Source organism: Enhydra lutris, unplaced genomic scaffold, assembly GCF_002288905.1.
Source record: "Enhydra lutris kenyoni isolate GAN:26980312 unplaced genomic scaffold, ASM228890v2 scaffoldscaffold25, whole genome shotgun sequence".
In the NCBI taxonomy this organism is placed as follows: domain Eukaryota; kingdom Metazoa; phylum Chordata; class Mammalia; order Carnivora; family Mustelidae; genus Enhydra; species Enhydra lutris.
In genome coordinates this window covers 8,657,459-8,798,032 of record NW_019154109.1, presented here as the reverse complement: position 1 = coordinate 8,798,032, position 140,574 = coordinate 8,657,459, and the positions used below count along the sequence as shown (strand labels likewise).

Below are 140,574 nucleotides of genomic sequence, written 5' to 3'. Positions count from 1 at the left end.
CCAGTTGTCCCACTGCACGCTGATGGAATCCAAGCTGATATGAGGGCTCTCTAGGGCCGTGCTTCAGTTTGACCTCCTGTCCTCCTCTCACAACTGTTCTACTCTGGATCCAAACCGTCCCCATTTTCTCACTCACACACTTCTGCTCCAAGGAACCCTTCTATCCTGTTTACAGAGGAGCAGTTTCCGCAAAATCATCCCTTTTACAACAATTGTTAAAATTCTGGTGAAGAGACGTTAGACACGGTGCCTGGAGAAACCAGGCTGAAATCACTGTCCTGCGTGGTCAGCCCTGACTCGGAGCCTCCTCTCTGCACTCTCTCCTGCCAAGCAGACAGTCGGCACCTCCTTCCCTCCATCCACTGATCTCTTCTTATGTTGAACTTGTCTCCCTCCTCTGCTTGTCACAATCTGCGCATGTTCCTATCTTGTCCATCCTTCAAGCTCCAATTCCAGTCCCTCCTTTCCACAAAGCCTTTTCCTCCTCTAAATCCTCTAAATTCTCACAACTCCATAGCTGCACTTCTTCTTTTTTTTTTTAAAGATTGTATTTATTTATTCAACAGACGGAGATCACAAATAGGCAGAGAGGCAGGCAGAGAAAGAGGGGGAAGCAGGCTCCCCACTGAACAGAGAGCCCGAAGCGGGGCTAGATCCCAGGACCCTGAGATCATGACCTGAGCTGAAGGCAGAGGCTTAACCCTCTGAGCCACCAGGTGCCGCCGTAGGTGCATTTCTTAAAGCATTATCAGCACCATGTCTTAATTCCACTGATCAAGTGCTCGTCTTGTGCTCCAAAGGGCTGGACATACTCAGATGACTGGATGAAGGCAAGCAAGAGGGAAAGAAGGAAGGAAGTTCCGTGAAGGCAGGGTCAGGGCCACCCCTGCAGAGGAGAGGCGGCCGGTCACCATTTTCCACTGTGGCATGTGTCAGAGGAAGAGAAGGAACATTGCTGACCCTTGATCCATGCGGACAGAAAAAGTGGGAACTAAAGCCTGACGGTGGCTTTCAAAGGTGTTAAGGACGGTTCTGCAAACATCCCCTGAAAGTCTAAGTTTCACTCCTATGTTCAGAGACTGTAAGGGGACTTCACTTCCCCTCCCCGAACGCACCCACAACGGCAGACCCTGTGGTTGGTGACTTTTACGTGTTCTCTCCAAGAGGCTCACGTATGTCTCCTCGCTCTGCGGGGGTTCGTCCTCGTTCCCATACTCCCTCTCTCTCTCACACACACATCCATTGGAAACCTTGTCTCAGGAACTCTTATTGCCAAAACCAATATGGCACTGCATGTTAAGTAACTAAAATTTAACTTAAAAAAAAAAAAAGAACAAGAAAAGGAAAATAGAAAAAATAAAACCTAGTCTCAGAAAAGTAGAAGAATGTAGGGCGGGGAGGGGCCGATAGATTCTAAAGAGCAGCCGCGTAAGAACAAATGAGATGTCCTACACCGGGGTCCTCCGGAGGGTGGATGGATGCGCCCTTTCCCAGGCAAACAAAGCAGAATTTGATGCGTAAACGTGCTCGGGAGGTGCCTCCTGTCCGCTAGGGAGCTTCGGGGAGATCCACCTTCGGGGAGATCCACATGCCCTCCCTGCAGGCGCGTATGCTAACGCGAACAAGGGCCTGAGCTTCAGCCTGAGCTTTTGTCCCACTGGAAACTCCTTACCCAGGCCGGTCCCTGGTGCTGCGTGTGGCAAGGTGTGGGGTTCAAGGTTACTGGCTCTGCCTCTGCAGAATGGGAGCCCTGCGGACAGGACAGACACAGACAGTAACAAAGGGGCGGGGCCAGAGGATCAACGGGCGAGGAAGAATGAGCAGAGTGAGGACCATGAAACTAAGGGACAGCCCACCAGGGAGGAAACAGCCCGTCTAGGAAGGAAGGAACGTGGGGCCAGAGGGCGCCATCGAATGTGTTGCAAGCCTTAAGGAGAGCCCCGGGGAGCTGGGAACCCATTTAATGCAGGCTTGTCTAAACTCACTTTATTCCCCTTTTATCTGCCAGCCGTGGTTACCCAGGGCATGGTTCCAACAGCTCCACGGAATACCAAACTCGGCCACGTGCTAACAGTGCTGAAAATTACTGTAGTCTCTTTAAGTACTTCAGGTGGAGACGCACACCTTCATCTGAGAGCGCAGGGAGATGTCAGGACTTGCCTCCCCATCCTAAGCAGGACAGGGTGCTGTGTGCGTGCATGCGTGTGTTGTGTGCGCGCGCGTGCACGGGTGTGCGGTGCCCTGGTGGTGCAGTGCAGTGGACAGACGGCACTAGGGTGAGGACAAGGCGTGAGGACATCTCCCTGCCAGGCTCCTGGTGGGACTAAATCTGCTGCACATGGGAATCCAATCCTTCCACAGAGAAAAGGTTCCCTTCCTGGGAGGGCTCCCAGCTGCCCCGGCAGAGGTTCCTAAACCAGCCGGAGGGTTTGCACGGTGCCCACAAACCTGTGTGTTTCCCGGCAGGCTCCGACCCGCAGGCTCCCACACTGGAGCCTCCCATCCCTTGTTCCTCCCCCCGCCCCACCCTCGGGGGCCATCATCCTGTAAACTCAATTCTCACAGGGCCCACCCCACCGAGGGAGCTCTGAAGCCGGGCTTCCCATTCCACCCCACCCCCTCCACCCACGCAGCTGAGCTCACCTGGGGCGGCCTCTTTTGCAACTTTCCCAAGTCTGTGCAGGAGAGGGAGAGGAGGAAAACAGAAGGAAGTCGCTTGGCCTCAACAAGCCATTCTGATCCAAAGCCTTTTTCCTCTGAACCGGCTGAGATCTTTGCTCTAAGAGGAGACCCCTGGACTCAGAGAAACGCTGCCCGCCCTCGGAGGCCGGATGCTAAGCAGCCACAGCTGTGAGCACCCTGGAAGTTCTTTTCGGTTCTTCTGTCTGTCCCAGCAACCCCCAGAGGTACTGGGGTTTGGGGTTGGGGTTGGGGTTGGGGGGGGAGAGTCAAGGCACGCGAGGATGAGGCTTAGAATCTGGCAGCTGCAGGGCTTAGATCCAACCCAAAGACCCCCACTCCATGCCAGAGAAACGTCTCGGGCTGGCAGCGAGCCCGGCAGAAAGGACTTCCCCGCCCAGCCCAGGGAGCTGGGGCCCGGCTCAGGGCTCTGCACGGGCCATCCGTCTCAGCGGGAGGATACAGCTGCTGGCTCAGTAGAGGAAGGCCAGCTAACGCCCTGGGTCGCCTTGCCACATCGACAGGGCACCTTCTTGGGTGGAACCTGCTGGCCAGTGGATCTCATCGGGGATCTAGGAGCTCCTAGAGTAGGAAAGCGTCCTTCTTGTTCTAAATCAAGACTGTGTCTCCCGGCACAGCTCTGCAGTGCTAAGCAAGCAATGAACGGAGTTGGACAGCTCTGAATTCTAGTCTCAGCTTGCCACTAATTCGTTGCTTTTGACTCAGGAACCCACTGGATGGTTCTGGCATTTTGTAAACTGCCAAGTGCCCTATAATTGCAAGGCATTATGCATTAATAAAAATAATTTGAGCTTGTCAGCCGATGCCCCATCACAGAAGTCCCATAGACATAGTGACTTGTCTCTAGCCTCAGATCTATACAGTGCTGATACTGTGCTAGATGGATGGACGGATGGATGGAGGGACGGATGGATGGATGGATGGATGGAAATGAGTGAATTGATTATTTATTGAAGATTCATTATTCCCAGCATGGGTTAGGCTCTATGGAGGGATAGAGAAGTGGAAGGCAGTGTCCTGTCCTCTGGGCACTGACAGCCTACTTAACGAGACAGGACCAATACTTCAGGAACTTGCTAAGCCTCCTGAAACCAGGCCTATGAGTACACAAGGGAGCAGGTCTAGACCTGCTGGGATTTAGGAGGGCAAAGCAGAGTCACGAGCCTTCCCTCAAGGCAATAAAGCTTTTCACTCCATAGATAGCATTCTTTCAAACACAAACTTTATTCCCCTGATCCTAAATCCCATTATTTTTAAGGCAGATATATTTATCGGTTTGAGGCAGTGAGGGTGCGGTGAGGCAATAGGAACAAGGTGGGGAGACTGTCTGCTTCGGAATTCACATCTGCCCCTGCTCACTGGTCTCCTAGTCCGCGGAAATGACACCCCACCCAACACCAGCGACTCAGGAGATTGTAATTGGGTCCTGATTGGGGCCAGCTGGGTAGGGAGAGAAGGGAAGTGTGAGGGTGAGAGGAGAACAGATCCAGGAGTTCTTGTAAGGCTGGCCCCGAGCCCCAGGCTGTTGGGGCGTGCGGGGTGTGGGGTGGGCATCAACCCCCTCTTTCTTGCTCCCCAGGGACTGGGCTACACCATAGCTTTGGCTGGTGGGCAACCAGGGCTCCAGGCTTAGAAGGGATGCCAGGCAAGAAGGGGAGAAGAGTTAGTCACGTGCAGTAGAGAGTGAGTCCCCGCACACTTGGCTCTGGGCGGACCAGGGCTGGCTGGAGGCAGGGCTCTGCCTCCCAAGCCTGCTTTTCCCTGTTACTTAACAGTGGAAGGTGATGACTCAGCCTGAACTCTAAGAGGATGTCCAGGTTTGAAGCATCCGAGGCAGCTGAGGGAGTGGGAGGAGGCTCAAAAGGACAGCTGTTGCCAAACTCCGGCCAAGGGCAGAGCCCAGAGGACATGGGAAGGGACTGGCCACCATCTGAAATCTGCCCATGCCTCCTTGGTGAGCCCAGCCAGTGTCTTCTGCCAACCCGCCTTCCCTTGCTAGTGATACGGTCCTGGTCACCCTCCTGTTCCTGCTGGTTATCCTCAGTCAAGGACCAGGCTATTGTAAAAAGCCAGCTCAGGAAATTCTGCCTTCTTAGGGTGGGGTAGGAGATCTGCAGTGGTGGGACACTTTCAGGGCAAATCTGTGGAAGGGGACTGGGGTGGGGAGTGGGGGAGGGAGCTCAGAGTCAAGGCCATGGTGAGTCACAAGGGTCTGGAGAAGAAAAGACTCAAGAAAGAGTCAAGAAGTAGACTTGAAACCTCAGAAGGCCTGGCATGTGGCAGAGGGAGCGAGCATGTTTTGTGTGGCCCCAGCAGAAACCCACCGCTGGTGGAGGGAAGGAGTTCTATGGGGCAGCTCTAGTTCTGTCTTGCTGTGATGCCGTCAAGATGGCGCAGACACTGGCCGGGGTTGGACTAGATACATCTCTGAGGTACCTCCTCCAGTGTGCTGGGGCGGGATCCACACTGGTGGCTTGAAATCAGCCATGGCAGGAGTGTCTGCACCATGGAAAGTGGCAGGTGCGACAATTTCCAGTCTCTAACACCAACCCCCATCCCATATGGTTGTTAACCATTTATCTGGGTCTTCCCCCATTGGTGGAGCCTGTGCTGCTCTAAGAAATGAGGTATGCCGCCCTGCAGGATAAGCCAAGGCCATGAGCCACGTCCGTATTACGCAGGAGGCAACATACTCACCAAGGTCAAGCAGTTCACCAAGGTCACGAATGTGTGGAGAACTCTGACTCCAAAACTCGTGATCAGTCCCTGCTACCAAGGATTCATCTTGTCAGGAAGTCACATTCAGATGACGTTGGGCCATCCACCCATGTGCTCGTCTTTTTTTTTTTTTTTAAGATTTTATTTATTTATTTGACAGAGATCACAAGTAGGCAGAGAGGCAGGCAGAGAGAGAGGAAGGGAAGCAGGCTCCCTGCTGAGCAGAGAGCCCCATGTGGGGCTCAGTCCCAGAACCCTGAGATCATGACCTGAGCCGAAGGCAGAGGCTTTAACCCCCTGAGCCACCCAGGTGCCCCCATGTGCTCTTTTTAAAGAAATTGTAAGGTTTTGTATTTGATACTGTTTAATTACCATAACAACAGAACCTTATGTAACAAATTTTTAAAACAAGACGCACATAAAATAAAACAATAGCTCCCAGCTTCTCATCTGCCTTTCCCCAGCTCCTGTCAATCATTTAGATGGAGAATATCTCTCCACAGCTTTCTAGGTATACATATGTCCTGCAGAAATAGAATACTAAACATATGGTCAACACGCGGGAGATGGTTGTTTTTGTACGACTGAGATCATAGTATACAAAATGTTCAGGGATGTTCTTTTTAAATTGCTCTCATATTTTTCTACTTCATTACTTTTTTTAAAACCGCTTCGTATTCCAAAGTCTGAATGGATCACGATTTATGTAGAGAATCGCTCATCGGTGGACACTGGGTCACAGCAGTGTTCTCCAGCAGTCATCTTTGTACAAAGATATGTTTGCACATAGGTGCATTTCTGTAGGATAGATTTCTAAAATTAGAATCTGGGATATGACATTTTGCCATTATCTAATTTCCCTCCAAAAAAGGCCATGCTATTCACAGTCTGTCCACAATATACAATAGCAAATCCCCTGCACATTTGCCCACACTAAATGTAACCGTCGGTCTTTTTAAATTTGCCATTCTCTGGCAGGTTAAAAAAAAAAAAAGGGTATTTTTCAATTTTGTAGTCTCTAAAAATCAGTAAGGTTGAGTATCCTTTCAAAGCTTACTACTTACCATTCATAAGCCTTCTGCCGGTTACCCATTCCTATGCCTTGCCCACTTTTATGTTGTATATTACCTTTGATTACCTATAAGGTGCTTCCCCAGTAGTACTACTGATTCTCTGTTACACACGCCCACTGTCTACCTCCCCCGCCCTCACCACCAGCTTCCCCGTCGTAAGTATCCCAGCTCTGCTGCCGTACGTCAAACCCACACCACCCAGCCCGGAGCCTCGCTAATGGGGCTCCGAGTGGCTGCTGTCCTAGGCTTATGGAAGACAATAGAACGAGCAGGTAGGCCTAGATTCAAATTCCAGCTCCCAGTCCAGGCCCTACCACTTCCAGGCTGTGTTTTTAGAGAAAAACTACCTCCCATCTCTAAACATCTGTTTCTTTAGTGGTAAAATAGAGACTGGTCGTGTCGGTCCCGCAGGCGCCTTCTGTGTGCTAACGAGTCATAAAAAAGCTAACATGTCTTGAACCTTTCATTTGGGCAGTACCTGTACTATAATAATGTATTCTCTCATTTAACTTCTCCGTGAGATGCATATTTGTATTTTTATATCCACAAAGTCCTCCACACTTTGTGGCGGGCGAACAGCGTATGCTGGGCAAACAGCGTATGGTGTGAGCACAGACGACTCCAAGATGGAGGCATGGCCCTGTCACAGCGTGTGAACCCATTGCCCTCCCAGTCTGCGCGCCGAATCTTGACCCTAGTTTTCAGTCCCCACACAATGGCTCTCGTTCCACAGACTGGTCCCCTCCACTCCCATTTGGAACCTCTTGTCAATGTTGCTGCTTTACTCTCCATCTTCTCCAACTCTGCTATGGTTTGGTTGGGGCACACCACACCCGAACCCAGCACCCCAGATCCCATGCACGCAGATTCTATGGGTCCAGACTCAGGAGGTCAGGAGGCAACATGGCAGAGGAGCCTTCTGTGGCCTTCAGTTCAAACCCTGGCTTGCGCTCATACTACCTGGGGTATGAGTGACTTGGCTTCTCTGAGTCTCAGCTACTCATCTCACAGGACTCTTGGGGGATTCCCCAGGCTCTGAGAGAACACAGAGCAGCCCGTGCAGGTGGTCTGCAGGTGCTCGTTCCTTTCCCAGTTGTCCCTGCCCCCCCGTACTTCTGACTCCCTTTCTACGGCACTGCATTATCTTTCGAAGCTAAGTTAGCATCTTGTACCAAAGCCTTTATGAAATAGCTCACCATGGCTCTCACTCCCCTTCTGAGATTGAAACTGATGTTTGGAGACATGCCACCTTTCAGCGGCTTCTGACCCATTTCTCCCTTAGGTGGTTTCCCTGTGGGCAGTGACACCCACGACAAAATGTCACCATGACTAATACCTGGAATGATCTTCCTCTGCCTGTCTGGAGCACAGGGAATGTTTGCTGAATGAACGAAGGAATGAATGGACAGAATCTTGGTCTGATCCCTCTTAAAACTTGCTGCTTCTCCCTGCTTTTTCCTATCTCCATACCCTTCACCTCACCCTTCCCTGAAGCAAACCAACCACCTTGTCCATTCACCTATTCCCAGAGTTCTGATGACTTCACCCCTCCCTCTGAAATATCCCCCCGCAACCACAAGTCTCAGGGCCCAGTTGGACTGCCAGCTTGTCTCCCTACCTGCAGATTCCCACAGAACTTTCTCTGTGCCCCTGTTAGGATGTTTTACACCTTCTTTCTGGTACAAGCACTCAGCCCTGTGCTTTTGCCCACGATGACTCCCTAGTGGGCAGGTCCTATTTGTTCCATGCTTGTGCTCCTCCCTGTGTCTAGTGCAGGGCTTTGCAGCAGGGGACAGGTAGGTATTTCTGGAATGACTGTCATGGATCACCAGGACCTGTTGCCCGCCATGCCAACCCAACCCTCCTAGGTTATAACAGAAGGTCCAGTGACACCAGCTCTGGCTCTTGGGACAAGCAGCTCTTAGCAGAGCCTCAGATCACTCTTTGGCTATGACATGGCTCATGGAAGGACACGAACAGCCCTCAGCCTCCGGGGCTCGTCGTTTTAGCTTTGCACTCACTAGGCACCCCAGGCAGGGCCCATGTGGCCAGTGAGTTACAGCTCCAGTAGATAAAGTATGTTTCAACCAGAAGGGACCTTGAGTCTTTGGGGCCCAACCTGTCCACTCTCCAGTTGGAGAGTCAAGACTCCAAAAGTGGAAGGAACTGGCCCAAAACCCCTCAGTGGCAGAGTGAGAGAACGAGATCCAAGGTCCGAGGGCATCTGCTGTAGAGCTTTTTCCCAGTACCAGGGGAAACTCAAGCTCTTCTGACACCTCAGCCAGGACGAGTCAGATCAAGGTCTGCTCAGTACACCTACCGAGTACATCCAAAGATGGGAGACTCAGGAGCCGGGGATTCTCTTTGCGTAAGTACGCCTATAAGGGTAGAACCCAGAGAGCCAGTTAAGCAAACCCCCTGAGACAGTTCTGCTGTAGCTTGTTAAATAATAATAGTGATGATAATATACGCATGTTTAGAGAAAATGCACACACACACGTATGTATTTCTCTTACAGGAATAATACCTGTTTGCCACGTTATTTTAAAAAAGGAACATACTAAAAAGCACAGAGAACACATGTTAAATTGTGTAATTTCCTACCACCCAGAATTAACCACTTAAATTTGTTGTATATTTCTTTCTAGACCTTTCTCTATACAAGTGGGAACTCATGTTCATAATAGTTGGAGTGGTATCATATATACAGTTCAGTGTCTTCTGTCTTTCATTTAGACCTTAGGAGGTTGAGCCTGGGTGGCTCCATTGGTTGGGCATCTGCCTTCAGCTCAGGTCATGATCTCAGAGTCCTGGGATCAAACTCCACATCAGGCTCCCTGGTCAGCAGGGGTCTACTTCTCCCTCTGTCCCTCTTCCTGCTCTTGCTCTCTCTAATAAATAAATAAAATCTAAAAAAAAAAAAAAAAAAAAAACTTGAGACCCTATGGCATAAGCATTTTCCCACATTAATATAATATTCTCCAAAACTCCACATTAATAGTTCATTGCATGCCATGATTTATTTGCTCGCGTCCTTTTTTCTTCTTTTTTTAGATTTGTATTTATTTATTTGACAGATACAGCAAGAGAAGGGACACAAGCAGGGGGAGTGGGAGAAGCAGCTCAATCCCAGGACTCCAGGATCATGACCTGAGCAGACACAAGGACTGAGCCACCCAGGCATCCCTTCCCACTTCCTTGTTGTCGAATGTTTATAAATAATACTGTGAAGAACATTCTTGAACAAGATTCTGTGCCCGCATTTCAGATGATTTCCTTAGGACAAATTCCTAGAAGTGGAGGGCAGAAACATTTTTAGGGCAGTCAATACGGGCTACCAAGTAGCTTTCCAGAAACATGTACCAGTTACACCCCCACCAGCTGCATTGGAGAAGAGCTTTTTGATTCCGTGATTGTGGCGACACCTCGGGCTGGGGGAGGGGCACGCTCCCATCTAAAGCCTCCCGGGCAGTCCTGACAATGGACCCCTTGTCCTACCCCCATCTCCTCTTCCCACACTGCCCTCTATCCCTGGCCCCAGGCTTGACTGTCCTTGAGGCCTCTGTTCAGTCCTGTCCGGTCTTCTTGGCGCTCCAGGCTGCCTCCAAGAGCAGGGTTGGTAAAGCTGAAGGGTAAGCCATGTGCCTGTCCTGTGGGGCCACCACACTTGCAGCCTCAGGGAGGCCCCAAGAGGAAGCTGGTGAGGGGCCGTAAGGGTTGCTGATCATCTGTCTCTGTGAGCAAACAACAACACCTCGCTGGGCCCAGAGCAGTGATCTGCACGTCAAGGAAGGGAAAGCAGAGGCCAGCCCCAACAACAACGGTGCCGGAGACTCTGACCAGCATGCAACTGACTTCTGTTTCCCTGCAGGCTCTGACATCCCTCCATGAATCCCCGGAAGAAGGTGGACCTGAAGCTCATCATCATTGGAGCCCTGGGGTAAGCCCAGAGTGGCTCAGGGGATGGGGGTTGGGAAGCGGCCCCTACCCAAGGGCAGGGAGACCTCCTGAATATTTCCCACCTACCATGGGTCCCTCTCTGATTCAGAGTGGCACCAAGGAGGACATCCCACCCCCAGGAAGAGGGAGAGCTCAGATGAGCAAAAGAGCCTGAGAGCTGGGCTGCCTGGGTTCTGGTTTATGTGGATGGGTCCTGGCTTCTCGAGTCCATTCCCTAGTCTCCTACTTCTCACTGTGGTCATGGGACTGCAGGTGTTAGAAATTCAGACTCTTGGAGAGATGGCAGCAGGAGGGGCATGGCAAGATCGGAGAATGGTATGGCTCTGTGTGTGTGTGTGTGCGTGCACGTGCATTGTTCACATGTGTCTGGGGGTTTGTCCTCAGTGTAGGAAAGACTTCCCTCCTCCACCAGTATGTGCACAAGACATTTTATGAGGACTACCAGACCACGCTGGGGGCCAGCATCCTCTCCAAGATTATCATCCTGGACGACACAACTTTGAAGCTGCAGGTGAGCAGCTCAGCCTTTCCCTCTTCAGCATGCGTGGCTGGAAATCATCCCACGTTCCCTAGCTAGCCACTCACGGAGCAGTGTGCACCAGGAGCTACAAAGGTCTGGAGCAGAGATCAGCAGACTTCAACTCAGGGGCTGAACGTGCTCCACCACCTGTTCCTGTAAATTAAGTTTTACTGGAACACAGCCATGTCCGCTGTTTACTTACAGTCTATGGCTGCTCTCCCCGCTACAGCAGAACTGAGTAGTTGCAACGCGCAGTGTGGTCTGCAAAGCCTACGATATTTACAGCATGGCCCTTTAAGAAAAAAATTGCTGATCCCTGATCTGGGGGTGGGGGGTGGAAAAAGGACAAATCTAGGAGTTGGGAGGCCTCACTCTTAGTCTCAGGTCCTCTGGAAATCTTGGTAAATGGCCTTGAGCAAGTCATTCCCAAGGTCCAAATCCGATAGATGAGAATAACTGTGCTTGTCCCGATGAGCCAGGGGAAATGAGTGAGCTCAGACGATGGTGCAAAGATGCTGCGGTGTCCATGGGTGAGAGGGTGAAGATGTCCGTGTGTGGAAGGACCCCAAGCGCCTGTGCCAGGGCTGTCTTGCCTCCTACCCAGAAAAGGAAACTTTGACATCATGTGGCCCTGTTGGGCTTACCTCCAGGCCCTCATCATGGCCTGATGGGGTGGCTGCTCTTTCCCTCCAGATCTGGGACACAGGCGGACAGGAGCGGTTTCGCTCCATGGTGTCCACATTCTACAAAGGCTCCGACGGCTGCATTCTGGCTTTCGATGTCACCGACCTAGAGTCCTTTGAAGCGTTGGATACCTGGCGGGGTGATGTTCTGGCCAAAACTATTCCAATGGAGCCCTCCTACCCCATGGTGGTGCTGGGAAACAAGATTGATCTCGCAGACCGGCAGGTAATGTCCATACTTTCAGTCACCAAACATTGTGTGAGCACCTACTATGTGCCAGGCCTCGTGGTAGGTCCCACAATACCGAGCTGAATCAGACACAGTTCTTATCTCTAGAATCTCGCAGTCTAGCAGTGGATACAGAGACTCTAAAAGATGGTTATGATAAATGCAATGATAGAGATAGACCTTGGATATTTGGGGACCCCAGTGAAAGGATCTACTCAAGCCTAGAATAGAGAAAGGGCTTCTGAGGGGAGGTGGTTCCAGGCTGAAAAAGTAGCATGAGCAAAGGCAAGAAATAGCATGATGGGAGCTGAGAAGTGGAAGCAATTCTGTCTAGAGACAGGGCATGGAAGAATTAAGACATCAGAAGAAGGCAGGTGGAATTTGAATTAACTTGTAGAATAGTATTTCCACCCAGGGTCAGACAGGGGATTGCAGTTATATATTCTTGACTCTATAAATTTTCTGGGAAATTTAGTAATGTATATTTTTATTAGCATTCACGTATTCTGGATCATCTGGCTAACTATATGACAGCCTGTCTGCTCCATAGCTATAGTGACCCCACTCGTGTAGGTGTTTACCACTGTAGTGGGATTGATTAGAGCTCTTCGCTTCTTGCATACTAATGAGATAACAATAGAGGTAGATTTAATTTGTAAAAGACGCTCTTGTGCCAAATGAAGCTTAAATGACCCTGAAAAGAGCCATTTGAACAAGGTTGTCTTGGTGTTTCAAATAGAGAAATGAGGGAATGAGCCATCATCTTTGAGCTTTATTTTCACAATGGTTCAAACAGAGAAAAAGATAGAACTGAGGCATCATTTGGAATGATGGGTGGATAGACAGACAAACAGATGGACAGGTTGGACGGATGGATAGATGGATGGATGGTTGGACCAACAGGTGGATGGGTGGGTGGGTGGATGGATGGATGGATGGATGGATGGACCAACAGGTGGATGGATGGATGGATGAATGGATGGATGGATGGATGGACCAACAGGTGGATGGATGGACCAACAGGTGGATGGGTGGATGGATGGATGGATGGATGGACCAACAGGTGGATGGATGGATGGATGGATGGATGGACCAATAGGTGGATGATGGATGGATGGATGGACGGATGGATGGTTGGATGGATGATGGTGCTTCCAACGAAGTTACCACTGTCATTAAGAAGAGCCTCCTGTTCAGAAAGAGTTTAAGGAACTTGTAGAACAACGAATTGGAGATGACAGTAGGCTGTAGAATATACAAGAATAAAACTTCAAAGGAGATGTCTGTGCTGGGAATAGAAATCTAGGCAACATCGATTCTGTGGTCACTTCAAGTTGCAAATTTAGTGTCAGTTCTCTAATTGCAAACATCCAGTCTCAGGTAATAATCAAAGTCCTAAGTTCATTGAAAGGCAAGGTGTCTCCCTTTCTTTTTCCAACTTGGGGCAGTTATAGGTGAGAACACTGTGGTCTAGGTAGGGGAGATGTTCCTTTACATCTCATTGCCAGCCATTCGTGTCCATGCTTCCTCCCCCTCCCTGGATAATTCTGGCTTCATACGCTGTCAGAAATGAAGCAAGAGGGATGGGGTGCCTGGGTGGCTCAGTGGGTTAAGCCTCTGCCTTTGGCTCAGGTCATGACCCCAGGGCCCTGGGATCGAGCCCCGCATCAGGCTCTCTGCTCAGAGGGGAGCCTGCTTCCTCCTCTCTCTCTGCCTGCCTCTCTGCCTGCTTGTGATCTCTGCCTGTCAAATAAATAAATAAAATTTTAAAAGAAAAAAAAAAAAAGAAGCAAGAGGGAGAAGTCAGGAGATCAGGAAAATCCTGGTTTGATGGGTACTATCATGAGATACTTTCTACTTTCTGGTCCTGATAGGTGTTTCAAGTTCTCTCTTCCACCGGTTACCTTTGGGTCCTTAAGTGGCCTCCACGGGAAGCATTTACTGCCCCTCCCATGACCAGGATCTTGGATTTTCCCCCTCTCTCTCCTCATCTCCTGAGTTTCCATCCTCCACCCAGCTGGGGGCACCAGATCCTGCAGGCAGTGCTGCTGAGGGAATTTATAACAGCTCCAGGCTGGCACTGGCTCCACGACCCCCTCCCCCAGTCTGCTTCATGAGGCGCGCCCTCGAGCTCTGGCTCCCTCATGGGGGGGAAGGGGGATTCATTCTCCTGACAGTCTGTTCTCTCTGTGCCCTGTCGCCTTTTGCCTTAAATCCCTCAGGGGCATGTCAGGCACCTGTCCACTGTACCCACCAAACTCCCAGGGTCGGATGCTAAGCCTTCCAGGTGGCCTCCTTGTAGCCTCCTTTTGGCAGAGGCCAGGCTTTACCCTGTTCTCTTTTGCAGGAGGGGAAGGTGTATACCCACAACACAGCTATTTCCAAAGAAATCCTTTTCTATCCATGCTGTGGGTCTTAGAGTCATCTAACAATTGCTTGGTCATGAACTTTTGGAAATGGGCAAGCTCCTGGGGCGGTCTGTCTCCCAACCTACTTTATATCTGACATCCACCAAAGTGTAGCACCTCTGCCGAAACTTCCACTTTAACATCCTGCTTCATGAGCCTGCAGGTCAGGGTGGGAAGTTGAAGGATTCCAGGCCTGAGAGTCTGATTTTTTTCTCAGTGAAATCAGAGGCACGGGCTTCTGTTGAGCAGGAGGACGAAGGGAGCTGAGTCGAAGTCTCAGGAATCACGGTGAAGCTTTGCCAGTTACCCTGGAGAGAAGTCAAGGTCAAGGATAAGAACGGGTGGGTGACACTAGAGGCTCAGGTGACGGAGACCAGGAGTTAGAGCTGGCATCTGCATGGGGTTTTTCTCCAGTAACCACGTGCGGGTTGAGAGCCAGGAACGAGGGACCTAGGACTAAGGTGTTTCCAGACAAGAGTGGCTGAAGGGTAGCGATGTGGGGGCATGGACAAGCCCCCAAGGGAAGAAGAGAGCCGAGGAGAGGTTTGAAGGAGCCGACAGCTGCGGTGTCCAAGGCCGAAGGGCAGGGCAGAAAGGGGGAGGGTGGGAGGAGGTTGAAGGGCAGGAGACTGTGTCGCAGAATGGGAGGCCAGATTCAATATTTGACAGAGGTCCCCTGAGTCAAGACCTGGGAAGAGGAGGCTGAGCTGGAGAGAAGATGCAGTCCGTGTTCTGCTGGAGGGGCAGGGATGGCGAGGCTGCCCTGGGAGGCGCGGGCGACGGGGGTCAGGATGGCAGCAAGCCGGATAGAAAGAACGGGTGATGATCCGAGGGGTGGAGGGGTGTCTGTCCAAGCCTCACGGGCGGAGGATGTCTTCGCTCTGCAGAGAGAGGAAACATAGAGACTTGAAAGAAGCAGAGAGGCCCCAGGCAAGCCCATCCCCCTCTCTGGGGTCTCTGGTGAGCGTCCTTTGGAGATAGCCCCCCTCTGGTGAGGGTGACAGGCGGAACAGAGACTCCAGGAGAAGCCGGGGCTCAGCCAAGGTGGGGAAGTGAGAGAGAACCCTGGAAGAGGGCGGGGGAGGGGAGTCGGTCTGTCCACCGGCAAGCCCTGGGGAGCGCGTCTGCGGAGGGAGGCAGAGGCTGGAGGTGGGGAAGCACTGGGCAATAATGAAATGCGGGCAGGGAAGTGGAGAGGAGGAACCGTGAGTGAGGAGAGGGAGGCTGGGAAGCCGCTGCCCCTCAGTGTCCTTGTTCCGCTCCAGCTTCGCAGAGGGTTTGGGGACAGAAAAGGCCGGCTGAGACGTGCTCTGCGCTCTCACTTGCATGGGGCTGAGCGGCTAAGAGCCAGGGGCCCTCTGAAGAAGCGCCTTCTCTGGGCTCAAATCCGGGGGACAGGGAGCCCAGACGCAGACCTCAGGAGCTGGCCTGGGGCTTGAAGGAAGTGGCACCATAAGGCACGTGAGGATCATAATACACCAAAGCCGTTGTCAGCCTCCCTCTTACTTCCTCCGACCGATGGGCTGAGAAAACACGGGAGTTTTTCCCACTTAATAAAAAGGAAGTAAATGTTTAAAACTGTATTGCTAGATTTAGGATGAGGAAAAAGTTCTGGGGATGGGTGGGAGTGATACCCATCCATTCCTACCCACAACAGGAATGTGCTTAATGCCACCGAACTGTGCCCTAAAATATAGTTAAAATGGTAAATTTTATGTTTATGAAGATGCTGTGTATGTTACCACAATAAAACACATATGTGTTATATATGTATGTATCATATATACATATATTTACCACCAGGATGATTTTAGAGAGATTTGTTGACTTAAAAAAACAAAACCTTATTCCTGCTATAGAAGGTCATAGTGGAAAAATACCAGTTTGGTAGAAAGAACAGCTCCACTAGCATCCATCCTTACAAGGAATTTATTCACCAGAATGTGAATTCTTTGCTCTGTGCCCAGGTAGGCAATTTCTGACTCATCACCAACATGGGAATTCTATTTTCTGAAAATACTCTCTCTTATTTTTGCTAGTGGTTTGAGATGTATCTGACACACTGTTAACATTTATACAATTGGTCGTTTAAAATGCGTACTAGGGGTGCCTGGGTAGCTCAGTTGTTAAGCATCTGCCTTTGGCTCAGGTCATAATCCTGGGGTCCTGGGATAGAGCCCCGCATCAGGCTCCCTGCTCAGTGGGATGTCTGCTTCTCCCTCTCCCAATCCCCCTGCTTGTGTTCCCTCTCTATCAAATAAATAAAATATTTAATAAAATAAATAAAATGCTTACGAGATGGAAAGGCGTCATACATAAAACTATGCAGACTGAGCTAGATTTGTCAAAACATTTGCTCTCTGACAAACAAGATTGTAGCAGAAGAAATATGTTAACAGTATATATTGTCAGACAAAAGCAAAGTTAACCAAAGTAATGCTTTCAAAAATTTCCTATTTCCTGGGACGCCTGGGTGGCTCAGTTGGTTGAGCAGCTGCCTTCGGCTCAGGTCATGATCCCAGCGTCCTGGGATCGAGTCCCGCGTTGGGCTCCTTGCTCGTCGGGGAGCCTGCTTCTCCCTCTGCCTCTGCCTGCCATTCTGTCTGCCTGTGCTCGCTCTCTCTCCCTCTCTCTCTCTGACAAATAAATAAATAAAATCTTTAAAAAAAAAAAAAAAAATTTCCTATTTCCCAAGTCCCCAAGCAGCACACCCTGAATTCATTTCCACAGTCCGAGCCTAGAGTATAAAGAACTGTCATTTTATAAATAAAAGACAAGATGATTGAAACAATCATGAAACCACAGCAAGAGCTGGAAGCCAGTAGTGAAAGGTGTGTCTGGGAGGCTTTGTTCCCAGGCCGGCTCACTGAGTTTGAGAAGGGGAGGGGAAGGGACCTTTTTTAGGGTTTTTTTGTTTTTGTTTTTTTTGTTTTTGGTTTTTTGAGAAAGAGCGCGAGCACGAGTGAGTGAGAGGCAGAGGAAGCAGCAGAGTCCCCGCGGAGCAGGGAGCCTGGTATGGGGCTCGATCCCAGGACCCTGAGGTCATGACTTGAGCCAAACCCAGGCACCCCAAGAAGGTTAATTTATGACATAATCTCAGCTGACGTTTTGGAGCGTGTATTTAACTGTTCGGTATCAACCCAACAGAGTAAGATCGGGGGCACACAAGATAAAATGCCTGTTAGAACCAGGCATGAGATGGACCCTGTCACTGTCTCGGTCCAGCGTCTAGCGGGGGAAAGAGGAGGGAGCCGAGCCAAGTGGGTTGCCGCTGCGTTGCAGGGTTGCCGTCCCAGCTCTGTGGTTGCTGAGCCCGTGGGCACTCATCCTGGCTTCTGTGTCTCATGCCACGAAATACAAGAGATGTCCCTGTATCCTGGAGAAGCGGAGGCCTTGACTTCTTTTCACTTGACTTCAGTTTTTACTGCATCTGTCTCCTGCGTATCAGTGGTGTATCTTGTCAAACGCTCATCGCCTGCGGGGGCAGAGGGTTGGGCGAGGGAGCCGGGGGGCTGGACAGAAAGAAGGAAAGCAGGAAGGCACGGTAAGGAGTGTCAGTCCCGTCCTCGCGCGGGAGGACTTCGCAAGGCAGGAAGCCCTTCGCGTTACTAAGGAGCCATCCAGGTACGACGATGAGCTCCTCAGGCCTATTTATATGTGGTTACTGGTGAGGACACTACAAATCACCGGGCACCCTTGACCCTTCCTCCAAAGAGTTCAGAATGTTCCTGAACTGTGAGTCTTCTTGGTTGCTCACCAGGACTTGGGCTTCGGTGCTCCGTGGAAGGAAGCAGTCCGGGCCAGTTCTGGGGTCCTCCCCATAAAGGCAGGAGGGTCTCAGAGATCAGATGCCAAGACCAAGGCCTAGGGTTTCTCCCCAGGACCTGGGCACGGGGTGTGGAGGCATCTGCTAGCACCCCAAAGGATAGGCTGCTTGGCTGACCCCAAGCTTTGCACCCTCCAGTCTCAGGTGGTAACCTCCCATCGCCGGGCGATGCTGGTGTGAGCAGAGGCACTGGGAGAGACCGCTGTGAGTCCCCGGTGCCGCCATCACGCCCGAGACCCAGGGAAGCAAGAACCAAAGAGACAGGGGACAGGGATCCTTCCTTTATTTAATCCCAGTGAGACAGTCGTTGCTAGGACATGCAGGGGTAAGGGAGGCCGTCTCTGATTTCCCCCAGCTGCACTGTCTTCTGGGAGAGAGGCAGAATATCCTTTCTCCATGATAAAAACCCTGCTCTCTTAAGTAAAATGAAATCATGGTTTCAAAGTACCAAGCACAGCAAATGTTCGCTATATGGCCATTTCCTCCTCCCGGAAATAATTCGACGTTAAACTGAATGGCTCCAATTGTCTTTGGGAGGAATTCGCAGGGCTGCTGGACGCTTTCCAACACGCTCAAACCCTGATGGGCCGTTTGCAGTCAGGGAGAGATGTACTCGTTCCACCCGCACTGAGTGGCCCATGGTGCCAGGTCAGTAGCTGAAAAGACCTTGAGCCGGAGCTCCAGGAGCCAGTGGTCTAGCGGGGGAGGCAGGAGAGACACGGTCCTCATGCGGTGCCCTACAGAGGGCGGCCCTGATGTCACTGGAGCCCTGAGCTGGGCTGCCTTCCTGCTCTGCCTTCTTAGCTGTGTGACCTGAGGCAAGTTGCTAAACCCCTCTGAGCCTCTGCGTTCTTATCTATAAAGTGGAGCTGATAAGACCCATCTCACAAGGTCACGGGCGGGACTGAATGAATTAATGGGACAAGACATCCAGCGAATAGAAGCGGCTTACCCACTGTTCTAGGACTCCACCCTGGGGAAGAAGGGTTAGCAAGGACCTGAGTCTGTCCTCAGCAGCAGACCTCTTGGGCACAGGCCATAGTCCGCCAGCTAGTGTCTGCAGTGTTCTTCTCCTTTTGAAGTGACAGGAGGAGGAGCCAACGGCAGGAAGAAGTGCCTAGTGTGAGCCTTAGGAAGGCAATATAGTACAGTGAGTGCTAATTCTTCTCCAGGTCTGTGCTCAAGTCCTGCTCAACCCTATACACTCTGAGCACGGACCTCAGTTTCCCCATCTGGAAAATGGAGCTAACAGTAACCACCTCATAGATTTATGTTAAGAAAGAATGTATGTAGGGGCAGGGCACCTGGGCGGCTCAGTTGGTTAAGTGGCTGCCTTTAGCTCGGGTCATGATCCCAGGGTCCTGGCATCGAGCCCCACATCGGGCTCTCCGCCCAGCAAGGAGCTTGCTTCTCTCTCTCCCTCTGCAGCATTCCCTGCTTGTGCTTTCTCTCTCTCTCTCTCTCTGAAATAAGTTTTGTTGGTTTGTTTGTTTTTAAAGAGTGCATGTCAAGTTTTGGAAACATGAAAAATTCTTGATAAATGGGAGCGGAGGTGGGGATATGGTGGTGGGCAATATGACGATGGTGGAGATGGTGGCAGTGATGATACAGGGTCAGTGATCACGTCTTCCTCATTCAGGTGCCCCAGGAGGTAGCCCAAGGCTGGTGTAAAGAGAAGGACATCCCCTACTTTGAAGTCAGTGCCAAGAATGACATCAACGTGGTACAAGCCTTTGAGATGCTGGCCAGCCGGGCTCTGTCCAGGGTGAGTGGCTATGGGGACAGTACCTCCAGGACCGCCCCCCGAGGATGAGAAACTCGGGAGCTTCCAGAGAATACACTGGGTGCGTGTAGGGCCGTGGGTAGGACAGGCTTGCTCGTCGTCCTAATGAGTTACACAGTGGGCTCAGCCATACCCTGATTCTGAGCCCCAGAAGGTCAGAAGTATGAGGCTCCCTTGCGGGGAGAGCTGGTGTTCCTCCGTCTAGCGGAGTATCATATATACAGTTTCTGAAACAGACGGTTCTGCCCCTCACCCCTGGACATGCTCACGCAGTAAGGGTTTGCGAAAGATGATCTAGCTCAATCCGGGCTGGTGGGAGAGAAGCCCCACAGGCCCAAGCATCTGTCCAGGGGGAGATCGAGTCTGCGGCAGTTGCTGACATGCTCCAGTCAAACAGCCGGGTAGCTGTGGACCCCGTGTTGAGTGTGCATCTGTGCGGGGCAGTGTGAAGGCTCAGGGCCCCTTGCTCTCTGGAGGCAGTCTGATAGGCCCACGCATGGTCACAGTACAGGTGTGTGCTGGGAAAGGATTTAGTGGGGGGTCCTGAGAAGCGGCGCGCACCCCAGCTGTGGGGGACGGGGAGGGGGGGGAAGATCAGGGAAGACAGGAGCAGGGTTTTCAGCCCCTTCCGATACGGAGTCTGGAAACTCAGAGGAGGGTTCCTGAGTGATCAGCACAGGGAAGGGATCGGCTTGCCTCATCAGTCTGCCGCATGTAATCAGGGTGGGCTTCTCAGAAGAAGGGAGAAGCTCATGGCAGCAATGATTTTGAATTGAGGAAAGGAGCACAAGAGATGGAGGGTTTCCACTCCATGGAGGAGCCTGCCGATGTCGTGGGTGACCAGCTGCCTGGCCCCGAGGCCCTGCCTGGGGGCGTCGACCAGCAGAGAGAGGCAGCAACCCCTTCCTAGCGGCCACCCACCTGGGGAGACACCCCGAGTGTGCCACCCGGACATCTCCAAGCCTTCATCCCGGGGTTTGCCCCCACAGGTTCTCTTTGTGCTTCCCCTCCCAGCCCCCAGCCCCTGCTGCCTTGTGTTAAAGGAAGCTGGGGGCGTCCGTCTCTAGCGCATGATCGAGAGGTGTGGTTTTATGACACAGTCCGCAACGTTGGCTCTTAACCCACAGCTGTGCCTGCTCATGCCGTTCCGCTGGAAAGCGGAGGAATGTTGTCTGACCTTGTATGGCGCTCTGATTCTCCGCAAACACTGTGCAATGGTTGCCAAATGCTGAGTCACGGGGAAGCGCCATCTGCCCGCAGCCCGTGTCTGTGTGTGGCCGGCATCCGCCCTTTCTGAAGAAGGAGTGTCCTTTTTTCTTAAAGTTACGTCTTTCTTGCTGTGCCCACTTTATGAAGTTCTCTACTGATGATGTTGTTGTTGTTGTTTTAATATCCTACCTGGTGAGAGAATGGCTTAGCAAGCCCAGGTCAGTCCCTCATGTCGATGGCGGAAACTTACCAATGAGAAGTCTGGAAGTCGCAAGTACGGTGTCCACAGTCAGACTGACCTACGTTCGAATCCCGCCCTGGTGCTTCTAAGTGGACCCCTGGGCAAGACATGGGACTCTCTGGGCCTCAGTTTCCTCGTCTGTAAAATGGAAATCATGCAATCCCAGAAACATTGATTGAGTTCAAAGGCTAGGGCTGGAGCTAGGGACCTCAGGGGCTCTGAGGTCAGGTAAGGGAGTAAGACGTTCATAGACAGGCTGTCATAGAGCTACGTGCCCCAAAGGGAGCAAGGTCAAGGCACAGAGATGACTCAGTGCAGGCTGGCTGGTGGCAAGGGGGGGCGGTGGGGATGCTGTCTACAAAAGCGGCATGTGACCTGGGTGTTGAAAGACAATACGCAGTTTGCTGGTGGACATGTGGCGGGGGAGCGCAGGAGAAGGACGGAGAGAGGGGCATGGCCAGAGGCGCAGGGACCAACCCACAGGGCTCACATGAGGAACCAACTGTGGGTCGGTCTGTAGAAGGAAGCATGGCATGAAGGGGTGTGGTTCAAGCAAGGAAGATCCCCAAGGTCAACAGCACGGATCATGAGGTCCTGGAGAGCCCCAAGAGGGACTTGAAATTCACGCTGCGGGTGCGGGCTGTCCAGACCGCGCCACTGGACCCGAGGCACGTGGGGCTCACCCAGCACCTTGACACCCCACCAGGCGTGTCCTTTACTCAGAAACTGGAAGGAGAAATATTTTCACATTAAAATGAAACAAACATAATTACTAGAGCGTAGAATCTAAAATTCCCATGGATGTTTAAAGTGAAACTGGAGATTGCACATTTCTAGTTTAATTAAGGTCAAACATGTTTTCAAAGACATTTTCTACCAAGGGCTTTTCTCTCCTTCCCAGGGAGGTGGTGGAGGGTTTGAGAGGGAGATAATGAGGGGTGGATGGGGAGGGAAGCCCCAGGCTGGGGCTCCAAAGCCCAGTGCATCTGATGTTAAGGCCAGACTCTACCTCTTAACTGTGTGTCCTAAAGCAAGTCATGCAGCCTCCGTCAGCCACCACTTCTGTCTCTTTAAAGTAAAAATAATAATATCTTTCTACTGGGGTTGTAGCAAGGGCCGAAGAAAGCAATTCATCGTAGAGAGAAGGCATTGAACAGAAGGTAGCTGTTTTTTTAAAACAGGAGCTCTGCGTAAGGGTTTCCGCCAGGGGAGTTCCCTGCTTCGTGGAGGACGGGCCCCAGGGGCAGATGAGAAGGTACTGCAACAGTCCAAGCATGACTGATTGGCGGTGGCAGGACTGGGTGGATTCAGCGGACTTTGGAGGGAGAGCCTCAGCGGTTGATGATGGATGTAGGAGAGAAGGAACCAGTAGCTGTTTTAAGTCGAAGACCAGGTTCCCAGCTTGGCCATTGGAGGCAGGATTGCGTACAACGCTAGGGACCAAGCTAGAGAAGAGAGGGGAAAACACAAGCATCTAGAGGAGGGAGTGCTGCGGCCCACTGGGGCACATGACACACTCATGGTCCCCCAAAACATCTGAGTTCTGCAGCAAACTCTGGTTGGAAAGTGATTTGTGAGTTCAACACCAGAATAGATCCGTGGCTAACATTTTGAAAGGAAAGATGGTAGGTACTTCAGTACCCTGATCTGGCCACTTCCAAGGATGGGGCTACTTAGTTATTCCAGAAGATGATTAAGAATGCCCTTGGGATCCAAGAAGGGACACTGCTTGCTTCAGGGGATCTGGGATGATGAGAGGTTGCTCTTACCAACTTGGCACTCTCTCTGGGCTGGGAGCGGTCAGGCCTGGCCCCCGTGGTGTGACCTGCAGCCTGGAGGCCCAGTTCCTTCTAAGCTAACAGGAGAAAGGCACAATCGCCACGTCCAGGAGGGGAAGCAGGCTGGCTGGTGAGCAAGTAAGCTTGGTGAAGGGGCAGGACCTTTCTGAGGTCCCCCAGAGGCAGGATCTAAAGGCAGGGCCATATCGGTAACCAGGCTTGCAAGGACAGATGCCACAGTCAGTCACAGCACTTGGGCCCACAGGTGCATGCGTGAGGATGGTACTGTGTGACTTTCCAGTTAGACGCACACATTGCCAAGGGCACGGAAATGATGTCAGAAATGGGAAGCACTCTGGTGACACGGACCTGGGGAGGTGTGACTATTACTGGGTGAAGAAGGCTGGTGTGAAGACCTCAGGCTTTGCCAGTGTAATGAATGAGGAGGTTTCTCACACCTTCCTGTGATCCGGTTGACTCTAGAATAAAATGCAAAGGAGCCAGAATGCCCGGCCGCAGCCCCTCCGGGTACACCCAGTCTCCTTCCCCAGAGGCTGGTGTTGTGGACAGTGGCACAGGCTTCTGGTCACGAGGGGCTCTGGGGTCCCATCGGGGCCTTGCATGGACATGAGGGTGGGGCACACTTGGGGGGGATGAACCAGCAGGCCCTGCCACCTGGGTCCGAAGATCCGATTAGGAAAGTTCCAGATCCCAGCCAAGGTCTCGGGCTTTCATGATGACGGAGGGACCCAGAAAACACCAGACAATAGGAGAATCCTTCCGAAACCTTCCTCTCAGGGACAGCCGGCTCTCTCGGTGTAATGGGGGCCTCAGTCAGGGACGCTGTGCTCTTCCTCAGCCCTCGCAGGGAGGTTTGGAAATGTCAGGATGGTCACATTCGCTCCGTGGCGTGAGAGGACCCCGCACCCAGCAGAAAGGGCCAGCGGGAGGACTGGACACACGCAGGGCTGCCCGGGCCGGAGCCCGCACGCCAGGCTGCATGGTGCTGGCGAGAAGGAGCCACCCGGCCCCATTTCCTCTTTTCAGACACCTCCAGTGGGGTTCTCTCTCAGGGAGCTGGGGAAGGCCTGGGATAGCCCTGGGTCAAGCGAGGCATCCTCCGCGGCCGGGGGAGACCGATCTGGGGTGTGGAGACATCTCCAGAGTGATGGACCCCTTGCGGAGCAAACACAGCCCCTCACCCCCAGCACTAATCCTTCCTGTTAAAATTATTATCGTTGTTATTATTATATTATATACATTCTAATAACTCTAAATAATCTGTCCAGGGATACCCAGGCTGACGAAGGCCCCGTGAGACCCTCCGTGGGAGGGCTGAGGGACAAGAGCTCTCAAGAAACAAACTACGTGGGAAAGGGCCGGATCCCGGCTCTGCACGTCAGGCTAAATGACCACGCTGTCCGGGGGTGGCAGTGAGTCATGGGGCATCAGGGGACCATCTTCTGTGTCTCAGGGCGCAGCAGGGGAGTCCTGACACCACCTCCTGGGACCCAGGGCCACAGCGTTAAGGGCTGTGACATTTCACCAGTAGCGACGGGGGCTGCTCGGGTCCACGCCAAGGCAGCCAGAGGCCCTCGCCCACTCGCACGCTCACACACGCAGTACCAGTGGTGCGGGCTCGGACGCCTAAGCCTGGTGACTGGTGAGAGCCTGGCAGAGTAAAGAGGTGGGGTCCCTGTAAGTAGAGACCCTTTCACCCTTGAATTCATCTCCTGGAGGAAGGGTCCCCTTGCCCCACGCCTCCCTCACCCCAAGCCAAGCAGGGTGGGTCCTGGGAGAGAAGCAGCCCGCTGGGTTGGGAGAGGCTTTCTCTGGACATTGTTGGGACCCAAGGGTTTGGGAAGGTGAGCGGAGAAGCAAACAGGCCCCTCGGAAGCGCTGAGTCTGTTTTAGGGAGGACAGAGGCCATGGGAAGGGCCGAGGACTGACTGGGCCCCTCCAGGTGCCCTGGCGGCGGTGGGGGAGGCTGGGAGGCAGACGTGGTGGGTGTTTGTGAGGAGAGGTCTCCAGCAGAAAGAAGGAGTGGGTTGTCATGTCTGCCTGAGGTCCGATGTCACCTCGGTTTCTCCCTCTGGAGAATGGAGAGTTGTGGGACCTCGTTGGAGGTCAGGAGACTCATGCCGTCCACCTGCTCTGGGCTCCAGGGAAGAAGCTGGAGGAGAAGGGGAGGAAAGAAGAGGGTGGGGAAGACCAGTGCCTGCCCCCCCACCCCGCTCCACCTGGATCTCCGCTTCCTCCCAAAGCATTAGGGAAGGAATAAAAAGCCCAACCACCAGGAGCCAGTATGAGACCGAAGGCAGGTGAGGCGCTTTACCTCTCAGGATGTGAGCTCTGGCTTCTCTTTTCCCTCCCCAGTATCGCAGCATCTTAGAGAACTACCTCACAGACTCCATCAAGCTCTCACCAGAAGACCAGTCCAGGAGTAAATGTTGCTGATCGTTCAGACTCCCGCCCTGGTGCTCAGATGAAGCCTGCCTGGGACCTGGGCATCCCGGCCCCCGCCAGCCCCCCCACCTGCCCGAGCCCAGCCCCAGCAATCCAGGCTCTGCAGCTGGAGCCCCCTATCCCCTCGCATCTGTGCCGGGCCCAGATCAGAGTGCAGCCCCTGCCTCGGGCTGAGCACAGTGAAGACACGGCTGGGCCCTCAGGGACCCCAATGGAACCCAGAATGTCACAGCCAAATCTGGACCCTGGAGGAGTCACCGTTCCCTCGCTGGCTCCAGCCTTTCTGCTTCCTGCCCTCCCCAACACAGTCCTGCTCCAGAAGACGCAGCTCTGCGGGCAGATGGGCCATGATCTCCGGAGTCCTGTTCTACTCTCCTGTGAGCTGGCCTTCCTCGCCCAGGCCACCACACACCTGCAGAACCACAGAACAGCTTGGGATCAGGCCGAAGCTCAGGGTCCCTTGGTCACCAGGCCAGAAGGGAGGGCCTACCTCAACCCTTGGTGGCCATGGTTCAGGCCTGGATCATCGCTCTGTCCCCTGCCAGGGTATGGAGCCCAGGAAAACGCACCAAGGACTGGCTCATTCCTCTCTGCCGGTAGCTCAGACAACTCCTATAAATCTCTCTGAACCTCGGCTTGCTGGTTGGCCCAGTGGGAGTGGTGTGTTCCCGCCCACCTCAGGGTGTGATTTCGAGGACCTGAAGGTCAGCTTAAATCTCAGTTGCTCTCGTTGGTATGCATTTATTTATTCCTTCAATGAGTATCGTTGGGTATCTCTGAGGTACAATGCACGGAGGTCCAGTGACAGATGAAACCAACAGGGACCCTGCTCTCCGGAAGCCCACGTTCTGTTAAGGGAGAAAAGTCACAGGCACAGAATTGAAACCTATTCTCAAATAGTAGATACGTGCTTGAACAAAGCATACAAGGAAATGGGGTAGAAAGAAACAGGAATGGCAGTTGGTGCTGTTTCAGACAAAGTGGTCCAGGAAGGCTTCCCTGAGGAGGTGTCATTTGGCATAAGGACTAGAGAATGCACAGGGGACTGCCACTGGAGATCTAGACAAAGAGCATTTCAGGGAGAGGAGGCAGCAAGAGCCAAGGCCCTGAGGTGAGGACAGGCTTGCTGTGGTCCAGCAACAGTGCAAGGACATTCATTGACCTGTAGACTCAAAGCTGCTGCTGTCCCAGAGATAAGCAAAGGGGACCCCGCCCCCCCCCAGCGGCTCCTTGAGTTGCCGCTGATTGGCCACCAGAGGGCAGCCGTGCTCCTTGCAGGCTGAGCGGCCAGCGGCCACTGCCTGACCCTTTCTCTCCGTGCCAATCCCCCAAGGGCCTTTCTCTCCGTGCCAATCCTCAAAGCTGGTCCTCAGGCTGTGGGTATGTTTAACCCGTGAGATCTGAGGGGTAGGAGAATCCCAGTTTCCTCCACCTGGAAAGAAATGGGCAAAAACTGAAACATGAATGATTCAGGCCAGAAATCCACATCAGTAACCCATACTAGGATGAGGGTTCTGGAAAACTCGTAGACTCCCTGTCCCTGCAGACTCTCTGGCAACAGAGAGCACAGGCAGGGCCCAGCTGACAGGGGTGGACGAGATGACCATTTGGAGGCTCCCAGGCCACATGACTGCCCGCCACGGAGGTCTCCTGTCTGCACAGATGTACCCTGCCCTCAGCTCCGAGCAGAGCTGGCGTGCGAGCACAGGACTTCTGATGGCCTCTGACTCTGACGATACTCCCAGAGGTAGGGAGTCCTGGGGGGAAGGGGTCAGCAGGAGAGTCTGGGGAGCTTTGTCTCCCCACCCAGCTGTGGGATAAAGACTGGCTCATCCTGGGCAGCGGCATGTGTCTGGGAGTAAGGCACTGTCTGTGTCCTTCATGGGAGTGGTCTGCAGGTCACGCGGGCTTCCTGGGAGTCCCCCGGACTGTGGCTCGGACATATGGTGTTTGGGTGTGTGTCTACAGCAGCGCGTGCAATGGGCGTATGAACTGTTGCAAACTGTGCGCCACAATAATAAACTTGTACTTTATTGTTCTTCTTTTTGGCATTTTATTAAGTTTCAAAAACAACACCTGGGTGGCTCAGTCGGTTAAGCATCTGCCTTCGGCTCAGGTCATGATCCCGGGGTCCTGGGATCGAGCCCTGCATTGGGCTCCCTGCTCAGCAGGGAGCCTGCTTCTCCCTCTCCCTCTGCTGTTACCTCTGCTTAGGCTCTCTCTCTCTCAAAGTCTTTTTTTTTTTTTTTTAAGTGAAATAAAATGCAAACAAACATGTTGCTACAGTTCAAAATTCAAAAGATACACAAAAAGTTAGGACTGGCTTAAGTAACTGGGGGGCCCGGGGCAGCAAAAGGAAAGCGCCCCGCCTCTTATTCCAAAATGAATTTCAAGACGGTGACAGCGGATCTTTAAACCAAGTGCATGGTCTTTGGAGAGCGGGTTACACACACCCGCAGCTGTCCTGAGGAAGCAAGTCTGCGTTCAGTGCTCTCCAGAATGCCAGAGCCCCCGGCCAGGCCCACCGGGCTGCAGACACACATCGGCTTGAAGGTGAGGATCTGTCTTTGCCAGAACCACGCGGATAGTCGACCCCAGGCCTAAACTGGCCATTCTGCGTCCTCTCCAGTGTCAGGAGCAGGACAGAACTTTCCAGTGACTCGGTACAGACCCGGTAAGGGCAGGTCCCTGCAGAGAGAGGCCGCCTGTGGGGGCTGCAACTCTGGGCTAAGTGAGACCACCAGGGCCCAGGAGCGGGGGTGGGCAGCACTTCTGGGGGCCCCTTCATCACCCTCCCTTCAGAGAAGAGGACCCCAATAAATAAGACGGCTCCGACCCAGGCCACCCCTGTCCCACCGCAGCCCTGCTCCGAGGGGCACTCCAGGCTGTTATGAATAACAGGGAGGGTCTAGGCCCAGGCTCTGGGCAGCACATACCCCCAGGCCTTGGGAAAAAAAACAAAACCAAATACTATTACCAAGTAAACCTGGGCTGGGCCTGGTGGGGGGGGGGGTGCCAGCCATTCCCTTCCCCCTTCCCCTCTGATCTACCGGTTCCAGTTCTGGGCGGCTGGCCTGTTATGCCTGGACCACCCTTGGCACTCCCCGTGGGGCTCCTGCCAGCCCTCTTCTTCTTTTCCCAGCCACTCCACACTCCGGCCCTCCCCGTGGCACCCACGGGGACAGAACCCCTCTGTGGTCACAAGGCCCTCACCAGGGTGCTGCCTGCCGGGGCCTCCGCTCTTGGCCCCCGCCCCCCTCAGCTCAGCACTCAGGAACTTCTCCAGGTTCCCCAAAGACGCCTCCCTCCAGCGCTTCCCCTGGCCAGTCCTCCTCAGCTGCTAGCCAGGCTTCTCGGACCCCCAGACCAGGTCGGGGTCTTCCACGGGCCCCCCACAGGCCCCCCCCTACTCTCTGTGCCAGACCACCAGCTCTGCCACAGCGGGGGTGGGGGGGTTCGCCAGCTCTGCTCCCCATCGTCCGCCCTGCGCCCAGAGCGCTGCCTGACAAGTCCGTGATTCCCGGTAAATGTTCTGGAAAGATCAGCTCCTGGAATACTTCATCCTAACCGTTCTCCGCATGCCCTTGGACTGTGGGCTCCCTAAAGCCGGCCTTGATTCACCATTAGCCCCCGCACTCAGCAGAGACATGGGCGCATATCAAAGAGGACGATGGAACGTTCTGTGCGATGCCACAGAGTACAGCAACCAGGAAACAAGCATTGCTACCCGAAAAGGCAATGGTGGAGTCTTAGGTATAAGATGCTATCTTTTCGGTAAAAAGAGGACTAAGTAAGACTTTATATTCATTTTTTAAAAGATTTTATTTATTTATTTGCCTGAGAGGGAGCACACACAGGGGGAGCAGCAGGCAGAGGGAGCGGGAGAAGCAGGCTCCCTACTGAGCAGGGAGCCTGATGCAGGCCTCGAACCCAGGACCCTGAGATCATGACCTGAGCCGAAGGCAGACGCTTAACTGACTGAGCCACCCAGGTGCCCCTTTATATTCATTTTGCTTATACATAAAGAAAACTCTAGAAGGATGTATACAAAATTAATAAAAGTGACTACCTTTCAAAAGGGGGGCTGGGCCGGTGGGAGTCAGATACAGGAATCAGAGTCTGCTTATGTCATCTTACACTTTGCATTTTCAACTCTTTGAATTTATTATGTGATCAAACATTTTTGAAAAGGAAAATGAACAGGGGTGCCTGGGTGGCTCAGTGAGTTGGGTACCTGCCTTTGGCTCAGGTCTTGATCCCAAGGTCCTGGGATGGAGCCCCAGGTCAGGCTCCCTGCTCAGCAGGGAGTCGGCTTGTCCCTCTCCCTCTGCCCCTCTGCCTGCTTGTGCATTCTCTTTCTCTCTCTGAAATGAATAGATAAAATCTTTAAAAACAAAAAAAAAAATGAAAATGAGTATTGGTGGAAGGATGAAGGGGCAAAAGAACAAGCCGGGAAACAGGTCAGACTCTAACCAAGACCCAGCTGCCTTCGGTCCGTTACAACACAGAGCCCTGAATCCAGGGCTGACAAATTCGGACTCTGTTGTAGAAGGACACACATAAGAAATCCCCCCAAGCCCACATGCTCTGGCCAAGGAGCCAAGTCTCCCAGGTGGGACAAGATCGTCTGGGTTTTTGGTTCCCCTGGGATGTTGGTCAATAACTGAACAGGTGTTTCCAACCCCAGAAGCTTAGCACTGGAGAGAAACAATCAAGTTTGCACACTGCTCTGTGAATTACCATGTGAGTGACTATACACAGGGGTAGGTATTCCCCAAGCCTACTATCAAGACTTACCAGTTAGTCAACACTCTGGAACCCCCTTTCCTAAGCCCAACCCTGACCCCAGAAAAGATCCTCCTCCAAGGGTGAGCTCCAAGATCAACTGAAACAGCTACATCGGGGCTGTGTTGAATAAAAACACGGCATACAGGCTCCGTGACCCCGCAACTCCACCCCGCCTATATATATATATATATTGCTGGTGGGCACTTAGGACATGATCGAGAATTTTCTCTGTAGCACTGTTTGTAATAGAAAAAAGAAAAGGAAAGAAACAAAACAAAACTGGAAATGACCCAGTTGTTCTACAGAAAACTGGATAAATAAAACGTGATACAGTCAAACAATGGAATTTCACGGCAGTGGAAATGAATAAACGAAAGCCTCGTACATCGCCTGGGGGCATCTCAAAAGCGTATGGAAGATAACAAGCATGGAAGGAGACAAACGGTTACCGTTTCAGTAAAGTTCAAAAGCAAGCAAAACTAGACAGTTTACCTTCACACATATTTATCACAAACACATCTGGTAAGACAACAAAAAACATCCAAACGGGGACAATGAGCCCAAAACTCAGACAGCTGTTATCTTGGATGGGGGTCAGGTTTGGGGAGACACACAAGGCAACTGGACAATGTGGGGACCGTCCGGTCCTCCAGAGGGGCTGGGGGGCCACAGGCAGTCACCTTATTACTACACTTTGCATCTTAGATGTGTGGTACACAGATGCTTTTTTACGACTCAAATATTCAAATTCTTTTTGTTTTGTTTCTTTAAAGATTTATTTATTTATTTATTTGACCGACAGAGATCACAAGCAGGCAGAGAGGCAGGCAGAGAGAGAGACCGGGAAGCAGACTCCCTGCTGAGCAGAGAGCCCGATGTGGGGGCTTGATCCCAGGACCCTGGGATCATGACCTGAGCCAAAGGCAGAGGTTTAACCCACTGAGCCACCCAGGCGCCCCTCAAATATCCAGATTTTAAAACTTCAACAACAACCTGGGCTTTGGAGTCAAGCTCACTTGAGTTTGAACCCTGACTCTCTTTTCCATCGCTGTGTGACCTTGGGCACATGACCTGACCTCTCAGAGCTTCCGTTGTCTCACCTGTAAAGTGGGAATTGTGATGCTAACCTTGCAGGGTTCTAGTTAAGTACAGTCGGTCCTCCCCCTTTCCCATATGGGGTTACATTCCTAGACCCTCCCTTCAGGGGATGCCCGAAACCACAGATAGTACTGAACCCTATGTATTACGCTGTTTTCCTATACATATCTACCTGTGGATGTATATTTATAAGTGAGGCATAGCAAGGGATTAGCAGCAATAACGAATAACAAAAATAGAACAATTACAACAATGCACTATAATAAATCTCTAACTGCACCATACTCACACTTCTTGTGATGATGGGACATGATAACGTGTCTACCTGATGAGATGAAGTGCGGGGAGTGACCGAGGCATTATGGCAAACCGTGAAGCTGCCCCTGACCTTCTGAGATTAGTCAGGAAGTTCACCTGCTTCCGGGGAGACTGTATGTATGGTGTCTAATTCGTGCTCAATATTCAATAGACGGTGGTTTGCACTGGGTCAGGAACAGTTGCAGGAGTGTTTGTTTTAAATCTATTTGCAAATAAAGGCATAAGACTCTGGCATCCCTGTCGCAGGCTAAGGGTGAAGTAAATGGGAATTAAGTGAATGAATGAGCAAATAAACAAATGAAATCCTTCATCCGTATTTCTACACGTCCTCCCCTGAGTGGGCTCCGAGATCCAAATGGTCTGCTTAATGTCATGGTCACTTCAAACAAAATTATAATACCATTCTCACACCCACCCGGAGTTGCTAGAAACAGGCAGCTAGCAAGCTTAGCTCAGGGTAGATCCTGCTTCCGCTCCCCAAACTGAACCGAAGATCCCTGGGGGAGGAACTCGCTGTGTCCTCCCTGGCCCCACAGTAGCTGGCAGAGTTCTGGGCCCACACAGTGCTCACCGAGACAGGTGCTTTGGGAGATGAGAGGCCTTTGGTCTGCAGGGAGCTTCCCGGACCTTCTTGTAGCCTTGGGCTGTCACCCCTGAATCGTAGGAGTTTCCCTTGACCTTCAAGTTTCAGCAGCATTTGTCTTACACACAAGGACAACCCATGAATAGGGGAAATATAAGTGGTTTTCCAAACCCTGAAAATAGGAGAGACTGATATTTGTAAGCCTTCTGGAATCCCTACCCATCTCTGATTAGATTTTTCTTACCCCATTTCAGATGATACCTCTCGGGGAGGAAATTAAGTGTGAGATCATGCTAGAGTTGTGTATTTGAAGTCAGACCATCTTAAGCCTTTAGGTGACCTTCAGCCTTGAAGTCTAGTATCATGTGATTTTCTCCTCTAGAAAATGGGGCAATAATTATTTCTTGCCTCCTTCACAAAGATGATGTGAAGATAAAAGAAATCGTGACTTATGTGGGTGATTTGGAAATTCCCCAGCACTATATAATATGATGTAGAGAAAGAATATTGTGTTTAGAGTCAAGAAATGCAACTGACTTGGTTGGTTGATTGGTTGGTTGGTTGTAAGCTGTCAATTATGTACCAAGACTTATTATACACCATCCACGTTCTAAGCATTTTATGAATATTAATTCATGTAGTCCTCGCCAACGATCCTATGAACTAAGGGGTGAATGATCACCCCCATCAGACAGCGGGGGGCGGGGGACGGGGCACAGAGATGTTAAGTAACTTGCCGAAGTTTCACAGTAGTTAGCATGTTGCAGAGCTGAGATCCAGACCCAGACGGTCAGGCTCCAGAATCTGGCCCTTCGCCAGCTCTTCTGCTGCCTGCTTGAGAGTTTTGAAGCCTACCTCTGCCATGTACAAACTAAAATACGTACAACACATATATTTACCAAGTGCTGCCCCAGGAAATGAGACAGACTGACGCAGGGCCTGCATTCCAGTGTGGGAGATCCACTCGCCAAAATCCCGCAAGGTGTCCAGAGCCACAAGGACAATGGAAGAAAAACAAAGCAGGTGTCGTAGTCTGTTTGAGTTGCTATAACAAAATACCACCGACTGGGTATAAATAAAAAGAATAAACAGCAGACTTCTATTCCTCACAGCTTTGGGGCCAGCACGGTCAGGTTCTGGTAAGAACCCTCTTCCGGGGCACAGATGGCTGACTTCCTACTGTGTCTCTGAAAGGTAGAAGAAGTGTGCTAGCTCCCCTGGGGTCTCTTTTCTAAGGGCTCTAACGCCATTCAGGAGGGTTCCACTCTCATGACTTACCTCCTAACATCATCAGCTTGGGGATTAGGATTCAACACATGGGGGCGCCAGGTGGCTTGGTCAGAAGAGCTGGCCACTTTGGATCTTGGGGTCATGAGTTTGAGTCCCTCAATGGGCATAGAAATTATTTTTAAAAAATAAATAAATGAACTTTACAATTCAACATATGAATTTAGAGGGACACACACACACAACAGGGCAGGGGAATAGAGGGTCCAGGGGCCAATGTTGTCATCTCTTTGGGCCACTGTTTTCTTGTCAAGTGGGCATACTGAGACGGGCTTTGTCTCAGGAGGTCTACGTGGCGTATAAACCATAAAAGGCTCTCCCAACACAGGCATTGTAGCGTTTGTGGTTGTCTCTTTGTTCCTGTTCATCTCTTGGTTCATCTCTCTACTTAGTGTGTCCCCCTGTTGTTTTCATAGTTGGCCATGTAGTTTTCTGTGTCTCTCAATAAACTGTGAATTTTTTAAAAGATATTTTTATTAATTTATTTGAGAGAGAGAGAGCACGAGGGGGAGGAGGGGCAGTGGGAGAGGAAGAAGTAGGCTCCCCACTGAACAGGGGCCCCCAACACAGGGCTCGATGCCAGGACTTGAGCCAAAGGCAGACTCTAAGTGACTGAGCCACCCAGGTGCCCCTAAACTGTGCATTTTTGAGGGCAGGACCAGATCCTGGTACACAATAAGTAGGAAACAGAGGTACAATTATTCATGCCAATAATCTCTCTTTAATCGTCCCCTACTAGTGGCAGACACTCGTACATAATGCTGAATTTAATCTTCCATGTAGACGTTACTGTTATCCCTGTTCCCAGAGGAGGGACAGAGGCTAGGAGGACAGAGTAACTTGCCTATGGCCATTCACCAGTGAGTGACAGAGCCATGACAGGAAGCTGCATCTCTCTGACTCCAAAATCCCCGCTCTGTCACCAACCCCAAGCTGTCCTTGGATACTGTTATCCACACTCACTCATTCATGCAGCAAATATTTCACGAGCACGTTCCAGGAGCTTTACGTGGAAATGGAGGAGGCCGGTGAGGCCGATATCCATACGGCAGGCACGATGAATGATTTAACAAATGAGTACGATTGGCGCTGCTGTGACACTCCGAGACTCTTGTCCAGGGAAGGGAGGCTAAGGAGGATCTGCCTGAGAAAGTGCCTGCGGGCTGAGCCTCCGCCGTGAGAAGAAGCTGGTCTCCAGCAGACCTTGCAGAAGAACCAACAAAGACAAAGAAGCCGAGGTGGGAGTGAGGTGGGCTTCTCCAAGCCATAGGGTGGCCATGGAGTCTGAAGAGTCTGGAGAGGGGCGCCTGGGTGGCTCAGCGGGTTAAGCCTCCCACCCTTGATTTCAGCTCAGGTCATGATCTCAAGGTCATAAGATTGAACTCTGCAGTCATCAGATTCAGGCTCTACGCTCAGCACAGAATTCACTGGGGATTCTTTCCCCTCCCTCTCCCTCCCCCGCTGCTCCTCCCCCTCTCCTTCTCCCCCATCTCCCAACACCACTCTCTCTCTCTCTCAAATAAAATCTTTTTAAAAATAAAAAGTTAATGAAGAGTCCTGAGAAAGGCAGACAGCTGTAAGGGGTGAGGTGAGAAAGGAAGCCGGACCCACACGGTGCGGGTCCTTAGACACGGCAAAAAGGAGCACCGGGGAAGCTTCCAGAGTTTCCAGGCAGAAGAGGATGTGATCTGATTTGTGTTTTAGAAGAGATATTATTATTGTTTAAATAGCATTGGAGGGGTTCCTGGCTGCCTCCATGGGAAGAGCGTGCCGCTCTTGATCTTGGGGTCGTGAGTTTGAGCCCCACGCTGGGTGTAAGTAAAAACTTTTAAAAATATATAAATAAATAAATAGCATTGAGGTTTGTTAATAGTAAATATAACAATATATTTTTAATGTGTTTAGAAGAGAGTGAACAAAAGAGGGCAGAGAAGGTGGAGCAGGGTGGGAGTGGAGAAAGTCGTTCGGCGAACAAAGGACTTTGCAGGTGTTTTCCTTCGGCTCAGCTTCAACTGAATTCAGCCTCATTCATCTTATATATAATAATAATGGGCTGCAGATGGAAATAACTAAATCAATGTCCAGGGTTCCATTACAAGAGGGATCAGATTTCTTCTCCCTTGTCTTTCCACTCCAAGGAAAGAGGTGGCTCATAACCCTGGGGAAAGGGGACCCACCTCCTTCTGTCTGGAGGAGGTACTGTTGAGCCCTTTGGGGGAACTTTCTCCCCAGGAACAAGGCTCTGGATTTCCCCATCAGTTCAGTCTCCTTTGGAGCATGGCCTGGGAGTCGGACTTTCTCTGGGTTCTTATCCTATAACCTTGGCTGTCCTGTGGGAAGTGATGGAAAGTGGACAGACAGACCCAGCCTCATCTCAGCACCACGTCTATGAATGTACAAGCGGAGACAAGATCCCACAGAGCAATGGCCAAGGGAGGGCTTTAAGAGGGCATCCCACACACGTCAGGATCCCTGGGTGTCCTGGGTCCTGGCAGAGCCCTGCCTCTCTTCTCCAAGTCAGGTATCTAACAGCCAGGCTTCTCCCTGTCCCCTTCTCCGTGCTCCTATTTAGCCCTCTTCTCCCTCCTTAGAGAGAAAGCAGATCTGCATCTTAGGAAGCTGATAAGAAGCGAAGGAAAGAAAACTCCAAGAAAGCAACTTTTAAGAAGCAAAAAGATTGTATTTCAAAATTTCTAGAAAACAGAATCACCCCACCCCCACCCCTGACCCCGCCCAGCAAATCACAAAGAATTATGCAAATTGTAATGCCAATCAGTACACAGTCACATTTCCTCCTCATTATTTCCAACCTCAGCCTTTGTACCCCTGAAGTTGTTTGGGGGTGAGGGGATTCTGGCAGAACCCCCTGTCCTAATAATGAAAAGCTTGCAGAGTTGGATTTTTCAACCTCTCACTTCTAGGACTGCAGATTTCTTACTTGGGCTATTTTCCCCCACGCCCGCCACAGGGCAAAGCCCGTTTCCCACCACCCCACCTCCGCCCTGCCAAGATTTCCCTTTGTCCTAGCGACTGGATAGGACATCGTTGCACCGGACTTAGAGATGATGGGACAGGTTTGGAGGAGGGAGGAGCTGAAAACAGACTCATGCTAATAGAGTCTTTTTATGCTAATGATATGCAAATACAGCTGAGTTTTCCTTCCTCGGCCCCCTGGAGCCAAGAAATGACTTGTCTATGTGCAGTGGACCAAAAAGAGGCCCAGAGAGCGAGCTCGAGAGAGGGAAAAGGAAGAAAGAGAGGCCGAGAGCCCTGGCGGACACCCCACCCCCAGACTCAACTGACCCCCGGGCAAAGGACAGCTGACAAGGCGGTCCAGGCCGCCTGGAGGGAGCTGCAGAGCCGATTCCGATTCTGGGCACAGAGCCGGAACAGGAGCCCAGCGGTGATGGGTGGGGGTGGGAGAGTGTCGCTTGTGCCCTGAGCTTTCAAGACAGGTGCTATCCCCTCCCCCACCTCACCCCCCAGTGCCTCTGTGCCTCTCACCACCTCCCTCCACCTGTGTAGAGCTCTTCCCCCTCCCTGCTATTATCTTCTACAGTTGCTCATAAATGACAACACCCCCGCCCAGCTCTTGAACCCCTTCTGGCTGAGGTGGCTTGCCTGAGGATTAGCTCCTCTTTGGAGAGCCCACAATAGCCCTCCACATCTTTTGTGCCTCTGTTTGCTGCAAATATTAAAGCTCTCTCCTGAAACCCATTACAGGCAGTGGGGACAAAGGCTTTCCACGGGTCTCCAGGACGGAGCCAGCTCCAGGATGTTCCTGGCTATGTACCTGCCGCCTCACCTGCCGCTTCTTCTCCAGTTACCCCCGGAGGGAAATAATCCACATTCGCACGGACATCTCCACGCCAGGGCAGTGGGCGGGCGGATGCAAGGGTGCCCACACCCCGCTTGCCCAGCAGACAGGAAGTGGGGGCTGGGCACGGGGGCAAGGGCACCAAGTGCTCCTTTCCATCAGGCCTTCCCAAATGCTATTACCCCCTGCCTGGAACATTCCTCCCTTCCATTCATCAGCCTCATTTTCCAAAGCTAGTTTTCTTCATCCTTCTGGTCTCTGATTAGATTTTGCCTCATCGCCTCCTCCAAGAAGCCATCTTTGCTTCTCATATTTAGGTGTCCCTCCTCAGTAATCGAACCTGGGAATATAACCATCGGTTCGGAGTCCGCTTCCCCGCCCCTCTGACACCCCCGCCTCTGAGCAACCCGGGGGCAGTTCCCCACGGCACCCCCACACGGCACAACTCCCAGAGCGTGGCGGTGAGTATGGTTCAATAAATGAATGGCTGAATGAACTCAGCAGGTGTGGGCCATGCCTGGGCCTTGAGTCCCCAGAATTCTGACCGAAGTGATGTGGAGTCACGAAGGGACCTGGGGAGGGGAAGGACCACGAATCTCTGTCTTTCTGGAGGCATCTGTCTGGTGAGTACTACTGAGCTGAGAGTTTACCACCCATAGGATGTTTGGCAAGTCTCTGATCCCCACCCCCCAACCATACACACCCCGAGCCTCAGTCCCCTCTTCTGGCAAATGGGAAGAAAAACAATGGGGAGATGGAGAGAATGTTCTGGAAATGGCCAAGAAGTTAATGCATGAGCTGTTTCGTGGGGAGATGTGAAGGACCCTGGCTCAGGGCAAGGAGGCCACCTCAGGAGTGGCAATGGGGTTCTTCAGGCAGGACGTGGAAGGTTCCAGCAGGCACCCAGCTGCCACCTGTCACAGGAGCTGGGTGGAGACATGGAGGTCCTGCTTCCAGGTCTGAAGCCCGAGACTGAGAGTCTGCTTCTCTAGGACCGGGAACCCCAGGAGGCAACCGGGCCTGAAAACAGCTGGCCCGTTCCTTCCTGCCCTTTCACTCTCCTGGTTACTGGAAGCAAAACATCCTGGGCAGTTGGGGGCTGAATCCAATCACTCAGGGCCCAAGTTACCCATGGCTCTCTGCCTCAACGTCTTCTCCTGTAAAACAGAAGTCATAGCAGCATTACCTCCTAGGGCTGCCAAGAAGCTTAGATGAAATGATTAAAAGATTTAGCAGAGCTGCCCGAACCTCTGACGGGCTTGAGGGGGACAAGCCACTGTTCAGCCTGTCCCCGAACTCAGCCTCACCTCGGTTTGGGGAAGCACACAGATCATCCTCCCATTTAACAGAAGGAGAACCCAGAGAGGTTCCGGAACTTAATGCGGGTTACTGATGACTCAGGAAGGGGAGTTGGACAGACCTAGGGTGCCCCAGTTTCTACTCCCATTTCCTTGTGGTTTGGGACTTGAATCATTCTCTCATTACTTCATGCGTACAAGCCCAGGCCACCCCAGGAGGCAGCAACGGGCCTCCAGTGTGCCTCTTAACCCCTCAGCAGTGCTGGGCTGTAGAAACCCTCAGAAACTGAATAGCGGGGAGGCTGACAGACGGCGAGGCAGAAGGAGTTCCCTGATCACCCAGGTTCCCCAGGGAAACCTGAACAGACCTGAGGATGCCAGCACCCAAGAGGGGTGCCCGGGTGGCCCAGGCATCCAGCAGTGGGGAGCAGCACCCTAGTGACTCTGGCAGCCCCCAGGGGTTTGGGGAGGACTTCCAGGAAGATCCCTGGCAGGCCTGGCTGGGGGCAATGGTTCTGAGGCAGGAGTTTCCCCAAGGGGACAGTCAGAGGCTTGCCACAGCCCTCATAGTCCCATGGAAGGAGGCTCCTGTGGAAATGCGGTCCCATGCTTGAAAGCTGGCCACCAGTCCAGCTCTCTGGATGTTTCCCCGCAGGATCATGAAGGCAGTAGTGGGGGGACAGGTATCTCCCCAGGGAGGAGAATGACGCCACAGAAAGGCATTCCAGCACCCCCCCGCCCCGGCCAGCACCACCTCCCACGCCCACCAGGATCCCCACACATCCTCCACTCCTCCCCCCCACCTTGCTTTGGGGATCCAAACCATGCCAGTCTCTCTGGGCAAAAACCACAACTCTGTGAGCCACAGCCTCCCAGGTCTGCCCTGGGCAGACACAAGGACAAAGGCTTTCCAGTCAGAAGGGACTCTCCACGTAAACTTCCGCTCAGGAGGGCAGGAGTCAGGCCTTGGTTGATCCTTCTCTTCCCTGTACTGAGCAAGTGGCGGGCACCGGGTAGACATTAAACAATATCTGAGGAAAACAAGTGGACGAACTGTCCTCAGAAAACACCAGGATAGAAGCTTCCACAGCCTTTGTCCTGGACCCGTGTCAGCACCTCACAGGTCCCTTCCTGCCGTCTCAGCTCAGTCCTTTCTTGTTTAATCTCTGATTGTTAGGTCAAGAGTCTAATAAGCCTCTCCAAGTTCTTGGATGGCGATAAGACGCCCCCTCAGCCTTTGCTGGAATAAGTAATCCTAAAAATATCTTTCATCACTTCCTTGGCTCTCCTCTTGGCCCATCTCCAAGCCCTTCCTCACATTTCCTCCTTGGACCCAAACCTGAGCATTCCTGGCTGGCTCGGGCCAAGAGAGCTCTCCTGTGAAGAAGCCCGAGGTGGGGGTGGGGTGGGGGTGGGGACTGGGAGGTGAGAGCGACTTTCCACTTCAAGGGCCTCCAGCCAGGGGACTGCCTTCCTGCCTGGGTTTCTGAAACTCTGCTCATTCAACTGGTCTTATCTCACTGCTACCGACCCAGACTCCTTCCTGGCATTCTGGGAGATTAGTCCCTCCAGCAGGGTACGGTATGATGACCTCATGCAGGGGCTCTTGGCTCCTGACCTTCAGTTCCTCAGAACTCTTCAAGAGAGCCTGTCAGAATGCGGATTCCTGAGCCCCATCTTCAAACATTCTGATCCCAAGGTTCTGGGTTAAGGCCCAACCACCTTGACTTTAACCAGCCTCCCAGGTGCTGCTGGTCTAGAGCACTGGCCCCAGACCACCTCTCCTAGGAGACCAGAGGGCAGGATGGGAGGTGGACAGCTCCTGCAAGGAAGCAAAGAGTTGGTCTTGCTGCCCACACCAGGTGGGAGGCAGATGGAGAGGTGGAGCAGGACACGAGCCAGGATCTGGGATCTAGCCACCATGGGAAAGTGACACCCTCTCCCACCATCCCTCAGCTCAGGGCCCAGGGTAGTAAGAAACCAGAGAGGGAAAGGCAGACAAGCCCCAGAGAAGAGAAAAAATGATACATCCTGGCCAGGCAACTTCTGTAGTGACAAAGGTTTCCCTGGGTCCCTGGGTCCCAGGGCAACAAACGAGCCCAGCCTGGTTGCCTGGTTAACAGGGACATCTGATTACTGGATGAGGGGGCAAGGGCTGGGCGATGATCCACCTCCACCCGGGGGGATGGTCCCTCTGTGATCTGTAAGGCTGTCCAGTTTTTCCTCCAGTCTCTGCCTCTGTCTTTCAGGAGTCATTCCAACAGCGCAGCTCAAGGCTCTTGAGCGTCCCCCAGCCTAAAGACGAGCAGAAAACATCCCAAATTGCTGCTTTTCTCCACCTGGTCCGGGGACCCTTCCACAGTCCTGCACTCCGACCCCCAGGTTCCGCTAGGCTCTGTGTGAACCTGCTGCACCCCAGCCGCTTATCAGGGAGCCCCAGGGGGCTCCGGGCAGCATGGTGCTCAGGACTTGGAGCAGGAGGCCTTTCTGCTCCGGAAACCTGACTGCCACTAACCAGCGTTGTGACCTGGGGTAGGGTCCTGGCATTTCTGAGCACTGGTTTCTTCATCTGTTAATGGGGCCCAGAGTGCCCTTGAGAATCAGACCGCGAGATAAACTGTTGGGAGGAGTCTAGTGTGAACCTCTCCCTTTGAATGTTCTCCATGCTCCTACCGTAGGCCCGCCTGGGGAACCAACAAAAGCGGTCGTCTAGTCGGCTTCTGTGGTGCTCAAGGAAGTGACTTCCAAATAAACATGTCCTCCCAGTGCTCCTTCTGGGGGGTATCTGGCACTCTCTGGAAAAGGAGTGCTTGATCAAGCAAATACATGTGCACTCTGTTGCCCAGACACTGGCCGCTCAGCTTCAGCTGGCCTGGCCTTGTCCGTGGCCTTCAGACACCCTCCCTCTGTAAACCCAAATCCTACGCAACTCCCAAGCCTGCAGACTCCAGCCCACGTACTGAATTCTTCCGTCACTCCCCAGACCAGGTCACCCGTCAGCCTTCTCTCCCCGCAGACACTCCACCCTCCCCAAGAGCAGACTCTGGGATTTATCTCTTTAATCCCAACCTCAAATGATCAGGTTCCAAAGAATTCAAATGTCATGAAAGACACATCGCTCAAGCCGTCCCTGAGCCGGTCCCTCTCTGGGGACTCAGAAGCTAGCAGAGGATTCTGTAGCATCAGGTGAGGTCACAGTGACCCAGCACAGAAAACAAGACCAGAGGCGGGGTGGAGGGGCATTCTAGCTGGGGACCTGCCAGTGGCAGTGTTCACTGCTCCTATTCCATGGCTTTGGTGAAAGAGAGACGCGCCCCCCGCCGCCACCCCCAGCAGTGCTGGCCACTAGTAGAGAACTTTCTGCCCACGGCCAGATGATATAGTACGGGGAACTGGGACGTTTTGCAATACTTTTTACTTTCCAGACCATGTTGAATGTTAGAGCTGGAAGGAAACTTAGAGACCACATCCCCCTCCCACCTCCACTTTACAGATGAGGAAACAGGAAGTGACCTGCCCAAGGTCACCTTGGAAGAGAGGAGCAGAGCTGGAGTCCAGATTTCCTGGCACCCTGCTCTTACTCTGAACCCCACTGGGACAGATAAGGATAAGGGCTGGGGAATTTTCAAAGTGCTTAGCAATCATCTTTCATTGAGTCTTCTCTAACCTGGGAGGCAGGTGTCCTTAGTAGCATTTTCATTTTATTCTCGTGGAAGGGGGCTCAGCATTGGGGGTCCACCTGCCTGAAGTCACACACTAGCAGATCCGGAGCTCTGCCCCTGGGAAGCCAGTTAGGACAAGCTCTATCAGAGACCTGATCTTTTCGTGTTTATCTGGGCTTGAGGGAAAAGGGCCCCTTGCCTCCTGGGTGCGAGCAGGAGAGCTGTTGAGGTAGGGGATGGGAGGTAAGCTCACTTCATAAACTCTTACCTTCACAACACCCTGAAGGGACTGTTCCCCCAAGATTACACAACTCCTGTAAGTAAACTAGAGGCGACTCTTGAAACGAGGCAACATATAGAACCTCTGTTCTTGGGCTGTTGCCTCCCTCAGTAGCCCTCTACCTTCATCATATAAAAGTCCCATGGTGGGGACAGAGGCCATGACCCAGAACTTACTCATTCACTCACTCATTCAAAAAACACGTATGGAATGCCGATCATGGGTCAGTCAGGCAGTGTACGAGACCCTGAGGATGCCAAAGTGAACAGGACAGCCCAGCAGAGCCAGAGCGGCTGTGGTCCACCATGACCCTCATCTCTTGACCAATAACCTAGATTCGAATTGGAGAGACAAACACGTCAACAAGGAATTGATTGTTCATCATGCTAGTTGCTGTGATAAGGCTGTGCAGAGGCTCAAAGAGCCCAGGGAGAGGCACCTGGTCTGGGTGGACGGGTGACAAAAGGAAAATGTGGTCTGAATTCAGAAGAATGTACAGATGTGAACCCAGCAAAAGCGAAGCAAGGGCATTCCAAGAAGCAAGTACAGATAGCATGAGCGGAGGTCTGGAGAAACATGTAGCAGGACATGAATAAACTGCACCTGCTTAGAGAAAGATCTGGAAGGGTGTACACTCAGCTGCTAAGGCTGGTTATTTCAGGAAAATTAGATTATAGAGGCTTTTGCTTTCTTATTTGTACATTACTATTTTGTGTGAAACTTTTGCAATGAGTAAGAATTACTTTCATAAGCAGAAAAAAATATATATACAAGGAAAGACTGTTCTGCATACGAAGGAACTTTAAGAAGCATGGTGTTTGTGGAGCATGAAATTGGAGGGGGAAATGCAGGGAGCTGTCAAAAGTCCCCAGGGCCCGGAGAAGCAGTGGGTCTGACTCCAGTCCCCAGGCAGTGGCTGGAGTGCTCATTAATTGGGGGAGTCCTTTCCCTGACTGCCACAGGGCAGCCCAGGGGGAATGTCCATCAACTTAAGCTGATGTGTTCCAGGGAGTTAGCAGATTTGGGGGCTCTGGTGCCCCCCTGCTAAAGCTCCGTTAGGCTGGGACCAGGCTGGGGTGAAGCTGAGAGGTGGTTTCATTGGCAGGTTGAAAGGGTTCCAGGCTCCTAATCAGAGTGTTTCTCTTGGCCCTGTCTCTGCTCCACCACCTCACTCCCCAGCCTGAACCTGGGCTAGACCAGTGAAGGACAAAATGCCTGAAGCTCTTTGAAGGTCATTTATTAAAAAAAAAAAAAAAATATATATATATATATATATATATGGTATGTATATATAATATATAAAATATATTTGATATAAAAATAAAATATTAAATATTAAATATTTTAAAATATATGAAATATATAATATATATTTTATATATATATTCCTCAAAGGAGAAAACTCCTTTGAAAGGTCAAAAGGAGTTTTCTACAGATATCACTTATTTTTTATACCCTCAGTATTAGTAGGAGCTTCCTCTGTTTGTCCTTTGACAGACAAGGAAGAAGCAACTTGCAAGCCATAATTTGGATGAACCAATCAAACACACACACATTTACAGTGGGGACTGTAGAAAGTGGTTGCAATTTGAGGGGCACCAACAATGTCCCCGATCCCAAAAGACATCTTCACCTGCTGCTTGAAATTTTATTTTAGGGCTAGGCCCTTCTCACCTTCTTCCTACAGAATTTTTTTCTTTTTTTCTTTTTTTCTTTTTTTCTTTTTTTTCCCCTACTACCAATGCCCTGGAAAGAAAAGGCTAGGAGGAGTCCGATCCCCATAACTTAACTCAAGTTTCCTCTCTGGGGATCATAGACCAAGATGGTATCATTGATTCCACTGCTTAAAGAGCCCAGAGAGGGGCTGGGGGTGCCTGGGGACAGGGAACTGTGGGGAGGCGTCCAGCCCGCTGGGTACCCCCTCCAACAACCAACTCCTGATAAAAGGACCAATTCGGATTTCCCTTCAGGTCCAACAAGTGCGACCTAGAGAGATTGTCTGGGTCCCGTGGACTCTACATACCCATTTCCCATTCCCCACCAATGCCTACAATGCCTTTGCTGAAGTTTGTGCCTTCAACCCAGGATGCGTGTGGGTTCGGGTGCCCAGGAGAACTCTGAGCCACCGGAAATCTAGATACAATCCTAAAGCCGGCTTTGACTCAGAGATCTGGCGGGTTTGGGGGGTGGGGTGTCTCATATTATGAATAAACCTGAATGTAGTCTATCGTGGGATGGCTCACTCACAGGCACTTTTGAGAAAATACACAATTCTTCAACGACACTTTTGAAACTGTTCATCTGGTCTACCCACTTCCCGAATTTTTGTCATTTGGGGTTTTCTGGCCTTTGGTCTTTCAGAAACATACCCTACCACCCTTCCTCCCTGTTTCTGCCAGCACAGCATTACTTTTCTGTCATCCAAGTTTTAAGCCTTCGGTGCTAGATCTCTGGGTGGATCCTAATAATGACTAAAAACCTAGGATAGCTTTTTTCGGAGAAATGCGGCGCCCCCAGAGCACTGCTGAGTTAGCTGGGGACACGGTCAGGGCTCCCTGTCCTTAAGGAGCCTCCGTGGAAGTCAGAGAGACAGAGGGCTGGGAAGCCTATCCGCGCCCCACTGGGGGATAAAAGCCGGAACAAGTCTATACCCAGGGGAGGCAGAGACTGTGGAAGGCCGTCTAGTTACAGTGTAACCGGCTATCAGTTATGGCGTGTAAATGACTGGTTATCAGATCCTGCTGTGTTGGGGGAGTGAATGGCGAAGGCAGAGCCCTCAGGGCACCGGTCAGTGCATCCGCTACCAAGTGGAAAGAAGATACAAAACGGGGCCTGGGGGAGGGCAGTTCGCAGCAGAGAGGAGGGGGTGTTGAGAAACCTCGCACACCCCACAGATCTCCGGGGGCTCAGCCCTGTTTGGCTGGTCAAGGACAAACAGAATGGGCGTGCTGAGCTGTTTGTTGATCGTGCCCTTGTAAATACAGCTTCCCTACACTCAATGAAGATTAGATTTGGGGACATGGTTTTAGGTAGTTTGGGGGAAAAAAAAAATAAAAAGGCCTGACTTTATATACAGTAGACGCTTTCCCAGAGAATGTGGAGTCATTTTGCTGAGGGAGAGAAACCTTTCCAAGCGTACTTATTGCATGATTCCCATTATACGAATGAAGTTGTAGAACAGGCAAAACGAATCCGTGGTAGAAAAATATCAGGGCAGTTGTTGGGTGGGGGAAGGGTAGGGTTTAGGGGGAAGGGGCATAAGGGAACTTTCTGGAGCCATCACCAAATTCTGTACCTTGAGAGGGGTTTGAACTGCCCAGGTGTAGGTGTTTGTCAGCATTCATACGTACCGCACTTGAGATCCACGCATTGTCACCTATAAGACTTAAATAATTAACCGAAAAATACTGAACTCTTGGTAGGGCTATGATCTTGGAACCGGCTAGGTAGGTACTCACGTCTGCACCTTACTTTTAAAATGCATCCCGGGGGGCGCCTGGGTGGCTCAGTGGGTTAAAGCCTCTGCCTTCGGCTCAGGTCATGATCCCAGGGTCCTGGGATCGAGCCCCACATCGGGCTCTCTGCTCAGCGGGGAACCCGCTTCCTCCTCTCTCTCTCTCTGCCTGCCTCACTGCCTACCTGTGATCTCTATCTGTCAAATAAATAAATAAAATCTTAAAAAAAATAAAAAATAAAAAATAAAAATAAAATGCATCCCGGGCCGCCTGGGTGGCTCAGTCGGTTAAGTGTCTGCCTTCAGCTCAGGTCATGATCCCAGGTCCTGCGGGGAACCTGCTTCTCCTTTTCCCTCTCCCTGCTCATTCTCTCTCTCTCTCTCAAATAAATAAATAACATCTTTAGATAAACAAACAAACAAGCAAATAAATAAAACACATCCACATATACGAGGGGCTGATGGACGGATAGAGGGATGGAGAGTTGGACAGATGTGATGAAGCCAGTTTGCGGAATACTGATGGTGGAAATTTAGCTTGCTGACCCGTATGTTTACAATTTTCATAACAGAACATGGGTCTAAAGAGAATCCAGTCATCAGGGAATCATCCTACTTCCCTAGGACTTTCTCCATCCCTCTCCCGGGGCCTCGGCTCATTCCACTTGGTAGATTCTAGCTGAGCAGAGGGGCCAGTCACCCTTCTTAGTGCCCATCACCAGGTTCCCCTCCGGGTCGGACACCAGAGTTCTGGTGCCTGGGCAGACCCGGTGCCCTGACAACTGCTCCAGCTGTCACCAGCCCGCTGGACACAGGGAAATGTCGCATCCCACAGACTCTTCACCACCTCCTTGTTCTAAAGACCGAAGAATCCTGCTTCCCGGATAACTTGTTGGCCAGCAGGCAAGTAGCCCCTTACTGCTGAATTCCAAGCCCAGAATCCCTCTTTCTCTCCCATCCCCAGGCACAGAAATAAGGGGTATAGTTCCTCTGCATCTCTTACTTTGGCCCTTCATTCCTTTTCTTTCCTCCTGGGCTTGAAGCAGCTCACCAACAGGGACTGCACGCCTTTATTACACAGCTGCCTACGGGCAAGTCTGGTTTAAGGGTCTCCCCTCTCCCACCTTTATCCCCCATAATAAGGGGTAAGGGAGAAGGATAAGCATTTCTTCCACATTTATCAAGGCTACCATACTTCTTTCAGAAGATTTCACATTGTTCAATCTCTGATTAATTTTCTCACCCCCCGAAAGTTCTCCTCTGTGTCTAACTTAAGTCCCATGGGCTGCTTTTCTACAGAAGCTAAAGTTTTGTGGGGCCTAGGATCGGTGGCACCCGGCACGTGGGTGTTCTCATGTCAGGTGCACAGGCCTGTGTTTGTATAATTGGTGGGGCAGCAAAACCAGGGGCACGGAGGTTAAACCAACCTTTCTCTCCCACTGGCCCCTTATCCTGCGCTCCACCCAAGCACCAGGTATGGCCCGGCTGCTCAAGGTGAAAGAGCAAGTCCCCCTCCCCCTCCCCCAAGTCTCCCCAGGCTGCGGACTTCTCTCAATGACACTTCCCAGGGGCAGCCTAGAGCGGTCTTCCCCAGGCGGGCCCATCTGGGGGCAGCAGCCTCAGGATGCCTCTTCCTTCCCAGACCCCGACTCCCCTGGACAAGACAACTGTGCCCACAGACCGATTCATCTTGCCGTCTTGGAGTAAAGGCAGGAATTGGGTGGGGACAGGGTGCGTGGGAGGAACAACAAAGCCTCTGCTTGGTTGGGGAATGACAGGGGTGTCCTTCCCATTTGCAGAAGGAGAAGTTAAGGCCTGGGCTGGTTAAAGGGCTCAGCAAAGTCTACGCAGTACCTTCTTTTCAACATGGCCTCCAGTGCCCAGCACCTCCTGAGCCTACGTCAGAACACACGGCTATTCTGCCTGGCAAGGGCACAAAGCTAGAGATCAGGAACCTTGAGGTCTGGTGCAAGCCTGGGCCTTTCCCAGCTGAGTGGGAAACTGACCCTCAGTCTCCGAGAATGTAAGATGGAATGAGTAGCTCCACCCATGTCCCAGGATGTAGCCAGCAATTAGATGACCCATGTGAAAGCACCCTGTACACGGTAAGTCTGCAGACGCTAGCAGTCATTAAAGCGTTATTTTTTCTTAACCTCCATTAGTAGCAGAACTTTATGCATGACCAGCTTGCTAGTCCCAGGGAGTCTATGAAGGACAGCCTAGAAGTTATCACCCCACGGGGGGCTTTCCTGACCCTAAAGACCCCTTATGCCTGCCCCCGTCTTCTCAAGCAGGAGGGCTGAGCCCTCACCCAGGGAGGCTTGCCTTCACTGCAGGCATCCATCAGGAAAATCCTGCTCTTAGAGGCGCACAGGGCTGGGCATCCCAGCTGACCCGAAACTGGGATCCAGAGCCTGGGTGAATCAGAGGCGCTCCGGACCTCTTTTTACAGGAGAGGAAGAACCCCAGTGGTCAAGTCTTTGGAACAGAGAAAGAGAACCCAGAAAATGGGTCTCTACCACCCCTTTGCCAGGCCAAGTCCTGGGAATTGGTCCAGCCCTTGGAGCGCTGGGTGCAGAACTAGTAGCAGAGGCTGGAGGGGCTGTGTTCTCATCACACCAGGCCCATGTGTGTGTTAAAGACTCAAGTCCAGCACACTGTGGAGAACCCCAGTACCATGCATCACAGAATATAGGACTTTTTCTCGCATACAACAGTTTCAAGGTGAATCGCCCAGCCTGGCGGAGCCCTCAGCTTTCTGAGGTCCTTCGTGGGCTCAGATCCTCTCCACCTGTTGCTTTCCCATTTGCCAGGCCATTGTCATCATGCATGATGGGAGCTGGGTCCCCAGCATGGCAAGAGGAGGGAAGAGGGTGACCAAGGCATGCCCAGCTCTTTAAGGCCAGACCTGGAAGTGGTCCGCCTCATTCTACATGCCACTGCTGAGGGCTCAGTCACATGGCCACACCTCCTTGTAAGGAGAACTGGGAAATGGGTTCCAGCCTCCCTCCATGTGCCTCACAGTCATACTGTCCCTGATGGTAAATAGCGAGGAGTGTACCACAGCAACCCCGGGGTGGGGCCAACACAGTGTGACATAGACCAGGGAGAAGCCACCACCCACATTTATGTGTGACACATGAAGAGGGTGCCCATTACAGTGTGCGCTGAGATGCTGGGCCCTCGGGATTGGAGCCCCGGGAGGCAGCCAGGCAGAATTCTCAAAGCAGAGCCCTCTCTCCATGGCTGGTGGACCACAGACAGTAAGAATGATTTGGAAGCAGAAAAACCTACCCAGAGACCCCCGGAGCCTCCCAAGGCATGGGAGACTCAGGCTCTGAGTCAGAGGGAGAGGACACAAGCTGGCAAATTGTGGGCAGGTCACAATCATCAGAGCGCACCAGCTGCTGGGGTGTGGCTGCGACCGAAGCCTTCTTCAGCACCCGTGGACCTCCACAGCTCAGGGCTGAAACCGCAAGAAATGCTGGTTCTTCTCATTGCTATGGGCAAGGCCCAGGATGGGGGCACTCTGTGTTAGTCTGCAGAGTACACTTTGGTCAGAGAAGGACACCACAGAAGTCAAACACCCAAATCCTATGGTGCAGGAAGGTAGCTTTCTGCAAACCATTAGAGCCAAATCCCTAACAGCACGTGGTCAGGCTCCTAGCTTCGGTTATCACCTGAGAATACTGCAGGAGTGTGGGTGCCATCAGAGCAAACAGGGCGGGCTTCCTGGAGGAGGTGTGGCTTGAGCTGATGGACAACTGAGAAGGGAAGGGAGAATATTTCAAGCTGCCTGGGGAGAAGGCAGAAGAGAAAGGACAGTGTTGGGGGAGTGGGTGGAAAATGCCAGTGCTTTCTGTGCATGGCCTTGTTTAATCTGTCCAGGGCCACTCTGAGGTAGGTGTGTTATTATCCACATCTTGTGGATGAGGAAACCGATGGCTCAGATAAGTTCCGTAACTTGCCCATAAGCAGGCAGCTCGTTGCCGGGGAGCCGGGGCCAGTCCTGCGTCTGCTCTGAGCCTCCCGGCTGGGGCCAACAACAGCGTCAGAACTTCCCAGGCAAACTTGCCGAGGCCCTTGGCCAAGGGCCCTGATGGTCACACCACGGGCTGATGAGCCCCTGCTGCTTCGGAGCTCCCTGCTCAGTGGCGCGGTCTGGTCCCGCCCACAAGCCTGGCGCCCTGCCTGCCCCCTGAAGATGTCTTCGGTGGGAATCACAGCCAACGAATGTCCCAGCAGGACGAGACAAGCTAAATGCTCAAGAGGCTCCCAGGGAACAAAGCTGCTCTGTGAGTATCCCAGGCTGGGGCCCGGCCCTGGAGAGCTGACAGGAACTAGCCCCCGCCAGGCAAGCTGTCCCCAGGACTCCCCAGAACCTAGTCGTGCTGTGGCCTGTTCCCTGCACTCTGGAGGCGGGGGTGGGGTGGGGGGCAGGTAGGAAATGCATTTCTTTTTTTTTAATTTTTTATTTTTTTAATTACTTTTCAGTGTACTAGAATTCATTGTTTATGCACCACACCCAGTTCTCCATGCAATACATGCCCTCCATAATACCCACCACCAGGCTGGCCCAACCTCCCACCCCCCGCCCCTTCAAAACCCTCAGATTGTTTTTCAGAGTCCATAGTCTCTCATGGTTCATCTCCCCCTTCCAATTTTCCTTAACTCCCTTCTCCTCTCCATCTCCCCACGATCTCCATGCTATTTGTTATGCTCCACTAATAAGTGAAACCATATGATAATTGACTCTCTCTGCTTGACTTATTTCACTCAGCATAATCTCTTCCAGTCCCGTCCATGTTGCTACAAAAGTTGGGTATTCATCCTTTCTGATGGAGGCATCATACTCCATAGTGTATATGGACCACATCTTCCTTATCCATTTGTCCGTTGAAGGGCATCTTGGTTCTTTCCACAGTTTGGCGACCGTGGCCATTGCTGCTATGAACATTGGGGTACAGATGGCCCTTCTTTTCACTCCATCTGTATCTTTATGGTAAATACCCAGTAGTGCAATTGCAGGGTCATAGGGAAGCTCTATTTTGAATTTCTTAAGGAATCTCCACACTGTTCTTCAAAGAGGCTGGACCAACTTGCATTCCCACCAACAGTGTAAGAGGGTTCGCCTTTCTCCACATCCCCTCCAACACACGTTGTTTCCTGTCTTGCTAATTTTGGCCATTCTAACTGGTGTAAGGTGGTATCTCAGTGTGGTTTTAGTTTGAATCTCCCTGATGGCTAGTGATGATGGACATTTTTCCATGTGTCTGACAGCCATTTGTATGTCTTCATCGGAGAAGTGTCTGTTCATGCCTTCTGCCCATTTTTTGACATGATTATCTGTTTTGTGTGTGTTGAGGGAAATGCACTTCTTGAGTTTTGGACCCCAGAGCCACCCAGCCCGCCCCTGTCATCCCCACCGCTGCCGGCTATGCTGGAAAACCTAGAAAAGTGGCCTCGGCGGAAGTCCCAGGGGGGCCGTGCCCTAACTCCCTCCTGCACCCTCACTGGGACCGCATGCTCAGGGAATTCCAGCCACATCCCACATGCCTCCGACTCCCAGAGGGACAACGGGGCTCAGGCTGGTCAGCGGAGCAGCCTCAGGGACCCCGAATCCTGCGTCTTTCCCAGGCCACAGCACCGGCTTGGTCCCAGGCAGTACCCAGAGTGGACATGCCCCTTGAGGGCTGAAAAGCTCTCCATGACCAAGCTCCCACCACTGCCTGAGTCCCTCATGAGTAGCACGGCACAGAGGAGTTTGCCAGAAGGAAGGCAAGGGAGGAATCGGGGGCTAAGCGCCCTGACCTTGGAAGGTGGAAAAACCACCAAAACCAGCCATAGGAGGTTTTTTTGACATGATTTGGAGGTTTATTTGGGGGAGGGGCACTGCCAAATTCCTGGACATGTCCCCCCAAACGGCCTCTGGGAACAAACTCATGGTAGAAACGCTCCCGTTCACCCTCGCTCGAACTGAGGGCAGCTCCCCCTGCCAGGTTCTGCTCTTGCAAAGGCTGCCCACGCCTACTGTGAGTTTGACCCGAGAGGGGCGAGTTTATTCCTCAGGAAGGAGGGCTCCAGAACCTAAAGGGTGAGTGGGCTCCCCCCAGCCCACCAGACTGCCGGCTGCCACGCTGCCACAGGACCAGGCGAGGAGGGGGGGTGAGGGAGGAGCTTGCCCGTAGCCTGATCCCTCTTACAGAAGCAGCCGCTCTCGCCCAGGCCGCACAGCACAGATGCTCACACTCACATTCCCGCCCTCCACCCTCGGCACCGCCCAGAGGCAAAGGGGGTCAGAGGGGACCGGGGCTCCAAAATCTGGGTGCAGGAGACGCTATGATGGTTTTGTTCTACTATAGCAGCCTGGGAGAAGAGCCTTCCAGAATCCATGCTGCCAACTGGCTGTCTCCTGAGAGACTGAGGGCAAGACCTGTGAGTGGAGCTCAGCACCCCCAGTTTACTGGTTCCCCGGGACGAGGGCGCAAGGGGCATTTACCGTGCAGGGGAAGGAAGGGTGTCGCCAGCCAGGAGGTGGCTGAAGCCATGGGGTATCAGAGCTGACGGAAAGAAGCAATGGCTGCGCCATGCGCAGTCCTCTGGGGGCATGTGTATGTGTGTGCCCAAAGGAAAGGACCCAGCCTGATGAAAGCACTTCATTTTTGCCCAGTGACCCCTTTTACAGATGAACAGACTGAGCCTCAGACAGGTCCCTACTTGGCCCGAGGTCACATGACTAGCAAACCCTGAGTGTCTACTTTGATGCCTGCCAAGGGCATGCGACACTCTCCCTGACAAGGAGCTGTGAGGGAGATGACACCCAGAAAGACCTACAACACCCCCACTTGGGCCAGCAGCAGGGTTCAGAGAGCACCACTGCAGCGTTCGGAGAGAACAGGTCTGTGTGGTCCGGGCAGCAACCTGGGAGGAAGAGTGGGAAGCACTGGGCTTGGGGGAGGGGGGAATGGGGAAACAGGTCCCTTCCACTCTGACTCTGTCCTGGAGAATGTGCACTAGGAAAAGGGACATCATTTTCTTATAACTTTCCTAAGGTCACAAAGGTCCCAAGGTCACAAAGCAACATGTTTGGGCCCAATTCTCTTGCTGCCCCAGCTACACTCTGAAGACAGGGTGAGGCCCTGGAACCCTCCCTTAGCAGTGCCCAGCTCCTCCAGCTACCTTGGTCTCCCTGAATTGGGGGTCTTGGGCCTCTACACACACATACCGCCCCCCGCTTAGAGGCAGCCCCAACACTCAGGTTAATATGTGCCTGGCTTAAGGCCCCAAAGCAGAATTAGAGCCAGGAGGCCGTCAGTCAACGTTAATAACCTGGAACTCCCCCCTCCCCACCTTCAGCCTGATCCTCTGCATGGCCAGGGCAGCAGGAACTACCTCCACCCTAGCCCAGTCCGCCTGCTCCTGGTTCTGAGCTGGATCTTTTCCTCTGTCTGGAAGCTGCAGGACTGGCCCACCCAAGAACCGCATCCCCGGGCTCTCGGGCCCCAACACACAGACCTGCTTCCCCCACACAGCAACTTTATAACATCTGCTTCCCCCAAACCCCAACCTTCACAAAACTGGTGCTCAGGGAGCAAGGCCGTCCCTCTGCATGTGCCCACCTCAGAAGAGCAGCATGTCTCAGGGTAACAATTGAGTGACACCAAGACTGGGGACCGAGAGGGGGTCCCCAAGTAATCCCCTGTTCTCTCTGTAGGCAGAGAACCTGATTTGTGCTTCAAGGCCAGGCTGGAGTCCTGGGGCGAGCACTGACTTCAGGTGCCTGTTAATGCCTCTCTGGGTGACCTTGAGCAAGGCCCTCCCATCTTTGGGGCCTCAAGCTTCTCATCTGTGACACAGGGAGGAGACGGCTCTGATGAACCCTAAGGCTCATTGCTCTTCTCCACGTTCTGTGGGTCTGCGACACCCCCTTTACTCTGACCTCGGATGTTGGGGGTTCTTGGCCAATTCCAATCTGACTCTCCAGAGAGCCCTTATCCTCCATACCTCAGAGCCCCCAGCTAGCTTCCTTCCAACAACTGCCCCCCAGATGTCACTAGATGTACTCCAAGAAGCCCTCCTCCTGCTTCCTTCAGACTTGATCTCCTAAGGACTGGCTCCCATGGGTCTTGTGTCCCCAGCACCAAGCACTGTTCTAGGCACATCGCAGGAGCTCAGCTTCCCTGAGCAGAAAGGCCAGACACAGGCTGGCCTCCCCTACTCCCCCACCTCCCATCTCCTGACCAGCCTAAGATGCTCCCAGCTGGGGAACGGAGCCCCTGGCTTCCCTGCGGAGAGAGGTGAGAATTTGCCGTTCCTTGGGTTTCTCCACAGCCTGCCCAGTTCCCATGCACTCGTGAAACTGGTCGCTGTGGAGGCACCTTGCCACTGCAGGGCAGGGTGGTAAAGATTTTTCTGTCCCCAGCCTTGAGGTGTTTGTTTAAGTCACTGCCCAAAACATGATCCTGCCCACACCTTTGGCACAGGTCCCACAGAGAGCACACTTGCAAGAGGCCAGCAGGTACAGATAAGGCCAGAGGCCCAAGGATGGACAGAGGTGGCAGAATTAGACTCCTTCTTGGGGGGGTTTAGCCCCCATTTGGTCCTCTGAAAACTTGACTGGACCAGTTCAAAAGTGGGGTGTCAGGAAGGCAATTTGTGAATGCTTTGGCTTTATCTGCATAACTCAGTAAATCTCCAAAACCTGTTTGGTATGAGTGAGTGAGTGTGTGCGTGCATGCGTATGTGTGTGTGTGTGTGTGTGTGTGTGTGTGTGTGTGTTGAGAGGTGTTGAACAACAGAGTTAAAGGGAATGACCAACCTCTGGGTCAGAAGGAAACAGAAATGGGCTTATGACAGAAAACCTTGAGTGGGCTCAGAAGTCAGTGGGTTTGGGGACAAGCCGGAAACCCCTTCTAAAAATAGTATTTCCAGAGGCAGCCCCCCTCCCACCTCCTCACAGCAGTAGCCACCCTGGGGTTTAGAGCTAGTGTCTCCAGGCTCCAACCTTGGCAGGCCCTCTGTGGCCCCCCAGATCCCCCCGCCCCGGGGGAGTCTGCCCCGACCTCTTTTCCCCTCAAGGGCAGAGAATGGTGTCTCTGTTCTGCTCTCCCACCGCACCCCATGGTCTAGACAACGGTGCCTTCCTCGTCCCCCTGTCTTCCCCAGCAGCGTGAGATCTTTTCAGGGAAGAGGTTGTGTCTTATTTATCTCAGTATCCCCAGGACAGGTTAAGGGGTTTTAAGTGAATCAATGAGAAGGAATGAATGAACGAATGAACACAGCTTCCAGTCCTGGAGGGGGAGGTAAAGTAGCTTGCTTGCAAAGGAACATCTATTCTGCCCCAGAGAGAGGTAAAGGCGGGATGCTCACCAGCTTTCACCGGGAAAACAATGATTTAACAAACCTCAAGACTGAGCTGCTTGGGGAGCAAAACAGTAGGTGGTTTTTTTGTTTGTTTGTTTGTTTGTTTGTGCTCCTCTCTCTGTTTCTGAATCTCTTTTTCTGTATACTTTTACTGTTGCCATCCGCTCTCTCTCCATGTCTTTGTTTTCTCCCCACCAGCCCTACCTCTGTCCCACAGTTTAACTCCACCCACGATACCCATAACACGCCCTTTTGATCAGGGCTTCTCCCCATCCTGTCCTCTGCTCATCTGACCCCAGGTCGGACTGCCTCCTTCCTGGGTCTCCCACCCATAACCAGTCCCCAGATTCTGAGACCTCTGTCCAGCTCCCTTGGTGACTTTGTAGAAAACTCTGGGGTCATCTATCCTTCCTGTCCTAATTATACAAGATCTGTCCATCCCAAATTTCACCAAAACTGCAGGAGAGGGGTTGAGAGAGGACGGTCAATGAATTATTAGCCCCAGAACCTATTCTGGAGGCCCCAGTCGTCTTTATCCAGGTTACCTTTGGAGATAAACCTATAAGGGAAACTGAAAGTGTCTAAAAGGTGGGGTCTTGGATAAGGTCTCATTCCTAGCTTTGCAGGCTCAAACATAAAAGTGATACAGTAGACTAAGTGTAAGATTTGAAACCATAATATCCAGGCTTGATTCCTTCTCTTCCTTCCAGACCTTTGTGACCTAATGACAAGGTATTTCACTGAAAAAATGAGAGCAACATGCCTATATGACATGATTGTTATGAGAATTAACCCAGATCACCTGTGTGAAAGCCAAATGTTACAATGGAAAGTCAGTCAGACTCAGGGGAGGCTGACTCACATTAACAAAACTCACACTAGGCCAATTGATAGACCAGAATGTCCATGGGCCAATTTAAAACAACAACAACAACAACAATAAATGTACCTGCAGGCAGCCCAGATGCTCCAGTCAGTCGGGCAATGCCTCTCTGTTCTCAAAGAACCAAATTATAACCAAAAGTTTCCCTGCCTGGCCTGGTGTCCCAGGAAGGGGATTTTAGTTGTGGGATCTTGGTAGCTCCTATCGCCCTGGCTTCAGGAGAGCCTGATGCCTCATCTACTTTCTAGGAATTGCCTGCCCAAAATTTAGAACAGGTTAAGCTCCCCATGCCACTGGACGAGGCTAGAGGTCCATGGATGGGGCACTGCGCTCTGGCTCTGCTTTGCTTAGAGACTCCATCAGACCATCCTTCCCTTATTGCGTACGTCTGCTCTGACCTCCTACTAAGTGCAGGTCTGGGGCTAGGTCGTAGGGATATCCAAGTGAACAAAATAGACATGCCCCGCCCTTCTTATGGAGTTCCAGGTCTTTGGAGAAACGCTGATAATTGAATGCTTAATTCCCATCCGTCGTGATCAGTGTGTTGTTACCATGGTGAAGCAAGGGGCATCATGGGAACCCAGCAGCTAAGCCAGCGTGGGAGTCTGGGGAAGGGCTTCTCTAGGAAGTGTCCATACACACATCATCTTTCCTTCAGCAGGTAGTAGGGTGCTTGCATTCTAGCTCCCCGCAGTCACGTCCCGGCCCCCAGCTACACCCTGACAACTCTCAGTGACCTCTGGCCTTTCTCTGGTCCCCACGGCCAACGCATCTATGAACTCTCCCTTGGGTTGGGCTCCCATACAATTCATTCTTTCGTTCATTCAACAAATATTTATTGAGTCCCTATTATATGAAACTAGCTCCTTTTGCCTTCCCAGGGGGATTTTCACGCTGACTTCCAGGCAGTCCTTACTGAAGGATTCTGTACTGGTTTCCGCTCACCTCAGAGCCTCTGTTTTCTTCTGGAGGGATGGGAAGAAAATTCAGGACCAGAACTGACCCCAGGTGTCCCAAAGAAAGGAGCTCTTGGCTTCAGGGAGGGGCAGGGGGTACACTCCCTCCCAGGAGATATATCAAGAAACTCCCCCAGCCCTCTATCTACCCTGTCGGAGCCTCTCCCACAGTGCTCAGTGGGCCTGGGATGGGCAGGCAGCTCTCGTCAAGAAGGCAGGTAGCAGCCTGAGCAGAGCCCTGACCGGGCAGACATTAATTCCTGAGAGTGACAGAGGCCTGTGATTTAGAGACTCGCCGGCTTCCCAGTCACCCTACATATAATTGTGGTAAATCCTGTTTCTTGAGCTCCTTGACCTGATCCTAAGCCCCCATGTCCCCCTGCACCCCACGTGGCAAGTTCGGAGGGCAAGGCGTACTTTCCCCGTGGCACTGGGAGACCAAGGTGCAGAGCTGAGGAGTGCCTTAAGGTTGGGGACAGAATCGGGAACCAGATCTCCATGGCAGCCCCATATGTCCAGCGGGCCCTCAGCTATGGCTCGTCCCCTCACTCAGAGGTCTACTGCCCCCCAACACCCACCCAGCTCTCCCTTCTTCAAAGCAAGCAGTCCCGGGACCCCACCCTTCGGGTGGCCTCAATGGGTTCCATTGTCCAAGAGGCTCTTTGGCTTGACCCCAGCCCTCCGAGCGGCAGGACAGCAAGCTCAGAGAGGGGTCTCCCTTGTCCCCTCCTCAGCCTCTGCTGGCCGCCTTGGGGGAGCCTGTGGGGCAGGGGCCCCGCTGAATGTGACCTATTGTCTTCAGGGTGGATTTAGGAAGTGCCAAGCTCCCATCAAACAGCTCTGCTCCTCAGGTAAAACAAAAAAAGGGCTGTTCATTTAGGAACTTTTCCCCCTTATCTCCTTTTCCTATCTCCTCAGGCTTAGCTATGGTGTAGTGTTCAAAATCACTTCCCCTCAGAGCCAATCAGAAGCCGGGGCTCACCCCGTGGCCCTGAGGTAAAGTTATTTATAAACGCCTCCCTGGATTATTTGAGCAGAGCCCTTTTGCACACCTCGGAACACCTTTCGGCTCCCCGCTCCCCAGACACACCTGCAGCCCTGCCCGGCTGGCTCCTCTCACCCACTGGTAAGCACCCCTCCCGGGGCCTCCGCCATGGGGCTGGGGGTCATCCCTTGGGGAGGGCAGGCAGCGGGGACATAGAGACGAGGGCTGACAGGAGCCCACCGGTCACGGGGTAGGCTGTTGGTCAACCTGAGCCCATGTGGGAAAGCCGCTGGGGCCCCCAAGTGTGAGAGCAGCCCCCAGCCCTTCACCTCTGAGGGGCCCCCAGGGTCCTCCCTTGCATGGAAGGACCTCAGCTGCGGGGCAGGAGGCTGAAGGGGGCAGGTGGGATGGGAGCTCTCGTGGAGGAGGTCTGCCAGACCCCAAAACAGAGTGAGGGGAAAGAGCTAGCTCCTTCCCAAGCGCCGCTTTCCTTCGCAAAGGAAAGAACAAAAATATTGGCTCTTCCTCGGAGCACCGGCCTTTGAAGTTGCTGGCTGTACCGCTCCCCTCTTTTCAAGTCTTGGAAGCAAAAAGCTCTTGATGCCTGGCTCGCTGGCTTGCTTCTGTGTGGCTGTCTCCCCCTCCTTTTGCCCCCCAGATGTTCTCTTTTACTCGTTCACCTCTCCACCAGCTCAGGGCCGCTGTATGGGCGGCATGGGATCCCATCTGTCCCCATTAATCCTGAGAGGTTGGAGGAGGCGGAAGGAAGGGAGCCGGAGGATTAGGAGAGGGTCAGCAAGGGCACAGCTCCATCGGGCCGGGGAAACAGGACCCAGGGGACCTGGTCCCAGGCAAATGCTTCAGCACAGGAGGGTAGGGGTGAGGACAGTGGGGTGGGCCATCTCCATCAGCTCCCCGCTTCCTAACTTCTCATCCTGAGGCTGTGAGGGGTCCCAAGTCACCCTCAGACGGTGCCCGCATTCCTCCAAATCAACCAGTGAGGTCCCCAGCCTAGGTCAAGAAATCTTTTCTCTTTCTAGCATAAATTCCCCACTTACTCTTGGCCCCATCGGGTCTGAGCCACTAGGAGGAAGACCCACTTTCAGAGTGTGCCCCTCGGGTGGGAGAGTGTCCCAAGGAGGGTGAACTAAAGAGAAAGCTATCCCCCCTCCATGGCTTCACTCACATGGACAACCCTCTCCCAGAGCCTCACAATCCTCCCCACTCCCTCCTCACACCCAGAGCCCCACAGTCCTGGTGTTGAGAACCTGGCAAAACCTTCCTCGGGCGGCATGGGCACCAACACACACGTCTCCTCCATCGACTCCATCACCATAATGGCCTCTTCCGGGTGCTTCCCAGGCCTGAAAGACTGTTCTAAATGCTCATCTGGATAAATCCCTGGGGGGCAGAGATGGACTCTTTCTTATCTCTTAATGTCCGGAGCCTTCCCAGAGACTGACACATCATCGTATTTAGAGAGTGTGTGTTGAACTGAACCAAACTGACACCGGTGAGCTCCCTGAAGGAAAGAGGGACCAGTTCTGTGCGGACGACCTTGATCGAGACCAGCAGGGTCCTTCGCTGGTCTCCTTGTCCATTTGCCCACTTCCAAGTAAGACTAACCCTCCTCTCCTTGCAGACTTCTAGGAGTCTATTTTAAGTGTCTGTATCAGGGAGCCCATGACCTTGGTCGGGTCTCCCTGCTGGAATGTGCTTTTCAGAGTCTGACCTCAATCCCTTTTGCTGGAGTTGGTTTTCTTCAGCCCAGCATCCATCTCCGTCCCCAGCAGGGACAGCAGAGAAGGAGGGGAGAGTGGGCGTAGAGATAAGGAGTGGGATTTGGGGCTGGTAACTGTGAATCTCTCGGCTGCAAGTGTCCCCAGACGAGCCAGGGGACAGGAAGGCCACTCAGGGACATCTCCTCGTCCCCTTCAAGTGACTGATGAGGAAATCATGCCAGGATAGAAAAGGGGTAAGAAATTTGCCCAAGAGACATGGGGATAAAATAAAAGGATATTGATAAAAACGCTTTGGAGACCTATAGCCTCTATACCCTCACCTCTCCTGTCAGGGACACAGTCCCCAGCTGAGACGCCAAGCCTCCTATCCCATCCCCAGCTCCCACCCACCAGCCCACTCAGAGATGGCACCTTCCCTGGGGGTCCCGCCCTGGATGAGGCGGGAAGCAAGCGCCACTAAAGCAAAGGGGAAACCTCAGAGTGACCTTTCCTTTCCCAGAGCACAGTGACCGCCCAGGTCGGGACAAGCGATAAGAATGCCAGGGTGAGCTGGCCATGCCAGCGCTGCTCCCGTGCCTGCTCCCGTGCCTGGCACAGGTGGTCATCCAGGAACCCCCCCGCACCCCTCCCCTTCTCCCCCTCCCACACACAGCGGGACTGAGGAGGAAGTCAGCCTGGGCCACAATGACAGAATCACCTCCAGACCTGACCAAAACCCCAGAGTGCTCTTGGCCTCCCAGCTCCCTAGATGTCCTGCCCTCATGAAAAGAGATGTTCTGCTTTTCTTCTCACCAGTTCTGGGAAATTTGAGAGGGACAAGGGCATGAAGAGGGAAGGGGTGGCCTGGCTGTGGCTGCAGGGACAGATAGGAAAAGAAAGGCCAAGAAAGGCAGAATGACCTGCCCGAGGTTGCAGAGAGAGGAGGAGAATCCTCCAGAGTAATCAAAGCGGTAACAATAAGGACACGCTCAGAATCTGTTGCACGCTCCCACAGGCACCGTTCCAAGCCTTTCTACGCATTAACTCGGGCACCATGCCCAAGCCCATCTCTGCCCACAGTTTTGTACAAATGTAGACAGACCCAGTCAGAAACGTGCCCGGGAAGAGATACCCGTGGGCTTTCTTTCGCATGAATTCACTGCAGGGGGGATCCTGATGAGGGGCCCCAAAGAAGCCCGGGAGGAGGTCTACTCAGCCCATACCGCCCCCCACATGGAGTCTATTTCCCCTTTGTTCCCCACCAGCTCCTTAGGGCCGCAAAACCCCTGAATCCCCCTTGCCCCAGATGTGACCCCATTTCCCTGCCAAGCCTTGGAAATTGTCCACACACCCACCCCTCCTACCCTCTGCATGCCCTTTCCTTCTGGCCCTCTACTTCCCTTAAACCCCACAGCTCTCCCCCGCCCCCCCCAAACCAGGTCTCTCCAGCAAATCGGGACCTGCCCCTCCTTCTCTCCACAGAGCAGGAGGCGGCAGGGGCACCCTTTTGTTCCTCAATATTGTCACATGGCACCTGCCATTTCTCCCTGATCCGGTGGGGGAGGGGAGGCGCAGAGGGGCTGACACTGTTTGACGAGAGAGGCCGGGCTCCTTGCTACACACCTAGGGCAACAGAGCCCTCAACTTTTTTCAGCGAGGCTGACATCACTCAGCAGGGCTGTGTTTGTTTAACCAGGGATCAAGTCTTCTGTCCCCTACACCTCTCCCTTTCTTGCTCCCTCTTTCACCTTCCCACCCCTAATCTAGCATTGCAGGAGCCCTCTCCAGGGGTCCCTGGGAACCCCTTCCCTCTCCAGAGCCCGTGCCTCCTGCCACTTGGCCTCTCCCATCCCCCTCTCCCTCTCAGCCCACAGAACTGGCCCGGGGATGAAGTAACCCCCCTCCTAAGCCCCACCCCACCTCAACCCTACTCTTGGAATTAGGAAGTAGGACTGGGCCACCTCCTCACCAGGAGCTGGGGCAGCTCCCATGGCTGCAGATTCGCCACTCAGTCTGTCATTGCCCTGGGAAAGCCAAGGGCATGAAGAGGCGTCAGAGCCCCTACAGAGCTCTGGAGAGGAGAGGCAGAACCTGGGAGTCCTGCCTCGTCAGCTGGGGTGTTCCAAAAGGAGTACTCTGGAGGCCACTGAGGGACGACCCCCAGAAAGCAAGAGCAGGGTCACCCCTGGAAGGTCGGGGACCCAACGGGAGCAGCTAAGATAGAATCCAAGGCCCCCGTTCGAATCCCCATACCACCTCCCGCTAAGACTCAGTCTCTTTATCAACAAAACGAGAAGATTAGACCAGCCTCAGACTTAAGTTCCCTTCTAGACAAAAGTTCTGGAGTGGAGCTGGCTGCTGGGTTCCTCTTCTTTGGTGTGGTACCAAGTCGGGATTGGGAGAGCTCCCAGAGCCTTCTCGATTTCAACACCTTATTTCTTGAATGAAACAGGCAGAGTGTATGGGACCGGGCCGATTTTGCATTCCAGTTAAGCAAGGGAGTTTTTCTCCTCGGTTAGTCTGTGCAAGCGGGAACTCCCCTAGCATCTAGTCCCCATCCATAGGAAGCCTGCCACTGGGGCAGAAACAGTCCTGAGTCATCCCCCTCCCAGAAGGATTTCCACCACCACCACCCCCTTGCCTCCCTCCCTTCCCTGGAAGTGACAGCTGGGAGTAGCCAAAGCCAACACTGGTGTGCAGACTGGAGGGGCTCAAATAAAGGGAGGTCAGAGGAGAAAAAGTGATCCTAGGCCAGGATGGTCAGGAAAAGCTTCATAGAAGAGGAAGAAGAGGAGGAGGAAAAGGGCACGGCAAAGAGGCGAGGGAGGGGAGGGGAGGAGGAGGAACGTAAGCAGGTCTTAAGGCTGGGCTGGTCTAGGGAGGCAGAGTGAGTCAGGACATCGCAGGTAAGGAGGAAAGTGTGGACAGAGCACAGGGGTAAAACGGGGCCAAGCCTGTCTGTGGGGGGGTTGCTGAATGGTGCCAGGGGACCCAGCCAACAATTCTCCCAACTCCACCAAAACAGGGCCAGATGGTGAAAGGATGAACATGCCAAAATAAGGAGTTAGGGTTTGATCCACCTGGAAATGAGGAGGCTGAGGGTTTCTGATAAGGGGGTGTAGGCTGGAGCCGGGGAAATCAAAAGACTAATGCAATAGTCCAGGTGTGCGATAAGAGCTGAGGGGGTGAGGGACAGGAGGGACAGTGGAAAGAAACAGCAATGACATTTGGTGAAGAGCTGAAGGTGGAAGCCGGGTGGGGAAAGAAAGGGCAGGGACATATGTGGAGGTGGCCTGGGTGACAGGGAGGAAGATCCCACTGAGGAAATGGGGAAGTGAGGGGTGCTGGGTTAGCAGGGCTCTGTGGAATCGGATGTTAACCCCCTCCCCCACCCACTAGAACTTAGAACCTTTGAGAGCAGCCTGGCAAGGGGCTTCAGGGGCCCCCCACCACCTGCCAGGGGCACGGAGGCAAGGTCTCCCACTACCCCCTCTTCCAAGGGGCTCTCCCAAAGGGCTCTCTCTTCGGGTCCAGCTCCCCTTGAACATCTAGGCCATTCCTTTGCAGACAGTCTGTTTGGTGGCCGGGGACAGACCCCTTCCTCCAAACCACAAGTCCTTCTCCCAAGCCGGGCTGGAGCTCTGGTTCCTCTGGACGGTCATGCTCCTTACTCATCGCTCCCAGAGGGCCAGCCAGGGAAGCCACTGGAAAGCTAGAGCCTCGCAGCCCCTGGAGAGGGTGGGGAGGAGGCGGGGGAAGGGCATCCACCTCACTGGAGGGTGAAGGGCTGGTTGTCTTTCAGTAGTCTCTCCCAAGACGAAGGAAGCACCCTCCCATCTTAATAATAGTAATCATCACCGTTACCATTTACTGGGCGCCTGGGAAGCCCAGCCACTTCGCACATGCGGTCTCATTTCGTCCTCACAGCGGCCTCCCGGGACTGTTATTATCCCCATTTACAGATGAAGAAACTGAATCTTTGAACCCAGCTCATTCTGGTTCTAAAGCAGGTGCTGGTTTTCTTTACGCCACTCTGTCTCTTGCTTCTCCCACTGAAATGTCTCTTGTGTCATTCCTCTTACTCATGTCTGCCCATGTCTTCTCCAAAACACCATTTATTGATTCGTTCCACAAGCATTTGGTGAGGATGTACAGAGAGCCCGGCGAGGGGCTGGGCATAGGCACTGTGGGCAGTTTCTCTCCCCAGTTCCCTCCCAGCTGGCTATCACCCTGGGGGTTTGCTAGTTATCCCATCTTTGCTTTTAGGCTCTTTTTTTTTTTTTAAGATTTTATTTATTTATTTGAGAGAGAAAGAAAAAGAGAGAGAAAAAACATGAGCAGAGGGGAAGGGCAGAGGGAGAGGGAGAAGGAGGCTCCCCGATGAGCAAGGAGCCCAACGTGGGACTCGATCCCAGGACCCTGAGATCGTGACCTGAGCTGAAGGCAGATGCTCAATTGACTGAGCCACCCAGGTCCCTCTACTTATACGTGCTGACGGGCTTCAGGGTCCCATGAGCAAATGAATGGAATTCACCAGCCCAAACTTCAACAGCTTGGGTAAAATCTTACCGATAATAGCAACTCACATTTGCCTCATGTTTTGTACATTTTAAACATCCCTTTCTTGCCCATAACTCATCTGGTGCTCACAACCCAGTGAGACGGATATGTTACTCTCATTTTACTGACAAGGAATCTGAGGCTTAGCAGGATGATGTCTGTTCCCGCTCACCAGTAAAGCCAGGACCAGAAGCCAGGTTTCTGGACCCTTGTTAATGTACTTTCCATCTCTCTGCCATGGTCTCTTCCACAAAAGTCATCCACCAGCCCGCTCCCTTCTGACAAACCCTATGCACCCAGGTTCTCCCAGAGGAAGCCAAGGGTTGTCCCTAGCCCCCTAAGTGGTTTCTCACTTTCAACCCCATTTCCAATCTTTTGTCAGACTGGCCATGGTCACTCCACACTCCCCACCTCCTTCCTTCAAACCTGCCCTACCTCTTCCCTCTCCCTCCTTCCTCCAAGTTCCCCCCAGGGGGTTCTCCCAGCTGCCAGGAGCAGGGGACAAGAGAAGGGACCAGTCGTTGTAGGAAAGATGGGGGATGGTTCCCATAGGGAGCTCCTCTGGGCCTCAGGGGCCCCGGCACTCAGCTCTGCCCTGCTCAGCTCCTGGAACATCAGCAGCGTTGCGTAAAAAGCAAGGAGGAGAGAAACACAAGTACACAAGGGTGGGGGAAAGGTTAGGCCCAGGAAGCCGTGGGAGAGCCAGCCGGTTCAGACCATCCTGATTTCCCCAAACGCGCCATTATCCCCCTGGGAAAACCTGTTGGTGAAGTCCTAGGTGTCTCTTTCAAGAAGGGTCCTCCTGAGGTCATCTCAGCCATCCCCCTGCCTCCAGGCAGGCCATTTTCTCTATTTCCCCCAAGATGGCTGGCTGAATGGTATGAGCCTTTCTGCCAGGGAAACGGAGGTCTGGAGAGGGCGTCCTGAGGCTTGTGGGGGCACCAGGGCTGGGGCTGGGGGCGGGGGACAGGACCAATGGGCGGATATCCAGCTGTGACTCCTGCCCTTGTACTCCCACCTCCTCTTTGCCTGGTGTGCGGCGGGGGTGACAGTGACGTCACAGGGGTGGCATGCCAGCCACGTGCTGGATGCCAAGCAAAACAGCCAGGGCAAGTGTGTGCCTCATCAGTGCCTGGGAAGGAAGGCCACCAAAAGAAGTGAGTCTGGTGGAAAGACCTGAAAGCGGGAAGGGAGGCACCTTGCTGGGTGGGGGAGGGGAAAAACCAGGATAAAAGCCTGCTGGGCCCGAACTGGAGAGAGAGAGAAGGCCCGGGCTGGCGCTGGCCAGAGATGCCCCTCGTCTCCCCCTCCTCTGCCTCTTCCAAAGCTTGTCAATGCCCCAGACATGAGCCAGCCCAGGCCCCGCTACGTGGTAGACCGAGCTGTATACTCTCTCACCGTCCTTGATGATGAGTTTGAGAAGAAGGACCGGACGTACCCCCTGGGAGAGAAACTTCGCCATGCCTTCAGGTAATATGGCCCAGAGCCCAGATGCCTCTTTCTGCTGCTCCCCACCAAAAATCCCTTCTGCACCGGGGTATGGCTCCTGTACCAGTACGGCTGAGACAGGGCTGGGGGAAGCCGTGGGGAGGGAAGGTTCTGGAACCCTGACTTTAAGATCCTACAAGCTCTCCTGGACTGACGCCCACACCTGGAGTGGGGCTGGGGGCGGGTGTCGGGGAGGGACTAGCAGCCCCAGTTCCAGAAGAGCTGTAGGGCATCTCCAATCCCTGGCATGAGGTCCTGCTGTATTCTCTGTCCACTCAAGTCTCTCTTGGGTTCTTAAGGGAGCTCGAGATGGGCGTGCTACCCCAGGGGCAGTGGGGGCATCAGAGCCCTTCCTTTAATGTCCTTTTCCTCCTGATCAAGACAAATCTGAAGCCATCACCACTCCCTGCCCTTTGTCCTCTTTCCTGCCTAGATGTTCCTTCCTTCTGCAGATCCAGAGATGGTCCAAAGGCAGCCCCTAAATTCCTGGGCTTTCCTAGAGGGGCCCTACCAGGATACGGTCCTTCCAGACCCCCGGGCTCTTTCCACTCTCAGATCTCTGGCACTGTGCTGGGGGGTAGCAGAACCTCACCTCCAATGGGGGCAGGGGGGTTCATGAGATGATCTCTGCTCATCCTGCAGAAACCCGAGGCTATGAGCTTCACCTTCCCTCTTCCTACACTCCTGGCAGACCTTGCTCGGGCCTGGCTGTGGGCTGGCTTGCTCTTCCTCACGCCCCTGGGGAAACAGCTGATTCAGTTACCTGGATTGAGGTCACTGGCAATGGCTGAAGTGGAGATGCTGGTGGAACTGGTTTAGGCTGGGGGAATCACCCACTGGAGTCTTTACTACTAGCCCTGGTCCAACCCTGCTTCTCCCAGAGGCTCCTTTCTGCCAGACTACAGCCAAAGCCTTGGGTGTTCAGTGCTGGGGCACGGTACCCACAGCTGGGCTTCTCGGACAGGCGGGCCCTGCCAGCCTTGGTTCCCAAACATCTGGAGTTTGGGTTGTTTCTGTGCTGGAGGGTTGAGGGTATCTGCTGTTGGCCAAAAAGATTATAGATTAAAACTATGAAGTGGTAGAGGGAACTAACAATTCCCACAAGGCTGGCACTGAGACTTAAACAGTGCCTGACACCCAGAAGGTGCTCCAATAAATATTTGTTCAATGAAGGAATGAATGAATGGCTAGAAACTAATCCCTCTGTCCACTTCCCTCTTGGGCTCTGAAGCCTCTGTAGAGGTGTTTGGCATTTGTTTCCAGCCCTTCTCTGGGGCCTCAGATCGCCTTGCCCAACATACGGCAGGCAGGCTTGCCGCACAGCCAGGCAGGTATGAGCCCCAGGGCGGTGTCTTCCCCTAGTCAGCTCTGTGTTGGGGAGTCCAGTTTCTCTGCCACCAATGAACTTGAGTGAGTTCCTGCAGGGCTGGGTCTCCCTTAGGACAAAGCTTTAGAGATGCTTTCAGCTATTTGCCACTGGTCCAATGCCCTGTCCACCATCCCCAAGATGGGAGAGGCAGCCACCTGCCCCCAGAGGGTGTTGGTGGCGATGCCCTTCCCAGAGTGGAGGCTGGGACAGAAAATCTGTCCAGCATTGTACAAAGCATTGTCTGCATTGATTTTAGTCTTGGGTGCCATCCAGGGGACCCAGGATCAGGGAAACTATTGTTGAACAACAGCAAAGAGCTCGAATTGGTGCCGGGAAGGAAAGGAGTCCTAATCAGAGCAGGCCAGTGAGTCACCACATGGGCCACGAGTATTTGAATTCCCTCAACTGGGAGAAGAAAAGCAAATGCCTCCCACCTCCTTCCAGTCATCAATCCACGAGCTGTCACCCACGAGTTTGTAGGCCCTTGCTCCTACCACTCCTGAGTTTCGATGAAAAGATCTCCAGGTGTTCAACAAACAGGGAAGGAATCAACTTTCCCCACCCTGCCCTGACAAATGAACAGCTCCCCAATTCTTTCCGCACCCCCGATGAATTAACAGTAAGAAGAACTCCAACATCGGAGTCATCACACACGAGGGACGGTGGGTCCGCAGAGGCATACCCTGCAAGCACAATGGAGCTTTCTTTGGGGGGGCGGTGCTGAGAAAGATGCGGTAGCCCCTACTCCGACTGAGTTCCAACACCAGCCAATCATCCATTCATTCAGTTACTCCGCAAATATTTACTAAGCAGCCCGATACAATGTACAAGATACACAAGATGAACAAGACAGCCAGACTCTTGGCCATGGTGGGGTTTGCTGTCCAGTGAGAGTGAGAGATGAAAAGCAAGTAATTACAACGGGGTGTGTACACCAAGCTGCAGAAGCTCAGACCTGGGTGCCCAGCCCTCTGTTCCGTCAGACTCTGGAGAAAGGCCATCTGAGATGGGGGCTGGACCCTATGGCTTGGAAGGCTAAGCGACCCCAAATCTATGCCTTCACACCAAGTCATGTGATGTCCCAGGGGAGCAGCCAGCTTCGGAAGACGCCCAGCTAAAGCCCAGGGCATGTGGACGGCTCCCTAAAGAAAGCCCCGCCCCTTCTCCTCAGTGTCCCCAGCATCAGGCCCAGCGTGGGTGCTTACTGAATGCTGAATGAATTCCGAATGAATGAGTGGATGAATGAATGACCAGGAACGGGACCTTGTAATCCCTCCGCAACTCAGAGTATCCAAACCATGCCGTGCTGACTGGAAGCCTGCCCTCTTCCCTCAGATGTTCCTCGGCCAAGATCAAAGCTGTGGTGTTTGGGCTGCTCCCTGTGCTCTCCTGGCTCCCCAAGTACAAGACCAAAGACTACATCATCCCTGACCTGCTGGGCGGACTCAGTGGTGGATCCATCCAGGTCCCACAAGGTGAGGGGTCCATGCCCTAGGTGGGCTTGGCCTGCCGCTCCCCCCTCCTTCTCTCCCGGCCCCCTGTGACCTCCACAACCCAGCCCTACCCCCTGAGCCTGCAATCTGTTTGTCCTCTGTAGGCATGGCATTTGCTCTGCTGGCCAACCTTCCTGCCGTCAACGGCCTCTACTCCTCCTTCTTCCCCCTCCTCACCTACTTCTTCCTGGGGGGTATACACCAGATGGTGCCAGGTAAGGCCTCTCCCCTCTCAGTGGGCAAGGTGGCCTGGACCCCGAGGACAGGGGGCGTGGCAGAGGGGTTTCTGTCTTCCATCTGCGTTCTCCTAGAGCAGGCGCCCGTTGGTCCTGAAGGGACTGTCACTGTGAGTGTCATTCCTGGGTCCCCTGCGACCTTAGAGAAACCGCGGAACTGCCGTGAGCCCATTTAGCACTCCCTGTTCTGTCCCCCTCCCTGGAATGTGGGGAGCACTCGGTGGACCAGGATATACTGTGAGCCCCAAAGTGCCCAACAGACGTGGGAAACTGCCCCGTCATTCTCACGCTGGTCCCTGCAGGGACACTTGGCGCTCTCTGGTGCTAAGTGACGGGGAGACAAGGGGCCTGCTCACAAGGCCTGTTTCTGGGTCAGGCACTGCTTGCGTTTCCAAGCTCGTTTCTTCGTGCGCCCGACGAAATCACACTAGCAGCCGAGGTGAAAACATCTTGAAAGTGCAGGTCACGGTTACGTGTGAGCAGCTGTTGTGTTGCTGGAGAGGAACGTTGGAGGTGGGGGGACCCATCCCTCCGGGGGCAGGGAAGCTCTGCTGGGCCCCTTTCTGTTGTCCAGGGCTGTGGTCCAAACCACTGACTCGCTGGCTGGGTGGGCACCGCAGGTACCTTTGCCGTTATCAGCATCCTGGTGGGTAACATCTGTCTGCAGCTGGCCCCAGAGTCGAAGTTCTGGGTCTTCGACAATGCCACCAACAAGAGCTACGTGGACACGGCGGCCATGGAGGCTGAGAGGCTGCACGTGTCCGCAACGCTGGCCTGCCTGACGGCCATCATCCAGGTGAGGGGACGGCCGCGTCCCTGCCGAGGGCTCAGCCTCGGGAGAGCATCTTTTCCGTCCTGCCCCTGCCTCCAAGGCCTAGTTTTTGACACTGAAGCTGATTCAAGACTCTACCTCCTCCCACTTCCCCATTCCCAGGGCCATAAAAGACCTCCAGAAATCGGTGTCTCTCCTCACCTGCCTCCCGCAGGTCCCTGAGACCAGCATCTGCCCCTGGTAAAACTGTCCCGAGTCCCAGACTATCCGGAAGGCTCACCGACTCTCTCTGCCACCCTCTCCAATGCCCGTCCCTCTGCCAACACAGTTGTCCTAGTTCTCTAACATCCCTCAGCCCCTCCACCTCCTCTACCCCAAGCCACAGCCTCACCTGTTCCACATCAGTTACACAAATGGCAGAGGCCTCTGCTAGGTTGTTTGTTTGTTTTGGTTTTTGGGGTTTGTTTGGTTTTTTTTTTTTTTTTTGGTGGGGGGGCTTGGTGTTTTTTGTTTTAGGATTTTATTGATTTGAGAAAGAGAGAGACAGCATGAGCAGAGGGAGGAGCAGACGCAGAAGGAGAAGCAGACCCCACCCAGCAGGGGGCCCAATGTGGGGCTCCATCCCAGGACCTGAGCCGAAGGCAGACGCTTAACCAACTGAGCCACCTGGGCGCCCCTCTGCTAGGTTTTATGACGGGAAACACTGCCTGGTGGGACACTAGAGCAGGAAGCAACCAACCTCAGACAACGCCTTTAATTCGTCCGCTCATTCACTTAATGTTTCTGGTTGCTTCTCTGTGCTAGGAGCTGGGCTAGGCCTCAGGGGAACAATAAGCAGAGAAGGGGCCCGGTTCCCCAGGAGCTCCCAGCCCAGCAGAGGAAGTAGTCATGTCAACAGATCAACATGTAGGCCGTGAGATAAGCTGCGTAGCAGAGCTGTGTTCAAAGGGTGTGGGAGCAGCGAAGAGCGAGTCCAGAGTCGGGGAAGGCCTCGCCTCAGAGAGGAGGTGACATTTGACCTGAGTCTAAAGGATGAGTAGAGGTTGGCTGGGAACCGAACAAAAGAGGCGCAGAAAGACAGTCCAGGCAGAGGGAATGTACCCCAAAGCATGGAGACCTGAGGGTGTGAACTGACCAGGGAATGATGAGGCAAGAAGTTTGGGGTGGCTGGACAGCAAGTGGCTTTTGGGGATGGGCCAGAGATGGGGCTGGAAATAGAGGCAGAGGCTAGACAATGGAGGCTGAGGTCCGTCCCCTACACAGTGCCTCTGGGTGGGATTGGCGGTCTCTAAGGTCATTCAGGCCACAGAGAGGAGAAGTGGGAAGTGGTTTAGAAGGACCAAAGAAGGGGCCTGTCAGGAGACTCTGCAGAGGCCCAGGCAAGACTCACGAGGGCTAGACCAGGGTGGCGGTCACAGAGAGGGCCCCTGCGACGGGGCAGACTTATGGAACATTTGGCCAGGGCCGTTAAAGGCGTTGGTGGTAGGCTGGATGTGGGGTTGAGGGAGGATGACCCCCAAGTTTTTGGTTAGCCCACTGGGTGGATGGTGGTGTCGTCTACTGAGAGAGGAGGGGCCTCTCTGGGGGAGGACCTGGTGTATTCTTCAGATAAGAAAACCAAAGCCAGAGAGAGGAAGCGACAAAGAGGCCTATGCCCCCAAGCCGACTCGGGATCCGCCTGGCACAGCAGAGGGCCAGACCCTGTCATAAAGGGCTCATTTCCTTGGGGCTGCTGCCTGGAACTCCAGCGCAGGTTTGGGTCCAGCCGATGCCGGCGCTGCCAACCCCTCTCATTCATCCCCCCCACCCCCACCCCTCTCGTCTCAGATGGGCCTGGGCTTCGTGCAGTTTGGTTTTGTGGCCATCTACCTGTCCGAGTCCTTCATCCGGGGCTTCATGACGGCGGCCGGCCTGCAGATCCTGATCTCGGTGCTCAAGTACATCTTTGGACTGACCATCCCTTCCTACGCAGGCCCGGGGTCCATCATCTTTGTGAGTCTAGGAGCACACCCCTGCAGATGGGGAGGGGCTCAAGCAGGCACAGAGCAGGGGTTACTGTTGTAAGAAGCTGTGAGCTCCTCCTTACACGATGTTGGCAAACAAGGTTGACCCCCGGTTGACCCACGGTTCCGAGAGGATTCTCTGGGGGCTCCCACTTTGGGAGCAAAGGTGAAACCATGACCTTGAGGGCTCACTGAGGCTCTCTATGGTTAATCCCTGCAGAAAAGGAGTTGTCCATTCTCCATCAGTTCCTTGATGTAGTGCCTCAACCCCTCCTTGCCTGGGAATTCCTTCCTTACATCTTATCTCCAACTCTCTTCCTTGAGCTCAGATTCTTTCTAGAGAAAGAGAGAAAAAGAATCAGCATTCCCACACTTTTGCGTGAACTCCCAGCAAACCCTTTGGGAGAGGCAGGAGGAAAATGGGGAGCTGTGGGAGACCAGGGTCTGAATACTGCTTTGGTGTGCCTCCATTCACATTGATGACATCCTTCCACTGGGTTAGACACCCAAGGGTGGGGATAGCACAGGAAGAAGAGGTGGGAGTCCATGAGCATGGCGCTCTCTCCCCCAGACCTTCATTGACATTTGCAAAAACCTCCCCCACACCAACATCGCCTCGCTCATCTTCGCCCTCATCAGTGGCGTCTTCCTGGTGCTGGTGAAGGAACTCAACGCTCGCTATATGCACAGGATCCGCTTCCCCATCCCTACGGAGATGATCGTGGTAAGGACCCTGTCTGGGGCTGGAGTGTTGGGGTCAGGCTGGAGAGGCCATGAGAAATGGAGTTCAGCTCCACCCAAGGCCAAGGGAGCCCCTACCGACCTTTGCCTCCCCCTCCACTGGCAGCCAGTAGAACCGGAGGTTGGGTAAATCCATTCTATCTCCCTGTACATGGCTCCCACTCTTCCTGCTCCTTGGGTTGTTCCCCTTTGATGGAGAAGGAGAGTTGGATTTGGGGTCCCCAGAGAAAAGGGAGGCTTGGGAGAGCCCTGCCCTGCCCATCCCCATTCTGCATTTTGGGGTTTGCAGGTGGTGGTGGCGACAGCTATCTCTGGGGGCTGTAAGATGCCCCAAAAGTATCACATGCAGATCGTGGGAGAGATCCAACATGGGTGAGTCCGGGTGCCCAAGAAGCCTGCCCACCCCCCCAACAACATGTCCTGCATGAAGGCCTGGGCTCAGAGACCCAGAGAGGACAATCTCGATGAGGAAGCACTGTAGATTCTATGATAATGACCAAGTGGAAATGATTCCTGTTATTTGTTTTGGAAGAGAGCCATGCAATCAGCCAATGCTAGCTGTATTACAAACAGCGAATCTTAACTACCACACAGCTCCCCAAATGTCCCATTTACTGGATGCTGCCAGAGCAAAGCCTCTCTGATCAGCCCTTTGCCGGCTCTTCGCCTGCTCTAATGTGTTGGAAGCTATTAGCCTCAAAACAACACGTATGGAGCATCGACTGTGTGCCAGGCACCACGCCGGGCCCTGGGAGGGGAAGGTGGTGCCTGTGTTGCAGGGCTGGAGAGAAGGCTGGAGGGGGAGAGGGAGAGAGCGGGGAGTTGGGGATTGTGGATCTGTGGACCAGTGAGCACAGAGTCCAGAACCTGGGCGTGAACACACAAGACCCCACCAATTACTGGCTTTAGGACCTCAGAGGAGTGAGTTTCTACGTCTTGGTTTCTGCTTTGTTGACGGGAGTGATGGCAGCTGCCCCAGAGGGTCATACTGAGGACGTAGACCCAGGCACACTGCGGGGCCTGGCTGGTCCCCGTGGGTTGAGAAAGGACTCGCCCTCCTTTTCTCACACTTCCGGGCCCTGCCTGCTCTCTGGCTCCTTGGCAGGTTCCCCACTCCCGTGTTGCCTGTGGTTTCCCAGTGGAAGGACATGATGGGCACGGCCTTCTCGCTGGCCATTGTGGGCTACGTCATCAACCTGGCCATGGGCCGGACCCTGGCCAGCAAGCACGGCTATGATGTGGATTCGAACCAGGTAGGTCCAGCCACTGCTGGCAGGGCAAAGCAGGATGGGCCCCATCCCACAGATGCCTGGCGACAAGTACTGTGGGGCTCTTGGGGCTGCGGTGAGCAAGGTGCCTGCCAGTGAGCAGGAGGGGCTCGGACCACAGGAGGCTGCCTTCAGCTTGCTTGGGAGTGTCTGGCCTTCTAGCTGTAGGGTCATTCTCAAGTCCGAGGCCCAACATCCAGCTTGCATGGATGACTATGTTTGGTCTCTACCTGCTGCCCGCCCCCCATAGCCCCCACCTCCGATCCTGCCCCTGTCCCCACAGGAGATGATCGCCCTGGGTTGCAGCAACTTCTTTGGCTCCTTCTTTAAAATCCACGTCATTTGCTGTGCCCTCTCTGTCACTCTGGCTGTGGATGGAGCTGGAGGAAAGTCCCAGGTGAGTGCTGTAGCAGGGCAGTTGGGGGGAGAGGTGAGAGGGAAACAAAACAGCGGCCCCAGAGAAGCCGGGGCACCTGCAAGCCGGGCCAGCTGCTTCTCCAACCTTACTCTCCCCTCATCGGTCTCCACTCCACCAAAGGCATCTGTTGGAAATAAGTCAAGAATGAGAATTTCACCCCTATGCCCTGTTCCCAACTCTTTCTCTGGAACAGGTGGCAAGCCTGTGTGTGTCCCTGGTCGTGATGATCACCATGCTGGTCTTGGGGTCCTATCTATACCCTCTCCCCAAGGTAAGAGTGCAGCGGGAGAGTGGAGGCAGACAGGAAACTCCAGTAAGAACAATCCCTAGGCATTGTGTAACCCTCTACAAAGTGACGACATGGTCACGCTTTGTCCCGATCACAACCTGTGAAGTAGACAACACAGGGTTTACTTTCCTCCTTTTATAGGTGGGGAAACTGAGGCTGAGGAAGTCTTAATGATCTGTGGTGATACAGCTCATAGCGCAGGGCTGGTCACCAACTCCAGCCTTCTGACCCCAGTGTCAGTCCCCCCACCAGTGTTTACAAGTGCTTAGGAGTGTCTGACTCGGAAGGCTCTGGGCACCGGGGGGTTTGTCGAGGGGGGAGGGGTGGCATGGAGAAGGGCCAGGAGGGGACCCACGGCCTTGGACCTGCACTCTCCAGCCCTAAGATGGAGTGCAGAGATCTGGGGGCTCTGCCAGCAGAGATGTTCTGGAACTGCAGCTTTGTCCTGCGAGATACCAGGGTTGGGGGTGTGTAGGATGGGAGGAAGAAGGGGGGTCCCCCAGGTGAGGAAGAATGATGTTCTGTTTCTCCAGTCTGTGCTGGGAGCACTGATCGCTGTCAACCTCAAGAACTCACTCAGGCAACTCGCTGACCCTTACTACCTGTGGAAGAAGAGCAAGCTGGACTGTGTAGGTATAGGGGGGGCCTCTGGGTACCCCTCCAGGCCCCTGGTTCCCTCCTCCAACCCCACAGCCCCGTCAGATCTTTCTGTCCGTGATCCCTTTGCTCTGCGGCTCCCTCGTTGCGGAACCAGCTACCAAGAGCCCAGGGTTTGGAGTGAGACATCCTGTGTTCACACCCTATCTCAGCTGCTCACTGGCTCTGTGCTTGGCCCTAAACCAGCAAGTCCCTTAACTTCTCTGAGTCTTGGCTTTCTCATCTGAGAAATGGGTATCTTATACTCTATACCCACCCCCGCCCCGGGGGTGTTTATGAGGAAGAAATGAGATAATACAAGCAAGAAGCATGTTATCTGAATTGTACCCCGGGTCCAGTAAAACGTAGCTATGGTTATTTTTAGGATCTGTAGTTGCAAATAAAAGCAAAAGCAGAAAGAAATAGTTCTAAAAAAACAGTGACAACAAAAACCCTAGAACCTAAAGCCCGTGTATCAGGATCTTGAGTGAGTTGCCAGATTTCTCTGGAGTGCTGTTTCCTCCTCTGTAATGGGGATGACAGTCACGGCCGCATCACACACTGGGGTTGAGGATTAAATGAGATCATATGGGAAAGCACCGAGCAGCCATGCAACGCTCAGCAAACATGACTGTTTTGATTAGTCACGGTCCCAACACATCTTGCATTGGACAAGATTATTCAGATTACCAGGTACTAATAACTACAACCACCATCCCCAGTTAAGCTCCACCATAACTTATGAGAGGATTTACTGACTTCTTTTCAAGATGATGAAACCCAGGGGCCGCTGGCTGACTCACTCAGACGAACGTGCAACTCTTGATCTCTGGGTCGTGAGATCGAGCCCCACATCGGGTATAGAGATGACTTAGATACATAAAACTTGAAAAAAAAAAAAGATAAGGAAACCAAGGCTCAGAGAGGTTACAGAACTCGTCAAAGGCCACAGGGGTGGTAAGTAGTAGTCAGGATTGGAACCCAAATCTTAGACAGGCAAACCTCTGCGTGGTACTGTCTCCTGGGGTTGCCTACATGAGGAAAATCCTTAAAGCCAGAGAAGTGAGCGGTCCATCCGGGGTCCCCCAGTGAGTGATGAGGATAGGGGAAAGTAATGTTCCAATGCCCACCCTAATGATCTGCTTTTTACAATAATCCTCCACCATGACAATCGTCCCTGATATTTACATTGTGTTTGGGCTCCTGTCTGAGCCTCACTGTTCTCTACAGGAATGTGGGCAGATTTGTTTCCTTTAGAGGAATTTGGGAGACTGTAAAGGACAATCAAGGGGTCCAACCAACAGCATCCAACCCTGCCCCCACCCACATAGCCAGACCCGAGGCGGGTAGGCGGGGAAGACCACTGAGCCTGTGTCGGGCATACACAGCCTCCCGTTAGGTGGAGAAAGGGAGCTCACGCTTGTGGAGTGACCACTGGGTGCCCGTCGCTAGGCTAGGAACTTTAGGTGGCTTAGCTCTTTCATCTTTTCATGAAACAGGTGTCACTGCTCCCCTTTTGTGGGTCAGGCAACTTGGCTCACATCACTAGTGAGTGGGAGAATGAAAGTTTGAACCCGGGTGGATCTGACCCTCATGCCCTCAGTGTGCTCCATGCTGCCTCCCTGGGTGGCCTGGCCGTCTCCTAAAAACCCAGCGAGCTTCCTAGCCACGCTCCACCTGGGGGAGACGGGCAAGCGCACCCAGAGCCGCAATACATAAGACAGGGCAAAAACACCGTGAAAAGGGGAAGACGGGTCTGAGTTTGCAAAAACAGGCCTTGGCCTGTTGAATGGCCTTGGCTATTCCCAAAAGACCTCCCAGAAGAGGCAGCCTTCTCCCCAGGCCTGCTCTGACGTGTCTGTCCTCACAGTGTGTCTGGATGGTAAGCTTCCTATCTTCGTTCTTCCTGAGCCTGCCATACGGTGTGGCCGTGGGCGTCGCCTTCTCCGCCCTGGTGGTGGTCTTCCAGACTCAGTTGTAAGTAACGGCCCCCCACCCCCGCAAGGCACAGCAGTGGGGCCCCCCCCGCGCCCAGGCTGGGCTGACTGACTGCCATATCCCGAAAGCCCCAGAGGAAGCCCTCCTGGGCTCAGAGGGCTGGGGGCCAGACAAAGTAGGAGAAGAACAGGAGTCTGTCCAAGGGCATTGCCAGTCCCCAGACCAAACGGGACCCTCCCCAGGGAAATACCAGGCCAGAGGACAGATGCCATGTCCTTCCTATAAAAAGGTTAAAGGGTACAGGCCAGGGGCACCGCAGGAAGAGGTTTCAGGCCAGGGCAGGAAGGATGTTCTATGTGAGGGTAGCACAGTCTTCTTTCCTTGAGAACTCAGAACCAGGAAGTGGTGACTTCGGGGCCACCCAAGCTTGTCACCTCACATACTCTACCTCTTCTCTGTGCTGAGCCCCAGGCTGGGAGCTATGTCAAGGCCCCACCTGTCATCCTTCAGGTCATAGCCCAGCCATAGGCCACCAGGCATGTGTCTCCAGTATAGAAAGACCAACCCAGCATGCCCGGGGAGGAGAAAGGGACCCCGTCCCATCCTGCTTCTGCCCCCGCTCCCATCCCAGCATCCTTCTAGGCCCACTGGCTTTTAGCATGATCTTTTTTTTTTTCCTTTTCCTTGTTCACCCAGTCGAAATGGCTATGCTTTGGCCCAGGTCATGGACACTGACATTTATGTTAATCCCAAGACCTATAATAGGGTAAGTAATCCAAAGTTAAGACCTATTTCTTTTGCCCTGCCCCCACCCCAAAGAAAAGAGGGTTAAAAAAAAAAAAAAGCCAATAAAGACATGTCTGCCACCTGAGCTCAGTCTCCCTGTCCTAGGTCCAGGAAATCGAAGGGGTTAAGATTGTCACTTACTGCTCCCCTCTCTACTTTGCCAACTCGGAGATCTTCAGGCAAAAGGTCATTGCCAAGGTAGGATTCAGGACTCTGGTGGCCAGAGGGGCTGATCAGAGAAGATGGGAGAAAGAGGGCTGGGAGACAGGCCACCTCCAAAGAGGTCCAAACTGCAATTGTTCTCTCCCTGCAGACGGGTGTGGACCCCCAGAAAGTGCTGCTGGCCAAGCAAAAATACCTCAGGAGGCAGGAGAAGGGGAGGCTGAGGCCCACACAGCAGAGGAAGTCTCTGTTTATGAAAACCAAGGTGAACTGACGCTAGGAGGAGCCTATCCTCCTGGATCCTGCCCCCGGGGCCCCCCTCCCAGCACCCCTTGAAGCAAAGACATAAAGTCTCTGGGCGTTCTTCCCCTTGGGTGAGGGGACGCCAGCTCCCGGGGGTAACCACAGAGCCCCACGGCCCCTCCTCATTTTCTGGCTAAGATGGGATGTGGCGCATAGACTTACAAACAACAACAAATGGGGAGCAGCGGTGAATTTGCTGGGGTGCCCACCCAGGTTAGATGTGAGGGTGGGAGTTCTCGGGCACGGTTGTTTCCAGAGGCACTTTCTCCCACAGCGGAGTGGGCCGAGGCGTCCTCGCCTCTCCCGGATGCCTCCTCCAGCGTTGTCTGGATGGTGGGAAACTGAGCACGCAGTTCCCGCCTGGGGAAAGGCCGTTGGGAGGTGCCCTCCCTGCGGGTTTCTGGGGGCTCGTATTCACCACCTTGACATTCTTGACGTTACTGCCCCCCCCCCCCGCACATTCCTTGCCCCTGCCTCAACTATAGCAAAGTCTGATTCAGTTTGATGATGCCCTGCCCCCCACCCCCCCACCCCCAGACTGTCTCCCTGCAGGAGCTTCAGCAGGACTTCGAGAACGCCTCCCCGACGGACCCCAACAACAATCAGACTCCTGCTAATGGCGCCAGCGTCTCCTACATCACCTTCAGCCCTGACAGCTCCCCAGCGGCCCACTGTGAGCCACCAGCCTCCGCTGAGACCCCCAGTGAGCCCAGTGACATGCTGGCCAGCGTCCCACCCTTTGTCACCTTCCACACCATCATCCTTGATATGAGTGGGGTCAGCTTTGTGGACTTGATGGGCATCAAAGCCCTGGGCAAGGTGAGGCCCCAGGCAGAGGGAGTGGCAGCCCACCCTCCACCCCAACACCCTCCCCGCTGCTCTCCCACACTCCCTTTCCTTGGAGCCCTCATATTGACAAGGGAGGTTTCATTCATTTCAAAAGGGAGCTTTCTTCCGGACATGACCAGGAGAGGTTGCTCTCTGCAAAGCAGGCCTAGACAGCCCACAGTGATGAGCAGCTGGAAAGGAATCCCAGAGGGATAGTTGCTGTCCCACCTGCCTTAGCCCCTGTCTCTAGCAGAGAGACATCCCAAGGTCCTTCTCAGGCCACCAGGAACCCACCCCGGGGTCCTCTGAGTAGAGTCCAGCCCGGCCTCGGTTCACGGTCTGCTGTTCCTTCCCACCCTCACCCAGACACTCCAACATCAGCCAATTCCAGTCCAGTGAGAAGAGAAGAAGACATAATATTAATGCCCACATTCTCAGGCCAAACCGGCAGTCCATGGGACACTCTGAGTAGAGGTATCTATCCATCTGATACATTTTCAGCAATACCTCTGATGGTAGGGAGTCAGCAAGCCTCAGAGCTAGCTCAGATAGAGGCAGCCCGGGAAAACCGAGGCCTATGGAGAGCACAGAGACCGAGTATCACACACAGAGCATCTGCTGGGTGCCCGAAAGACCCCATCCCCAGCCGTGGGCTCAGCCTGCTTCCCTAGCCAGGACCTGGAGTCTAGGCCTGTCTCCAGCCTCCCCGCAGCTTCTGCCTGAAGCTGCAGTGTTGGGAGAGAGGTGAAATCCGGACATTCAAGCAACTGAGGGAAAACCTCTGACCCCACAAGAAGGGGCCACGGTGTCTTTAAGTACCCGCCTCATTGGCAAAGTCCATTTCTGTCCTGCTTTCCAGAAAAGCTGGCGGCCAGCACTCCAGGGAGAAGGGGTGTGCTTTGCTGCTATGTTTATCTCTGGCTGCCAGGATGCTTGGGGCTGCTTGTTTGTTTGGCTTCCCCTCTGAAGTGCGTTTTGTGAATCACTTTTGAGACCTACTCAGAACATTCCTTTCCTTTTGTCTCCCTGTCCCAATACCCTTCCCCCAACACTTCTAGCTGAGCTCCACCTATGGGAAGATCGGTGTGAAGGTCTTCTTGGTGAACATCCACGGTGAGAGAAGGAGGACATTTAGAGGACCGGAAGGTTGGGAGTTGGGGGGGAGGGGAGGATCGGGTTGGCGGAACGCTGCATGGGAGGGTGGACACGAGAGCACTCAAATAACTCCCCCCACCCCCGCCACTGCCTGTGCCTAAGTGCTTGGAGCACAAGTCAGAAGAGACTGTGGCCAGACTGGGGAAACAGCCTAGAGGTATCAGTAACGGAAGGAGGTGGGAAAGCGGGGGTGTGACATCTAAAAGGGACGACCGGGATTCTAATTTGCCCCACTACTAATTTGCCTGCACCCTTGGCCAAGTCACTTCATGTCTAGGCATCAGTTTCTACTTCTGTCAAATTAGGGGGTTGACTAGATGAATTTGGGGTCTTCTCCAAACCTGCGAGCCCGTGAATGAGCAGATAGCACACACGCATGGTAGCTCTCTGGGGAACACACACAGGCACACTGTTTTATATACACACCATCTCTGAAGGCTGCGTAGACATGGCCCTGAGGACATGTCCACAGAGCAGAAGACTTTCACATCATCTATGCAGATGCAGAGTGCGAGGTCGTGGACCAAAAGCAAGGACACACAGACATATAACAGGACTGACGGGGCCCATACACCGCACTTCCTGCAGAGATCCAGAGCCCTCCTGGGGGCTGGCCCAACTTCAGAATTAGCCTGAGCAGGACCCAGGCTCCAAGGAACCTGCTCAGAGGGAGAACCTGCAATGGCAGTTAGAGTCAGTGGGCTCCTCCCTCACTGGACAGTCCTCCAGAAATCTTCTCCAGCATTTGGTAAAAGTAAGGGCTTTTCCATGCATTGGAGGTTGTGGGAAAGGTCTAGAGAAACGAGAGGAAGAACAAACCGTCCAGGGATAGAATTGCCAGCAGCCTGCTTGTAGACGGTTTAGCCTTTCCCTCTCAATCCCCACAAAGTACCGACTCTCTAAATCAGAGAGTCCCTTCTGCCCTGGGTTGGAGGTTCGGCATCTTCAAGCTCATGGTGCCCTCTGCTGTCCAGAATGGATACTGCAAGGCCAATGCCTTGGTCTGGCCTTCGGGAATGCCCCAAGGAGCACAACCCTCAGTCCTCTCTCTTTCCCTTCCTTCCCTGTCAGCATCCTTCCTCCACCCCCAGCTCCAGACCACATGACTGTTATCTTTCTGAAAGCCTTTTCCTCCTTCCAGCCCAGGTGTACAACGACATCAGCCACGGCGGCGTCTTTGAAGATGGGTGTCTAGAGCGCGACCACGTCTTTCCCAGCATACATGATGCTGTCCTCTTTGCCCAGGCAAACGCCAGAGAAGTGGCCCCAGGACGTGACTTCCAAGGGGTAAGGTCCCTGCACGTTGGGAAGCCAAGGCCCCGGGGCACTGAAATGGCAAGACGGGGGGCATGAGCAAGAACATAGGAGAAGGTTTGGGTTCCAACACCAAGTCTGTCCTTTCACGTTTCTAAAACTGTCATTACAGAGTTCCTTATCTGTAGAACAAGCAACCTAAATTAACTTTACCTACCTCACAGCGTTTTTCTTTTGCTTCCTTTTTAAGATTAACTGATAATCATGCCTTTTGTGTCAGTTGAAAGCACTTTGTCTACTGTAATATGTTTTATTAGTATTAATTTCCAGGTCACACAAACACTCAAAGCATATTAGAGTATGCCCAGGATTCTGGCATTGTCTACCTGCCCTCCTCCTTCACTAGTTCTAGAAAAGGTTTGGGGCAAGGGAGGGGAGTGATTCTGCCCGTTTTAATCTAGCAGAGCTTAGAGGTTTCAGCCTGGTGATGGATGAAGAAGCTGGATCCAAGTTTGGTCTCAGTTTCTTGACATTTATTTGTTAGCTCACTAAGTGGTATGCAAATGAGCTACAAATCACACTGTCTAGGACTCCAGAAAGCTGGGAGGCAGAAGAACTCCACCCCACTGACTGGGGTCCCGGACTGGACCTCACCAGCCTCCCCCCCATTCCACTCCCAGAGTCCCTCCCAGCTCAGCAGCCCCTGCCCTTGGTGTCCCAAGACTCCATGTCCCAGACCTCCTTATATATAAAACCTCCCCTGTCCTGGGTCTTAAGAAAGGCTTTTCTGGCCCCGAAGCAACCATTTGCTCTTTGCTGTAAGAGACTGATGAAGGTGAAGCCATCTGTTCTAAGTGCTGAAAGACTGCCCAGGAAAACAGGGCCCTGGCACCCGTCTTCCACTCTTAGAACAACTGAGCAGGAAGAACAGGCCTTTGGGCTCCACAGAGCAAAAAGACGGAGATTCTGGAAGAATCCTCATCATTTATTACTGCAGAAATTATGCCCAGTTACTATGGTTATAGATCTAAAATGATTTATGGATGTAGAATGTATTTATATTTATACTTACATATTACAAAATATATTCACATATACATAGGTGTATATATGTAAATTATACACACATGCACACCCCTTTTCGACAGCATCGTGAGGTATAAAGCCCACCAAGTGAGTTCAATCATCCTACTTTTGCAGATGAGGAAACAGATTCCCAGAGAAGGGAAATGGATTCCCCAAGGTCAGGCAGCTAGCCAGTCGTCCTTGTCAGTTTGGCCAACCTCCCCTGCCTCTAAGGTGCCCACAAAGGAGGGCAGCCCCAGATGCACCCCTCTGCTGTAAGGGGGAGGGCCACCCGTGCTACCTTTTGTGAGGTAGATGAGGGAGGGGAGGGAAGAAGCAAGAGGGCAAGTCATATGGCAGAAAACCCTCCGGAAGCTGCCACGTGCACCAGACTGTGTCATCCAATCATGGAGCTCATCCTGCACCCATCTTCCCCCCTTCCAGGCTCCAGTGGACCCGGAGCTGTCCTTATATGATTTGGAGGAGGATAGCCCCAGCTACTGGGACTTAGAGCAGGTGAGCTGAGGGGCAGCAGGTATGGGGGGTGGGGGGTCAGGAGCGGGAAGGAGACCCTCCCAAACCCAAGGTGTTCACCGGGCTCTCTCCCCACCAAGCCAGAGCCGGCCCCTTGAAGGCCACAATGTTGCTCTCTCAACTCTCCTGTAATAGCAGATCCCACCTCTTCTCACTCCCTGACAGGCATCATGGGGGGAAGGGGGAGACACGGGACAAGGTTCTCAGGAGGTGACGTCTATGCTGAACTCTGCACCGTATCCACACATGATCTGGGACGGGCACACAACACACGAGGCCCCCGTTTCTATCACTGTAGAGCAGGGGAGCTGTGGGGGACGGCTGGCCCCGTCTACCTCACAGGATCCGTGAGGGATTCACATGTTCCTTCACGAATGCAACAGACATGTGAGGACTGCTTGCCTGGCGCAGTTCCAGGGTGGGTATCCAGCGCTGAGACCCCTGCCCTCAGGACACTTCTATTTGGGGAGGGTCAGAAGAATTCGAAGACTACAAATGTTGTCGCCTACAGCCAGCCCTTTAGCGCTCGTGGCCACGCAGCGGGGAAGCGTCAGCATCCCCACAGGGCCCCGTCGTCCTGACAGGGAAACTAGGACCACCCCACTGCCATGACTTACAAGAAACCCAGATGACTAGCTGGGGAGGAGTCTGGCTTCGGGCCTGGGGGTCACATCTCACTTTGTACTTCTCATTCCTTCTGGGCTTGAGTTCCATGTCCTCTGAACAGGTCTCTGGGAGTGCTGATGGCGTGTGGGAGGCATTAGGAAAGAGAGCCGGAGCTACAAAGACTTGGCAGGCTGATTTCTGTTCTCCCATGGAATCTCCAGCACATTCCAAAAACCTTGGCTAGGCCCCCGAACAGCTTATCAGAGCAAGAAAGGACTTTAGAGCGTGTCTGATCTTCCTCCTCCTGTCAGCTAACAAAGAAAGTGAAGCTGAAAAGGAGGAGGGACACATGGAGGTCACAGAGCCTGCCAGAGGTGATTCTGAGCAGGTTCCAAGCATCTCCTCTCCTCACCTCTGTACCAGTTTGCCTCTTAGGCAGGGCCCGCCTCTCCCCCGCTCACACTCACACTCACATGCTTCCTCAGGAAGCTCTCTCGGGCCAGAGGCTCATAGGGTCACCTCACGGTTGCAGCCACTGTGAATCTGAGAGGTCTAACGCCCTCCCTTCCCCTCCCTTGTCCTCCTGCAGGAGATGTTCGGGAGTATGTTTCACACGGAGACCCTGACTGCCCTGTGAGGGCCCAGCCAGCCCTCCATACTGTCTCCAGAGCACATGGCATCCGGGACTCCCAAGAAGAACGAGCCTGGGGTCATGAGGTAGAGGAGAGCACATCCACCAGGACCTCCGCTCCTCCCTACCCTCCCCCTCCTCCTCCTCCTCCTCCTCTCTCCTTCCCCTGCAGGCCTCCTGGCATCTCTAGAGCCAGCCAACCTCAGCAGCAAGAGAAACCACCTCTTCACTCTCCTGCTGATGCTCAGGGCCCCGGCCAGAAGGAGAAAGCCTACAGCTCACCCCGCCGCACCCACCCATGCCCTGCCCAAGCCAGCTGATGGGACCCCCACCGCACCCCCACTCCCTGGCCCAGACTGCTGCCTTCAGAATGAGCCAAGAACAGAAGGGAGAATGGGCCCCTGCTGACCTAGTGTGCAAAGGCCCTCGTGCCCCAACAGCTTGGCGTCACATGGTGTCAAGCCATCACAGGACACAGGAATGAACTTGCTTAGGACTCAGTGGCTTGCCCCATCCAGCTGCCCCAACTCTGTCCCTGGCAGCTGTGCGCTCCTGGGGCCACATGCTCCCTGCGACCCAGGACTCTCAGTCTTGACTCTGCCTCCTTCTTCCTCATCTCAAGGCTGCTGGGAGCTCCGCTGCTATTCAGCACTTCAGACTCAAGCCAGGGGGTGGCCAGGGTCCTGGGGCCACCAGAGCTACCTCCCCTGGGGCAGCCCACCAACGTAGCTGTCCCCAAACATGATCTCTCCCTGCTGCCTTCAGGGGCTGCTCCCCTCCACTTGAAACCCGGGGGGGGATCCAAAAAGGACAGGTGGGTAGCCACCAGAGTCCTCTGGCAAACTAGTAACAGATGCCAGTTATTCTGCGTAAAAGCTCCTGGGAATCCTTTCTTGTACTAGAGACTTGGGGGGTGGGGTGTACTAGGGGCAACCAAGGGCCAGCTGCTGGGACCTGAGCCCTGACGGTCCCCTTGACTTCAGAAATGCCTCCCCCACTTAGGAAATCAGCTTTCCACTGTGCTTTTTCACTTGGTGAAGAGCCATTGATTTTAACTCTCCCTTATCAGCTTGGGGCCTAGATCCTTCGGCCAGCCAGGGGAAGAAGCCCCCGAGAGCCAGTGGCATCCCCCAAGTGGATGCAGAACATGGCAAAGGGCTGATCCAGATTGGGTCTTCCTCCACGGGCTTCCTTAACAAACTCAGGACCTGAAGTCATCGTCTAGGACAGATGAGAAGAGGGATACGTTCTTCATGGATGTGAGGGGTTAATTGAAGAACCCTACTGTTGACTTGAAAATAAATAGATGGTATGTGCAAGTATTTGGGGAAATTCCCATGGAAGTGCCCAGAAAACCTTTCCATCTTCCCTCCACTGTTTCTTCCAAGCTCCTTCAACTCAATGACCCTGCCCAACAGGTTGGGCTGGCCCAACCTGGAAAAAAAAGCCCCAATTCCTAACATCAGCCTGACCTATGCTGTGCGTCTGTGTGTTGAGTGAGCCGGTCAGCTAGCAAGTCTTCTTAGAGTTAAAGGAGAGGGTGCTGGCAAAGAGCCAACAGATTCTTGGCCTACAAGCATTGCTTCTCTGTGATTTCATTATGCCATCTGGCTGCCAATGGAACTCAAGGCTTGGAAGGCAGAAGACAATGTTATCTGGGATTCACTGTGCCCAGCACCTGAAGTGCCAAATTCCGGGAGGACAAGAACTTTAGCCAATGACAACTCATCTCCCCTACTCCACCTCCTTCAAAGTCCATCTCAGGCCCAGGAGGTAGGGGAAGGTCACAGAGCCTCAAGACATCCCAAGCGGAGGTGTCCTTTGAACCAAGTGTCCAGACAGTGGAGGTAAAATTGGAAACGCGTGGGGTAGAGGGAGAATTTGACAAAAACCTCACTACCGGAAGACTTTGAAAAGAACCCAAGCAAAGTCAAACAGACCGCTGTCTCGACATGACTGAGGCAGGAAAGGAGGCCAAGGTAGTGAAATAATCCAGAATTTCAATACTTTTGAATGTTCTTCGTGATACTGACCTGTGACGATGGGATCCCCGGGGAAGCCCGGGACTCGCGATATTTGTGTAATTTATTTAATTTAAACAGCATTCTCCTTTTGCTCATTTTGGTAATAAAGTGGTTTTGAAATGTGAACAAATGCACGTGTTTGGCGGGTTTTACATCAAGGCAAAGTAAGTCACCTCCAGAATAGGCTGGCCGTGCTTTGCTCTGTCCTAGAGGGAAACGAGGGGCTAAGAGCCATCCACCAATACAATGGAAGATTTCAGGATATTTCTTTCACTGTTGGCAAATCATATGGATGGAAAAAAAAAAGGAGTACGATATGAAGAGTTAAACAACAAAGTCAACTATCTTGATCTGGTGGACATGTGTTACATTGCACACACAACATTTAAAATTTCTACTTCTTAAGTACACATAACATATTTATAGAAGTTGATCACATTCTAGGCTCTAAATCATTCTCAACAAATTTTGAAGAAGAGGCATTTTCCACAAGCAATGACCACAATACATTGAAGCTAAAAATCAATTACAAAAAGACAACTTGCACCAAAAAAGGATGCCTTTAGAATTTTTTTTAAGATTTTATTTATTATTTATTTGACAGAGAGACACAGTGAGAGAGGGAACATAGCAGAGGAAATGGGAGAGGAAGAAGCAGGCTCCCCGCTGAGCAGAGAGCCCGATGCAGGGCTCGATCCCAGGACCCTGGGATCATGACCTGAGCCCAAGCCAGACGCTTAACAACTGAGCTACCCAGGCGCATCCCCCCAACTTTAGAATTTTTTTTAAAAAATACTTCTAAATAGGGGCACCTGGGTGGCTCAGTGGGTTAAGCCTCTGCCTTGGGCTCGGGTCATGATCCCAGGTTTCTGGGATCGAGCCCCGCATCGGGCTCTCTGCTCAGCGGGGAGCCTGCTTCCCCCCCACCTCTCTCTCTCTCGCTGCCTGCCTCTCTGCCTACTTGTGATCTCTGTCTGTCAAATTAATAAATAAAAAATCTTAAAAAAAATACTTCTAAATAACCCAGAGTCCAAAAAGAGATCATACGGAAAACTGAAAACATTCAGACTTAAACAAGAATGCAAACACTAGGGACGCCTGGGTGGCTCATTTGGTTAAGCAGCTGCCTTCGGCTCAGGTCATGATCCCAGCATCCTGGGATCGAGTCCCACATCGGGCTCCTTGCTCAGCAGGGAGCCTGCTTCTACCTCTGCTTCTGCCTGCCATTCTGTCTGCCTGTGCTCACTCTCTCTCCCTCTCTCTCTGACAAATAAATAAATAAAATCTTTAAAAAAAAAAAAGAATGCAAATACTACGTATCAAAACAGTACAGGGAGGGGCACCTAGCTGGTTCCGTCACTTAATTGTCTGCCTTCAGCTCAGGTGATGATCCCAGGGTCCTGGGATGGATTCCCACGTTGGGCTCCTTGCTCCACAGGGTGCCTGCTTCTCCCTCTGCCCGCCACTCCCCTGCTTATGCTTGTTGTCTCTCTCTCTCTCTCTCTCTGTGTCAAATAAATAAATAAAATCTTTAAAGAAGAAAAAAAAAAACCTGCAGGGAGGGGCACCTGGCTGACTCAGTCAGTAGGGCATGCAATTCTTGATCTCCCAGTTGTTCAAGCCCTACACTGGGTGGGTTGAAGCCCTACGCTGGGTGTAGAGATTACTTAAAATAAAATCTTCAAAAACAGAAAAGAAAAAGTTGACAGTTAATGAACCAGATATTCAACCGTGGTAGTTAAAAACAAACAAACAAATAAACTCAAAGAAATCAAAAGAAAAAGATAGTAATGATAGTATAGCTAACATTTATTGAGCTGTTACTATAAGCTTCCAAATGCTTTACACGTATTAACTCAATTAATCCTCCCAGCAATGCTGAGGGGTACAGATTCTTATTATCCCCATTTCATGGATGAGGAAACTGAAACTCATAAAGGTGTGTCTGTTGTTTTTTTTTTAAGATTTTTATGTATTCATTTGAGAGAGAGGGAGGTCGAGCACAAGCTGGGGGTGGGGGGCTCAGAGGCAGAGAGAGAAGCAAGCTCCCTGCTCAGCATGGAACGGAGGACGAGGTGTTCCATCCTAGGACCTGGAGATCAGGACCTGAGCTGAAGGCACACGCTTAACCGACTGAGCCACCCAGGCACCCCCAGACAGGTTTTATGTAAGTTTCCCACTCAACACAACTCCATGAACATGAAGGAGATTAATATTTCTACCCAAGGGGTGCACCTGGGTGGCTCAGTCGGTTAAGCAGCTGCCTTCCGCTCAGGTCATGATCCCGGGGTCCCCGGCTCAAGCCCCACGTCGGGCTCCCTATTCAGCAAGAAGCCTACTTCTCCCTCTCTGTCTATCCCTGCTTGTGTTCCCTCTCTTGCTGTCAAATAAATAAATAAAATCTTAAAAAAAAAAAAAGATTTCAACCCAAGTAATCTGGCTCTAGAGCTTCAGCTCTTAACTACTACAAAGTTAAAAACTTAAGTGAAATGAATAAATTGCTAATAAAATATAATTTACCAAAATGAAATTTAAAATTTTTTTAAAATTTTTAAAAATTAAAAAAAAACAAAACAGTAGAAAGTCTGAAAATCCTCCAGCCATTAGGTAAAACAGAGAAAACACCAGGCTCAGATTACTTTATTTTTTAGAATTGTTAGGAAAATATATTATGTTTCGGGCCCAATTTCATATATATATATATATATATATATATATATAATTTCAGAGAATGCAAAAAAGAGAGAGAGAGGAAAGTCAAGTAGAAATAAGTCTCTCTCTCTCTCTCTCTCTGTAAAAGTAATCCAAAGGTAGGTATGCCCGGGCTGGGATTGTCATGAGGTTCCCCTAGGACTCGGGCTACTTTCCTCCTGAGGTGTAGAACTCACCATCATGGTCCAACACGGTTGTTAGAGCTATGGCCATCACATCTGAGCACGGACGGAAGGATTTAACAAGAGTGTGTCTATAAAAACACCTCCTTGAATCACATGCAACACTTTGGCTTACCTTCCATTCTCCAAATGTAGTCACAGGGCAAAAGTCAGCTGCCTGGGGCTGGGAAATGTGGTCTTGCAGCTGAATATTCAACTGCTGAGCTCAAACTCAGGATTCTTGCTACTTAGAAAGAAGGGGAATGATAATGGGGTCAGCTGGAAATCTCTACCATTTTGTCTGAGATTTCCAAGGCTATTATAACACTTGATATTGAATCCCAAAGAAGACATTATTAGAAAGAAAAACTACAGGCCAAAATCAAACTCATAAACAGAATTGCAAAAATCCTTAAGGAAAAATCCAGCAGTGGGTTTATCTAAGTAATGGTTTTTCCCAGGGTGGTTTACATTTTTTTAATTTATTAATGTGATTCACTACATTAACAGACTGAGGGAGAAAAGCATTTTGCCTGATATGGAAACACATTTTAAAGATATAATAATTGAGTTAGTCATATTAGCATAGAAATAAACAAAGAAACCAAGGGAGAAAAAAAAGCCCAGTAACAGGCCCTTTCACATATGAAAACATAGTAAAATGTCAGAGCTGGTCCTGCCAATCTCTGAGGACAGGGTAGCCTATTTAAGGAACGGTGTTGGGGAAATTGGTTATCTCATTGGAAAAAAAATGAAATTGGACTGTGATCTTATACCACTTACAAAAAAATCAATTCCAGATGGATTAAGAACTTCACTGTAAAAGTTTAAACCTTTTAAGAGATAACATATTGGAATATATTTATGACCTTGAACTAGAGACTTACTAAATAATAAACAAAAAGTACCAATGATTTTTTTAAATGATAAGTTCACCAACATGAAAATTAAGACTTTAGTTCATCAAAGACCATAATGTGAAAACACATGACACAAATGGATAGAAATATTGCAACATAAGTATAACTGATAAAATATTAGTATTTAATATATGGAAACTCCTGGGTGCCTGGGTGGCTCAGTGAGTTAAGCCCCTGCCTTTGGCTCAGGTCATGATCTCAGGGTCCTGGGATCGAGGGCTGCATCCGGCTCTCTGCTCAGCGGGGAGCCTGCTTCCCCCTCTCTCTCTCTCTCTCTCTCTGCCTACTTGTGATGTCTCTCTCTCTGTCAAATAAATAAAATAAATAAATATATGTATAGAAACTCCTAAGAGCCAGTAAGACAAACGACTCAAAATAAAAATGGGCAAAAGACAGAGATAGTGATTTTACTGAGACACAAGAATATCCAGTAAGCAAATGAGAAGATGCCTAAAGTCCTTACTAAATTGGAAATACAAATCAATACCACGATGAGATATCCTTTTTCCGGCCGCTAGCTGGGCAAAATTAAGACGTCTGAAATGCCAAGCGCTCATCAGAATATGCAGAACATGAAGCAACAGGAGTTCATACACTCAGCACAGCTTACTGAGGGGAGTGAACTAGTTCAATGGCTTTGGAAAATAATTCGGCATTATCCTATAAAGCTGAACATTCGCATATAATACAACCCAACATTCCCACTCTTAGATAGAGACCTCCGAGAATCTCTTTCCCCTGTGGCTCAGGGCACACGAACAATCGGTGTTGACATTATTTGCAGAATGAAGTAGCCTGCACAGGGCATCCGAACAGCCTGCAGCGGGACAGAACCGTAGGGACAAAGCCCACAAACTCCTGGTAGGGTGAAAACCACAAAGACTGTAAAAAGCATGCTGTCACTTTTATAAAAGCAAGCGAAACCAAACTCTCTCTCTTTCTCTCTCTTTCTTTCTCCTAACCCTCTACCTGGTGGAATGATTGAAAGCACACTCAGACACACCCCATTTCAGGGAGTGGTCACCTAGAGCAGGGAACGGAAGAAGCAAGGCACTAGGATACACACAAGCCTTTACCATTATTGATTTTGGGGTCGTGTTATTTGCTTTACACCTTCATTGCATATAGAGAGTATCAAATGTTACATGGTAAGAGAATTTAAAGGATATTTAAATTCAGGGAAACGTTTTTAATATAAGCTAAAGGAAAGAAGCAAAATACAGGACTTTGTATATGGTATGTATCTGGTTTTTTGTTTTTTTTTAAACAGACGCACATTGGAAGCTCCTAAATTGAAGAGATTTGGGGCAGTATCTATGTAGTTAGTTGAATGTTATGAGTGTAAAGAGAGCACGGGGGTTGGAAGCATACAGGGAAAAAAGGAGTTTTTAAAGTCACTTGTGATCTACCGGAAAGAGATTATGTTAAACCAAATAAATATATCACTTCTCCCTCTTTGTCTTCTGAAATGACTGCAGTGGACATCCTTATTTAGTCATCCCTACCCCCAACCCCTCATCCCCCCACCGCACCCCCACACCCCACCCCCACACCCCACCCTGTTTGATTTAATTGACCCCCTCCCTTGGGTGGTCTTTCTATTTAAATCAGGGAAACGGAGCTAGATCTCCCAAATGCTTTTGGATCTTGTGTTTGAGAAAAATCAGCAACCCAGTACCAGATGCAAGTCACATGAAAGTGCCCCCAAAACACAGGTATGTGTCCTTTTTGTCTTCCCCATCTTGCCTTAACACGGAGTAACACTCTGTGTGTACCAAACCTGAATGGATTTCTGCCACCTAAGGTCCTCCTAATGCATTACTTCACATCTCTACTTTGTCTCTAGGTATGCCTTATTGACACCTGAGGAACACATATTTTATTGGGAAACTGCAGGTGTTAGGCCTTGAGAGTTTCGCAACTGTTCTTTTGGTGTATGTCACCACGTCGTCGACTCCTTTAGGGCATGCTTTGAGCACCAAAAATACTCTCGGTCTTGCCTGTTGTATCGTTATTTACACATAGTAAATTATTTTTTCCAAGTATGCTACGTGTCTGAAGTTTTGAAGTTTTTAATAAAAAGCATGCCAGTATGAATATCAGCAGTTAATTTTAGTAACATTGGGGTTTGTTTTTTTTTTTGTTTTGTTTTGTTTTTTTTTTTTTTTTTTGTTTGGTTTTTTTTTTTTCTTCCAGAGAGAGAGAGAGAGAGGGAGAGGGAGAGGGAGAAGCACAACATCCGGCTTATCCCAGGACCCAAGATCTGGACCTGACCTGAAACCAAGAGGTGGATTCTTAACTGACTGAGCCACCCAGGCACCCCAGTAACACTGGACTTTTCTTAAAGTTCATTAAGAGGTTTGAAATAGAGGTGTGTTCACTAGTGAAAGAATAGAGGGGATGAGGGTCCAGATCAAATCATCAAAAGTCAAATGTCAAGACAATGAAGAAGCATCAGCTGCCCTGGCCTGGTTCAAGAACAGAGGGGATTTGGGGAGTGAGACCACACCACTCTCATCCCCAGGTGCCATCCTTCTCTGAGCTTGTCTTTCTATCCCTACTCCTCTGGCCTGTTGGCAGTGTTGTTTACTTATGCTATACAGAGGAAAATGGATGTAAGGCTCCTATGCTTTGCCTAATGAAATTTGCTTGCAGCTTTAGCCACATTCCTTGTGGGGTGATATTCTTTGTGCTCAGAGTGACTTGATTCGGAGTCCTAATGTTGTTTTGTATGGAGCAGCCCTTTATCTGTATTTTAGCAGGACTGTTCCTCTCTATCCTTTATCACTTTTCCTTACTTTTGGTTCCTTTTTAAAGTATGCATTGAGTTGTGTGTGTGTGTGTGTGTGTGTGTGTGTGTGTGTGTGTGTGCGCTCCGTGGGTTAAGCCTCTGCCTTTGGCTGAGGTCATGATCTCAGGGTCCTGGGATCGAGTCCCGCATCGGGCTCTTTGCTCAGCAGGGAGCCTGCTTCCCTCTCTCTCTCTCTCTCTCTCTGCCTACCTCTCTGCCTACTTGTGATCTCTCTCTGTCAAATAAATAAATAAAATAAATCTTTAAATAAATAAATAAATAAGACATACACCTTATATGTGAGTGTTTGAGGGCATAAAAAAAAGTTGAATAACACATCAAAATATTATGAGTGAGTATCTCTGGATAATGATTTTTTATTTTTCATATAAAAGGCAAAGGTTTAAAACTGTAAAAGATGACACATCAAAATATATGTATGACAATGAAATAAAGATTTATTAAGCAAGAAAATAAAAAGAACTAACTGTGTAAGAAGCATGATTTGTTTTCTTTATATTTCCTTGTATTCTCCAAATAATTCGCAAGGGCCTAAATGTGTACTAATCTTAAAATCATAAAAATTTTAAAGTTTGGGGGTGCCTGGGTGGCTCAGTTGGGTAAGTGTCCTGTGATGGAACCCTGCGTCCAGCTCTGCCTTCAGCAGGAAGCCTGCTTTTCCCCTCTACCTCTGTGATCTCTCTCTCAAATAAATAAAAATCTTATTAAAAATGTTTTTGAAGTTTGGTAGAAATTAAGCCACTTTGTATAAAAATTCTGCCAATGTTCACATTTTTTAAAAGATTTATTTATTTATTTTAAGGGGAGGGACAGAAGGAGAGGGAGAGTCCCAAGCAGATACCCCAATAGGCCTAGGGCTCCATCCCACAACCCTGAATTAATGACCCAGGGCAAAACCAGGCACCCCCACTATTTATACTTTTAAAAACTCACTTCAACTCTATTTTTAATATTCTAGATCTTAAGCTGGGTGGTAAATACAGAAATGTTCACTATATTATTCTTTATACCTTTCAGTATGTGTGAAATGTTTCATAATACTGTTTTTTAGATTGCTATTGAAAAGTAAATATATGATTGTAGTCTTTTGTTTGGAATTATTGTTGTTGTTGTTGTTGTTATTATTATTATTACTTTAAGTAGGATTCCTGAAAGGGAACAAAACACTCCCTCTCTTGAGCTTTGGCAGATACCAGGAGTGTGAATTTGCAGCTTTGGGCATGAGTAGCTATGCAGCCCTACTGTTGATTTTTTTTCTAGAGAATTCTAAAATATGTGACTGGTGGCAGATTAAATTGCATCAAGGGATATGAAAGGAATGTTTTCTTCTGGCTCCCATAAATCTAATTTTATTCTGTGTCCCAATTTTCTTTTCTTTTTTCCCCCAAAATGATCCTTTACTGTGAACAGCTATTAAAATTTCAGTTTATTAAATACATCAAAATTATTAAAACACAATCTTTCTCAAAATCCTTCAGTCTTCATGTATTTGCCTAGAGTTGCAAAAATGCAGTATTTACATTAATATCTAAAAACACTTCCAAAGAATTCCTAAACAGGGGAAAGCCCTCTGAGCTGATTCAAAGCCACATCTATAGATAGAGGAATACTGTTTCAATTTCAGGTTAAATAAAGCCGGGGGCCCAATAATAAATAAAGCCAGGACCCCCCATCCAGGGGGTTGGTAATCAAGTTCTAAACTTCAGAAGTGAGAAGCAGATTAAGGTCTGACACGCTTTGCTGATTTTATTTTGCGTTTCCCCCCTTTAATTGGCTTGTCATATAGCAAGGGATTTCCGAGAACTTCAAAGCAGAAGATCAAGGGCGCATCAGACCTACGGTTGACCTGGGGCCCTCACCTCTGAGAACTTCAAAGCAGAAGATCAAGGGCGCATCAGACCTACCGTTGACCTGGGGCCCTCACCTCTGCCCTACTTCTGCCTGCCCCTGACCGAGAAACCACCACTCCCAAAAGGCCCTGCGCACCTGGGCGGAGCCGTCCCGTCGATTGGTTGTTCCTCAGCCCCGGGCAAGCGACGATTGGTCAGATCTGGGGATAGGGTGGGGCTAAGGCAATTGAGGGAATTGGAGCAGTGACAGGACGACAATCTGCGTCTTGGTAGTTGAAACGCAAACTCCAGTTGCAGACCGGAGGGAAACATGGTTCCGCAGTGTGTTTGCCTGCTGGCTTTGGCGGCTCTGCTGCTGCTAGGTACTTCCACAGTCTCCAGATCGCAGGGCCTGAAGGACCAGAAGCATCAGAAGGCGCCGCAAATCCCTTCTCAGTTCAGCCCAGGCGAGCGCTTAGCGATGAAGGAAGCGCTGAAAGGTGAGCCTGGTCCCCTGCAGCCAGCTTCGCCCAGATACGGGTCCCTCTCTCCTGGGGCCAACCCGTGCCGCCCCAGGCCCTCCGCAGAGGGTCCATTACTAGAACTGGAGCGCCACCACACTCCCCAGACCAGCACTAGCCCCGAGTCCCAGCACCTCGTGCCGGGGCTTGGGGACGCCACTCTTGCCTTGGGGACGCCAGTCTTGCCCCAGATCTGGCTTCTGGGGGACTCCGGTGTTCCCTGCCTTGTCCGGAATCTTCCCCAGCTTCCACCATCGCCCCTGCTGCCTTGCCCATCACCCAGCCCACCCCCTGCTTTTCCTCAGCATTGCAATAGCTTTTCTTCGTACTTTTTTTTTTAAGATTTTATTTATTTATTTGACAGACAGAGACCACAAGTACGCAGAGAGGCAGACAGAGAGAGAGAGGAGGGGAAGCAGGCTCCCCGGACCCTCTCCTCTCTTCTGAGCAGAGAGCCTGACGCAGGGCTCCCAGGACCCGGAGATCATGACCTGAGCTAAAGGCAGAGGCTTAAGCCACTGGGCCGCGCAGGCGCCCCTTTTCTTCGTACTTTTAACCCTAGAAAGTTTTCACTTCTGTGAAATCTCTATGATTTAAAACTAAATTATCTTAATCTTATCTACAGTGGAGGGAAATTGAGGCTTAGGTCAATTAAATGACCTTCCCCAGAGACTCCAGGGCAAGGAGCGAACAGGGTGTGGTAACATCTCTAGCTTGTAGGATCCATCCAGCTCGGAAGGACTCCGAAGCTCTGGGGTGTGAGATGTTCCAGATTTCCTCTCCAAATTAACAGACATCTCTCCCCTAGACCTCAAACCAAGGTTAAAAACTCATTTGCCTTCCCAGTCAGCCCTGGACCATTTCCAGGAGAAAAGAGGAAAGGTTCTGTGGAGAGCTAGATCCTAGGGGATAATGAAACCCTCACCACTGGGCTTAGCTCTAGTCTTTTCCCTTTCATTAAATAATGGATTAAAAGAAACTGCCTACATAAACACGTGCAGGCAGATGCAGGGACCCAGTGCTAACCCCTGTGATTGAAGATAAATTGTCCATGTGCCTGAACGGTTGGTCTGGAGGCAGAGCAGCACAAATAGTGAGTTCTCTGAAAGCCGGGGGGCAGCTGCTCACCCCAAGTCTTTTTCACCTAGAAGAAAGCAAAAGCTTTCTTATTTAAAGAACCCAAAGTAGGGACCTTAAACCACGTGGCTATATGGCCTACATATCCTTATGTGAGATATGTGGTTGGCTGTGATGCAGAGTGGATCCTTAGCAAAACTGACAGGGAAGCGTATCTTTCAGAGGCCCTCCCTTGATAAATGCACCGCGTGCCTGGGTGTGTTTGTTCTTCCCACTGTGTTTTGGGATAGCTACTCAATACCTCCTCCCTTACTGCATTCCCCTCCCACAGGTTTTTCATGTAATAATGGATCAAAGTGTAAAGGCTTCAGGCCTGGAAGGGATAAACCTAGTAGCAATTTAAGACCTGCAACATCTGGATAAAGTGGATGAAATGATTAAGGACTGAGGAGTAGAGGAGTTTCTAAATCCACACCTTCCTTTTTTTTTTTTTAAGATTTTATTTATTTATTTGACAGATCACAAGTAGGCAGAGAGGGGGAAGATTAAGGACTGAGGAGTAGAGGAGTTTCTAAATCCACACCTTCCTTTTTTTTTTTTTAAAGATTTTATTTATTTATTTATTTGACAGATCACAAGTAGGCAGAGAGGGGGAAGCAGGCTCCCTGCTGAGCAATCCCAGGACCCCGAGATCCTGACCTGAGCCGAAGGCAGAGGCTTAACCCACTGAGCCACCCAGGGGTCCCTAAGTCCACACCTTCCATCATGTGCCCAGAATGCTGGCCTTGGTTGAGAGATCAGTGAGACTCTGGGTGAGCCAGTCCATGAGGAATAAATCTGCTTTCTGCACACAAAGCCTCCCTCGTGTAGGGATCCAGGATAGTGGGCTTCTCCGGTTCATTGGAGGGATGATGGTTTCAGAGGCAGAGTGAGGCTTAGAAGCAATTTATAGCAGCTTCCCACTTAGGCTCAGGATCCACAAAATCTACTCCTGTCCACCTACCCCTACCCCACCTTCCATCTTGGACTTTATTTTCCTTTTTTTTAACTCTTTATTATTATTATTATAAAATGTCAGGTGTACAGCTTTGTAATTTGACATCTGTATACAATGAAAAATGATCACCACCACAAGTCTAGTTCCCATCCATCACACATGGTTGATCCCCTCTAGAAACCCCTAGTCTGTTGTCTGTATTTATGTTTGTTTTAATTTGATTATTTGTTTAATTTCTTTCTTTCTCTCTTTCCTTCCTTCAGATTCTACATAGGAGTAAAATCCTACGGTGTTTGTCTTTCTCGCTTAGCATAATACCCTCTAGGTCCATCTATCCTGTCACAAATGGCAAGATTTCACTTTTTGTGGCTGAATACCACACACACACACACACACACACACACACACACACACACACATATCTTTTTTTGCCAATTAAAAAATGTTTCCTTTATTTCTGGATAGGTAATACATTCACATAGTTAAAACCCAAAATAATGTAAGAGATCCGGGGTGGGGTGGGGGTGTCTCAGTCCCACCCTGTCTTTGTGGCCCTGTTTCCCACCAACCACCACCATTTTCTTGCCCCCACAAATACGCAGAGGTAGCTACTTGCATCAGCTTCCTTTGTATCCTGGAGATCTTCTGGGTAAATCCAAGCAACTATGAATATAGTCAGCAGACCTTTTTTTTTTTTTAAGATTTATTTGTCATAGAGAAAAGGGAGAGAGCACAAGTGGGGGAGCGGCAGGCAGAGGGAGAAACAGGCCCCTCACCCAGGCTCCTCCCCCCGCTCGTGCACATACTCTTTCTCTGTCAAATAAATTAAAAATATCTATATATATTAGTCTAAAAAACCTTAAAGATCTGGGTTTAAATCCCAGTTCTGCTGCTTTTTTCAGGATAGTCCTGAGTAGCTCACCGAACCCCTCTAACTTGTTTTCCCACCTTCACATTAGAGAAAATACCCCATAGGATTGTTCTGTCCTCCCTGCACAGAGAGCTATGGGAAAACCACTGGTTGTTATCATCCGTAATCTCCCATCTCTATCTGCCCCGACAGGTGCCATCCAGATTCCAACAGTGTCCTTCAGCCCCGAGAACTTGAACACAGCAGCCCTGGCTCAGTTTGGAGAATACATTCAGACAGGTCTGCCACAAGCTGTGGAAAGGGGCGGGGGTGGGGGCGCAGAACAGCAGACAGTTTTTTAATAAGGTGATGAAGAAGTGTCTTTTGTTACTGACCAGAGGAAAGTCAAATTGCTGTGGGCCTATTTTGAGTTTACACACAGTGGGGAGGAATAGAAGTGCCCCAGGAGTCCGAATGCAGAGTAGAGACTAAAGCTTTGTTTGGCCTTTGAAAAACTAAAGTACGTTGCTGTTGGGTTGGAGTTTGAACTCTCCCGATCTTTGCCCTGAATATGTTACAGTTAGTAAATATGATGTAATCAACAGGTGGGACGAAGAAAGGGAATAAAAGGCACAGGGTAAGGAATATAGTCGGTCCTAGTCTAACAGCCACGTGTCGGGACAGACGGTAGCTACACTTGCAGTGTATACAGTTCGTCGCATACCTAAAACAGAGGGGACATTTGTGTCACTATACTCAGATTAAAAAAGGAAAAAAAAGGTAGGACTAGGCATTCCTTCTTCCGGTGCAAGTTTCTAGAAACTCTACCCCAGGCTCTTCCCACCCCTACCTCCATACACACACCTACACACCTATGTACACACTCCATCCACCTGGGCCCTTCCCCGGATTCTTTACTGACTCATTTCTGAGTTTCGAGGCCCTCGGCAACTTTGAGCTGCCCTATCAGCCCCTCACCCCGATGTGAGCGGAAGAAGGGATGGGTCAAGAAGAAAAAGGAGGCTTGGAACTCCCCAGTCGCCATGTGGAAAGCTCCTGGAGAGTAGTGAGGCCCTCTTCCTAAGTCAAAGGGAAAAAACAGCCCCTCCAAAGTTGTCAGAGCTGGGAGGAGTCGGCCCAGGTGTATAGTGAGTACCCCCTCTCTAACATCGTCTGCAACCCGAGTAACCGACCCTGAGAAATCCACACCGGCACACAGGAGTGTGGCCTTGTGCTAGACAGAGCAGTCTTCTCTCCATATGATACATGCAGTAGGAATACTATTTTTCAAGTAAAAAAAGGCCTTTCTCTTTTTCTTTTTAATATAAAAGTCATGTTTGGTTCCAAGTAATTTGGATATTGGGGACTGCTGTATTTAAAATTTAACACACTCCTTGTCTTCATAGCCCGGTAGCATATACTTGTGATAACATTGTGAGTCACACCAAACCAGATCTTCCTCTGTCAGCTGTCACCACGATAGAATCTTGATATGCCCATTACTGCATAGTAGTAGCACATTAAAATATGAGGAAGAGGAATTTTAGAGAGCGACCAGGCACATCAGGAATCCCACTGGCTTTGTTCCGGAAGGCTTCCTACAGGACGCTGCACATTTTTAAAAAGGGGAGCCCCGGGCAGACATCTTCTATGAAATGGTAGGAAATCCAAAGGAAAGTGTTAAATCTGGCTTTCTCTCTCCCTGTTTTTCATCCCTTTGTCCCTAGTCTTTCCGACCATTTTCAAAACCAGCTTTATTCAGCATGAAGTCATAGGAGAGTATAGTCACCTGCTCACTGTCCGAGGCTCAGACCCCAGCTTGCAGCCCTACATGCTGATGGCGCACAGTGACGTGGTGCCCGCCCCCGACGAAGGCTGGGAGGTGCCCCCGTTCTCCGGCTTGGAGCGTGATGGTTTCATCCATGGCCGAGGCACAGTGGACAACAAGAACTCTCTGATGGTCTGAAATGCTTTGTTCCCTCTGCCTGGGAGCCCTAAAGAGTCCCCCAGGTTGGGCGCGCTCTGCTGACCCCTGGGATGCAGGAGGTTATAGTGGAAAGAACCTTGGCTCCAGGGGACCTGGGTTCCAGCCATCGCTTGGTCACTGTCCTTTTCTGGGTCTTGATTTCTCAACTGTGAAACAAGGACTGGAGTAGATGATCTCCAGGGACCCTTTCAGCTGCGAATTGATACAGGTTTGCTTCCCTCCTGCTAGGAAAGGAGCTAAGCTTCCTCACCTCCCTCCCCCTGGGCCCCTTGAATATGTTCTCTTTAAAGAGAGTGTCTGATGCCAGCCCCAGCAGGACTGATGCAGGCAGCTGCATGTCACCGATGCCCTGATTCTCCCTCTTCCCTTCTGCTTCTCCCCACCCCCAGGCGATCTTGCAGGCCCTGGAGCTCCTGCTGAACAGAAACTACATCCCCCGAAGATCTTTCTTCATTGCTCTGGGCCATGATGAAGAGGTAAAGCCTCCTCACCCTGTAAACCATCTATAGAACCTCTGTTGGGGGGGGGGGGGCGGTAGGGAGTTTCACTCTAGGCCAGTTTGCTCCCCAGCAGCAGGGTCTCCAGAATATGGTGTGGGGTTATTGCCAGCTTCTCTGGGTATCTTTGTGCCAGGACGGTCTAAGGCCCTGGACCCAAGTGCAGATTCCCACACCCTGGGCCATAGATCTGAATTTGGCTTTAAAAGGCTTTATTTTTCAGAGCAGTTTTAGATTCACAGCAAAACTGAGAAGGTATAGAGACTTCCCTTATAAGGGAAGGTCACTTGTGACCTTCACACAGTGACCAAGCGATGGCTGGAACCCAGGTCGCCTGGAGCTAAGGTTCTTTCCACTATAACCTCCTGCATCCCAGGGGTCCCCCATTGTCTGCATCTCCAGCGGAGGGGTATTTGATACAAGTGATGAACCTACACTGATACATCATAATTACCCAAAGCCCTAGTTTACACTGGGGTTTATTCTTGGTGTCCATTCTGTTGGCTTGGTCCAACAGTGACATGGGTCCACCATTATAGTGTCATACAGAGTAGTGTCACTGCCCTAGAAATCCTCTGTGCTCCCCCTATTTGTCCCTCTCTCCCTCCCGCAAGTCCTGGAAACCACAGATTTTTTTTTTTTTCTTACTATCTCCATAGTTTTGCCTTTTCCAGACCGGCTTATAGTTGGACTCATCCAGGGTACAGCCTTTTCAGATCGGCTTCTTTCATTTAGTAATAGACATAGCACTGAATTTTTTAACAAACTCCCTGGTAATGTCTAAGGCGGGTAGGTGTTCCATCGGTGACAACTTGAGAAACATGGGTGTGACAGAAAGAGAACCAACAGGGAGCAAGGAATCAGTATTTTGTTTCCAGTGATGTCATCTACATTGACCCTGGGCCAGTAACCCCATTCTGTGGGTCCCAGTCTCTTCATCTGTGAAATGAGGGTGGTCTAGCTGTCCAGCTGTGATATTCCAGGGTCTAGTGAAGCAGGATTGTCTAGGCCCCTTACCCCCACCCCTTCCCCAAGAAGAGACTGGGCAGGATGGTTCTAGAGCCCCCAACTATGTTGAATGTGTCTCCACTGGCTACTGGAGGTCTGGCTGCAAAGAACTGTGGCCGTGGGTTCAATGTCTGCAGGTGTCAGGACATAATGGGGCTCAGAAGATCTCAGCCCTGCTACAGGCAAGGGGTGTTAAGCTAGCCTTCATTGTGGACGAGGGTGACTTCATCTTTGATGGTTTCATTCCCTACCTCAAGAAGCCCTTTGCTATGTGAGTAAAGTACCCCACCCCTACTTTGTAGTCAAATGCTCTACCACCGAGCTATACCCCTGCCCACCCCTACTTTGGAAGGTATTCTCACCCCCCTTCAGATGACCCCGGCCTTGTGTCCATAAGTCATACCGAGGCAACTCCTTATTTTACTCCTCTGCTCCTGAATGCCCACCAGGTTTGGGTTCCCCCTTTCCCTTTCTTCTCCTCTAGGGTTGGTTTTTTTAGGCAGCATGAAGCCAATCTCCTAGACCACCAGACCACTGTGCAGGCAGACCTCTGGGCCCATGGGATAATTCAGGGTGGGAGGAAGTCAGGAAGTCCCTCTCTGATTCTCTCCTGCAGACTTGGGGTCTCAGAGAAGGGTTCAATTAACCTCAGGCTGCAAGTAAACATGAGTCCAGGCCACTCCTCAGCTCCCCCAAAGGAGACCACCATTGGCGTCCTCGCAGCCGCTGTCAGCCGGTAAGCAGCACAGGCCCCGCTCCCTAGCCGCACTCAGGATGGAAGACCTGGTACTTTCCCACTGTGAGTTGGAAGAGGCTAAGCTTCCTGCCCCGTGGAGCTGGGCTGAGGAGCCACGATGAGGGCTGCAGGGAGGACAGAGGCACCAGTACCCAGGCAGGGATTAGAGGTCAGAAAAGAATCTACACATATAGCAAGCAGGAGCTGGCAGTAAAAGCCAGGGCAGGACCTAAGGGCAGCGGGCCGTGGGTGGGCGCAGCAGGGTCTATCACAACAAAGCTTGGGTGTTCTTAGCAAAGCGGGAAGAAGAAGTGTATTACTTCAGTTAAAGACGTAACTGATGACCAACGTTTAAGGCTCTGTGCCCAGGAACAGACCATCCCTTTCCTCAGGGAACTCACAGGTAGCCGCAGAGACTGAGAATTCTGCTACAGTATGGTAGGTGGCATGAGAGTCGGGGTACCTGCTTGGACGTGCCGGACGGGGACAGCTTCTGCTAATGGACTCGAAGTGTCCCGTTTGGGCGTTGAGGTCTCCAAACAGGTGGATCGGTGGACAGGTGAACGGGACGACACCTCCTGGCCAGACCTGTTGAAAAATCCTGTCTCCCTCCTTCTTGCCTTCAGATCGCGGACCTTTAACTGGGGTTGGGGAAGTCTTGAGAATTCCGTTTCTCTTCCAGCCTGGAGCGGACACCAATGCCGAACATGTTTGGAAGGGGGCCACTGAAAATGACACTGCAACAACTGGCCCATGAGGTGGGAAAAGGAGTCTCCCGCATTCCTGCTTGGCTGTGGAAGAGGAAGAAAGGGTGGCAGAAATGCAGCTTCCAGAGTAGTAGAGGGGCCCACTGCTGATCAGCGCTGTGCACGTGCTCACCTGTTTTCAGCCAGAGGCCGAGCCAAGACACAAGGATCTGACTCTTCCCAGGGGTGTTGGTGCTCCTCTGAGACCCTAAGACTTGGCACACCCAGGCACACTTTGGGAGCTGGTTCCCACTCGTCCTCACTCAAGGCTACCGCTGAGGGCCTTCAAGGCAGATCTAAAGGAGGGAGAGACCCAGGCCTCGGGTACAGGGACCCCGTTATGCTGGCCCCTCTGAAATCCCACTGATGTGGTTCTTTCCCTTTCAGTTCCCCTTCCCTGCCAATATTATCTTGAGCAACCTGTGGCTATTTGGGCCGCTTGTAAGCAGGTAAAGTTTTATCTTTCCTTCTTTCTTATCCTCCAGCCCAAACCTACCCCCTACCCAGTCCCCTCTTCTTGGCTTAACAGGGCCTGATTAATCATCCCTTCGCCACCAGAACTACATCTAATTCACACATAGGATATCCCTCCTAGTCTTAAACATCTCCAAGAGTCAGGAAAATAGGTAATCTTCTAACCCATTCTTTTTTTTTTTTTTAAAGATTTTATTTATTTATTTGACAGAGAGAAATCACAAGTAAGCAGAGAGGCAGGCAGAGAGAGAGGAGGAAGCAGGCTCCCTGCTGAGCAGAAAGCCCGATGTGGGGCTCGAACCCAGGACCTGGGATCATGACCTGAGCTGAAGGCAGCAGCTTAACCCACTGAGCCACCCAGGCGCCCCTCTTCTAACCCATTCTTTCTCCACATTGGACAGTTCTTCCTAATGTCTGACCTTAGTCCTTTTGCTTTAGGTATATGGAGAGGAATTACATAACCAACGCTCTGGTCAGGACCACCGTGGCCCTCACCATGTTCAATGCAGGAGTCAAGGTAACATCTCCTGGATCCTCCCCTACACCTTTTCCTCACTGTCCACCCACCTCTCCAACATTTGGCTTTGTCTCCTTACCCTTTTTCCTCCTCTGATTGCAGTTCGAATACTAGGAAGGCCCAGGGCTGAACTACACAGTGGTACCGGTTGGGTAATCTTCAAAAACAAATGTTGTAGCTGAGGGCCACAAACCTTCTGAAATTGCTGGCCAGATTTTGTATATGTGTATTTTAGGGGGTGTCTGTGGCCCCTCTCAGGTTCCTTGGGTCTGTACCCCTTCAAAAAAAAAAAAACAAAACAGCCATGATACTGGTTTGAAGGGAAGTTATTGGGAGTTTCTGTGAAGGATACTCATTCAGCATGTTAAATATTTACCTAGCATTTTGGCCAGGCAGACTAAAGGTTCTAACTTTTCTACCATCAAAGGTCTTTTGGTTATTCTTCACCATCCTTGGAAAGGTTTGATCCTGCCAACAGATTTAATGCATGATTAATGTATTTTACCCTCGTGCTATTCTGAGTCAAAAGAGAGAAACTCACCTCCTACTTACAAAGTCTACAATAACATTTGTGATGTATACAACGCCTAAAGGCATATATTAGTCATTTCCTAAAACACACTAAATACTGGGTAATCTGAAAGGACCTCAGTTCTAGGAGAAATTCACTCGTAGAGATAAACTTTGAGTGAATGATGACTTTGATGGATTTTTCTTTTCCAAGAACTGCTTTTCGGCAAATTGGTCTACTTCTAGTTGGGTTGGCCACGAAGGGGTGTGTCTGTTTCAAGGAACAAGCCACAGCCACCCTGGGTAGCCTGGGCCTAGGCCTTCCTGCAGTCTTGAGAAAGGTGAGACTGGCCCAGTTACTACCAGTCCCACCAGCACTGTTTTAGGGAACGCCATACCCCTAGCTTACCGGGTGGCCTCGTGGAGCTCTGGTCCCCAGTGAATGGCACTTCACTGACCTCCTAGCATCACTGACTGGAGTGTCCAGTGTGTCCACTGGACCCGAACTGTCTTTACCAGTGTGCCTAGAGTATTCCCTGAAGTCGTAATACCGTGTCCTTGCGTGTGAATGCCATTTTATCCGTCCAGAATACTGTCACATTTGTTATTCCTTTTGATCTGCTCACAGCCCTCCTGGTACCGTTGCCCCAGTTGGCATTCGGGAAACAGAGGCACAAACAAGTTATAATTATGCAAAATCCCATGGCTAATTTATAACAGCCCAGCTCTCCTGCCCCTACTCTAGTGATTTTTTGCACCACAGCAGTTCAAAGAAAGATTCAGAGTCGGGGAGTCTGTTCTCTCATGGCCTCTGAGGAAAAAATCCACTCAGAGCCCAGTTCTCTTTTCCAGTTAGTCTTGGGTTCTTCCTGGGCAGGCAGAGAACAGAGTCACATTTTGCAGTTAGACGTGGGAAACCACCATCATTGCCGCCTTTGGGGATCAGGCACAGCGTGATGGGGGCCTGCAGTGGCTCGGGGCGCCCTGTCCTGAGCGACCATTAGTTGTTGCAGGGACAGACCAGGTACCCCGGGAAGAGAGCATGTGCGGGAGACAGCCCACGATGCTGCATGGGGCCAGGAGAGCGAGGTCTGCGTGGCCTCAGAGAAAGCAGTCTTGGACTGAGCAGCTCTCTGTGACCCCCCACCCCACGACCAAGAAGCGTGGAGGTCTGGCCTAACACAGAGACACCTCTCTAGCTCACTTGTCAGCAGCCCTAGGAAGACAAGGGGCCGACGGAAAATGGAGCCCTGTGCCTTTATCAAATCAGCTTCCTCTTTCTCTACTGGTGGTAGTTGGCCTTTCCTGGGTGGGAGGCACGTGTGGCTCAGGCCAGGGTTTGTGGTTCTCTCTCCAGGTGAATGTCATCCCCCCAGTGGCCCAGGCCATGGTCAACTTCCGGATTGACCCTGCGCAGACCGTCCAGGAGGTGTGTGACTTCTGCTCCCAGCCACTGGTTCAATATCGGGGATGTTTGGTGCTCAGGATGTGGGTGTAGCTGCCGTCCCAGGGCTGGCCAGCCACCATTTTTCAACCAACCTTGGTTGGTTTATCCAATAGCATTTGTTCAGCCTTCTCTGGAGGCTTCCAGGAAGGTGGCTAGGATAGAAGACCTCTGGGCGGGGGGAGCTTGGAGTCTGATGAATGATAACAATAGTAGCAGAAATATCCCGCAGGCTTGCTTGGTACGGGACACTGTTCTAAGGCATGTGCATACTCGTTTAATGCCCATGACCACCCTACAGTCATCCTTATTTAACAGGGAAACTGAGGCACAGATCAAAAAGGCAGGTAAGTGACATACCCAAGGTGACGCATCTAAGGGTCTAGCTCCACAACCACCACACCAGACCAGGACCAGAGTGATTTGGGATGAACAAATTCCCGAAGGACCGGTGCAGAGAAGGGGACTGTCACTGTCTCTGAGGGTCTAGAAAGTGCTTCCTGACCACTAGAAATAGTGCTACCATATAGAAGACAAGTAGGACTTAGCTAGAAGCCAGGCATTCAGACTCCGGCTAAAGTGAAGTAGGGATGAAGAGGAAGACAGCCTGGGCAGAAGTGGCAAGTGTTGAAAATGGAGCGTGGGGCGCAGGATGTTGTGTGCCACAGACAGAGGGACCTGTCGGAGGTCTTCAAACAGGGTCCTGATGTCCTCGGATGTGCTTCTGGGGAGACGGTGCCGGTGGCAATGCAGAGGAGGTGGGCATGGAGGAAGGGGCAGTTGGGAAGCTGTGACAGCCTCTCAGGCAGCAGATGGAGTGGCGGTGATGGGACAGAGAAGGCTGGGTTCAGCAGAATGTCGAGTGTCATGGGTAAGGGGAGACAGGAAGGCGGGATGGCTCCGAGGGTTTTAACCTGCATTGTGGGCCAGGGGCTGATGCCTTTAACCAAGATGGAGAGTTCAGGAAGTAGAGCACATTGGGAGAGAAGTATAATGGTTGAGAAGCTTGAGAAGCTTATAAATTATAACTCGACAATTATAAATACCTCGGGTCTGGAGATAGAATAAACTAGAGATACAGGCTGGAGTGTTACTAACATAAATGAAACCTCTAGAGTCAATAAAAACCCACAGGAAGGATGTGTAAAATTAGAAGTAAAGAGGATTGAGGACAGCCTGACAGTGAGCAGCCTTCTGGAAACATCAATTTAAAAATGATTAAAATCGTGCGTAAATGCAAGCTGTGATGAGTGCCATGACGAAGAGGGACCAGGTGCTAGTGGAGAACGTAACAGGGAACCAGACCTCGAGTGGGGTCAGGCAAGGCTTCCCCAGGGAAGGGACATGTGACCTGAAAGATACAGGCTTGAGTAGCCGTCGCGCAGAATGTTTGGCATCTGCAGGAAAGGCTAGCTTATTTAAACAGCAGGTTGAGCTAAAAAAAAAAAAAAAAGTTCAAAAGGCAAATCTAATCCTTCAAAAAAAATCATCTCAAGAGGCAGCCCAACAACTATGAAATGACTAGTACGTTCCAGAGTGAAGCAGGCTTAGGGGCAGGTTGTGGTCCCTGAGTCTCTGGTGCAGATCCTTGAGGGTGGGTCAGCCACACTTGGACCTCTGCACTCCTTTCTCCGTACTTTCTTCACCCTGGAGGGTTTTGTTCGTCCTCACGCAGGGTGCAAGGCACACCCCTCCCTGCAGGGGGTTGGGGAATGAATTAATGGCCAGCCCAGCGTCACCCAGCATTCGGGGGAAGCTGCGACCGGTGTGAGCCCTGGGTTCTGCTGCTTTTCATCGAGTGCCAACCTTTGTCCTCTCCCTAGAGGATCATGGGGCCAGGAAATCACTGAATTCCCCTCATTGAACTTCTTTCTACCAGTTTTTTTCCAGCCTCATTCCAACTCCATGCCCTTTCCAAGGGCTATTTTCCACCAGCTGGGGCTTTCATCTCCCCAGCTGCTGGCACTCTTCCCTCCTCTCTGGTCCCCCACCAGAGTGGCCTTCCTTCCCAGTCTATCTCGTGAAATCCCTGGAATCCCTGGGCGCATCCAGCCCACCTGCCCAGTGAGGAATGGAAAGCCTCCAGCATCTGAAAGCACACAGCACCCTTTTGTTCTGGTCCCTCCCCACCCTATCCGCCCTTTGTCCGTGCATTGGGTTCTATCCTCAGACACTGCTGGTCTGAAGGCCAAGGGTGCAGGGCCTTGGGCTGGATCCAGCAGGAGCATGCACAGTTCCCAGAACCTTCGTCCTCCATCTCCAACTGGTGTCTCCCATGTTGTGGGTGTAGAGAGGTCCCCAGCACCTCTGCGTGAGGAGCAGCCTTCAGAAATGTCATCGTCTGCCCTGTAGAAGGTTTGTTCTGAGTGGGCCTCAAGGAGTAAAAATAAAATCACTGGGAGCTGTTGCAGGAAGCCCCCACTTGAAGGAGAGTTGGGGAAGAATATGGCGCCTTGGATGGTAATGAGCTTCTCAAGGGGTGGGTCATGGCCCCCCCTCTGTAGAGTGTGGCACAGAAGATTCCTTCCTTCCTTCATTCACTGCTTCACCAAGTGTTTATTGAGTGGCTGCTATGAGCTGGACATTCTTCTAAGCACTTGGAAGAATGGTGCGCACGGCAGCCAAGATTCCCATCCTGATGGCACTAATGTTCCAGTGGGGAAGGGACAGCAATACGCAAGTGGTCAAGTATGTGACCAAGTTGGGTTTTTTTTTTTTTTTAAGATTCTATTTATTTATTTGACAGACAGAGATCACAAGTAGGCAGAGAGGCAAGTAGAGAGAGAGGAGGAAGCAGGCTTCCCTCCAGGCAGAGAGCCCGATGTGGGGCTCGATCCCAGGACCCTGGGATCATGACCTGAGCCGAAGGCAGAGGCTTTAACCCACTGAGCCACCCAGGTGCCCCCCAAGTTGGTTTTTTAAAAGGCAAGTACCATAAAGAAAACCCTAGGATGTTGTGTCACAAAGTGACTGTGGGGTGGGGTAGGAACAGTCAGTCCATCCTCCAGGGTGACATTTACCCTGGGACATGATGCAGAACAGAGACCTGGGGACAGCCTCCAGGCAGCAAGGGCACAGGCCTTGAACTTCAAAAGAGGTGAGATGCCGTTGATCTGGCTTGTAAGTACTATATCCCATGGAGGATATAAAATACGTAAGATAAAAAATGGAGAGGGGTGAGGTGCTCAGAAGCCACATCTGAGTTCCTCGTAAGGAAAACATTCACAACCAAGGTGCTCTAAGGCGGGATGGAGTAGCGCTCACAGCCCCCTTCCCAGGTCAGTGCTACTGTTAGTTATCCTTACGTTCACAAGGGCTTAAGGAGCTCGCCCAAGGTCACACAGCTCGAAGTGACCCCCACAGCACAAGTTGGGTGTCACTCCCCAGTTTGTGTGCACGCCCTCTCCCGCCCAGACTGTCTCTTCTCCATGCATTTCATGGCCTTCCTTCAAATTCTGGCTCGGAATCCACACCACCAAGGAATCTGTCTTAACGCATCCTGCCCTCTTGCGGGTGCGGCTCTATACCACCTCAGCCCGGGGGCGCTTTGGAAGCAGTAAAGCTTCATCCTTGGGAAGTCAGAGACCAGGTTCAGAGAACCCAGCCCAGCGACACTATCATCCTGGACAAGTTCATGAGCCAAGGCCCACTCTTTTTATTGGTTCATATCTTTTCTTTCTTTTTTTTTTAATATATTTATTTATTTGACAGCAGGAGGGATTACAATTAGGAAGAGAGGCAGACAGAGAGAAGGGGAAAGCAGGCTCCCCGCTGGGCGGGAAGCCCGATATGGGGCTCGATCCCAGGACCCTGAGATCAAGACCCGAGCTGAAGGCAGAGGCTTAACCAACTGAGCCACCCAGGTGCCCTTGGTTCATATCTTTTCAAGTTCTTGTATCCAGCATCCCTCGCATGCCTTTTACGTTCCTGGTCCTGAAAACACAGAAGTGAGGTGGCCGCTCCTCTTGCATCAGGACCTGGCCTAAGAGTTAGTGGGGAATCGGAGCTCCTGTGGCCTCTCACGGAGGTGGTGGGGGGGGTGTCCCATCTGTGTGCGCTCTTCACTTTCCAGGGGCAGGAATGTTCAAGTAATTTGGGACAGAGGTCAGTAGGCATAGTCCCAACCCACCTTAAAGGGGATGACTGGGAACTTCTGTGTTGGTTGAAGGCACATCAGGACTGTGTACTAATTCACATACTAGAGGATTTAGGACAGAAGTGCTGGCATCAAAAAGAAAAAAGCTCTGATAAGTGAGTTGTCCTCTACCACCCCCAGACTAATCCAGCAGCAGGGAGTCTGGTTTGGCTCAATGGTGGTTTCTAAACCAGAAATAGGACCCTCATTCCTTTCCAGACTCAGCTCCTAGCATGATTCTAGGGGACAGTGCCACAAAAAGGGGTACTCTTGAGATAATGCCCCCCCATGCAGGTGATCCTCAGCTGTGGGACACCCCTCTTTCTAGGGCAGAGGCAGTTCAAACAACTGCTGATCAGATGGGATGAGACCGGTGCTGTGGCTTTCCCTGGGTTGCGGGGTGGGCTGGGGCAGGGGGCCTCCCGAAGCCAGCCTCCCGGTCCATTCTCCCATGTGACCTGATCCTCAGGGTCTGGTCTACGTCCTGCCTGGGACCAGGACTTGTGCTGGATTCAACTCTAGTTGTTTCAGACTGAATTTTCTAGGAGCTTCCTCAGGTTCCTTCCTGAGGAAAGGAGGCAGAGAGAAAACTTGAATACCAGTCCCCCAACTCCTGACTTTTTGTCTGTGTTGAGCTCATCTTCCCGGCTCCAGTGCAGTTGGTTACAAACAGGAAGCAGGGATGCCCAGAGAGGAGGAAGAAAAGTGTGTGACCCTTTCCTCAACTGCCTCAGATTCCCAGGTTGAAATGAGGTCATCACATCTGTCACCCTGCCTCAAGATGGTCGTGTTCCCCTTTCTGCTGTGTCTTCTGCATTCCACCCGGCCCATGACTCAGCCCACAGGAAGGACATACGATTTCCTAATTTTCTAATTCCCTGCCTGCCTCGTGGCTGTGAGGCAAACCCCCTGAACACTTAACCTCAGTCTGCCATGCTGTAGATTGCTTGCCAGGAAGACCCAACTCTTCCATCTCCTACAGCCGGTGTGCTTGAAATTGATGCCCCAGTGCAGAAATGGGCTCCCCTGTGTGCTCCAGGGCTCTGCCTTACTGCAGTTCATGTGATACTTGGAGAGCAGCTCGTACAAACTCACACTCCCTCTCCTTGCTCCCTCAAGGTTCTAGACCTCGTCAAGAACATTGTGGCTGATGACCGGGTCCAGTTTCACGTGTTGACTGCCTTTGACCCCCTTCCCATCAGCCCCTCTGATTCTCAGGCCTTGGGCTACCAGCTGCTCCGCCAGACCATACAGTCCATCTTCCCGGAAGTCAGCACTGTTGTCCCAGGTAATGACTTCATCAGCTGTTGCTGGAGGGAGGTGGGGGCTGGAAGCGTTTTCCTCTCTAATGTCTCCTGCCCCACCTCCACCCCAGCTGTTCAGCCTGGAAACATCTGGCTGCCTCCCCTCGTGATGAGATTGGAACTGTATTTTCCCCTCGGAGTGGAAGTCAGAAAGCAAACAGGAAAAGAGCAGAAACAATAAATTAGGTCAGTCATGCCTGGGTCCTAGCTTAGCCTAGTCCAGCCTCTCTGGCATGGAGGACAGGATCAACCCAGCCCAGAACCCACCCCCGCCTACACACACATATACACACACTCCTCTGGAGGAGCCACAAAAGGGGCCAGGTTTCTCTGAGGCTGGTTCTGGCCCATCCTAGGATAATAGCTCAGCATCAGAGCTCAGAAATGCCTCCCTGCCTATACCATTGGCAGGAACCCCCTTCTGCTCTCCCAGCCCAGACCAGTCCCAGCAGCAGTGCCTCTGTGCCCCTTCCCTAGCTGTCCAGCCTGCCTTCCAAACCTGGGCTGGGGAGACAGTGGCTCCCCAGGTTGAGTGGAAGAGGATTCCCTAGAGAACTCATTAAAGTGTGTCCAGGTAATCTGGACTCCCAAAGACTCAGGCTAACCAGATCTGGGCAGGACCCTGGAATCCACCTTTTTAACAAATCCCCTGAGTGCATCCTGGGACCAGGTGATGGCTGCCCACAGTTTGAGGATCTCCGGTCCATGACGAGGGGAGGGGATGCTCTAATGCTAAGACCAGGTTTTTCAAAATCTAGGTTTAATCATGAATTCCCTCATCTGCTTTTTTTTTTTTTAAGATTTTGTTAATTTATTTGAGAGAGAAAGTGAGAACAAAAGCAGGTGTTGGGGGGGAGGGACAAGCAGACTCTGTACTGAGCTAGGAGCCTGACGTGGGACTCGATCCCAGGACCCTGAGATCATGACCTGAGTCAAAAGTAAGAGTCAAGAGTTGGACACTTTGGGCACCTGGGAGGCTTAGTGGGTTAAAGCCTCTGCCTTTGACTCAGGTTATGATCCTGGGGTCCTGGGATCGAGCCCCACACCAGGCTCTCTGCTCAGTGGGGAGCCTGCTTCCCCCTCCCCCTCTGCCTGCCTCTCTGCCTACTTGTGATTTCTCTCTGTGTCAAATAAATAAATAAAATCTTTTTAAAAAAAGAAAAAAAAAGAGTTGGACACTTAACAACTGAGCCACCCAGATGCCCCAGGTCCCTCATTTTCGAAGTGCAAACCTCGGACCCGCCTCTGTGCTGGGCACGGGCCCCTTAAGGAGCACAGAGTGAAGTGTTATATCCTCAGGTGTGAAAAGGGCAGCCTTGTTTTTTTTTGTTTTTTTTTTTTTGTTTGTTTGTTTTTTAAGATTTTATTTATTTATTTGACAGACAGAGATTACAAGTAGGCAGAGAGGCAGGCAGAGAGAGAGGAGGAAGCAGGCCCCCCGCCGAGCAGAGAGCCCGATGTGGGGCTCGATCCCAGGACTCCGAGATCACGACCCGAGCTGAAGGCAGAGGCTTTAACCCACTGAGCCACCCAGGCGCCCCCAGCCTTGGTTTTTAATCAACTTAAATCTGGCTCTAAGTCCCACTATTCAGGCAATTCACCTATAGGAGCTGTTAGGGTCTTGGGGCACCTTTACCACCACCCTCATTTTGAATCCAGTCCTCGAGGTCTTAGGAAGCAACATGGCGTGGGAGTCCCTGGGCCAATGTTCATTGGTCCTGAGCAGTTACCTTAGACATCCATGGCCTAGCTAGAAAGTCACTTCAGGTTGGAGGTTTCCATTGATTTCATGGCCTGTTCCGGGAGTGGGATCTTTGACTCTGGACCTAAGACCCCACCTCCCTGAGCATACCAGACAGCCATCCCCTCTGAGGTTGGCCACCTCTTCCAACTCCTTCCACAGAGCAAGGCCTGGGTCTCCACTATCCTGGCCCCCTTAGTCCCAATTCTTCTTTCTTGGCCCTCAAAGCCTCCTTCAACTACCATCTCCCTTCTGGGGCACCCACCATAATCCCATTAAAGGTTAGGTCTTTACAGAATAAAGATAGGCAGACATCAACTGGTAGAAATCCCTAAAGCAAGGACTTTGAAGGGCCTAGTTACCCATGGGAAACCAGGAGTGGAAAATTAAATAAAACACAATTAACATCTCAGATCATCCCACCATTCTTTAATTGGTGATTCGGGGTGGGGAGTGGGGGGCATGTCTTTTCTCAGAGACCACTCCCAGTGGGGACAGGCCCCACCCCTAGCCGGAGTGTGGGGTGAGCTGCCACTATCTTCAGGAGATGAACACACTGGAGACCGTCCTGGGACTTTCCTAACCTGAAGTTTGACTCTTGGAAGACAAAGTCATCCTTCAGAGGATAAAAATAACAGGAAATTGTGTTCTGCTTAAAGAGGACTGCACTTTAGAGCAGGAAAGCTCTCTGGCGGGTGTTTCTTTTGGAGCTAGGGCGGTATAAAGAGAGTGGAGGCAATAAAGAATGGATACCTAGATTTCTAGAGAGCTCAGTTTCTGAAATAGCCCAGATAAGGGTATAAAATGAAGGTATTGGCCTCCCTGGTCATCGTGGAGAGAGGACACTTTGGTCTGGACCATTTGAGGGATAGCTCACTCATGTCACGGGGACGAGAGTCCATGTTTCTGGCTGAAAGAGCGTTTTAGTAAGGTTTTAAGAATGGGTAGCCTGAAGGACAAAAATTCACAGCTGCAGGCTCCCTGGAGGGCCCTGGTGATGTTCTTATTGACCCAGAAGTCCTAACTTCCCAGTCAGCCCACCTCCCCCATCTACCTTGGCTCGGCGGCTCCCATAAAGCTCCATTCTTCTTGATTTTCTCCATCGAGGCATTTGTATTGGCAACACAGACAGCAGACACTATGCAAACCTCACTGCTGGCATCTACCGGTTCAACCCCCTCTACGTGACTCCTCAGAGCTTCCATAGGTGAGTGAGGGAGATGCTTTGGACGGCAAGGGCCAAAGAGGAGATACATCTGGCCTACCCCCACCGCATTCTCCTGCCAGTGCACAGAATGGGGGAAAGCCAGGGTTTGCACAAACTAAAATGAAGACATTATTGAGCCCAACTGGCCAACTTTTTCCTCATTGTCAGAGTCTTGCCACTCCCCAGAATGTAAGGGGAATTGGCCACTATTTTTCTGGGATGGAGATAATCAGGTGATTGGAAAGGACCTGGTAGAAGTAGGACCCTTGGGTCTGATTCCCCCACTTCCTTCCTCCCTTTGGAGGAGTACTTACCCTCTGGACTTCATTTTCTCCCCAAAAAGGGAGACTTCAGACTTGTCAGTGACCACTCAGTGAAATCCAGACCTGTATGTTGTCAAAGATGGATACATGCTTTGCATTCTCAGAAGAAAACACACTATAGGAATCTAAGACATGATCACCAATTGTAACTACTGTGTGTGAATTACTACTTTGTGGGTGGGTTCTTCAGCAAATTTTTAGTCCTGGGTGGGGGGTGGTGGGGTCGTTGAATTCCATTTACCTTTCTGTTCCTTATCATACCCAGTTTAATTTCCCCACCATAAGTCAGAGGCCAATAGAATAAAAACATTTGAATATGAGTGTAAGAACAGCTTTGTGGGTTTTGTTTGTTAACTGGAAGAGGAGGTTGCTACTCTCTATTACATTTATCTTTGAGGTTACATGTGTGGTTTGGTTGTGTGTTGCGCTGTGTGGAGGCAGGTCATGAGCACAAGATCTGATGGGTAGTTCCCAGGTGAAGTGGAGGCCCCACAGCGACCCTGGGCAGTCGCCCTCCCTCTCCTTTTGGAGAGGGAGTAAAGTGGGGGCCAGGAGACTCTGGCCTAAGAGAAAGAGCATTCAGAAAATAATTTCCCCTCAGAGGAGAAATTATAGCATAGATTCCCAAGCAGGAAATGAGCCTGAACTCCCTGGGATTTTATTTTTATTATATTCCCCATACCGTTCTCTGCCATGGGGCTGGACCCTGGAGAGATGATCTTGTGTCTCCTGAAACCTCACTTCTTACCCCTGGAGGGTCAAAGGCTGGTGGCTTCAGGGGACGTGGGGTGGGGGGGTTCTCTGTAATACGCACTACAGCACATGGCTCTCTCCTCTCTTCCCCAAACTTTCTTGCTCAGCATCCACGGAATCAATGAGAAAATCTCAGTCCAGGCCTATGAGACCCAGGTGAAATTCCTCTTTGAGTTCATCCAGAATGCTGACGCAGACCAGGAGCCAGCACCCCACCAGCACGAACTGTGAGGTCAAGGAGCCAGCTGGATTTGGGGTGCCTGACCTCAGCCATGACTAACCCAAGGGGAAAGCTAATGTTGATGAAACTTGGGGTCAAAACTACTTGGTGATCCATCACCCAGCCGCCTTACTCACTCCAGAGTCACCAAAGAAAAAGGCCAAGGGGTAGGGGTGGGCAGGCAGGAGCCTGACTTCCTCCTTCCTCCAGACATCCGCATACCTCGGCTGAACCAGCATTTACTGCCTTCATGCCCCGATCTTACAAGTTACCAGGCTTGCTGGTCTCATGCTGGTTATTTAACTGCTCCTTATTAAGGCCTGACTCGACAAATGCAGATTTGGAAAACCTCAGCCAGGTCTTATCTTCTAGAACTGTTTGATTTAGGGCACACTCTCCAGGCTGCCTTGTCCATCACTGATGCGTTTCTTTGTGCTGTAACTGCCTTTCTCGTCCTCCCTTGGATTTTTCAGCTGGCCCTTCATCTCTCCTCTCCTGCCCCTGCATCCCTCCAGTTGATGCTATTTCTGGAGCAGAACTTAGTCAAACTGTAAGACCACTGTAATTACCACAACTGGTCAAATAAAGTGAGCAATGCAGCATTGAGCGGTCACTGAGAGGTGAAACTGAGTCAGGGGGCTTTGCAGGAACCCCAGAACTTCTTGGTTCTGGAGGCTGAAGGCTAGAGAAGAAAGCCTCTGTCCTTGGGATCCTCCCAAGGGCTTCGTGGGCTTTGCTCCCTCCCCTGTCCTGTTCTGCCACCTGCTGCTGCTGTCCCACCCCGGGAGGCACTAATCTGTGGAAACATTTTGCTGGCACATCCTGTGGGCTGAGCTCCCAAGAGAAGGGCACTCCCGATCCCGCCTTGCAGTGGGGCCCGGGACCAGCAGGGCTCTGGCCTTGGCATCAGGTCCTGGTTCTGACCTCTCAGAGGGAAGTGGGGGGTATGGCATGGGGGAGCAAGGAGGAGCCTGACTTGAGGAGCTCTGCCCCATGGGGTGGGCCTGGAAGGGGCAAGCTACGCTCCCTTAGGGCACAGCAGCGCTCCTGTCCTTTTTCTCCAGAATGCAACCCTGAGCGGATTTGAATCCGATTAGTGGCTGCCAGGTAGGGGCACTGGAAGGCAGCCTTTCTTGGCTCAAGGCTGGGGAGCTGAGCTTTGTGAGTCACAAGGGAGCTGGGGTCAGAGAGGGAGACCGAGGAGCTGGGACTTGAGAGACTCCCTCCTCTTCCCTCACCCAAGACCTTTCATGCCATTCTGGGGTTTGACACCAAAGGCTCCTTTTTCTACCTCACAACCCCCATACCCCCAATTCACCTTACCTCCCTCCGTGCCCTTGGCCACGGGCTCTTCCTTGGAGCTTAGGCTCCCTGGAAAGAGTTAGAAACACAGTGTGGGGAGTATTTGAGCTTTTTTGCTCCTCCCCCTAATATTCACATTCTTTCCCTCACCCTCCTTTTTTTTGGCCAATTCAGAACTTAGTCAGCCTTCGTTAGAGGGTGAGCTGAAGAACAGACATAACGCTTCACCTTCCTACGGAGCTGCTCAAAGTGCTTTCGTACACCTGATTTCATCCGTGTACGAAATCCGTGATCCCTCAAGAGGGTCACACACCCAGCTGGGGGCAGATCCAAACCCATGTCACCTGGCCCCAAGTGCACCATTGTTCCATGGTCTCAATCAATAATGGAGTCAACTTCCCATCCGTTATCATACTGAATCCTCACAACAGCTCCGAAGAAGAAACTAGAAAACTGTTCCTATTTTCTAGATGAGGCAGTTTAGACCCAGAGATTAAGTAATTTGCCCAAGGTCATGTAGGTGTTCGGGGCAAAACCTCTTGGAGCCCAAAGCCTGTGCTAAGAGTACTGAAGAGGGAGAAAGCTGGGACTCGGAGAGGTCATCTGCCCAAGATCCCACAGCTCTTAAGGGGCAGCCCTGGAATTCCAGTGCTAGGCAAAAAGCCCAAGTCCAGCGCTTTAGCAGTCATACCCCACCACCCGCCCCCAGACCCTGTGGTGTGTAGCTCATTCATACCCGTCCAAGGAGATCTCAAGGACAAAAGCTGTTTCACCGTTGGCTTTGGTTCGTAGCTCAAGCTCTCACTGTTCCCCTGGCTGACCTCTCTCTATTCACACCTCTCCCTCGGTCTGCCAACATTTCTTACCACCCCCACCCCAGCTTCTGGGTTCAGTTTTTTTCCCTTGTCTGAGTTTGGGGACAGCTGGGTCTCCAATAATCCACAGGATAACTGAGAGAAGAATGAGCAGGGACCTTGTCCCCGCTGGGTGTCACCGCTCTCTTCTAGTGCCAGAAAGGATAGTCTAGTTCCAGACGATGCAGTCGGAAGGAAAGCCCTCGAGAGGGAACTGCTCCAAATCCCAGTTCCAAGAATGCAGACCTTTCAGCCCTGTGGTCCTTGAAGGCTTCTGCAAAGATTGCTGGCCCGACTAGGACAACATGAGCTCTAAGACTCTGGGCAGGAAGGGGCAATGAATCTGGAACTTTCCTCCACCCCTACCTGCATCCATCTACCACTGCACAAATCCACCTTGGAAAAGCTCCTACAGTAATCGCAGGTGTACTCTACATCCCCATCGAGGACTTGGCTCGAGCTTCTTACTCACACCTCACTCCCTGAGGTTGGAAGGAAGACCAAACAGTCATGCAAAGAAGTGGGGAAAGGAAAGGAATAAAGTGGGGCTGGAGTCCTTGGAGGTTGAAGCTGGGTTGCTAAAAACTTGGCCCTTTTGGACCCAATATTCTTCTCCCCCAGAGGAGATAGTAGAAAGACACAAAGTCTGCACTCATTCATTTTTTGGAAAATGTACCTAACTGTATAAAAATGAAACTATTTTCCATTTTAGTGTTCAGGGTCCATGTAGCTGTCAATAAAAAGGATAAGCAGCATGCTTCATGTAGGTTACACCCAAACCTACAAATACAAAAATATATAAAGTGTTTAATACCAAAAAGTATTCCTCAGCTACCATGGGCAATGCTGTAAACACTGCACTAGCTCATGACCATGTCCAGAAGCAGAAACTGGAACTCAAAGAGGAGCTGGAAAATGGACACTCAGCACTCCTAAGAAAGAACGTGTCACACAGGAATCCATTGCAGTCATGCTATCTGAGAGGAAGGATTTGACAAGTCAATTTTCTTTGCTCTGAGCTAAGCACATGGGCAGCTCAGTTCCTCCCTGCGCTCCAAAGCCACGGGCGTCTCTAAAGTCCACAGGGACAAGAGTTACACATCTTCAGGGTGTTCACATGTCATTTGTTTTCCAACAACATAGGGCAAGCTCTGTGGGGACATATTTCTCTGGGGCTGGAGCTGTGTTCATCTCAGGAATATGTGGGTCGGGGGACAGATTGCTCCGCACGTGCTAAACCCCAAGTGACAGAAACATCCTTGGGGTTTGTTTTTTTTTCTCCTGTAATTTTTATTTGAGAGAAAGAGAACACAAGTGGGAGGGGAAGTGGGAGAGAGAATCTCAGGCAGACCCCAAGCCAAGCATGGAGCAGGAAGCAGGGCTCCATCTCACCACCTTTTAACATGTCATTTCAAATAAACTCTACACCCAACGTGGGGCTTGAACTCACAACCCCAAGATCAAGAGTAGTGTGCTTGTCGACTGAGCCAGCCAGGAGCCCCACCCCTAGGTTTTTGTGGGTTTTTTTTTTTAAGATTTTATTTATTTATCTGACAGAGATCACAAGTAGGCAGAGAAGCAGGCAGAGAGAGAGCAGGAAGCAGGCTCTCCTGAGCAGAGAGCCGGATGCGGGGCTCGATCCCAGGACCCTGAGATCATGCCCTGAGCAAAAGGCAGAGGCTTAACCCACTGAGCCATCCAGGCGCCCCCCCCCCCACCCCTGGGTTTTTAATAGATTTCATTATCTGGTTGTTTCCCTCAAAAAGACGTCCTGGGATCGAGTCCTGCTTCGGGCTCCTTGCTTGGCGGGGAGCCTGCTTCTCCTTCTCCCTCTGCCTCTGCCTGCCACTCTGTCTGGCTGTGCTCGCTCTTGCTCCTCTCTCTCTGACAAATAAATAAATAAAATTTTAAAAAATTATCAAAAAGTGAAACATAAGGGCACCTGGGTGGCTCAGGCATTAAATGGCTGCCTTTGACTCAAGTCATGATGCCAGAGTCCTGGGATCGAACCCAGCATCAGGCTCCCTGCTCAGCGCGAAGCCTGCCTCTCTCTCTCCAACTCCCCTTGCTTGAGTTCCCTCTCTTGCTGTCTCTCTCTGTCAAGTAAATAATAAAATCTTTTTAAAAAGTGAAGCATAGAGTTACTATATGAGCCAGCAATTCCACTACATATGTACCCAAAAGAACTGAAACGAAGTTCTCAAACAAAAGTTTGTACCCAATAGCTCGTAGCATTACTATTCGTAATATTCAAAAGGTAGAAACAACCCAGATGTCCATTAGTGAATGAATGGGATAAACAAAATATGTTATATCCATACTACGAACTACTTTTCAGCCATTAAAAAAAAGTTGAAATACTGACACACACTACAACATGGGGAAACCTTTTAAACCTCATGCTGAATGAAAGAAGCCAGACGCAGAAGGCCACCTATAGCATGGTTTCCATATTTCCTATATGAAATGTCCACAGTAGGGAAATCCACAGAGAGAGAAAGCAGGCTAGTAGATCTGGGGAAGAGGGAAGTAGAGCTTAATGGGTAAAAGATTTCCTCTTGGGGTGATGCAAATGTCCTGGAACTAAATAAAGCTGATGGTTGCACAACATGGTGAGTTTACCAAATGCCAGTGGATTGTATGCTTTGAAATGGCTCATTTTTATGTGTGAATTTTACCTCAAGAAAAAAAATTCTTTTTGAGGTATTTCGAAGGTGGACTCAATGAGTGGCATTTGGTGATTGATGGGTAGTAGGGAGGTAGGGTAGAGGAAGACATCGAGAATTACTCCCAGGTGGCGGACATGAGCAAATGGGAGGTGTGACTTCATTTACTGAAGAAGGAGCAGATACCCAGGAAGTGACAAGATGCATTTTGGATATCATGAGCTGAAAGTACTGAGACATCCAAGCCCAGAGCTCAGAAGAAAAGACTAAGACAAAGGTATCTGGGAGTCATCAACCTAACACCATAAACTGACACTGTGAGAGTGAATGAGACTCACAATCTGAGGGTCTGAGGAAGAAGAACTCAATTTGTGAGTTTAAATTAAAATGTCAAAAGACATATTTGGTAAGGGACTGCTATCCAAAACATAACCAAAAAACTCTTAGAACAAAAGGAAAACAAACAACCTCAATAAAAATTGGGCCAAAGACTTTAACAGACTGGAAGGGAGGCAGGTAGAGGGATGATGGGATAACTGGGTGGTGGACATCAAGGAGGACAGGTGATGTAATGTTATAAGTTATATAATGTTATATATAGATAATGTTATATAAATATTATATAAGATTGATGAATCACTGACCTCTACTTCTGAAACCAATAATACATAATATTTAATTGAATTCAAATAAAAAACGTTTAAAAGACGTGGGGTGCCCGGGTGGCTCAGTTGGTTAAGTGTCTGCCTTCGGCTCAGATCATGGTCCTGGGATCAAGCCCCGCATCGGGCTCCCTGCTCAGTGGGGAGCTTGCTTCTCCCTCTCCCTCTGCCTGCTGCTCCTCCTGCTTGTGCTCTCTCTCTCTCTCTCTGTGTCAAATAAATACATCTTTAAAAATTAAGAAATAAAAAGACCTTCACAGACACCTCATCAAAGGAGATGGCAAATAAAGCACATGAAAAAATGCTCCATATTACACATCATCAGGAAAAACGCTAATTAAAACAATGAGACTACCACCACACACCTATTAGAATGGCCAGAATCCAGAACACTGACGCCACCAAATGCTGGTGAGGATATGGAGCAACAGAAACTCTCTTTCATTGTTGGGGAGAATACAGAACAGCTGGCAGTTTTGGAAGGCAGTTTGGCAGTTTCTCACAAAACCCTCACCGTAAGATCCACCAATTACACTCCCTGGTATTTATTTAACCGAAAGAGCGGAAGACATTTATCTACACAAAGACCTGGTTCACAATTGCCAAAACTTGGAAGCAAAGAAGATGTCCTTCAGTAGGTGAATGGATAAACTGGGGTCCGTCCACACGTTGGAATAGTATTCAGCACTAAACAGATACGAGCTATTAAGCCATGAAAAGACATGGAGGAAGCTTCAATCTGTATTAAGTGAAAGAAGCCAGTCGGAAAGGCTACACTCTGTATGGTTCCAACTACAGGATATTCTGGAAAAGACAAAACTATGGAGACAGGAAAATAATCCGATCGGTGGTCATGGGGAGGGGGTGTTATGAATAGGCAGAGCACAGAGGATTGTTAAGGCAGTGAAAATACTGTGTATGACACTCTAATGACGAACACACCATTATACCTTTGTCCAAACCCATAGAATGTACAGCACCAAGAGGGAACCTTAAGGTAGACAAGAGACTTTGGGGGATTACAATATGTCAATGTTGGCTCATCCTTCGTAGGAAATGTACCACTCCGGTGAGTGATATTGATGACGGGGGCCTATGTGTTTATCGGAGCAGGAGGTATATGGGAAGTCTCTGTGCCTTTGTAATTGTAAACCCAAAGCTGCTCCTAAAAAAAAAAAAAAAAAAAAAAAGGTCTTAAAAAAAAATAGAATGTGTCAGCCAACAGCACAGAAATTTTAAAATATAAGGCATTAAAAATTAGTATAAATTTAAAAATATAAAGTATCTATGCTCAAAGACCTTGCAATCTACTTGGGAAAACAAAACCAGTATGTCAAACAAAAGGTCTATGTAAAATAAGTCTCAAGCTGTGTAACTGATAACGTCACAAACCACACTGTCTTTTCCCTCTGCACCCCAACACGCATCTAGCTACATACTGAAAAACCCCAAATTCCCCCCAAAATGCCCCATTCTCCCTGTCCTGCCATTTCACTGTTTCGTCCAACTAGAATGCCTTTCTCTACTCCCCATTCTTTTGGGCATCAACTTAGGAGTGGAATTGCTGGGGACATGGTAATTCTAAGCTTAACTTTTTGAGGAAACAATGAAATGTTTCTACAGTGGTTGCACCCTTTTACATTCTCACCAGCAAATGTACAAGGGTTTCAACCTCTCTACATCCTCGCCAACCTAGGATTTGCTTTTTTTTTTTTTTTTTTTTAATGGCCTACCAAGTGAGTGTGATGTGGTATCACATTGTGGTTTTGACTTGAGTTTCCCTAAGGACTAAACTAAATAACTTTTCAATATACCTACCTTTCTCTGAATCATGGTCTTGTTTGTGACCTGTTGTGTTGCAAGAGCCCACTTCATAGTGTAATTATTAGGATTAAGTGAGTTAATAGATAAATCCACACAGGAAGTTTCAACTGAAGCATCTCCAGGACTTTGAAGACTTCCAGAGCCTTCCCAGACAAAGTTCGGAGTTTCCTCCTACGACAAAGGTCGTATCTTTTACAGCTTCCCGGGAGGTTCTAATACGCAGTCGTGGTTGAAAACCACCAGATTGGGGTGCCATTCTCCAAACTGGTCAGATCATGGGAATCATCTGGGGCACCAATTAAAAGAGTGGATTTCCTGGCCTGGCACCAGATTCTGGAAACAGAATTTCCAGAAGAGAGGCCTGGAAATCCATATTTTAAAAGAAGTGCTTGCAGGTGATTCCAAGGACCAGGCCGATTTAGGAAACCCTGGGCTTTTGGATAATTAGAGAACAGAAAACATGGAGGGCAGATCAAAATGATAATCTGGTTTGCAAATTAGGATCCTCTTGCCTTGTGGCTCTGGAAAGAAAAAGATGACCCATATCTGGTTGCTAGATCCCCACAGACATCCAGGTGCTGAAGACTGTCCGTCTTTAACCCTTCCCAGTTAGGAGTACCCACACAGTCTTCAAAGCCTAGACTTCGGTGTGCGTCCCAGAGAGAACCCAACCTGCCCCTTCCATATGCCTCATCCTTGATGCTTCCTCTTCCTCTTTGGTGGAATCAAAATTTTCCTACCATGTGCAGGAAGTATTCCCAATGCTCTATTATCACCAACCCTCACAGCATCTCTGCAAAAGGGAGTCATGTCTCCATTTTACAGATATGGCTGAGAGACATAAAGGAACTTACCCAAGATCACAGGCCTAATATGTGGCCGAGCATGGATAATTACACTTCACCAGACAATTTGACTTGAAGCTGGGGCTTTCCAACAATAGCCAGTGATTTCAGAACTGCAGCTCGGAAATACTTGGAACCTTCCTGTCCACAGGAATCCAGAGAGAGTATCCAGGGGACTTTGGGAAAGGGGAGCTCAGTTATAGGGAAGCAAAGGCAATGGTGAGAGCAACCAGCCCTGAGCACAGATGGCCACACTTCCCTATCCCACCCCCATCACTACATCCTCCTAGAACTGAATGAAGCCGGAAGGGGATATCACCTCTGCTCTGGGCAGCAGGAAAGACGTTGACCTCTGGGAGGGAGATTGCAGGGGAGGGGTTATGGCAAGGGGAAAAATGGGAGGGGGCATCCCTTCCCGAGCAGGAACAAAAGACAGAAAAGTTTCCAGCCATGTCAGGGCTAGTCTTGTGACTATGCCACACTCGTTGGGGGAATCCAGGATGTACAGCGCTCTGGAATTTTATGATGTTTCAGGATGAGTATCCAGGTAGTCAACGAAGAAGCCATTGGTAGACCAGCTGTCCCTAAAGGAAGGCCACAAGACATGGAGGACCTCAGGGTTGAGGCTGGTTGAACCCCATATTAGGAAAAGTGCCATGCAAGACTGAAGCAGGCTGCCCCACAGAGATGCTTCCTTCACAGGCTCCTTCACAGGCCCCTATCGGTGAGCAACACCTCCCCCACCCCCCAAGTCCTTCAACCCCACCAAAAATCTCACATTCTGAGTGAAAATACTGTGGGTGCGATACAAACACCATTTCATGACACACCATCCAGCTCCTCTCCCACCAGTCTTCTACCTCACATTCATCCTATATAGAAAATTCTGAAGCCACCACTAGCCTCACTGTCTTCTAGGTACCTGGGAGAGGGGCGCTGTGAGTGTGTTAGAGGGTTGCAAGAGAGAAATCCCTCTCCTATAAAGACTTCTGAGCTGACCTGGTATCTACTATGGCTGAAGGAAGAAAGGAGAGGACACTGGAGAGAAGGACAGTGACAGAGAAGTGCTAGAGAATGCCACAGGCCTGGGGAAAGACTTCCCGGAAAAGGGACTGGCAGTGACGTAATTATCTTCCATCTTTAGGATAGACATTACAGGCCATGAGGAAATCAAGGCCCAGATCTGAAAAAAAAGAGTTCCGCATGGGGAGGTGGGAAGGAGACCTGGCAACGGAAAGTCTCCAGGAAGTTCCTTCAGAGAGGGAAGTGTGTCTAAGTGGAGGTGAGCTCCCTCAGCTGTCAAGCTTTAGAAGTGGGCATGTCTTGAGGCAGTAGGAGGCCCATGTGAACTTTGAAGGTTCTTGTCTGCTGTGATGCTCACCATCTCCTTGGGGGTCTCTGAGCATCCACCCCCAACTGGGTCCCTCGTTCTGAAGCATGTGGCTGGCTTGCTACCTGCTGCTAGTTCCTGCCTTTTCATCTGTGACCTCTGCTCCCTACATCCGTGCTTCTGTCTTCACAGACTATAGCTATTTCTGCTCTTCTAGCAGGGAAGGGCTGGGTGTCTTCCCCTTCCCAAGGTCACAGCTGGCTGGGCTGGAAGGAAATCTGTTCCCTCCAGCCCCTCTGGAGGTCTGACCCTAGGGATCCGCACAACACAGGACAAACTACCTGGACGAGTCTTAGCTTCCCATCCATTACTCATGCAGTGTATTTTCCGAGTCCTACTAAGGGCCAGGAACCTAGAATACACTAGTGATCAAAATGGACCCAGAGCTCACAGTCTTGTCCCAGGGGTCTTGGGGCTAGAAAACCCCAAAACCAAAGTCTTCTGTATTTATGTACGTGTAGAAATACTTGCGATATCTAAAGCCAACAAAGGACTCATATTTGAAATATTTTTTTTAATATTTTATTTATTTATTTGACAGAGATCACAAGTAGGCAGAGAGGCAGGCGGGGGTGGGAGGGGGGTGTGGGGAGCAGGCTACCTGCTGAGCAAAGAGCACAATTCGGGGCTTGATCCCAGGACCCTGAGATCATGACCTGAGCCGAAGGCAGAGGCTTTAACCCACTGAGCCACCCAGGCGCCCCATCATATTTGAAATATTTAAAGAACTCCTGCAAAGCAAGAAGACAGAAAGCCAGATACAAAAATGGACGCCCCAAAATGGACAAAATACTTGAACAGATATCCAAATGACAAAAGATATGAAAAGGTGCTTCACCTCATGGGTTATCAGGGAAATGTAAATTTAAACCGCCATTCAGGTGGGTATATGCGATGCCGCTATATACCCACCTGAATGGCTAAAAATTTTTTTATTAACATACAATATATTATTTTCTTCGATTCATTCACAGGTCTGTGAATCATCAGTCTTACACAATTCACAGCACTCACCAGAGCACATACCCTCCTCAATATCCATCACCCAGCCGCCCTATCCCTCCCCCTCCACCCCCCAGCAACCCTCAGTTTGTTTCCCGAGATTAAGAGTGTCTTATGGTTTGTCTCCCTCCCTGGTCCCATCTTGTTTCATTTTTTCCCCTCCCTACCCCCAACAACCCCCTGCCCTGCCTCTCCAATTCCTCATATCAGAGAAATCGTATGATAATTGTCTTTCTCTGACTTACTTCGCTTAGCATAATACCCTCTAGTTCCATCCACATCATTGCAAATGGCAAGATTTCATTTTTTTGAAGATTTTACTTATTTATTTGACACACAGAGATAGTGAGAGAGCACAAGCAGGGGGAGAGGCATGCAGGCAGGCAGAGGGAGAGGGAGAAGCAGGCCCCCCGCTGAGCAAGGAGCCCGATGTGGGGCTCAGTCCCAGGACCCTTGGGATCATGACCTGGGCCAAGGGCAGATGCTTAACCTACTGAGCAGCCCACGCACCCCAAGATTTCATTTTCTGATGGCTGCATACTATTCCATCGTATATAGATACCACATCTTCTTTATCCATTCATCTGTTGATGGACATCTAGGTTCTTTCCACAGTTTGGCTATTGTGGAATTGCTGCTATAAACATTTGGGTGCACATGCCCTTTCAGACCACTACATTTGTATCTTTAGGGTAAATACCCTGTAGTGCGATTGCTGGGTCGTAGAGTAGCTCTATTTTCAACTTTTTGAGAAACCTCCATACTGTTTTGCAGAGTGGCTGCACCAGCTTGCGTTCCCACCAACAGTGTAGGAGGGTTCCCCTTTCTTCACATCCTCGCCAACATCTGTCGTTTCCTGACTTGTTAATTTTAAATGGCTAAAATTTTTAAACGTTTTTAGATTGATAATACAAAATGTTGCTGAAAATGTGAAGTAACTGGAACTCTAAGACACTGCTGGCAGGAGTATAATTAACATGAGCAGCTCAAAAAATTATTTAGGAGCATTTACTAACACTAAACATAGGATTACTCTATGACCTAGTAATTCTGTTCCTAGGTATATATCCAACAGAAAGATGAACATAAGTGTACCAAAGGACACAAACAAAAGTAATGCTACAGCAGCATTATTCATAATAACCCCAAATTGGGAACAACTCAAATGTCCACCAACAGAATAACAGATAGGGGCACCCGGGTGGCTCGGTCGGTTATGATCTGACTGTTGATCTCAGCTCAGGTCTTGAACTCAGGATCGTGAGTTCAAGCCCCATGTTGGGCTCCATGAGCATAGAGACTACTTTAAAAAAAAAAGAATATATATATGTATATATATACATATATATATATATATATATATATATATATATATATATATGCATGAATTTCACAAACATAATATTGAGAGAAACCAGACACAAAATGATACCTAATGATACCGGTTCAAAATCAGGCAAAACCATTCTACGGTGTTAGAGGTTACCTTTGGTAAGGAGGGTGGGGTGGTGGCTACGAGGGAAAACGAGGTGGGCTTCTGGGATGCCAGTAATGATTTAATTCTTTTTTTTTTAAGATTTTATTTATTAATTTGACAGAGATCACAAGTAGGCAGAGAGGCAGGCAGAGAGATAGGAGGAAGCAGGCTCCCTGGGGAGCAGAGAGCCCAATGCAGGGTTCAATCCCAGGACCCTGAGATCATGACCTGAGCTGAAGGCAGAGGCTTTAACCCACTGAACCACCCAGGCGCCGCAACAATTTAATTCTTGACTTGGGTCACTGTTACATGGGTATGTCCACTGTATCATAATTTGTTGACCTGTACACTTAGGCTTTGTGCATCTCCACACATGTCTGGTATACTTTGATGAAAAACAACAACAACAAAACCCACAGGAGAGCGAACTATTTTCAGGTGGGTAAAAAATGGAAGGTGGGGAGGGACTAGGGGGAGATGAAGATTTTACATCCAAGGGGCTGAGCAGTGGCACCGATTTAAAGCAGCAGGAAAGACTGTTGAACCGAGCAGGACAGGAATTGTCTCCAGTCCCTGGACAAGAAGTCTCCAGATACACCAGCCTTCCTTTCCCACCTAATCCTACACCCTCTATTCATTCAAAAACGGATCCTTCTGGCTGGAGCCCACTGTTGCCCCAGTCTAACAGCCACTTCTGTCTCCAGGCAAAGAGACCCAGTGTTTTAAGCCAAAATTGGGGTTCTTTTTTTTTTTTTTTTTAAGATTTTACTTATTCATTTAATTATTTATTTAATTATTTATTTATTTCTTTAACAGAAAGAGGTGGGGGGCAGGAGGAGGGGCAGAGTCAGGGAGATGCTTGGGAAGCTTCAAGTCAGGGAGCCTGCTAAGGGCTCTATCCCAGGATCCTGGGATCATGACCTGAGCTGAAGGCAGACGTTTAACCGACTGAGCCACCCAGGTGCCCCCAAAATTGGGGTTCTAAGACACTGACATTTCCTCTAGAGATCCTGTGAGATGGCAGGCCGTTGATGCAAATGTCCTATCAGCTAAACTGAAATAATCCTAAGTACTAGAGTGGGGGATAGGGGGCCAGGCGCTCATGATGGTCACCGCATCCAAAGGAATTACCTACTCAGGGTACTTGTGCTTTCGAGTGTGTCTGAGAGAGGAAGGGGCAGCCAACAGCTTCAAACCCAGTACTGTGTTCTCTCCCCAGGCCCATCTTTATTCCAAACCGCATCCAGGGGTCTGGAGTCACGCTAGAATGTCCCCTGAGCCACTTTCCCAGTGGAAGAGGGCAGGAAGGAACCACTGATCACAGGTTCCACTGACAAGAGGGGAAAACCTGGGGGGTGGCAGTTCCTTTCTGGGGTAGGTCACACCCCCTACACAAAAACATCCCAAAGAGAGCTGGTACTGAGTTTGCGTTGGAAAGGTGGAGATACCCCAGGGAGGAAGTGGCAAAAAGCGAGATGGGAACACCCCTCTTTGATCCCACAAGGTGCGTCAGGGAAAGTTGGATTTCGTTTAGGCCGGGATGGAGACTTCTCTCCCCTGTGCTGCCACCATGATCAGTGGGTCAGAGGAAGCCAGGCTCCCCCCACCCGCCCCTCCCTCAGGTGGTGCCCGTGGGACCCTAGGCGCGAGTCTGACCTCTTTTCCCTCCCGCCCGCCCATCCCCACCCCTTCCAAAACTGGGACGTTATTAAGGCCGGTTCCATCAGGGCTGAGCCATTTGCTTAGAGGAAGGCGGGATCCGGAGGCAGCGCGAGGTGCCGAGCCAACCAGAGAGGGGCTGTGTCCAAGAACGAGGTGGGGACGGTTCTCTCCGGGTGCCGAGCGCGGGAAGGAGCGCGGGGATGGCTGCTTGAGCTCGCGGGGCCAGAGCTGGCAAGCCCCACACCGACGCTTCCCGGTCCTCCCGGAGGCCACAGGCTGGAGGAAACACTCAAGACGCGCGAGGAAACGCGCACAGGCGCACACGCCTTTAAAGGGCAAGGGGGGCTCCCGGCACGGCGGGGCGGGGCGGGGCGGCCCCGGAGGAGGTGGCCCTGCGCCGCGAGCGCCGGCCAGCGGGAACCTCGGGTCGCCGGCCGCCGGGCGAGGGGACCCGCGAGCTCGCGACACCGGCCGCGGGCCCGCAGCTCCCGTCACTCCTCGCACTGCGTTTCCCCGGCGCCCCGCCTCCCGGGCACAAAGCGAAGGAAAGGGGCCGGCCGAGGCCGAGCCCGCCCCCTCCCCGGCCTCCGATTGGCTGCTGCCGTTGTCCATCCCGAACCTATTTTTGATGGAGGGGGGGTGCCACCCAGTCTGCCCCAGATCACGTTTGCCACTAGCAGCCAACCAGTCGGGCCCAAGTCCGCGGGCAAGAAGCGATTGGGGGCGAGTGAGTTCAGCCCCGCGGTCCCCCCGTCCGGGTCCCCCCCGCCCGGGCCCGAGGCGGTATATCCTGCCCTCCCCGGCCACCTACCCCTCGTGGAAGCGGAGCGGCGGCCTCGCTGTAACGCAGAGGCGAAATGTAGCGAGCCGGGTGTCGCGGCTGGACGCTCGCCTTGGCCGGGGGTGCGGGGGGTGGGCACGCCGGGGGCCGAGGAGGACTGCCGAGGAGGAGTGATGAGAAGAGGGGGAGCCCTGCACCCCCCGAGACCACGGGTCCCTGCTGCCACTCGCCAGGCGCCCCCCTTCCTCCCAAGCGAGAGGCAGGTCAGTCCTGTGGGGTTTGGGGCGGTGGGTGGCGGAGGGCGGGAGCCCTGGCGCGCAGCGCATTTGCTGAGTCTGAATGCGAGAGAGGCGGGGGAGGCCACCCAGTTACTTCTCCCCCTCCCTGGGTTTGCAGATACTGAAACGGGTCTTTTTTGTTCCCTCCTCAGGGCATCCTGGTTCACTTTTGCTGCTTTCATCCGAGGGCCTTAGGCCCGTCCGGAGTGTCTTTAGTGGAAGAAGTGGAGTGAGGGACAGGCTTCTCTTCCTGCGAGCCCCCTTTCAGTTTAGGTGGCCTGGCAGGAAGACGGGAGGAGGAGGGAGGGTCAAGTTCTAGCAGACGCTGCTGGCATAGGGGCATCTCTCCCGCCTTGAGGGCAGTTTCTGGATCTCCCGTGAGGGTCTTTGAGAGAACCACGGGACTGTGTTTTAGGAGTTTGGAAAAGGGAATCTGGATGTGTGACTTGAGCCCATAGAAAGAGAAAACAATTCCCATGGGTCAGTTACTGGAGTTTGAATCACCCTTTCCCAAACTGGAGTTGACTAATTGTGTGTGTCTGGAATACTTAAGTACTTGTTCATCCTGCCTAGGGAAATTCTCTTTAAATTTATTTTTCTCCTTGTAAGAACTATTTTGATGAAACGGGATAGAGTGGGATCAGGGCCTGGGGATTCCTTAAACAAGAAAAGTGGGGCCATTCCACCTAGACGGTGGCCTTTGGGAGCAAGTGCATTTTGGCTTATACTGCTTTGTTTTTTGCTTTGCTTTTGCTTTGTTTTACTTTTTTTGGGGGGGGGAGGTTGTTGCTTTTGTTTTTTGTTTTTGTTTTTTAGAATTCCACTATATCCAACTCTCAGTCACCCAGGGGAACAGGGCGAACCTAGGGAACTGAAATGTGTGCATAATAACCAACAGTTTTGCCCTCTCCCCCTTCAAACTGAGATAACTCTCTTGTCCTATCTGACAGACCCACAGGGCCAAGAGCAGGAGGGAGAGAAGTAGAGACAGAAGCCTGGATCCCAGTCAGCGTCTGAGCTTTTTGTAACACTGCTGACTCTCAAGGGCAGGAGTGGGTAGGCCTCTGGCTCTTGGCCTTGGCCTGGCAGCCTTGCCCCATTGCCCAGGGAGTCCTCCTAGTTTTGTTTTGTTTTCCCCCTCTCGGAGGCTAGGACGTTTGGGGGTCTGGAGACTCTCATTTAATGATCAGATTCTGCCTGTTTGTCTTGCGCAGCTGTCTTGTGACTGTAAACAATCACTTTCTACAGTGGGGTGTCTGTGCTGTGTGGCAGGGAGCTTGTGACTGAATTTATGACTGACCCCACTGGGAGACCACACTTAAATAATCCTGAGTTTTTAATGAGCATTCAGGAAGGGATCTCCCCGAGGACATCCCTGTCCACCCCTGGTTGCCAAGAAGACAATGTCAGGGTCTCTTGCGTCCCATCGTCCCAATCCCCAGGCCGGCCTCATCTTGCTGGTGTTGACCAGCGGTGACCCCTGTGGGGCGGTGGGCTGCCGGGCAGGAGGAGGGTAGGGATAGCTCCTGCGGGGCCTGTGGAGGTCACAGGGCAGGAATGGGTAGTTTTAGTGAAAAGAACGAGGAAATCAGCAAACCCTTTATGCCTGCCTTGTGGGAAAGTCGTCTGGGTATGAACTGTCCTCGGCCGGGTCATGACATTCTCTTTTTTGTCTTCTTCCTTCCCACACCAGGTGTTTCACGCAGATTCCAGTGACTTGAAGGACCAGGGATTTGGGGCAGTACAAGGTCTTCCCAGGAAGGAAGGAAATCTCTGGAGGAAAGGGGAAGGACAGCAGACAGTGTGCCGGGACCAGCAGAGCCCAAGGAGCTGTGGGAAGCCGAAGGAGCCCAGCCAGAGGCGTGAGCGGGAGCCACAGCCCTAGGCCAAGGCTGCCTTCTGGGGGATTCAAACTCAGGCTACTTTTCATGAAAGAAGAGCCACCTCCGAGGGTGCCCCGACTTGGCTGGGCTCTTCTACTCTGGATGCCCCCGGCTCTGAGGAACCTGCTGCTCAGAACCAAAGAAGATAAGAGGCCAGATACATTTCCCCGCAGCCGTGCGCTGGCCGGCAGGAGTCAGGCCTCTGCACCCCTGGTGGCTGGCTGCGGAGTCTGGTGGGGGGTCTCCTGCTTCCCTCCAGCTCGCGGCTGCAGTGCTTGATGGGGCTGCCTGTCGCTCAATCCATTTTTGCAGCGCCTGGTAGGAGCAGAGAGCCGTGGGAAGAGGCCCCGCGGCGCCCAAGCCTGGGTTCATCCCAAGACTAAGTGCTTTCCCGACTTAGGGAGAGAGAAAAAAAAAAGAAGAAAAGAGAGGGCGAGAGAAAGGAAAGGTCCCCCTTCCCTTCCTCCCTTCCCGTCATGTCCTCTAAGCCAGAGCCGAAGGACACCCACCAGCTCAACGGGACTGGCCCTGCTCCCTCACCTTGCTCTTCAGATGGCCCCGGGCGAGAGCCATTGGCCGGGACCTCCGAGTTCCTGGGGCCTGATGGGGCCGGGGTGGAGGTGGTGGTGATTGAGTCCCGGGCCAACGCCAAGGGGGTCCGGGAGGAGGACGCCCTGCTGGAGAACGGGAGCCAGAGCAATGAAAGTGATGATGTCAGCACGGACCATGGCCCCGCACCGCCCTCCCCACTCAAGGAGACCTCCTTTTCCATCGGGCTGCAGGTGCTGTTCCCCTTCCTCCTGGCAGGCTTCGGGACTGTGGCTGCTGGCATGGTGCTGGACATCGTGCAGGTAGGACCTGGCTAGGGCAACTCTTGACCAGGAGCCCGGGGCTACCGTTTCCTCCTGGGAAACCGACTCCTGTAGCTTTCTCTCCACCTCCCTATGAGAAGAAGCTGCTGCTTCCTAGAACCGTTTCCCTTTGGATCATGTCCTCGATTTCTTCTTGGTCTAGTTACTTTCTACAGAAGCCTCGAGGAAGCCCAGTAGCCCTGAGGAGGTGGTCAGCGCAGCATTGCTTAATAGAAGCCGAATTTGTTCCGGAGCTCAGGCTTGGAGGAGGAGAGATGGAATGAGGTGGTTGCCTGCTGTCCCTCCCGGGCATTCCTCCTGAGCCAGCTCCATAGGGGAGACACTTACATGGGACTCCTCTTTATGCTTTCTTACTTACCCCGTCACTTGGGGTTTCAAGGATAGCCACAGTAGAAAGTTCAGTTTCAAGTCTCCCCTCCATCCTCCCGCTGGGCAGGAATTTGTTCGGCTGCCAAGAGGGTCTCAGATTAAATGGGAAGGTTCTTAAAGGCATTCCGTGTTGCTTATCTGCCTGTAACCTTGGCATGATCTCCTTGGGGAACGGGGGTGGGCACATGCTATCTGATGCATGATTTGGGCAGGAGGTGGGGTGGGGGTTTGACATGGCAAGACCTGGAAGTGCTAATTATGGGGCATAAATGGGGACAGGATGTAACCAGGCCTGGGCAGAACTCCCTCCTCTCTTTGCTTCTTACCTGTCTTTCATGAACCTGCCCTAGGCAAAGAGGGCATTTTTGGGGCTCCTGGGTAAAGTTAAGGATGGGAACTGGCAGGACCTGGAAGCTGAGAGCCAGGAATATGCTATGTAATGTACGGCGGGTTAGGACTCACCCAGAACCTTTAGGTCCAAGAGATCATTCCAGTCTTGTTACCAGGGGAGAGTTTTTGACGTTGAGGATGACAAGCGTGATAGAGTTTCCCGTAAGACTCTAGGGTTATCAAAGTTAATCATTAGCAGGTATCAAATTCCTGCTGGGTGCTGAGCTCTGTCCTAGGTACTTGGAGAAATGCAAAGACTAGAGGATATCTGGCCTTGGCCCTGAGAACCTTCTGATTTGTCCCTAACCATGAAATCTCCCAGGAGGACGTGGAACTCAGTATCCCCTCTCAGTGCCAAGCCAGCCCTACCGGTGCAGTGATTCAGAGAGGCCTGCTGGTGGATGGAGGTCACTATGCTGGTGTCCCAGGGAACGGAGGGTGGTTGGTTATAGGTGGTTCTGTCAATGGTGTCCACCGGGACCACTTTAACTTGAGCCCTTAGGAGAAGCCTGTTGCTAATGAGGATGGTGTTTATGTCATGCCAGAATGCGCTGCCGTCCCTCTCCCCTAACTTACTATCTTCCAGGTTGTTCCTCAAGGAGATTGGGAAGCCAGGCTGGAGCTGGGAAGGCAGGCCTTGGATCCCTCCCCCTAGTGGCTGCTTCACCTCCTAGGGCAGTGAGGGGGGCTGGTGGCAGGAGGAGAAATAAGACGTGTGTAGCGGTTTCTCCGCCTCTTCCATCCCTTTCCTGTGACGTTGATTCTCATTCTTAAGAGTTTTGAGTTCTGGTTTGGTACTTACATAGAGGCATAGCACCAGGTTCCAGTTGTTTTATTTTCTGGGTACTAATAACAGTAATGGGGAGCATTTGTTGGGCCCTTCTGGAGGTAGGCCCGTGAGGAGGAAACGTAATCATCTCCCATTTTGTAGCTAGGGAACCTTTGGCTTAGAGGGATTGGGTAACTTGTCCCTGGTCACCTTGACTCAGAGCCCGTGCCGTTAACCTCTATGGCCTACACCATGTCCATGGTTCACCAACTGGTTAAAGACTTAGGGAGGAGTCTGCTCTCTGTGTCTTCCCTTGAAGAACAGGGTGGATCAGAATCTGGGACAATTGGAGTTATATTCTAAAGTGAACAAGAGCAAAGATCCTTAGCAGTCTCCCACCCCCACCCCCATTCCCACATACTTGGAGAATTCCAGAGCTGGAAGAAGCTTCTTGCCCCCCAACCACCCTCCGCACCCATGAACCAGAGACATTGGTAGGGACCTTTGGAGCCTGCCCAACATGCCCACAGAGGGCCAGCAATTGCCCTCGGTGTGGCCCTTAGGCTCAACCCTAAAGCTAGGGTCCATTGGATGTGGATGACAATGGCTGGTTTGTCCTTGCTCCCCTCCCCCAGCCTTCCTGCCACAGCTGGGTTGAAGCAGATGGCTACAGTGATATCAGGGGAGGAGGAGGGTGCAGAAAGACCAGGACATGGGACCACAGGGACATTCTTATTCCACATCCAGGGAGGCAAAGGTCAGGGGCGGGGGAGGGGTGGTTGACAAGCTCAGATTCAGGAAGAGAAGGATGATTTCTAGGGATTCACACTTGCATCCCCCTTTCATAAGCTAAGCTGGCCTTCAGTGAGACAGAATCTGGGAGTGCCTAAGAGACTGGGGCCATCTGGAGGAGATGGCTAGAGAGTGTCCCCAGCATCTCAGAGCCAATGAGCAGAAGTCTGAGTTGGTGCCAGTGTCTCCTTGGTCAGGGCCCCCCATCTTTCCCTACTACTGCAGAAGACTCAGTCTCTTTCTGGAAGGTCATTTGTGTTGCCTCTTATCTGCGCTTCCGCCCAGTCAACATGCACAGCCAGCCTCTATAGTGAGATAAGGGGCTGGTGTACCAGCCAGAAGTAGAAAAAGGCTAAATGGACTGCCACCCGCTCCATGGTCCCACCGTGGCTGCCAGCTCCCATGATATTTAGGAAGGAAAGCAGGATCAGGCCCCACGTTGGGACTGGAGCGGGTTGAACATGGTAGGCTCTGGATCTGCCACCTGTGCTCTGGGCCCCGCCCCCCCAAGTCTGGTCCTAGGCCATTGGGGGGCATCTCACTCCCCTTTGCTGTCAGCCTTTTGAGGGATAGGGGAGACAGGAGGTTGTGGGGAAGGCTGGGGAAGGTTGCTTCCTCGGAATTCCCAGCTGTGTTAAGACAGGTGGGACCCCTAGGTCCTTATTTTAACTCACTGCTCACTTGCTGAGGATCTCAAGGAAAGGAGACAACCGCCTCACCCAAACACCTCCTCCTCCAGCTTCCCTTCCCTGTTGTGTGTATGGAGGAGTCCACCAAGGTGAAAGTGGAGTGGAGGGGAAAGAAGCGGTCCCCCTGGCTGGCCTGTTCCCGGGGCCACCTGCGCTCCTGGACGGGACTCTCAGAACCCGTCCTCCTGAACCACCTCCTTTCTCACACTTTGTACAGCCCTGAATACCCAGGCGCTGCCCTGAGGCCCTCCTCCTTGGATGCCTGGGATGCCTGCAGAGGGGAAAAGCCTCAGACAGGGGATCTGACTCAGTCCTCACCCCGCAAGATCAACCCCAGCCCAGCTTCTGGGGTCCTCCCACAGCCTGGTGCTCAGAGCTTACCTCTAGGGATTTTCATCTTCTTAGTGTCTTGACTCCAACTCTTCCTGGCTATGACTTTCCTCCCTGCTTCTGCTGTCCCAATGTGGGGTGTGGGGAGGAGAGCTCAGAGCCGAACACTCCCAAAACAGACAGGAGTCAGTATATGGGGCTGGAGGAGGTGAGGGACAGAAGAGGCAAGAGGGAAGGACAGAGAAGGGGTACCAGCTGGGCTGCTGCGGTATAAAACTTACGGTGATCGCTTTGAATCAGGATTATGGGGGTATGGGGGGAGCAGTCTCATTTCTCAACCCTGGATAGCAGAGCCCCCTGAGCCCCCAACCTCAGGCCCCTCTAGGATGGAGAAAGGCAGGGAAGAGGAGCGGCGTTTCTGCAAAGCACTGCTCTCTGTGGACGCCCTCCCCCTGCCAAGTGGGGCAGTGTTTCCTGGAACGTGCCCTTTCCTATCCCCAGCAGAGCAGGAAGGCGTGGGCGTGGGCTTGGCTGACAGGTTTTCGGCTTCAGGGGCAGGCAGGCACTCCCCGGCCAGGATGAATAGGATGGGCCTGAATTAGGCCAAAGGAAGAAAGAGAGACATTCACTGCCTCGCCTGCCACGTTCTACGGCTCAACCTCAGGGCTGCCCTGCCCCCCAGGCTGGTTCCACATCCCCAGCCTCTGGGGGCCCCCTGTGTGTGTGTGTGTGTGTGTGTGTGTGTGTGTGTGTGTCAGAAGCTCCCACTGCCCCCGCCTGAGCTGCCTCTTTGAGAAGGTTCTGTGGGTGGAGAATGTGTGTAGGCATTGGCCAGCCCCGGGCTGGAGGTCAGGTGGTGTGAGATCCCGGGCTGAATTCCGTGTGGGCTGGGAAGACTTCTGCACAGGGCCTGCTATTGTGGCGTCTTGTTCCCCTGGCCTGCCTCCCAGCTCATCACTGCTGAAACCCTATACCTTCTAGGTCCTGCTCACGTGTGTGCTGGGAGGCGGAGGGCTCTGGAAGTGCTGATGGGGACAGCCAGAGGGGCCTAGCTGTACTTCCTACATTTTGTCCTTAAATAATCGCAAAGACAGTGTTCCTTACAAACAATTGAGACAATATTCCATGCATACGCTTAGCGTATGTCTGTCCAGGCTCCTTGACGCTGCCAGCTCATATTCGTCACAGACGCCTTGACACAAAGCTGGAGCTTGGAAGCTGGGAGGAGCAGGTGGTCTGCAGGGAGGAGGGGTATGAGGCTGTGCTCTGAGAGAAGCTTCGAAGGCCCCCTGTCAGCCACCCTCATGAGAGGAGGGGAGCCGAGGGGAATTCTTCCCCTCTCTGGAGCTGTTTGTCCAGTTTCAGTCCAGTTTAGGTGAGAAAGGATGAGACAAAGACCAGTGTGGCCAGGCCTGCAGGGAATTGGAACCCCAATGGTAGGCACCAGCCGTGTCTAAGAGTAACAGTGCCCGAGTTCCTCCAGGACTTCCACTGCTTTCTCTCGGGGCACCCCAGGGGAGTGAGAAGGGATTCGAATCCCTTCCAGCATTTGCAAGGGCCTAGTTCTTCCTGTGGGTATCTCAAAGCTCAGCACCTGTTGCTGGGGGAGAGGGAGCAGGGCAAGGGGGTTCTTTCCCATCCTTCGTCTTGGAGAGGGGGTCCCCTGAAGTGAGTCCTAGGCCCTCCGCCTGTGAGGGACCAGACCAGGAGCTCAGGTCAGCATATATCGTAGCCCTAAGGAGATGTGCCCTTCCCCCAGAGTCCTGGTGTGGACATCCCCCCACCACACAGGCACACCCCCCAACAAAACGCACTCTGAGAAGAGAAGAGAAATCCTTACCTTATAGGCGCTCCTGGTGTTCAGCTCCCCAGGTCTCTGGCCCTAGCCCTGGCCCCCTCTGCTATTCCTTGCTCATATTTTGTTATTACTACTATTTTTTTTTTAAACGCCTAACAAAGTTTGTCACCTCACTCATTTTTAAATATACCGTTCAGTAGTGTTAAGTATATCCACATCGTTGTGAAACATCTCCGGAACTTTTCATCTCGCAAAACGGAAACTCTGAACACTAAGTCCTCTGCCAGCCCCTGGCAACCAACCTTTCTACTTTTCAGTTCTGTGTATTTGACTACTTTGGACACCTGACATGAGTAGAATCACACAGTATTTGTCTTCTTGTGACTGTCTTATTTCACTTTAGTATAATGTCCTTCAGGTTGACCCGTGCTGTAGCGCAGGTCAGAATGTCCTTTCTTTTGAAGGACGGATACGATCCCACTGGTTGTGTGTACCACCCTTCGTGTGTCCATATCCACTCGTGCACGCCTCGGTTGCTCATACGTCTTGGCCATTGTGCTTAATAATGCTGCCTGGAACGTGGGTGAGCAAACATGAATTCAGGACTCTGCTTTCCCTTCTTTGGGATATGTGTCTAGCAGCGAGATTGCTGGGTCCATGGTAGTTCTATTTTTAATCTTGGGGGGACACCCCCTCCTGTTTCCCATAGATAGTGTAGCATTCTGCATCCCCACCAACAGTGTACAAGGGTTCTGGATTCTCCATACCCGTGCTGACACTTGTTATCTCCTGGGGTGTCTTTGTAGTAACATCCTAATGGGTATAAGGTGATAAATCTCATTGTGGGATTGATTTGCAGTGTGTCAACTGTGGAGTGTCAATGCTGAAACTGCCTTTAGGGACCCTCCGACATGGTCCCCAGATTGTACATTTTATAGTCGGGAGCTTGAGGTCCCCATAGTGTGCCTGAGGTCCCCACGCTGGTCCGTGTGGGCGGACGCTGGGACATATCCTGAGGCCCATCACCGTGATCTCTGTAGGAGACCCAAGGCTCTCAGTCCGGTGTCCTCACACCTACAGCATTCTGCCTCCTGACCCCCTCATCAACCTCCATACGCCTGCCTGGCTGCCTGCCCCCTCCTCCCAACCTGAAGGCGTTCCATTCCTGAAACAAATAAAGAACAAAGAAAGGAACCCATGTGGCCGGCAGCCCCGGCAGGGAGGCACAATCCCAGGCTTTTTTGCAAGTCTTCAGTTTCACTTGCAATTAAAGTAGCTTTCAAATAGCCAATCCTGGCTCCTTGGCTTTTCCCCCTTAGCAGGAACAAGCACAGTGTCCTCTGAAACTCACTTTCCTTATGCACAGAATGGGGATCAAAACAGCCCCCACGGCAGTGGACTGTTGATCTGCCGAAATGAGCAAATGCACGGAGATCGCTTCGCCTAGTGCGCAGTGGGCACTGAACGGCTCTCAGCTGACGGAGCTGATAGGAGAGCGGGCCTGATGGGCCTGGGACTAGAACCCAGGTCTCCTGACTCCTAATCCAGTGCTCTTCCTGCAGGCGTACACTCGCCTCTCCTAACTGAGAGCTTGGGGAAGCTATGTGGGGTGAGGGACTGCAGAGGACGCGTAAGAAGTCTCTTGCAGGCCAGCACGCAGAGGTCTGGGGGCCCCGGTGTTAATTCAGAGCCTATTGGAGAGGAGAGTTGCTGTGGCTGAGGCCCAAGGCCCTTGGACACAGAAACCAAACAAACTCGAATCTCCTCGGCCCCAGCCCAGCCCCATGGTGCCCAGCTCTCACAGCTGAGACA

General features: G+C 51.6%; 4 protein-coding genes across 5 annotated transcripts in view; all 4 read left to right on the top strand.

Annotated features, from left to right (window-relative positions):
- Window positions 1-2,673: 2,673 nt before the first annotated feature.
- On the top strand, window positions 2,674-25,585 carry LOC111151164 (RAB7B, member RAS oncogene family). Of its 2 annotated transcripts, none has more exons than XM_022508961.1 (6): window positions 2,674-2,850; window positions 10,363-10,431; window positions 10,836-10,962; window positions 11,665-11,880; window positions 19,757-19,882; window positions 25,505-25,585. In XM_022508961.1, the coding sequence occupies exons 2-6, from the start codon at window positions 10,379-10,381 to the stop codon at window positions 25,583-25,585; spliced, it is 603 nt and encodes a 200-aa protein (XP_022364669.1). In that variant the 5' UTR covers window positions 2,674-2,850; window positions 10,363-10,378. The 2 variants fall into 2 exon arrangements, with proteins under 2 accessions (XP_022364669.1, XP_022364668.1); XM_022508960.1 differs by lacking the exon at window positions 25,505-25,585 and adding an exon at window positions 21,028-21,132 and having other exon boundaries at window positions 2,707-2,906.
- Window positions 25,586-65,992: 40,407 nt separating this feature from the next.
- Window positions 65,993-84,628, top strand: LOC111151118 (solute carrier family 26 member 9). The gene is made up of 20 exons (XM_022508903.1): window positions 65,993-66,117; window positions 68,840-68,979; window positions 69,102-69,212; window positions 69,854-70,029; window positions 71,833-71,997; window positions 72,580-72,732; window positions 73,039-73,121; window positions 73,855-74,002; window positions 74,301-74,414; window positions 74,629-74,706; window positions 75,258-75,353; window positions 77,231-77,337; window positions 77,995-78,064; window positions 78,190-78,282; window positions 78,398-78,511; window positions 79,087-79,368; window positions 80,436-80,490; window positions 81,674-81,819; window positions 83,296-83,367; window positions 84,581-84,628. The coding sequence occupies exons 1-20, from the start codon at window positions 65,993-65,995 to the stop codon at window positions 84,626-84,628; spliced, it is 2,376 nt and encodes a 791-aa protein (XP_022364611.1).
- A 10,783-nt stretch (window positions 84,629-95,411) lies between these two features.
- On the top strand, window positions 95,412-116,700 carry LOC111151089 (peptidase M20 domain containing 1). The gene is made up of 13 exons (XM_022508855.1): window positions 95,412-95,580; window positions 98,739-98,825; window positions 100,253-100,485; window positions 100,902-100,988; window positions 102,155-102,288; window positions 102,634-102,753; window positions 103,436-103,511; window positions 103,887-103,948; window positions 104,412-104,490; window positions 106,358-106,429; window positions 111,699-111,867; window positions 114,732-114,831; window positions 116,015-116,700. Exons 1-13 carry the CDS (start codon window positions 95,412-95,414, stop codon window positions 116,136-116,138), a joined length of 1,512 nt encoding a protein of 503 aa, XP_022364563.1. The 3' UTR covers window positions 116,139-116,700.
- Window positions 116,701-130,741: 14,041 nt separating this feature from the next.
- Window positions 130,742-140,574, top strand: part of LOC111151157 (solute carrier family 41 member 1) — a 21,422-nt gene continuing 11,589 nt past the window's right edge. Inside the window, exons 1-2 of the mRNA XM_022508950.1 lie at window positions 130,742-130,855; window positions 132,564-133,604. Coding sequence (XP_022364658.1) covers window positions 133,230-133,604 — 375 coding nt within the window. The 5' untranslated portion in view covers window positions 130,742-130,855; window positions 132,564-133,229. The remainder of the gene's footprint in view (window positions 130,856-132,563; window positions 133,605-140,574) is intronic.

Bases quoted from the DNA above. Each gene is read 5' to 3' on its own strand.
- LOC111151164 (XM_022508960.1), top strand. From the start codon at position 10,379: ATGAATCCCCGGAAGAAGGTGGACCTGAAGCTCATCATCATTGGAGCC. The intron at 10,432-10,835 runs GTAAGCCCAGAG...GTTTGTCCTCAG, and splicing joins ATCATCATTGGAGCCCTGGG to TGTAGGAAAGACTTCCCTCC. The intron at 11,881-19,756 runs GTAATGTCCATA...TTCCTCATTCAG, and splicing joins TTGATCTCGCAGACCGGCAG to GTGCCCCAGGAGGTAGCCCA.
- LOC111151118 (XM_022508903.1), top strand. From the start codon at position 65,993: ATGAGCCAGCCCAGGCCCCGCTACGTGGTAGACCGAGCTGTATACTCT. The intron at 74,707-75,257 runs GTAAGAGTGCAG...CTGTTTCTCCAG, and splicing joins ATCTATACCCTCTCCCCAAG to TCTGTGCTGGGAGCACTGAT. The intron at 78,283-78,397 runs GTAGGATTCAGG...CTCTCCCTGCAG, and splicing joins GGCAAAAGGTCATTGCCAAG to ACGGGTGTGGACCCCCAGAA.
- LOC111151089 (XM_022508855.1), top strand. From the start codon at position 95,412: ATGGTTCCGCAGTGTGTTTGCCTGCTGGCTTTGGCGGCTCTGCTGCTG. The intron at 98,826-100,252 runs GTCTGCCACAAG...CTTTGTCCCTAG, and splicing joins TGGAGAATACATTCAGACAG to TCTTTCCGACCATTTTCAAA. The intron at 103,949-104,411 runs GTAAAGTTTTAT...CTTTTGCTTTAG, and splicing joins TTTGGGCCGCTTGTAAGCAG to GTATATGGAGAGGAATTACA.